This window comes from Micrasema longulum, unplaced genomic scaffold, assembly GCF_059751315.1.
Source record: "Micrasema longulum isolate JH-2025_06_02 unplaced genomic scaffold, ASM5975131v1 h1tg001343l, whole genome shotgun sequence".
Classification (NCBI taxonomy): Eukaryota; Metazoa; Arthropoda; class Insecta; order Trichoptera; family Brachycentridae; genus Micrasema; species Micrasema longulum.
In genome coordinates, this window is record NW_028278529.1 from 1 (window position 1) to 144,179 (window position 144,179).

Below are 144,179 nucleotides of genomic sequence, written 5' to 3' on the forward strand. Positions count from 1 at the left end.
TCCCGGAGTATGCCTACCCTATTTTAAAAGAGACAGAGTTATTAGTTTTCAAAAGTTTGAATAATATCTCAGTAAATACACGCAGAAAAAAAATTAAAAAATCAGCGTCACTTAGAATGGTAATTTACTATTTAAAAGCAACACTAAAATATTTTAGTTTGTGGATGAAAGTCTTGAAATTGAGACATATTTCAGCTGTCCTGAACATTTTTGAAAATTACAGATGGTCCCTTTTGCCATCTGACTACCGATTTATAGATCCCATAAAAAATAAAAAGCCAGTGAATGTCGACCATAATAATTACTGTATACCAGTAGCGAGCGGTGATTAATTTTATGGGTAATCTACAAAAAATGTTGATTAGTTTTTACCTGCAAGTAAAAAAAATTCTTTAAATTTAGTTTCAATTTATTTATTGATATATAAGCTAACATATTACAACAGAAATGAAGAACATTTAAGAGAAGGTAATATAGAAGTCTAGACATCTACAGGGCTTATGACCTGTCAGTGGCTGGTTTAAGTGGCCACTTTACACACTGTGTAACGTTCACCATTCTGCCCATATTTGAACATCTATATTTCTTCAATTCTTTCATCTGTTGATGTTTGTGAAGCTAAACAGCTGAAACCTTTCTGTATGCGGGTGAGATTCATCTAATTGAATTATTTCACCTACATACTAGGCAACGCCTGAAAATGTTATTTTTCAATTTCTATACTTCTTCGTGGACCGGGTAATTTAACAACAATATTTTGAGTTTGTCCAAATTTTTGTAGACAAGGACTGGATTTAACTCCCTGGGGAGCTGTTTATATTAACATATTACAACAGAGATGAAGCACATTTAAGAAAAGGTAATATCTCCCCGCTCCCCAGGGAGTTGAATCCAGTCCTTGTCTACAAAAATTTGGACAAACTCAAAATATTGTAGTCATAGAGTTGTCGGAGAAAGTCCAGAGAAGAGCAAATAAAATGGTAGTTTCTCTAAGAAATAAATCACACGAGGACCGCTCAAGGGAGCTCGGGTTAAGTTCACTGTGGGAGCGCGGGCAGTTGTGTGACTTGGTCTTAACTGAGCAATATAATGTACCCGAGTTGAAATCAATGTTCACTAGGAATGAAAACCGCCATCTCAGAGGTCATTCATTGAAACTCACCACTGCCTCCTTCTCATCCGACCCCGGGAAGAACTTCCCGACAAACCGAGTCGTGGGGAAATGGAATGGCCCTGGGCTAGTTCAGTGAATGTTAACTAGATGCACACAGCAATGTACAATGTTGAACAACATATTATCATATTATAACAACCTCTCAGCATGGATTCATGTCTGCTAGATCTACACTCACTAATTTAATTTTATACGAAAATGTCATAGCAATTTATTTCAACAGAGAGGGAAAAAGTTTTCGAGGAGAAATTTGGAAGTCTAGGCATTTACAGGGCTTATGACCTGTCATTGGCTGGTTTAAGTGGCCACTTTACACACTGTGTAACATTCACCATTCTGCCCATGTTTGAACATCCACATTTCCTCAACTCTTCCATCTGTTGACTTTTGTGAAGTGAAAGAGCTGAAACCTTTATCACGTGGGTGAGATTCATCCGGCTGAACCAAATCACCTACTAGGCAACGCCTGGAAACAATTTTCCAATTTTTATACTCCTTCTTTTACCAGGTAGTAATTCAACAATGTTTGATTATGTCCAAATGCTTGCAGACTGGCTGGATTTCCTCCCTAGGGAGTTGTTCATATTTAAATTTATTTCAACAGAGAGGGAAAAAGCAAAACATTCTGGTGAATGTTACACAGTGTGTTAAGTGGCCACTTAAACCAGCCAATGACAGGTCATAAGCCCTGTAAATGCCTAGACTTCCAAATTTCTCCTCGAAAACTTTTTCCCTCTCTGTTGAAATAAATTTAAATATGAACAACTCCCTAGGGAGGAAAATCCAGCCAGTCTGCAAGCATTTGGACATAATCAAACATTGATGTCATAGCAAATTCATTTACATTGAGAAAACAGGTAGATTCTATTTACACAGACTTTAGCAAGCCTTTTGACAAGGTGTGGAGAAACGGAATAGCCTTCCCGAGAAAGTGATCGGTGCTATAGTCCTTAAAATTTAGCTTGATTAAAATGGCAGCTGCCAAACTAATGGCAATAGTGATGGGAAATTACTGATCACTGATCATGTACCGATCAAATCGATTTTATCAGGTTTTTCATGCAAACATGAATCTCTGTTTCCGAAAATTGATATAAAAATGCAAAAACCAGCCTTTACATTGTGTATTATTTTTGGTACGTGTATTTTGTACATACACAAATCTGGATTTCTCCCAAGGGGGAGTAGGTATATATTTTTTATTTATGTCCCTACAGAGATGATAATAACATATATACAAAAATCAAAAAAATAAAATGTTACCTGTGTCGATATTCGCTAATAAGCGGAATGGGGAATGTTGTAGTACGTAAAGTGGCCACTTAACCCAGCCAATGACAGGTCATAAGCCCTGTAAACGCTCGAATATCACCAAAAAACAAGACATATTGTGGGCATACAAGAGAAATTGACCAAGTGACAAAATCAATAATGTTCTGGGGAGCCATTTTAGTGTTTTTCTAGAGTTCAATTGCTTCTCAAAAATTAGATTTTTTAAGTTGGTGGTTGGTAATTTTACATTATATGTACGGTACTTTTAACTTCAATGTAAAGTATAAACATATTTAAAAAACATTATTACTTTTATTAAAAAAAAAAAATTAAAGCTTTGTCAATTTTAAATTTAAAAAATGCAAATATTTATTTTTTTTTTTAAAAAATTCAAACTCTTTAAGCCCAAAAGAAAGTACAAAAAAAACGTGAATCTTTTGAAAGCAAAGAATTAAAAAATAAATTCACCGTTCATTACAGCAAAATTGTTTTTCCACATCATCTTCGTACATAAATATTGATTTTACTAGATACTGTCTCCATGTGTACCGATGAAGATGACGTTTACGATCGCAGCGCAGAGGTTGGGACAACAGGACTGTATTCTTCCTCCGACTGGACTGAGAATTGAAACAATATAACAACGTTGCGTAAATTGTATTTCTTAAATGATAAAAGTGTCTTTAACAATGCTTTACTGCAGAGTGCAGGATGTTGTGGGAGCGTCCTCGGCGTTTTGCATTTTCTGTGATTCCAATAGAGATTTGATACTCTCCGCCTCGCGCAGCCATTCGTCCATCTGAAATGAACAAAACTGTGATAATTCCTTAGGAGAACTTTTATTTTTACTATAACTTCAAATACAATAAATATATGTAATATAATAATTTTAGTCCCAACACTTATGTACGGAACTGGCAGAGGAAGGATGAAAGCCGAGTGAACGCGATCTCTCAGGCGAATGTCTGGGAAATCAATGTATGACAGGGTTACGAATGATGAAATCGGGCGACTGTAAATCTGATCAGATACAAGGGTGGATGAAATGAAGCTACCTAGCGCTAGATGGCAGCACAAACACATAAAAGATTAATTTTTTCCAAATTGCGATCTGTCAAACGGCAGCTGTTAAAATGTCACCCCAATTCATCGATTAGTTTATTTATTGTAGTCGTTTGAAATAAACAACTTTTGTGTTTCTTATGCTTAACAGCTTATGTGTGTGAAAGGGAAAACGGCGAAAGAGACAAAAGAAAAGCTCTCTCTAACCTAAGTACTAATCTGTGTAAATATTTTAGTTTAGTTTATCATAATAACACCTGTAGCTCAATCACAAATAACAATCAACGTTCTTAAGAACATGCTAAGCATTTGAGCGATCACAATGAACAATAATGTACATGCTTAAGTTATCACAGTCCTTAGTCAACGCGTTTGAAAAATGGAAAAAAGCGAATTTCGTGCAGTGATTAAACACTATTATTTGAAAGGGAAAATGGCGAAAGAGACAAAAGAAAAACTCGATAAACATTACGATGAGTCTGCTCCGTCAGATTACATAATCAAATATTGGGTTGCTGAATTTAAACGCGGCCGAACGAGCACTGCAACAATACCATCAACAGGAAGGCCAAAAGAGGTGGATACTGAAGAAAATATCAAGAAAATCCTCGATATAGTTATGAATGATCACCGAGTGAAGTTGTGTGAGATTGTTGAAATGGTAATCATCTCATATGAACGTGTGTTCGACATTTTGCATGAACATTTGCATATGAAAAAGCTATCGGCAAGATGGGTGCGCCGCGTTTGCTCAGTGTCGAACAAAAACGAGTTTGAGAGACCACTTCGCAGCAGTGTTTGGACATGGTAAAGCGTAATGCTGTTGATTTTTGGCGTCGATTAATAATTGTTGATGAAACGTGGGAGCACCACTATACACCTGAAACCAAAAATCAATCGAAACAATGGGTGGAAGCTGGTGGAAGTGCTCCGAAGAAGGCAAAGGCAGTGAAATCGGCTGGCAAGGTTATGGCCACTGTATTTTGGGATGCACTCGGAATATTGCTCATTGATTATCTCGAAAAAGGATCCACAATCACAGGAAAGTATTATCGTGCATTATTGGATCAATTGAATGATGCAACCAAGGAAAAACGACCACATTTAAAAAAAAAAAAGTGCTCCTTCTTCGAGACAGCGCACCGGTTCACACAGCATTAGATACGATGCTAAAATTACATGAAATACACCTTGAATTGGTTGATGATCCACCTTATAGTCTAGATTTAGCTCCTAGTGACTTTTTCCTATTTCCAAACTTGAAGAAATGGCTCGCACGAAAAAGATTCAGCTCAAACGAAGAAGTGATTATTATTTAAAATGATTTATTAAATTGTTTCAAATAAATATGAGAAGTTGGAATTGATTTAACTAGTATTTTCATAATTATGACACGTTCAAGAAACCCTTTACAAAGCGTGAAATTTCACAAAAATGGGCCGAGCACAGGGTGAATTCTATGTGTATTCGGCCGGTGCTCAAAGTGGCAACAGATATTCACGCTGTCGTTAGAAGTAGTTATCACGCGAATAATGTTGAATTGGACAAATGGAAAGTCATATATGTAAATGATAACTGAGTGAATTGATAAACGCAGCTAGGAACCCAGTATTTGTATGACTGAGCGCTAGGCTCCCAATAAAGATAATTGATTCGCTTTCGAGCCTGGCCTCAGTAATACCAGGGGAATTTTGTATTATTAAATCAGTTGAGTTCCTAACTCTGAACAGTTCAGACGTGTTTCATTCAGTTCTCCGCCCTGTTCGCCCTCCTGCACTTCGGTCTTCGCTCCGCTCTGCCAGCTGACTGCCTTCGCCTCTCTACGCCACTCGGACCGGGTGGAAAGTCCTTTTCAGGGCTATTGAGGTGGACTTGCGGTCGGCGCAGCTGTGCCCCAACCTTCCGACTTTGTCTTTGACTGGGAGGGCGGCTTCTCATTTACGCCGGGAAGCCTGACTGCGGCAGACGCGGGTGACGAACCAGCGCACACACGTGGTAACGCGTACGTTACACGCGCCATTGTTCTTGGACTTTGCAACAACGGCGATTGGACTCATAAAGGTAATAAACCAAAATCAGTGATCGAATATCCCATTACCAAGAAAAAGAATAATATTTTTTTCCGAGTACCTTGGCCTTGTACATGACACGTAAGGCTACTAAATACAGGGGTCCAAATATTCTTTTAAAAAAAGTGTAAATAAATGAATACCTTGTCTACGAGTAATGTCCTCCTCTCTCCCGGGGGCTCGTCTTGGCAGGACTTGAACAGGGTGTTCAGGGCGCCGCGGTACAATTTCAGCGCTTCCTCCAGCCGGGATTCCCTGACGTATATCTCGGCGGAGAGCCCCACTTCTAGTCCTGTTCGAATATTATTCGAACTCAGGCACATGCTATCTGCAAAAACAGACGCATCAATACCGACCATCGTCATAACCCCGATTCGCACAATCAGACTGGCAGTGAACGACAATGTTTTAGTTCCAACACTTATGTATGGAGGTGAAACATGAAACTGACAGAGCAAGGATGAAGCAGAGTAGACGTGATTGAAATGTGATCTCTTAGACCAATGTGTTACGAATGTGCAAATCTGAGACAGACGAAAAAATAGTAAAAGAGATATACCATATGATAAAAAATAAATGGGAATTTTTTATTAAATAATACACATACAATACACACGCCACATTAATTAATTAAATAATAATACCACATTGTAAAACGAGGCTCGTACAGACACATGCATATTTTATAGGCCCAAAAATTTTTCATTCTTTTTTTACTGATAATATTGATTCCAAGCTTTCAAAATTTTCCTTCTTTTAAAAAACCCGCACTATCCTGGATTCAAACTAAAGATATGAACTCTTTTTTTCTATGACATATTTTGCTGTCCTTTTTTAATTACTATATGAAAAAAATACCATATAATCTTTTACAGAATATTTTATTTTCTCTTTTTTATGTTACACAAAAATATTATAACTGTCTATTTATTATAGGAGCAAAAATTCATTAACATTTTCTTGTATACCTACGAACAGGCCAAGACTTTGTGGGATTTATTGTTTACTATTTTTACTGTTAATATGTATTTCATTGCTATGTAATTATCCTTTATTTTTTGAATACTCTGTTTTACCTCTTATGTATATTGTAAAAAAAAAAAAAATTAAATAAAAATTTAAAAAATGTAAAACTACTCCTAAGAGTAGTTTAGTCGCCTTCTGTTTGATGCCCGTATGCGGTTTCTGGACTGTTCTTAATTCTATGGATGCACAGTAAAAAGATATAAGATTGAAGGAAAATAGATGTTCAAATATAGGCAGAATGGTGAATGCTACAGTGTGTAAAGTGGACACTTAAACTAGCCAATGACAGCTCATAAGTCCTGTAAATGCTTAGACTGACACATTCTCTTCTCAAAAATGTTTTCCCTTTACGTTTTTAGATAAAAAATTATGTTTACTCACAAAGTTTATCGAACTTCAGCTTGGATCTCGCCATTTGTGTCTTCAGGAGCTCGTTTTCAAGAGATAATTCTTCCACCCTCACAGTTGAGTCGTCCGTCGGACGATTGTACTCTTCGCGGTTTACAAAACTGGGACTTTCTTCCACGGAGACCTCGCCACATTCGGTCGTGCCGGCGTCGATCCTCGGACCGGCGGGATCATCTTGCTTCGAAGCATATGCGTTGTTTTGTCCGACGTCCTTACTGCGGGAGGAGCCAGCAGAAGAAATGGTGAATAGCTTGAGAGCCTCCGCCCTCCTGATATAGTGCGTGACCTTGAAAATATCAAAAACAATTATTGTTTTAGATCTAAATACAAAACAATACTCACTTACAGATTCAAAAACTACTCTTACTCAAATAAAAGACATAACCCCAACAATACATCACATACAAATAATATAATCGCTAGATTCTCAACACAAAGACAACTTAAACAAATACAAACTAATACCACTTTCGGACAAAGGGATTTTGAGTATTATTCAATTAAAATCTATTGGCTACTTCCACAATCTATTAAAACAATTAGTGACGAGAAAATGTTTTAAAAGGCTATAAAAAAATGGATAGTGGAGCTGGTAGAAGTAAAATGGATTGTCTCATCCGCCCAAACCAATATTGGATCAACCGCTTCACAAGTGTATAGCTTATGTTGGGTTTTTGTTATTTTCATTGTGCATTTTGTAATATAAATAATATAGATGTACATATATGCCTAGTTTTTAAAACTTTCTAAATATTTTGTTAATTATCTCTGTTTATTAAGTTAATCTACTTTGTTTATTCTCAAATGTAAAAATATTTTTAAAAAAGTATATTGTTAAGTGTCCTCGGCACGGGAAACCCCAGTGAGGTCACATTATTTTTATTATTTAATTATAGTTTGTTCTTGAAAAATATGAATAAATAAATTTGTCGCAATTGACAGGGAAAATTATCTTTGAGAAGAATCTGAAGGGGTGGAAGTCTAGGCATTTACAGGGCTTATGACCTGTCTTTAGCTGGTTTAAGTGGTGTGTTAAGTGTACTGTGTAACATTCAACATTTTGCCCATGTTTGAAAATCCATATTTCTTCAATTCTTCCATCTGTCGATTTTAGTTAAGTTAAAGAGCTGAGACCTTTAGTGTTGCGAAGTGATTCATCTGATCAAATTATTTAACATTTTTTTATATGTTTATTTTTCTATACATTTTTCTATACACCCTGTCACATCCGAAACCACGATAATCAGTATGGGCAAGAAGACATATTAGCATATTTTAAAAAATATTCAGAACAAAGATTTTTTTAAATAAAATGTTTAAAAAAACAAATGGTTGCTTACTTCTGCAGGGGAGAAGTGAGGGGAGCGCGGCGCAGTGTCAGACTCCCCCCCTTCCCCCTCCTCGTTTCACCCCTGAAGAAGTAAGCAACCGTTGGCTTTTTTTGATGTCTTATTTTTATAAACTTTATTCGTTCTAAAAAAATATTTTAATGTGTCTTCTTGCTCATACTGATCATCGTGGTTTCGGATGTGACGGGGTTTAAAGAACACCCAGTATTTACATATGATTTTAATTACAAAATACATCTTGAAATTAAGCTATGACATAAATTGGAAAAAATGCCCACAAAGACTTCAGCGTCTGAGCGTGGGCCATCCCTTTTTTAATTATCAATAAGTTTATAGCATATAAATATGGTATGACATTGATCATGAAAAGAAAAGAAAACCAAAATTAACATTGGCTGATATTACGAAAACAGAATTTATTTGCATTTTAATTTTAATTTTAATTAATTTAAATAAGCCCGCCCGGCAAAGCCCGAATTTTTTTCCTTCAATTTTTAAACTTCTCGAACCAGTTGGTTTTATTGCAATATTTTGAGTTTGTTTAAATTTTTGTAGATAAAAGACGGGATTCCCTGGAAACCAGCCAATGACAGGTCATAAGCCCTAAAAACGTCATACATTGGTTTAAGTGGCCACTTATGACAGGTCTTATAAGCCCTGTGAACGGCCAGACTTCCAAATTCTCTTCTCAAAAATGTTTTAATAATAATGTTTGGATAATTTATATGGCGCCATTTTTGTGAAAATCACCTCAAGGGCGCTGTACAATAAATAAATATCCCAACACGTCTCTCAGCTACAGAGTATGGACGGTTGGGATTCTAGTTCCTCGTCTCCGATTATGATATATTACAATTATGATATATATGAGCTAGATAACAGAACGTCTTGCAGCTACAGAGCGCATGGACAATAAGAAATCTAGCCCCTATTTACATTTTTATTTTTAAATTTTTTATTTGACAATGAAGTTAAGAGTGATATTTTAAAAACGAAATAAAAAGCAAATTTATAAAATTATGATTTAGGTAACAACAAGTCTTGCAGCTACTGAGCTCATGGACGGTTGAAATTCTAGACCCCATTTACTAAATTTAGATATTTGATAGTTGATAACATTTACATAATATGATAAAAATAATATGATAGCTAACATCACAAAAAGTCTCGCAGCTTCAAAACGCATCGACAAATGGAATTTCAACAACATAAGAATGATTTTAAAAAGTTAATAATAAAAAATATTTTTTAAAAACGCAATAATAATACATTGAGCAAAGAACTAGTAAGTATGGCAATTAAGTGAACATGTAACAGCACAAAAAGTAAAATATAAAAAAGTAAACAAAGATAGCATTCCTTAACTTATTATTATGGTTAACAAGACAATAGACGATACTCAAACTCAAACTCGTTCCTGTTTTATTTTGGTGTGCAGTAAACAGGATCTATTGTCTTTTTCCTAGTAAATAACTTTAAAAACACTTGGTTCACATTTGGCTGTTCCCTGGGAGATGATAGTAGAAACGCATCTGTGTGCGTAGTGTAGAGTGTAGGTACCAAGGAACATATCCGCTTCTTTTTAATTTTGTTTGTTATTACTAAACGCATGTTTCCCGCTTAAAATTTCTGAATATTATTATTGTACTTTGATTAAGATGTCAGATAAACTTACGTGATTCAATTACACGAATCTCACCCATATAAATAAAGGTTTCAGCTCTTTAACTTCACAAACATCAACAGATGAAAGAATTAAAGGAATATATATGTTCAAATATGGGCAGAATGGTGAATGTTACACAGTGTGTAAAGTGGCCACTTAAACCAGCCATTGACAGGTCATAAGCCCTGTAGATGCCTAGACTTCTATATTACCTTATCTTAAATGTTCTTCATCTCTGCTTTAATATGTTAATATAAACGGCTACCCAGGGAGTTGAATCCAGTCCTTTTCTACAAAAATTTGGACAAACCCAAAATATTGTTAAATATACCTTATTTCTAAGTTGTAATTTTTTCTGAGGATTTATTTCTTCTGTCACCATCGGAACGAAGTATCGTAAACTCTCGCAGTACAGGTGATAGGCCTCTTCGAACTGTTGCTGGCTGTCCTTTTCCACCGCCTCCCGGATCAACTCTACAGCCTGAAAAGACGAAAATACATGTCAATATGTTTCATCCAGACCAGTAGCCGAAAACGTGTAACACTGCCACAGCAGACCAGTAGCTCTTGGAGCGTCAGCAAATGGTTTTTTCATGTTTTTAGATTGTATTTCAAATTTTATTTCTTTTGACTCCAAATATAGTCGACTGAAGCAATTGCCTATATACTCGATTTTACCGATTTCAAATCTTTCATTTTTGTATGCGTAATGACTGCACAGCACCAGAACGCGAGGGTATTTTAGCACAGTTAGGAAAGGATCAAAATACCTGCCTTCAAGTAGTTTTCTTCACTCGGGATGTACTTCATATCTAAGAACGGATGCTGGAAGAATTGCGAGTAGTCGATTCTCTGCGAAGGATCGTGCTTCAGAAGATTTTCCAAAAGATCTCTGCAGTCAGCAGATATCTTGAAATTCGTCGGAATCTACAAATCAAGAATCAAATGATAAATGTGAAACTTCTAAAACACAAACTGTCCAAACAAATTGCAATTTCCCGAAACTGTGTTCTTTTCATTTCGTCCAAAGTAAAATACAATTTTAATTGCGTTAGAGCGAAATGGATATATGATGAACGAACAAACTTACGAAATTGTAACAGAATAAGCCTACTGCCCGAAAGCGAACCATTTGTCTTTATTGAGGGCCTAGCACTCAGCTTACGAATACCGGGGTACCTAGCTAAATTTATCCATCAATTATTTATTTAATTTATAACTAGTTTTGTGCGTCCGGAACAGCGACGAATGCTTACCTCTATTTTTTGATGAGTCCGAATTTTCTCTTCCAAAAGCTTGTAGCTATTTGAGCTGTACGGAGCCTTTCCAAACAGGCATTCGTATAATATCACACCTAGAAATGAATAAAATACTATCATATTATTCATATTCAAAGCATTAACTTTGTGGTCAAACTAAATATTGTGCCACTTTTCTGTGTCCTTTGAAAACAAATTGTTAATTGAAATTGAAAATATTGTTCCTTTGATCAATAATCAAACAACCTTTCAATATAGCCAATTATACGATGTTCCATGTAAGGGGTGCCTACTAAAGGCATGGCTTGTTGGTTTTATATTTTTGTGCAACAACTATGGTAAAGGGGTATAGCAACAGTGAGCAACATTATTTAACATTAAATGATTAGGCTGTGGAGTTCATCACCATCAAGCCGTAAAGTTGGCAGGGCTGAACACCGTTCTGGCCCGCAACGCGTAACCGGACGCAACGTCAGCTCGGACAAGTAATTAAACATCGTGCAGCGAAAGAATATGCACATTTCATCTTGGCATTTCGTGTCGCCCGTCCACCGGCTCCTCGCCAGTGTCCGCCATTGTAAATTCCTTCTGTACTAAATTGTAAGGATGTAACTCGTGCGTATCTACTCAATAAATAACTTCAATTATAATCCATCTATTTCATTTAACCTCAAATCAATTTAACAAGGCATTAAGGTGGGATGTTAAAAATAATCAATTTGAGATTCATTCTCTAAATTTCTATAATAATAATAATTATTATTATTATTGGTTATAGGCAGGCAGCCTTTGCTGATGCGCCAATATCTCGTGTTCTGCTTTTTGTCCAAGTTCTTCTTCCTTCAAGAAAGCATCCAAACGGTTCTTGAACCGGCTGGCCGAAATAGAATGGACACAACTAGGCTTGGCAATTAATTCCAGCCTGAAACTACCCTGCTGGAAGGAAGTTTATCTTGGGATTGGGGTGGAATTGGGGACGATAGAGCTTCCAGTTATGACCTTGTAAATTTGTGTTGGGATTTAATTGATACATCTCATACAAGGGGCAGTCATAGTAATTATAGAGTGTCTGTAAGTTTTGTAAATCCTAGTGCTTTTAATCTAATGTGGTAAGGCATCCTTTTGAGTAATTGACTTGCTTTATCTATGGTTAGTTTATTCGCTTATCGTTGTGGATTAGTGAACAGGATAACGATGCTACGTTGCCATAGACTAACGGACCGTTGTATTTTTTTCATAACGATAGCTGGAAAACCAGCAATCGATACAAGCTACTTTCTGTACTGAAAAAATGTACAATTCCACTGGGAAAATTCTTATTGCTTAGCAACAAAACTGATGGAAAAATGAATTCCCACGCGGATGTGGGGTGAGAAATAGCATTGGGCGAAGCCCTAGGGCTTCTACGATATTAGTAAGCGGAGTGGACTGTATTTAATTTTAATGAAAATAAGTGAGTATAATTGATATGCGGTATGCAGTGTCAATCGGTCACAACCCCAACAAATGAGATGGATGGATGCCACTAACCTTATCTTCGTTCTTGATGGAATTGCTGTGGTCCGACTGGTCACTTGCGAGCAGCCCTAACACGAGGGCAGGCCCCCCGATCTGGAGCTCAAAACTGGCGGTTGGTGGAAACAAAATTTATGATGTGGCACACGTTCAACAAAATAAACGCGCGGTGGACGACACAAGGTCGTAATGTGGCGGGTGATCAAAGGATACTGAAGTGGGAAGTAACAGTGGTTGTGGGTAAAAAGTATGTAGAAATTGTGACAATACTTGACCAATGCATACCCACAGAATTCGCAACCAAAACGTATTAATTACCTAACCAATTTGTCCCTAATACCACGCGAGCGAAGTCGCGGGTAAGAACTAGTACATTTAATTATAATAAATAGCCTTTAAGTATGCATTTTATGAAAATAAAGTCTTTACGACGATAGAGACTCACCGACACTCCATAGATCTACTTTAGCATCGTAGCCGGGAGTACTCGAGCTAGTGGCACAGCTCAAAAATACTTCGGGGGCCATGTATAGAGGAGACCCCCGCAAAGAGCTACTCTTAGTCTCGTCATCCATCATATACTGAGCGAATCTAGAATAATAAATTGAATGACGATAACTCTAAACTCATCCGAAATCTTCCAAAATACACTACAAATATTAACAAATGGTCCGCTAATCCTGTAAGAATATGATAAGATTGAATGACGATTGCTCTAAACTCACCCGAAATCTTCCAAAATACAGTACAAATATTAACAAATGGTCCGCTAACCCTGTAAGAATATGCGGAAGATTTAATGACGATTGCTCTAAACTCACCCGAAATCTTCCAAAATACAGTACAAATATTAACAAATGGTCCGTTAACCCTGTAAGAATACGCGGAAGATTGAATGACGATTGCTCTAAACTCACCCGAAATCTTCCAAAATACAGTACAAGTATTGACAAATGGTCTGCTAATCCTTTAAGAATATGCGGAAGATTGAATGACCATAGCTCTTAACTTACCCGAAATCTCCCAAAATACAGTATAAATATTAACATACGGTCCGCTAATCCTATAAGAATATGCGGAAGATTGAATGACGATTGCTTAAACTCACCCGAAATCTTCCAAAATACAGTATAAATATTAACAAATGGTCCGGTAATGCTGTAAGAATATGCGGAAGATTGAATGACGATTGCTCTAAATTCACCCGAAATCTTCCAAAATACAGTATAAATATTAACAAATGGTCCGGTAATGATGTAAGAATATGCGGAAGATTGAATGACGATTGCTCTAAACTCACCCGAAATCTTCCAAAATACAGTACAAATATTAACAAATGGTCCGTTAACCCTGTAAGAATACGCGGAAGATTGAATGACGATTGCTCTAAACTCACCCGAAATCTTCCAAAATACAGTACAAGTATTGACAAATGGTCTGCTAATCCTTTAAGAATATGCGGAAGATTGAATGACCATAGCTCTAAACTTACCCGAAATCTCCCAAAATACAGTATAAATATTAACATACGGTCCGCTAATCCTATAAGAATATGCGGAAGATTGAATGACGATTGCTTAAACTCACCCGAAATCTTCCAAAATACAGTATAAATATTAACAAATGGTCCGGTAATGCTGTAAGAATATGCGGAAGATTGAATGATGATTGCTCTAAACTCACCCAAAATCTCCAACTTTAAGAACAAATTCTCCATCGATTTTGTGAAGCAGCAAGTTTTGGGGTTTGAGATCCATATGAACAATACCTGTTGACATCAAATTTCATATAAATATTCGCCACATATTTCATATCAAATTTTTGTTTTATTTTATTTTAAGGCCCATCGGGATTTTAGAAGCATTTTGATAAAATATACGAGGGTTAGTCCGAAAATCACAGAACAAAAACCCTAGTATGCATGAATAAATAGTGTGATAATTTTTTTTTCAGCAGCAACTGATGATGCTTTCGCTTGAAGTAATAAGTCCGATAGCCCGATTCGTTGAGATAGTCAGTGTCAAATTTGAACAAGTTTTGACTTGTCAGTCAGCTTCCAGAGCCGAGAGAATCAAATAACCTTTCAATGTAGCCCATTATACGATGTTCCATTGTAATGGTTCTATTCCCCCACCTTTTTTTCTACTGTTTCTCCCAGAAAATCAAACATAAAAAATAAGAAAAAACAAGATATTGGTTTTATATTTCTGCGCAACTTCTACTGTGGTTCATATTTTGAGATGCGACACTTTTTAGTATACATAAAGTTAATATTTATTAATTTTAATAAAAAGCACAGCATGTCGATGGGGAAATCCATCCTTACGGGAAATTGGATAAAAAAATGTATTCTTACGCGCGGTAAAAACTAGAGCATTAAATTGTACTGCCAATTTTCATGAAAATGAATGAAAAACAAAAAAAACACCATAAATACCGACTTTTTATGTGTACCGGTTTCGAGACGTGCCCGTCTCTTCGTCGGGACACTCACTAATGTGTTGCAATCTTGTAACTGTCAACCTCCTAGCCCCTCCCTTTCCTAACCCCCACCCCCACACATTCTGCAATACATCGCTAAATATCATTAACCTAACTTTAGCGCATTTTTGGACATGGGTTTTGCTTATGACGGCAGTATAGTAGGTATTGCATGTTAGTTTAACCAGTGTCCCGACGAAATACACAATTATTTACCAACGTCTATTATGGGACAATAAGATTTATTTGATTTTTCAGATCGAGATTGGAGAGATGAGATTTTACAAAGGCGAGTATTGACTGAGACAGATAAATAAATAGCGACCTCTGGCCCTCAGTTCCTGCAGAGCCGACGCCAACTGCCTGAGTAACTTCTTGCACAAGCACTCCGGAACGACTTTCTGCTTCAGGTACTTGGACAGGTCTCCCGCATTGCAATACTCCATTATTATATAAACGCATCTGCAAACAGAACATTATTTTAATCCATCCATTCACCCCTGTTCGAGCGATGGCTGGAAATGCTGAGACCACCGAAAGGACATAATATAAGATAGTTTAACAATGTTTGCAGCATGCCCAAATGTCACAACTCCAACAAATGAAATGGATGAGGAAGGGATGCCACTAACCTTATCTTCAATCTTGATGGACATGTCGGATCTGACTTGACACTTGCGAGCGGCACTTACACGAGGGCAGGCCCTGATCCGGAGCTCAGTACTGGTGGTCGGTGGAAACAAAGTTTTATATTGCGGCACATACGTTCAACCTAATAAACGCGCGATGTACGACATGAGGTCTTAATGTGGCGGGTGATCAAAGGATACTGAGGTGGGAGGTGAACAGTGGTTGTGGGTAAAAAAAGGATGTAAAAGTTGTGACAATACTTGACCCATGCATACCCACATAATTCGCAACCACCCACAGAATTAGAAAAATTTTACGGTACCGATAGAAAGAATAATGCCTTTTGACATACAGTTTCTTTAAATAAATTATGGTAGGTAAATACATTAATCAATATCAATTCAGAAATACCTGTAATAAAAATATACGTTTTGACACAGAATGTCACTTTATACATTCAAAGTTTGAATAATGCATCATTCAACATTAGATCAGGCTGTTTTCTGCAAAATGCGTATTTTAGGTTGGGTGGTCAGCCAGACTTTAAAAAATCAGCAAAATTCCTTTGACGCATAATTAGAGTATTTTTAAAGTTATTATAACAAATTAATTAAGTTATTCTTTACAATTAAGTTCACTAATATAAATATGTTTAATACATAATGACACAACACACGTCAGAGTTTTACTAGGGCTGGCTGTTTTCTGCAAAATGCACATCTCAGGTTGTGTGGTCAGCCAGACTTTCAAAATCATTAAATCTGGTCAAATACATAGTTAAATTATTTACTGTTTTATAAAAAAAATAATGTATGCATTATTTATCATTTGCCAAAGTAAAAAATATTCCATCTGTTGTGTAGATTTTACTATTCACTCTTTTCACAAATGTGCTATTATCTCAGTTTCACTTTTCTATGGCTGGCTGCTTTCTGCATTACTAGGTTCAAATGTGTCTTCCCTCTCTGTTGCGACAAATTTAGATCTAAATAACTCCCTAGGGAGGAAATCCAGCCTGTCTACAAACATTTGGACATACTTAAAACATTGCTGGATAAACAAATATATCTGTACCTCAAAGCTGAAATGGTGAAAGTCACATTTGGTCAATTGTTTAGGAGAGCGGTTTGACATTGGAAAACTGTTCCAAATGTATCTCTCCAAGTAAAAACACAATTAATTGCTGGTTTTTTGGATTTGTATGTTTTTGATAAGAATATACAAGAAAAAAATATTTAAAATAAGAGACTTTGATGCTTTTTTGTTCTAACCCCCCGGCCTGCGCCCTAATTTCTCCTCGGACTTTAGTACAAAATGTAATGTAGAATATTGAATAAAAAACTATGTGTTTATAAAACTTTCTTTAGCCAAAAACATTCAATTACGTGCCATTAATTATTTATGAAAATAACAGGTAAATTTAAATTTGAAGACATGCTATTAACAGCAATAAAACAGTAATTGAATGTAAACTATATGTGAAAAAAAGCAAAGTAAAATAATGAAATTAACGGCAAAAGAAATGACATAATGGTTAAGAATGGTTGATTATGACAATAAGACTTAATCTGCTGCGTCAGAGGTAGTTTGTTATAAAAATGGTGGAATTGATTCGGCATCCACTGCTTTAAACCAGCGGGGTCGTAGTGGTATACCGGAGGACTCCGTCACCATCAAGCCGTAAAGTTGGCAGGGCCGAACACCGTTTTGGCCCGCAACGCGTAACCCGACGCAACGTCAGCTCGGACAAGTAATTAAACGTCGTGCAGCGAAAGAATATGCACATTTCATCTTAGCATTTCGTGTCGCCCGTCCAACGGCTCCTCGCCAGTGTTGGCTATTGTAAATTTCTTCTGTACAAATTGTAAGGATGCAACTCGTGCGTATCTACTCAATAAATAACTTTGATTGTAATCCATCTTTCTCATCTAACCTCAAATCAATTCACCCATCCATACAGCATTAATGGAATCTGAATATGTGAACGAAAAATTTGTCGTAATAAATTAAAGATAATAAAACAAACCGATTACCGGTGCCTACCGATAAGGGCAGGTATGAAGGTCATAAGAACGTAAATAAGATGTTGTTTTAAATTAAGGGCCTATTTCACCACCTCTGAGTAAAGTATTGAATAACTAACCATCACATAACTTAATCCGATGATAAATGTCCCGATTACTTTACTGTACATTAGTGCGAAGCAACTTAGAATATGCATCACAAATATGGAATCCTATGTACAATGTGCAGATAACACGCATTGAAAATATTCAAAAAAAAATCGTAAAGTTCATGTGTTTCCGGTTGAAACTTGAGTTTAAATCTGACCAGTATATTCATATATGTAAAAAACATCACCTGCTGCCTCTGCAAAAACGTCGTGAAATAGCGGATATAATTTATTTACTTAAAATTGCCTCTGGTTCAATTGACTGTCCTGAACTACTTTGCAAACTTTCTATCAATGTTCCTTCCAAAGTTTTAAGAAATAACCCTCTTCTTCACATACCTCTTGTTTCATCTAATTATAGGCAAAATTCATATTTATGGCGAACTTTTAATAATTTTAATGTAATAAATAAATCATTTAACATAGATTTATTTGAAAATAATCTTAATAACGTGCGGCGTTTGCTTTCGAAATAACTCGTAGTATTTTTTTCTTTTCTTTTAAGTTTACATTTAATTACTATTCATTTTATGTTCGAGAATCTTTTTTAACTTACAGTGATGCTACTTGTGAAAACCTGTAATTGGCTTATTTGTTATATTTGAGATAATTATAGATGTTGGTTATCCAAATAAATAAAAATAAAATAAAATAAAAATTACCGAGCAACGGTTTCACGACCTATGAGTATCCTTTGATTTGCTAAAAAGATACATTGTGTGGCAACGTCGCATTTAAACGGTCTAGGCTCACGTCTGACAACATGACAACGTCTACTGCTAGCTTTCGTGTGTTGTTTATTGTCAGGCAGTTTTCAGCCAATACAAGTCTTTCTAGTCATTCTTCCGATGTCGCACAAGCCACTTGCTAGTAAATCAATACAGTTTGTGGCGCAACTGTCGGCGGCGTGTGCCCAGCCACGCCGTGCCGGCCGGCGTCCTTCTAGACGAACCGCCAATTTATCCGTTTCCATTCGAAATCGCTGTCACACTGCTCTCTGTGTTTTTGCACTTTTTCTTCGAAATACCGAGTTGTTGCGTACCGAATCGTAATTCTACGAAAAAACTACATCGTTTTCCGAAACGATATCCACATTTATTTAAAGAACGGATCAATCGTGTTTAAAGTCCCAAATTTATGAATTTATCCGATGACAAGATTAATCGACGTTGTTTTGTGTGCATTAAACACTTCAACGCATTCGACTTTAGCCAATACAATGACATCCAGCTTTTATTGTGCTCTGTGCCTACCATTGGATTGCCAGGTAAATTACATGATATCTCATACATAATTATTTCAAGAATTTGTCTCATGTTGCACGTTTATTTGTCCCGTTTGCCTGCCCTGCAAATTTATAACTCATAGGGAAAGCATACTTTTATTAATCTGGACCCATTTTACAATTAAAGTTATTAGTATTTCTGCAAGAAAAATATATGTACGACTTAGGTTAGCTTTCCACTGTAATTGCACCTTATTTATCCGTCTTGTGTCTATACAATTGCAAGTCTGCTTTTGGAATGTGGTGTTTGTGATTTGTCTTACAGTTTTGCTATATCGTTACCATATTTTTTGTCTCAATCGGAGTTTATATTGTTTTTACAGTTGATTAATCGGGTTATTATGTATGTACAAAGTTGGCGTAGTGCCTTTTCCTGCAACTTCCGACATTTTTATTTGGTCATTATTTACAAACAATTACTAGGGTGGCATGGTGTGTATACAATTGTAAGGATGTGCTTTTGCAATGTGGTGTTGGTAATTTGTATTTTTTTTTACAGGGTTTAACAAGTCACCATCCAAAGAAAATAGTTTTCATTATTTACTTGGTGAACAGAGTTCGGGTATGTATTTCTATAATTTTCACATTTCCTTACACCCCTTCTTTCAGACTTATGTACTATCTCAGTTATTATATTGTCGTTAATGCTTTCTACACGTCCTAACCATCTCAGCTTATTCTTTTCTATTCGTTCAAGCCTTACTCGATCTTTCAAGGTTTTTCCTGAAATTCTTGCATTATGTTATCTGGTATGATGTTCATTTTATTTTTATTGTGAATTACAGTCGGCGTAGCTGTTACTGAAGAACTCCCCTGTGCACTCCCGGAAGGCGTTGCCAGTTGCAGTGGTACGACTTTCATCCAACCTATTTCTGGTTTGTAGTAATATTTTTTTATTTTTGTAATAAAAATTTACAGACATACATATTTATATATAAGAGAAAGAGAAACATCTTGGTTTCTTTGTTAAAAAGAAAAAATAATAAACAATACATATAAATTCAGGAGAGTTCAGCGTGTGTAAGAGTTAATGGGAGATTTACATCTTGGTTTGCGATCTCAAAAGGCGTGAAACAGGGATGTGTAATGTCACTATGGTTGTTTAATCTATACATGGACAACTGCATGAAAGAGATAGAATGTATGGGTATTGGAGCAAAAATTGATAATTTTTCAGTCAGCTGCTTGTTGTATGTTGATGATGCAGTTCTGTTAGCAAGCAGCAACGAGAATTTGCAACAAATAGTCTCTAGAATGTATGATGTATGCCTGGAGAGCCAATTGCCGATGAACCAAAGTAAGTCAAAAGTGATGATATTTGAACGTAGTTATACAGAAAGCAGCCAGCCATAGAAAGGTGAAACTGAGATAATAGCCATTTTGTGAAAAGGGTGAATTATAAAATCTACACAACAGTTGGAATGTTTTTGACTAACAAATGATAACAATGAATACATAAGTTTTTTTTAAATATTACAAACAAGAATCTTATTATGTATTTGACCAGTTTAAATGATTTTTATAGTACCATAAGATTTTTCTAGTTTTGTGGGTGTTTTATGCAAATTGAGAAATGCCGTTTTTGTGATCGTCAAAGACTACAGCGTCTGAGCGTGGGCCATTCCTTTTTTAATTATTAAAAAGTTTATAGCACATATATATCGTATGACATGACCATGAAAGTGACCCTCTCAGTTGAAACAAATTTCTGACCCATAATTTTCTCCAGCAAATCGGCATATTAAAGCTGTTTGTGTTTTCAAAGAACTTAAAATGTATACATACAGTTACTTGTCCGACTCATTGACACATTGTCACATATTACTAATTAATAATGTTTTTAGATATCAACGCTGATGACATATCAGGCCCACTGCGTATTTCTGGTCCGAGTGCCCTCCAGCAGAGTACACCAAAAAGTTAGTATCAAATGACATGTATTCAATTATGCATTTTCTCTTGGTTCTTGGACAGAGAGATTTCGTTCTACGTAATATCCACAGATACTTTGTTTCTATCATGTTCATGCAGTTTATTAATAATGCTAACCCCTTACACTGCTAAACAACGATATATCGTTGTTGTTAATCCCTATCATAAAGTTCTAACTAGACTGATGCTGACGACATAATCCTCAAAAGGGTAAATGAATTCGGGAATTGCTTGTTGCACTTAACCGTCAGTGGTATAAAACTTCTAGCTAGCCGGAACCTGAAACAGCGATTTTTTTACATTGCAAAAACAGTGAAATAAAAAATAAATCAATGTAAATACTCGTATTTAGATTTTTCAATCACTTATATGATATTTGAGGAAAATAATTGTATTCTGTGCTTTCCCCGCTATTATACCCGACCCAGTGATTACGAAAATATTGACGTACTTCGTTGAATAACTAATTGAATATTTTAACTTTAATATAATAACTCCTATCTAGTGAGGTCCCTATATCACCGGAAAACCCCATAATTAAGAATATAAACAAATAAGTAAAGAGCCATAAAACATAAAAATAATTTACCATGGAACCTAATGATTGTCAATTAGGACGTTTGAATATTAAAAAAATAATTTGTTAATTTATTATAATGGGTACCCACAGTAATGGGAAATTAAAATGTTTTAGCTGTTCATTAGGTATTAATTATTACTCTACAAAAAAAACGTAATTATTATTATACAAACTCTATTCTACAAACTATTCTACAAACAAAACGTAATTGTGGTAAATGAGGTATATTAGCTCGATTTTGATCCAAGAATACTTCAGAAAAAGTTTCTTCGATTTCTTCCATAAGAGTCATATAAACTATCATCACATCACTTAGAAGTTGATCGTTATTGTCTAATTCACTTTCGGAATAGGTTGAGCTGCTAAGTCTCCAAGTTTTTCGGTGAGGTACTATTATTTCTATATCACTTTCACTATCCGTTATCATTTTGAATGATATATTTTGTAAATTTATTCACAATAAAAAGGACGCTTTGCAGAGTTAAATTGTTTGTTAGAGTAACAAAGTAAGATTAAAAATATATATAAATGTAAAAAATATGTAATTTACCACAGCTGTTTGTAATTTCGGCAACTGTTGTCTATCTCGCTCAATCCATTATGCGTGAACTAGCTATTAGTGAAACGGAATATTTTTCTTGGAAGAGATATCAATTTGTGAGACAGTTGCACAAAAACTTTTTTTATTTTTTATTATATTATTACAACTACCAAGAAATAATATAACTTCTTAGTACATTTACCAGTTATCTTTAAGTTTCAATCTAAATAACTCCCTACAAACATTTGGACATACTCTTAAAATATTGTTGATTAAAAAACTTGCATAAAAAAATTAAAGTGTTTTTAGGCATTACCTAGGAGGTGAAATAATTTATCTAGATGAAACTCACCGACATCAATAAAGGTTTGATGCCGCCCGTCAATTAAAAAATGCGTTTGTAGTGTCTAGAGTCGATTGTTGTAATGGTATCTATGCAGGTCTGCCAATGAATTGTACCTAGAATGTACCTTCGGGGTGGTACTGAATGTAGAGTTCACGGGTTTGAAATTGAAGGCCATGAAATCGTACAAATGTTTGATGTGCCACATCTTTTGAAGGGATTTAGAAATAATATGCTAGTAAAAGATGTACATTTTGTTCAAAATTCTGTATCAAAAATAGCAAAGTGGTCCCATATTGTACAATCATACACCTACGATCAAGCAAGAGGGGAAGACTTTTTCCAAATGCACAAATTAACAGATTGTCATATTTTCCCCGATAAACTTAGAAAAATGAAGGTCAAGGTTGCTGCTCAGGTGTTCAGCAGGACAGTAGGAACTACCATGAAATCTTTGGCAGATACTGTGGATGATATTGACGATGGGGCATCACAGACTGCTGATCTTATCTTATTTATAAATAAACTTTTCGACAGTTTAAATGGCAGTTCTCTCAATGCTGATAGTATTACTTGTAAATACCGTTGTGGAGTCAGATTAACATCTCCCCACTGGAAATTTTGGCAGGAAGCTATTTCCATCTTAAAATCAGTAAAATTTGTAGATTCCTAAAACCAAAAAATATCAATACCACCTACAGTGCGTAACTGGATTACAACTCTGGAAGCAATATCATATTTGAGTAATAAATTACTTACATGTTATAAATTTACTTTTGTGCTTCCACGTAACCTTAACCAAGACCCCATTGAAAACTTTTTTGGCATGGTAAGAAGTCAGGGTGCACGTAACATTAACCCCTCTAGTTCAAATTTTATAGATGCTTTTAAGTCGCTTCTCATATCAAACTTATCTCATACTCGCTCCATTGGAGAAAATTGTGAAAATGATGACGGTGAAATTTTAGATTCATTAAAACTTTTTTTAACATCGGACATCGAAGTCACTCCTTACCAACAAGTTCTTCAAGACAGAAAAGTAGTCAATATGTTGCGGTTTGTAAATATATAGCTGGTTATGTGGCAAAACGGGCTCTATCTAAATTTGGATCTTGTTGTGAATGTAGACTGGATCTTAAATCTGAAATACAGTTACCGGGGCATAGTTTAATAACTTCTAGGGCATGTGGTCCAAATACTTTAATCCACCCAACAATCAAAATCTATAAAGTTTTTAATACCATTGTCAATCACTGCAAAAATAATTTACCGATTATTTGCCATAAGTTTCATGTTATGTCGAGTTTGAAGGAAATAGTACTATCTAAATTAAATCCAGCATGTTTATCTTGTCCAGCACATAGAGGCCATCTTTTTGATTTTATTGTTAACTTAGTATTATGATTATATATTTTTCTTGGTGTAAACAAATGAACTTTCTATTAACTGGGCGAAAAAAATTAGAGTCTTGCATTGTTGATCCTCTCAAATTACAAGCTAGAAAGTCTTATAATAAAAGACTTAAGAATAAGAAGCGCAGACAATAGAGTAGATACATGCATACCCTTTTCTTCTTACCTGCCATATTAGCACTTCATTTCATTACTTAATAAGCTTATAAGTGCTTCCTACTTGTTTTATTCCTAAGCAGCAGCCTAGAAATGTCAATGTGAAATAAAATAAATTATCCACCATTAATAATATTCTTTTGTTTCAGAATGGTGATTGTTGATGCCATGGCTCTTAATCTGCACGAAGAAAATATTTTTCATCCAGGATTAGCAGGGATCCAATGCTGATCACAATGCTGAACAATTTTTAAATAATACTCAATTGTTATTTTTGATAATCCAATATACTAACCACACATGTATATAATATTATTTTACAAGTGTCAGTTTTCTTTCTCGATTCTTTCTGACGCATATAATAGAATCGATCGATTTATTTTAACAGTAAAATAAAACTATTAAAAATGTTTTTTTAAAATTTTATTTATGTATTCCTATTCCATAATAAATTTATTGTGCAATATCAATATAAAATTGTTTTTTTAAATACAAGACAGAAAAATTAAATTGCGTGCTAATACTTGTATTTAATTAAGCAATTTTGTATTGATATTGTACAATAAATATCAATATATAATGCAACGCAGTGATTTGAATTTTCGCGCCATCGTCAAGCTTCTTGTATGCCACACTAGACAGCGCTGCGATCGACGCCAAAAGTACTTAGATATAGTACCATAGTTTCCTGTCTAAAGATATCTGTAGTCTGTGGATATGGACCACAACTCGCAACTGACGCAACGCACGCTTCAAACTTCAAAACAATCGGAAATCGGTTCATTTGTTTACTATAGTTTATTAGATTTCTGTGAGTGTTTTCTGGAAGTGTTCTCAAACTTGAAATTATCTGGATATTTGTCAAAACATGAGCCAGGCAAGTCAAGCAAACAGATCTTCAAGCCGGAATCTAGACGAAGATGAATTGGTAAATGTTTCGGGGGATCTCGTACGATTTTTAATTAACAAAAGCGTAACCAAACACCCAATTAAAAGAGGAGATATTCTAAAATATTTAAATACTCTCCGTGATGGATTATCACGTATCGCAAATGAAATTATCATCGCAGCCAATAGGAAACTTATAGATGTGAGTAATATTAAATATTATTTTTTAATTCACTTGATAAAATCACAATAAATTAATCAGGAAAACAATTGAAACATTATCTCTTAATAGTGAAAAGGTTTGTGAAATTTTGTTTACAAAATATCATTTGTTATGTATTAAATGTTGCCTCAAGTAATCTCTTTCAATCGATCATGGATAATTTTTAATCACCACATTTTAATAATATGGGATGAATAGAGTACAACGAACATTCAAAAAAATGTATTTAATAAAATCATTCACACCACATTATCAGATTCATATAAATTCAGTGGAAATAGTACAAGCATAGAATTAAGAAGTATTCTTAATTCTATGAAAACAAGCTTTATTTTATTAATATGTTGTATATAAAATAACTTAGATGATGCGAATATTGCTTATGACGCAGTCCCGAACATTTTATCTTGAAAATTGATGTTATCCTTGAGAACTAGAGAATACGAAATATTTGTTTAATAGGTGTTTGCAATATTTCATTATCCTAGGACTGGCTGCCTGCAATGTAAGGCGGCGTGTTACCAATGATCGCAATACACTACATTTGATGTTCATGCACCATCGGGTGTGGATAGGGCTTAGAGCAGGGCTGCTCAAACGGTAGTGCTTTTTTGAGTCGATCTAGAGAAAAAATATCCCATATTGAACTATTCACAGATTTAGTTTTAGTAGGTAGGTAACTAAAACAAAATGTAGTGAATAGACAACTAAAATTTATTCGATCCACAATTAGGTCAGAGAAACCCCCTCATCACTTTCTTTTATCGTAATAACCCCCTACTAGCGGAAAAAGGCGGCTTTATCAAAGGAACGCGCTGTACTTGTCAAAGAGAAGCCGCGTTTTTCATTCCCGCCGATTTTTCTAGAAACTTCAGGCGGCGTATTTGGCGGAAACATTCAATACTTCGTTCGCGCCGATATAAATGTTGCGCCTGCGGGAATAGAAGTCAGTCTGAGTTGTAACTTGAAGGCGATACGTCGATACAAGGTTTATTAATAAATAGTACAAAATGAGTGCGGCGAAGAAAAGTAAAACATATCATTTTAATAACGATTGGGAGGAAGAATTTTTCTTTTGTATGGTAATGGATAAGTGAATTTGTTTAATTTGCCGTGCGTCATTTGCAATAAATACCTAAGTGTGGGAACTTAGAGAGGCATCATAAAACGGTTCATAAAAACTATGAAAAGGATTTTCCGTCACAGAGTGAATTAAGTAAACGAAAAGTATGTTATTTGATATTCTTAGAGGTGGGGGTCAGTGCTATCAAGCTCCTGACGTCTGACGATTTGATAACTTGTTTGAAAAAAGAACAAACCATGTTCACAAGACCAGCCAAACAATCAAAAGCTGCAACAATTGTGTCATTTAAAATATCTCATATAATAGCGAAACACAAGAAATCATTTGAAGATGGAGCGGGTGAGACTTTATTTGGAGATTTTAAAAATAAAATAGAGATAATGTCTGCTATTGGAGAACTTCAGTTATCTCGTCCGACGTTCACAAGGCGTGTTGAAGTCATGAGTCAGGACATGGTAGATAAACTAAAACATAATATTATAAAATGTACATACTTTTCTCGACAGACGCTGCCCAGCTGTGTATTTTTATTTGAATGGTATTCAATGACATTTCGGCTAAGGAAGAGTTTTTGACAATGATTCCTCCGAAAGGAAAGACCTGTGGCGAAGATATATATGACATTATCTTTAATTTTGTAACAAACTACAAGCTACCAATATATAAACTAGTGTCCATTACAACCGATGGAGCACCAGCAATGACTGGAAACAAAAATGGTTTTGTGGCATTGTGTCGAGCCAATGACGATTTCCCTTCATTTTTCTCGTTCCATTGCATTATACATCAACAAGTTTTGTGTTCAAAAGTTATAAACATGGAGGAGATTAGGCCAATTCGAAATACGTTTTTGTGATTTCAGTAAATTGGCAAATACCATATCATTTATGAGTTGTCCTTTTTCATGTAAAAACGTCATGTAAAAACATTGAGGAATTAGCTACTGAAATAGCAAGTCAGTTTAACATGGACTCATGTTCTGTTGAAAATGAGTTAGTGCAGATTATATCAGATATACATCTCAAAGCCACAGCATCTAATACCAAATTCTGGTGTTTTATATCGAAAGATAAAATCCGTTTCTAATGCAAATCGCCTTTCAGCTGACGACAATGTTTGGGTCAACTAACATGTCTGCATTTTCTGAAATGAAGATAATTAAGTCAAAATATCGCAATCGACTAACTGACAAATATATGTCGTAATGCTTGTGATTAGCATTCGGTGATTATGTAACATCTTATTAAAAGTATGCTGAGAACATGCAGTGCCACGCTTCAACATCCAAAGTCACTCTTTAGTTAAGTTTAGACACTAGAACTCGTTTGTTTTGTAAGAACCAATAAACTCGCAATTTTGAATAATTATAAGTTTATTCATGGTCATTTTAGAGCAGACCTATACTTACCTTAACTTAAAAAATGCATATTGTGCGGAAAACTAATATCTATGCCACGATACACCCTACCTAGTCGACAATCCTGCATCACATTTACTTGCAGCCTCTCAGAGTCGATCGATCATAGTCTTAAATTATTGAGGTAGATTGCCAGCAGTTCAAATTTGAATACCCCTAGCTTAGAGTAATAACACGCCACTGGCTAATAATCACCCATACGGAGAAAAACCAGTCTATGATTATTAACCACGAAGTTAGTTACAGATTACAGCAATACAACGGGCCGTTGGTACTCGGGTCGAGAATTGCAAACTGAAACCGTCCATTACTCGTTTGTTGTTAAAATAAAAACCAATAAAAAAAATTGGTATGCTTATGTTTTATGCAATAGTGCTAAAGGGCTTCTCTAGTGAATTGTTACTCTGAGGGATAGGGTGTGATAATGATGATGATGTTTATTATGAATATTAATAATTTATTAACACTTTCCAGGTCTATGGATATAAGTTGGTAGAAGTAAATTCTAAATCTCAGTACATATTAGTTTTGTGCGAAGAAGAAACCAGAATTAATAATGAGGACAATCATTCTAAACAACAATTACTCCTAGTTCCTACATTAGCTCACATTTTTATGAATGGTGGATCCGTAAAAGAAGGTAAATTGTCTTATTTATTAATTATTAAACATAATTAAAATATTAAAAAACTAATAATGATTATGAAATATACTCATAATCATATATGATGGGGTACCCAAAAGAAATTGCACCAATATTTAAAAAAAAAAATATTTTACAAAAAAACATTAATAACCAAAGTACTCTCTATTGGGGCGTATTGGTCCAATTTCTATTCCATTAATTCGTCTTCTGTGATACTTGATAGCTCCTCCGTTGTTTTTTCTTCACTTCAGTAACGTCGGCACAACGCTATCCTTTCATGTCTTTCTTCATTAGGGGGAATAAAAAGAATTCGCAGGGGGCTAGATCGGATAAATTGGGATGATAGAGCACTGTGGTCGTAGTATTTTTGGTAAAAAATTGGCGCACAGTGAAGGCTGTGTAAGATAAAATTTGGCAGCCACCCTTCTCATCCCCAAATCTTCACTTAAACTTTGCTGCATGGAAATTTAAGTCACTTCAGATAGCTCCACAACTTATTTAATTGAGTTTTAACAACATTTTTGTTGGTTTAGGCCGTCAAAGGATGCCCAGATTAGGTTCAGTTATTAATTGACATTTCACCTCTTTTAAAACAGGAAAACTACTCAAAAACTTGTATTTTTCACAATGAATTTTGTAACTTTTAAGAGTTTTTGTGCCAGTTTTCAATCATCCATCGCAAAAACAACGGGCACCCAAAACAACTGTCAACGAAAAAGCGAAAGACGTTTTGTTTTTTTTTTTTTTAAAGCCAATTTGTATTCTTTTTGTCCTTGCCCTCATGACTGAGGATGGCGGCTGCACTCTATGTTTTTTTTTTTGGTCTGCCTCAGGGTAGTCCTGTTCCGGGCGGAGTGAAAAGCATGTCACTGAAGACCCCAGCATAGATTTTAATAAGTAGCTCCATTGGGTAGGTGAGCAACTTCTGGATCTTCTTCCCTCCGCTCTGCCCATCACAATCAACTTTTCGAGGCTGTCTGGTTCTCTCCTGACGATGTGTCCAAAATACTGTAAGATTCGTCTGTAACATATAGTTGACAGTCAGTAGTTCTGTCCCGCATCCCGAACATTCTTCTCCAGCACCACATTTTGAAGGCATCAATCTTCTCTCTGATTCTCTCAATGTTCATGTTTCTACTCCCTAAAGGAATATGGAGGAAATCAGAGTTATAACAAGATGACCCTTAGTATTTTTAGTAATGCTTCAATCTTTCCATATCTTAACGAGTCCCATTGCGATCCGCCTTTTGTCACAACCACTGGTATCACTGATGTTTGAGCCCAGATAGATAAAGTCATATACTTATTCAAAATGCTTTAATATGTTTGATGAAGGAAGGTTATTGGCTCTATCAATCACCATTAATTTGGTCTTACTTTGATTGATACTCAGACCAAGTGCCAATTTGTATAGATTGTAGCAAAAATATTTTAAGATGTATTGCAAAAAATTAAAAAAAAAGATTTAATGTAATTTTGATATTGTTTTCTAATATTACATACTCTTTCACTAAGTGGTTATTGAAAACAAAAAAAACATTTAAAAAAACTTATTTTTTTATTTTGCTTCATGGCAAAGAAAAAACATTGCCCAATTTTTCAGTATGTTTAGGGGATCATTGTCTATGACTAACAGTGGTGGCGGTCGTTTTTGTTTGTCTTAGATAATAATTATTGTGTTTTTTCCTTAAAAAGTCGAAATAATTCACTAATTGGGTTAAAAAAAGAGTGGTGTACATACAATTTTATCTATTATTAAGTGTTTTCAGTAGTTTGTGTTTGTTTTCGTTCTCTGTCCCGAAACCTAATAACCAGGTAACAATTATTTTTTCCATACACGTGTAGCCAAATTTTTTTTTGGTTTTTACAACTTGTTTTGTACTTTTCTTTTTTTTTATTTTGTTATAAATGAATGATAAAGAGAAACCTCCGGATCCACCGGATGGATCTCAATTAGATTCGTCGTGCGGTACAATGGACACTGTTCCAGATCCCGCCGAATTTGTTACAATAAGGCCTAAATCAAAAAAACTCAAACTTATAAATTCGGAGAGGAAATCGAGTTCTGAGTCAGACCGCCCCCTCCCACACAAAACACCTAGCCCCCGACCCTCAGCTTCTACAAACCCAGGTACTCCAGAGGTCACAAACACTTTATCGCCTATTACCACACCTACCAAAGTCCAATCCCGCATGTACAATGGAATGGATCGTGCTCCATTTATCGTACATGTAACAAAAGTACAAGTAGACGGCGTCACCCAAACCAACTTGTACGATATTGACTTCGGTCGATTTCTTCATAGAAACAATATTCGGACTGCCTGGAACGGAATCAAGTCCGTCGGCCGTAACCGTATTTCTGTGGAGTTTAAGACGGCAAACGAAGCCAATACGTTCGTAAAATCAGAAATAGCTAAAAAAGATAATTATAACGTTTTCATTCCGACTTTCCTAGTAACTAAACAAGGTGTTACCAAAGGCATCCCTTCGCACTGGTCTGAACAGGACATTGTGGAGAATGCCGAGGTACCTCATGGATTCGGAAAAGTAATCAAGGCTCGACGACTGAATTACAGATCGAGTAATGGTGACGTAGTCGAATGGAAACCCTCCCACACGGTGGTTTTGACCTTCGACTCAAAATCTCTACCTTCCCACATTTCCATCTTCAATGTGTCCCTCTCCGTAGAACTCTACGTATTTCCGACAATTCAGTGTTTTAAATGCTGTAAGTACGGACATACAAAGACTGTCTGTAGATCCCTTGTGCGCTGTTACAAGTGTGGCTCCTCACACAATGGGGAATCCTGCACGGTGGCGGCAGAAGATATAAAATGCCTCAATTGTTCTGGTAACCACTCTGCCACCAGCAAGCTGTGCCCTGAGCTTAAAAGGCAACAAAACATAAAACACACGATGGCTGATAGAAACATTTCATATATTGAAGCTTCTAAAATGTTCGGAAAAGCGACGATTTCCTATGCAGAAATCGTCTCTAAAACGACAAAACCGAATGTCAATGTTGTTATGCCCGCGCCCTCCGCGCCAATATCCTACAAAAAATCAGTAGAGAGGAAGTCGAGGTCAAAAAAACTACCTTCCAAACCTAATGTTCCTCATCATGACCCTTCACTTCTGTATTTCCCGAATGGACAACTTCCATCTGGTTCTAATGGGAATGCTTTTCCTAGCACAGTCCCAACATCGAACAATACAATTATATCTACCATATTGAGTATTCTAGTATCGATCCTTCAAAACAATCCACAAATACCGTCCAACGTCGCCCATCAACTTCTAAATATAACCTCCCTACTTAACCACCACCATGGCTCCTCAGATGAGGATTCTGCAGTGGAACAGCCATAGCATTTTTAATAAAAAAGAAGATCTCTTGCATACATTGCAAGAAGAATCTATTTCAATTGCGGCCATTTCGGAGACGTGGATGGTCCCGGGATCTACTATTAGATTCCGGGGATTCCACTGTCTGCGAGATGATCGTGAGGATGGGAAGGGTGGCTCTGCCCTCCTCATCAAAAACTCCCTTCCCTTTATCCCTATTAATGTCAAGACTGATGGCTGTCCTTTCCAAGTGACAGCTGCAAAGGTTAATGACTTGACCATCCTTTCCATGTATATCTCCCCAACCAACAAACCCTCAAAATCGATACTTTTATCTTTGTTCCAAAAATTGACCCCTCCGTTCCTTATCCTTGGTGACTTTAATGCTCACCATGCCCTGTGGGGTGCTCCGACATGCGACAGGTTGGGAAGAGATATTGTTGATCTCTTGGATGATCTGAATATGTGTGTCCTTAATGATGGCTCCGCAACGCGCCTTCAGCTTCCAAATCAGCGACCCAGTGCAGTGGATCTCACCATCTCCAGCGCTGCAATGGCACCATCTGTGCAATGGTCAATTAAGGATGACACTATTGGTAGTGATCATTACCCTATAGTAGTCAGCCTCATATCCAGCCATAGATATTGCCAAAGTGGCCTATCCCCTGGGGGAAGACGAAGACCGAGATACATTACAGAAAGAGTTAAATGGAGATACTTCTCTGACGACATTGAACTTAAAGTGAACGAGCTGCCCACCCCGACGAAAGAGAATGTAGTGAAGTGCTATGAAGCATTGTCATCATGCATCGTCGAAGCAGCAGACAAACATGTCCCTGTAAAGGAGAAAGGCAATAGAAGTAAACCCCCCCCTGCCCCATGGTGGGATAGCGAATGTGCGGAGGCAGTTTTGAAAAGGAAAAAGCAAGCTAAAGTTTACTCCTTAAACATGAGCCTAGAAAACCTGTTGAGTTTTAAACAGGTTGAAGCTAAAACAAAACGCCTCTTAAGAGACAAGAAACGACAAGGATGGAAAAACTTCTGTTGCTCTTTATCACGAGACGTGCCTATATCTACTGTTTGGAGCATGATACGTCGATTTAGAGGTTCTTTCACTCCACCAGTGAGACGTCCTGAGACCCTAGGGTGGGTTGAGGAGTTCGCCAACAAATTAGCCCCGCAGACCGCAAATAACTGGAATGAGTCTCCCTATTGGTACCAGTTTACAAATAGAAGCTGGTTAGATCATAGCTTCAGTTTAGATGAACTGAAGACTATTCTGACCCGGCTCACAGACTCAGCTCCAGGGATTGACGGTATACTGTATAGTTTTATCCAACATAACAGTGATCCTACCCTCTCCTACATCCTATCATTGATCAACATGATCTTTGAATCAGGAAACATCCCCCCTTCATGGAAAACCCAATCCATTATCCCTATCCTTAAACCCAACAAAGACCCAAACTTTGGGTCTTCCTACCGCCCCATAGCCCTCTCCTCCACACTGTTGAAAGTGGCGGAACATATGGTGAGACAACGCTTGGACTGGTTTGTGGAGAGCTCGAAAACTCTCCCCGAGTCTCAATTTGGATTCAGGAAAAGAAAGAGCACTATTGAAAGCGTGTCGGTTCTGACATCTGATATCAGAGCCGCTCTTACTAAGAAAGAATTTCTTATAGGTGTCTGTCTGGACATAAGTGGTGCATATGACAATGTTATTATCCATATTCTAGAAGCTAAAATGCTACGAATTGGAATCCCGCGAAAACTCACTTCCTTTATAGCAAATTTGATTCTCTCCAGAAAGGTAGAAATCAGTGTTCGCGGTCATGCTGTGGTGGAGAGAGAGTTGAGCAAGGGACTACCTCAGGGTTCTGTCCTGAGCCCGATTCTCTTCAATATCTATACGCATGACATAAGCGGAATTGTTCCCTCAGAGACAAGTTTGCTTCAATACGCGGACGACTTCTTCATGTATACATATGGGAAGGACCCAAATAATCTAGAAAATACTCTAAATTTAGGTATGAGAAACATCAGGAATTGGTTAGTGGAACATGGCTTGGATCTATCGACTGGTAAAAGTAATGCCATAACCTTTTGTAGACAGCGAAAAATCCCAACCATAAAAATTCAACACGGAGATGAGATAGTACCTTTTACGTCCCAGATTAAGTTCCTGGGAGTAATTCTGGACACTCATCTTACATGGAACTCATACATAAATCATATAGTAAACAAGTGTCAAGCCGGATTGAATACGTTAAGAGCAGTCTCGCGAGTATGGTGGGGGAGCCACCCTTTTATACAGAGACTTTTTTATACTGCGTATATCCGGAGCCATCTAGATTATGCCTCGTTCCTTTTAGAACCTTGTTCAAAAAAGAATCTCCAAAGACTTGACCGGATCCAATCCCAAAGTCTGAGACTAGTCGTCGGAGCCATGAAGTCATCTCCAATTAACGCTTTACAAGTAGAAGCTTGTGATCCCCCACTTGGTATGAGAAGACAATACTTGGCGGATAGATTTCTTCTAAAATGCTCTATCCAAAAATACAACCTGCTCCTCAAAAAGGTACAATTTCTCTCTGACTGCGTGACATCCTCATCTTTTTGGTTTCATAAACCACCCCCTTTACTAGTCAACAGTTTTCATTTTTACAAATCTTTCGAATTTAACATTTATCCTAAAGACCTTCTTCCCCTTTATCGTTTCCCATATAAAACTTCTATTTATGCCCCAAGTATTGAACTCACATTCGGAGTCGAAAGCCACCTACAGCCCCGGTGTACATTCAACCGTATTCGGTCGTCAAGATGGATAGGTTGGAAAATTATCTACACTGATGGATCTCGGTCAGATTCGGCAACCCATACGGGTGCGGCTATATATTGTGAAGACAACAACTTTCAAAGATTGTACAAATTGCACAAGAATGCATCTGTATTTACCGCAGAATGTATCGCAATCCGAGAAGCTGTCAAATACGCCTTAAGCTCACAATATAGCAAGTTCCTAATCCTGTCGGATTCCTTGAGTGCCTTACAAAAAATCAAATCCCCTCCATCCTTTTATCCCGAGGATGAGCTCTGCGTGGAAACTCGATTTCTTCTTTCTATATCAGAGGCATCCAATAAGAGTATTGTTATGTCCTGGATCCCTAGCCATTGTGGTATTCCCGGTAACGAAAAAGTGGACGCGTTAGCAAAGGAGGCGGTCCACTCCGGGGATCCTGCCTATAGTAATTTACTACCACTAGGTGATCTCCTTGTTATGACGAAGGAGAAGCAACTTCGCACATGGCAAGAATATTGGGTAGCCTCTTCCCAAGCCAAGGGTAAACATCTTTTCCAACTGAAACCAAATGTTACAGAAAAGCCTTGGTTTTCCAAAGTGATTCTGAACAAGTTTGAGACATCCTCCATATGCAGAATGCGCATTGGGCACTGCTGCAATGGTTCTCACCTGTTCAGAATCCATGTCCGGGACTCTGCCATTTGCGAATGTCAGCTAGATGAGGAAGATTTAAACCATATTTTTTTTGGATGCCCCATAAATGATTGTTATCCTGATTTCCTATCCGACCTCTCTGATATTAATATCCCATTCCCTATTCATATTCTAACTCTCCTGTCCCCACCCAATAAACGTGTATTTAAAATCCTATGTAAATATCTAGTTGTAAATGGTGTAAAGCTGTAAATATGTTTTATTATTATATGTATATATTATATTAAATACTAACATACTAACTTTTACATATTATATTACTAACACATGTGTATATATGTAAAAAAAAAAAAAAACAAAACTACTCGACACTGGCCAGAACACCCAAGTTGAGATGTGAAAAGGCCATGAAAAAACGAAGAAGAAGAAGAAGTATGTTTAGGGAAATAACTAAATTATTTCTTTAGGTTACAAATCAAACAGAAAATATGTCATTATTTCAATAAAGTTTACAAATAAACATTTACGGATGTCACATGTGTATTTTATTTAATTTCACACTTGATCTTGTCAACAATCGTCAAATACTTCAGCAACCAGACCCGAGCACTTACATGACGATTTTATAACTTTGGCAGTTAAGTGTTAATTTACAAACTACATATTAAGGAGTCCATATCCGAGTAAAATATTTTTATGTTGATGTCATTACGTTAAAGAAAAGTGTAATTTTTTCATTTTAGAAATACACTTTTTTTTATTCTAATTTAAATGCCCATGATGACCAGGTACTACACACTATAATGAGAAGTATGTTCAAACTTCGGTGATAATTTTCCTTACAATCATTTTGTTTAAGTCTGAGGCTGTATCTTAAAAAAATCTAGTTTATTGCAAATTTTTGGTAATGAAATATTATTTAACTTTGTTTTATTTTAGATGCAATGTGGCGGTTTTTGGAGAAGGCGGGATTAATGGAAGAAAATGAAGCCAACATGAAAAAAATCTTGACTCAGCAATTTACTAAAGAATTATACCTCAATTATATCAAAGTAGGTAAATATTATCACAGGATAGAACAAACCCACTGAGCGTTACTTTACATTTTGTAAACTTGTACTACGAGTGTACGAGTATATTAAGTGGAATACCATTTATTTATGTATGGTGTTGCAAACACACAATATGTGCCATTATATTTGTATTTTGTTCTGTACGCACTAACATTGTTCATAACCTCAGAAATTCTTATCAATATTCTGTCTGTATGCATGTTCGAAGGGTTGTTAGTTGTTACAAACCAACTATATATTTATTTATTTTACTGCCATTATAAAAAAGTAGAAATATGTTAACAATACTTGAGCTAATCAAACAAATCCACCATTTATTTAATAATACATAACATAGAAGAAGATAGTGTACATAATCGTGTGTGTGCGACATTTGTGTTCATGTGTATGTATGTGAGTGTGTGTGTTAGGGTGCGTGTGTTTGGGTGTGCTATCCATAAATATGCCGTGCACTGTACAAATACTTCAATTGTATTTTCCTCTTAACTCACAATTTACCTGTTTGAAGCATAGTTCTAACTCAAACCACCGTTTTACCACATTCAGTATATTTCATACTGATTTGGAGCACAAACTTATGTAATATGAGCTTTTAGCTCCAGTATTGAACTGAATATACATAATTTAATGTCACAGCAAATCCCTTTTTTGCTGTTTTTGTATTTATTTCATTATATTTTTACGTGGCAGCTCACTGCAATTATGAGCATTCTGAAAAATCATCTTTATGAAAACTAACCGTTTTTCAACTGTTATTTCCACATCTATATATTTTTTTCTAGACGGGTGAACTGGATAATCCAAAATATTATTTCAAGTGGGGACCAAGAGCCGATGAAGAAATGCCTAAAATTTTTCTTTTGAAAAAAATTGGCGAGGTAAGAGTCAAGTATTTTTTTCTTTACTAAGTATTATGATTAATTAACTTTTTCATTTTAAACATGTACAAACATAAAAAAAATATGAGTGTAAGTATTGTTTTATTTAGACGTGGCTATAAGTACAGTACATATTTATTCTCAATTATTTTTTATGTTTTAACGTTGGAAATTTTTAAAAGTAGTTTGGCAAATTTTCACTCATGTGATTTCGATCATGTGGACTTGCGATTGCTCAATTTTGCTGTGAACTTAAATTATCCGAATATGTAATGGTATATATGTTTTCTCTTTAGGCATTTAACAGAGCACCCGAGTATTGGTACGAGCAACACAAAGAAGCAACAAAACTGGAAGAAAATTCAGTTCGTATAAATGTGTAAAAGTGCATATGTAATAAAAACAATGTTACAATGAATATCTAGTAATTATGCAGAGTAAATAGGCAAAATTGAACGTAGTTATGCAGAAAGCAGCTAGCCATAGAAAAGTGAAACTGAGATTTCATATAGATAGATAGCACTTTTATGAAAAGAGTCAATAATCAAATCTATACATCCGTTGGAATGTTTTCGACTTTGGCAAATGATAAACAATAAATACATTAGTTTTTTTTATAGTTCAAACAAGAATTTAACTCTGTGTTTGACTAGTTTCAATTATTTTTAAAGTACTCTTAAGATTTTTTAGTCCTGTGGGTGTTTTCTGCAAATTGAGAAATGGCATTTTTGTGATCAACACTATTTTTAGAAGGTGATTATTACAGTTTTTTTGTATAAAGCGGACTGGCTGTTTTTAGCAGAACATAGAATTGACCTTACTGCACCCGATAACACCAATATCTCATTTTTTCAAATTTGTGGACTGGCTGCTTTCTGCATAACTACGTTCAATTAATATACCACCTTTTTTATAGCATAGGATCGTATGGTACCTTCGTCAACCCTCAAAAAAATAGCATTATTTAACACTGTAAGTAATTTTCATAAATTCCTTTTTTTTATTTATTAAAACAAATAAAAAACTTTTTAATTATCTTGTTTTCCTAAAAACCAAATGTCATTGCGACATTTGTTTTTATGATCCTTTTAGATTGTAAACAAATAAACTGTTTTATAAAATTTATCCAATGCATTTTTTTTTATTACAGGGCATATTTTTTTTGTAAAGAGAAATCTGAATCCTAGATATAGAATATCTTCGACGCAATGGCTACTCGCAGCTCAAAATCCTGAAAAGGGAATTCGAGTGAACATGTTTGCCTTGTAGTGAAGAGGTTGGGGCATACCATGCTTGGTGTCTTAGGTTTGATCCCTGTCATGGTCGATGTGAAATGTTTGTTTTAAATGATGGTTTTGCACTGCAATATTTCATTGTCCCTGGGACCTGAAGCCTAAGACTGACCTTCATGTAACAAATGATTGAGATGTTTTGCATTGGGTGTACCAATGCAGTGACTTATGCGCCATCAAATGTGAATAGGGATATGATGATTAAACATTTTATAATAAAGGTAGTGAGAAACTTTTCATTGAATAAATTCATAAATAATATATGTTATGTAAATAAATTGGTGCTCTGTTAAATTTGTCTTAATGTGCTTTGAGTTTTTGTGAAAACAATTAAATAAATAAAATATTGTATAATATTGAAAGATATTACAACAGAGATGGAGAATATGTTAATCTATCGAGTCGCTTTTGATAGGAATTTATTTATTTAGGTACTAAAATGATGTCAATTAAAATAAAATGTCAACAATGTGGTAATAACCACAAACCACAATATTGTTGCTGGATATTTCGCTTAGTTACCTAGTAATTCTTATTTCGCTTAGTACTTTTAAACGGTGGTTTTAAAATGGTTTCAGAATATTTCCAACTCCATGTTGTTGATAACGAGATTTGTTATTAATAACAAATCATTGTAATTAGCAGACAAGATCCTAGTTATGCATCATTACATAGTTCTTTATAAGATAAATGATCATTGGTATTGGGGTAGTTAGATGTTTGGCATTTAAAGAACTGATTTACTTTTGGCATGTTAGTTACAAAAACAACATTAAATTTAGTTAATGAAACTGGTTGTGGTTCTGTGGATGTTTTACGGATTGTAGATCGGAAAGCTTGAGGTTCCAACTCTGCTCTATCACAACTTGTTTCCCATTTTCTAGCACAGTTTTTTTTACCGTATTATTATAAAACGGCTAAAAATTTCATCACAAATCTCCATCTGCGAACACAGACCGGACCATGTCAGATATAGACTTATCTAACCAAAGGACAATATATATAATTATTAAATGCTCCAATGTTATGTAGATGCCCTGGAAATAAATATGCACTTCTCGGCACAGGTTACCCCAGTGAGGGCACATTATTTTTAACTCTTGTGTGGCTGTGATGTCACACTAGTCTACATACGATACAAGACTTGATATATCTCTCTTATTTTTTTAAAATGAAGTTGTATTTTTTCTTCAAATAAACATTTTCACACCGAAATTGGAAGTAAAATTTGTAGAACTATGCAGAATTTTAATACTAAAAATATTTCTCCTTGCTACGAAGAATTAATGTGAAGCCAATACAGCAATAAATATGTATAAGAGAGAGCAAGAAGATAGAACTCATACTCATAACAAGGAAGACAGAGACGCTGTTCTGTGGCCGGTGTTTATGTAAAAGAGATTCAGTTGGTTATTGACAATTATGAGGAACCCACGCATGTAATATTAACGGCGTATTTATGATTTTTTTATTTTGCTATAACAGGGCTAAATTATCTTTGTTTTTACAAATTGTGGAAAAGGAATTATTAATCAGTATGTCTCCTTTTTTTTCATATGTCTGACTTTAGAATATTTCATCTTTTGCTTGTAAAACGACGTTACATCACCACAAATGAATTATTTACCACAGTCTTTTAAGAGTTAATGTTTAATACTGTATAAAATGAAAAAAAAACTATTATTTGAGATTTAGACATACTTACCTACTTAAAACATTTTTTTAATGTTACTAATACAACCATTTACCGACTTTTCTATGTATACCGGTTTCTGTTTTCTTAGTACTGTTTATTTTGCTGGTAGATAGCAAAAAGCTTCCTGCAAACGTCCAGATGAACTTTCTTTTGTATGGGCATTAACATTCGAGGAACCCATCTTGCCAAATTTTTTTTCATCTCCAATAGTTAGATATGTTGGATGGTCTGATACGATACACCCACTTCTTTTTCAATCTCCCTGATGGTTATCCTTCTATCTTCCTTAACTTTTTCTTGAATTTCTAGAATTTTTGTCAGTTACAGTGGTCACAGGAGACCCTCCTCCATGTTCATCTTCACATAAAATTCTGACAGACTTAAATTCTCAACACCACCTTTTCACTATAGCCTGATACTGCAGAATCCCCCATGGTGCTCAACAAGTCTTGGTGGATTTAAATTATAAATACGATAAACTACATAATTAACACAGCCTTGCTCATGTGCGTCCATTTAAGCACTGAACACCATTTTGCAGTGGTCAGCAGCTTGCCGTAACTAAACTGTTCCAGGTTTCAACTTGTCGCTTGGTATTTTAGACTTCACAGTCGACAGAGTTAACTTCCTATTGTAATCGGGAGCCCAGGCAACAGTCGGCTATTGCCTTCTGGCCTTCCGGGCCTCGTTTTATCGGCCCTACATACCTCAGTTGAATGGCCTATTAAACCTCGGTTAATTAGGATCTCAGGCACCTAGAAATATCAACCCCTTAAAACCGCACTTTTTTATTGGAATCTATTCAAATGAGATAAAGAAGAATCTGTTACTCAAAAGAATGCTACTAAAGCCATCCAAAATTTATATATATGTTTAATATCTACACAAAGTAAGTGATAGTCGGCTGTAGGCCAGGGGCGAGCTCTCCCAATAACCAATTATTTTCAGCTTACCATATTCTTTTGACATCGAAAGTAATGTTTTATATGACATTATTGTAACCAACCCGTTACAGGGGGGGGGTAGCGGCTTCGTCTCCCTGGTTCCGTTCAATAGGCCCACCCGGCGTAAATGAGGGGCCTGAGCCCGGCGCACCGAGAAAGCACTGACCGCTAAGTCAACCTCAGTAGCCCTGAAAAGGGCTTTCCAACGCGTCCTGTTGGTTCAAAGAGGCGAGCGCAGTCACGGCGGAAGGCAGCGGCGAAGCACGAAGTCCAGCGGGAAGCGGAGGGCAGGAGCGGAGAGTAAAACGCAGTAGTAGTGTCTTGAGTGAACTGATCGTTTATTTTAGGTGTACCCATTATAAGGCCCTCGCGGCGCACTGCCCGACGCCCGAGCGCACGGCCGCCGCTGTGTACAAAAGCCACCGTCGGGGAGTGGGGGTACGGACGACCACTCGTCCGGCCTCCCCCGCTCACTCTGTTCCACCGTCGGCCATGTAAATAGCGGCGTCCACCTGCCCGCTAGCTCAGTCGCCAGTGCGACACGCGGCGAGCAACATACAGATATGAAATACACATGAAATACACAACATTTAACATTTAATTTAATTCCTAAACTATACTTGCCCTCGGTGTAGTCAAGGCCGAATCCGAAAGTGAAACTTCTCGTCTTTATTGTGGATTCAGCACTTGACTTTATCACATACACCGAGGCCCTATACTAAGTTAACATATATAATACATTTTACAAAAATCTAGTTATAAATCCGCCTGAGCGTCCGGAACAATTATTATTAGGAAAAAAACGTATCACAAAAATAGTAATAATAATAAATTGCATTTCTTGGGTTAATCAATTTACATCATATTCCATACAGCGAGTAAGCTGCGCCTCTATCGGCCAAAATTATTACTACCGGAATACAGGAGCTTGCATGGCCAAAGATAAAACATGAATTTCATTACGTCTCCAAACTCCAAATTTCAGATTTACCTTAGAAAAATTTAACTTACGATTACAGTAAAATCTTGTAGCTTTCCTAAATGCAATTTAGTCTTTCAACACTCCTTCATAAGGGCTGTAATTCCTTAAAATAAAACTGCTTCACTTAAGACAGTGCAAGTGAGATAGTATTATACGCACCCGTTATAATGTGAAAATAAGATAACGAATATGTGTAGGAGTATATAACATAGAAGTTAGATAAGGATAATACTTAAGTCCTGTTCGGTGGTTTAAAAGTTAATTTGTTGTAAAATAAATATTATGAATTGACATTTTAATCCTTAGTATCAGTATGAATACTTAAGTGAGTTTTCAAAAACAAAGATTAGCTAAACAGGAATAAAATATACATGAATTATAAAATGTTTTTAACGGACGATGACAGTTCAATTATAGGTTATTCTTCAGTATCCATTTAAATTTTAAAAATAATGTTTGAGTCATAAAATTAAGAATAGTCCAGAAGGAGCGTAGAATCATATTTGAATACATCGGACTGTGTCCAATAATTCCCCCACTCCGCCTTACTTTCGCCGCTCGCATTCGTGAAGTCACCGGGTAATGTTGCTTGATGGGGGAAAAAAAAACAACACAAATGTAAGGTAAAAAAAGTAATCTGTTGATTTCTCTAAAATTTTATTGTGCACGCGGAAACATTGATTGACACAACAGAGTAGATAAGTAAAGGGTCATTTAATAAGAGTAATTGAATTGATGAACTTTGAACTTAAAATATAAAACAATTTTTTTTTTTTACATAAAACGGATATTTTTATATCATGTTAAATAATATTTGATGTTTTAAAGATAATGTCGTTCAAATGTCCCCCACGGCGTTGTTTACTCTGAGGTCTAATTTTCATTAATTCTTTCATTAGATGAGCAAAGTACGGTAAAAAAAATTACTACCCTGGCAACACTAATGAAATTTCCATTTTGTTTCTTCGACAATCTGACAGATGGAAAAATAATTCAATTTTTTAGTAATGCATTTGTTATATACACATTCATTTGCAAATTACAGATGATTACAATTACAGATTGCATCCTGTTTCTTTAAGATCCTAGCAGTATTTCTAAACTTTAAAAGGACACAACACGGCATAGTTGAATTCAAACCAGGAGTTGCGTACTGAGCGACGTCTACAAAGAAACTAATGGGTCAAAACGTAAATCTACTCATTTATGAGTAGTTGAGTCGCCTTCTGTTTGATGTGCGTATGCGGTTTCTGGACTATTCTTAATTATATGGTCTGAGTTATGATAAAAACGTTACTAGTAAATTAAAATTCAATAGTGTCGAGAGTAAATTATGCATAAAGAATAGTAAAATGTATAACTGACACCGTTTTGTGAATATAAAATGATTCTAAAAAGGTAATTATTAGTTCTCGGTGAGGAATACTTTTAACTAATTTAGATTTTATCATTATTTACTAAGAAATAGTGTTTTACTTCAAGACAAGTAACGATAGTCACAATTAAGCGAAAATTATCGGTACGCTAATGAATAATACAATTTTATAAATCACTTTTTCAACAACCGGACTGGTACATGAAATAGCTGTGCGAATATGTCGTTGCTTTCTAACGATTATGGTTGGGGTTCGACTCCTCTCGGGTTCCAGGTTTTTTGCAAGTATATATTTTTTTTAATTAAGTTTTTTGTTAATAAAATGTGCGTATTAAATTCGAAAATATTTTAACAGAAACTATTAGCCGCTAGTGCCATTTGTTTTAGATTATTTATCAAATATAAAATAGACCCTTTTTTATGTGCTACCACTACAGACATTTTATTAGAATTTTTGCAGCTTACCAATCTAAAAACTCACCGCTCGCCACTGCTGTGAGCGATTGTTACATTCAACATTCGGCCCTTCGAGCCTCAGTTGATTAGGACCTTAGGCACCTAGAAACCTGTGGCTAATGTCATAAATTCCAATATTACAGGAGAGTAATTTTCAGCCATTTTGTAGCGTGAACTGATGAACTGTTTGGCGTGAGTCATAACAAATGTCAAATGAAAAAATCACCACATATGTATATCTAAAATACTTAAATACACATTTTTTAAATGGAGATCGACCCTCTACGAAATGTTGGTAAGAAAAAAATCTGACATTTGCCCTTTTAGATCCAAGGCGCAAAAGTATAGCCCCTTTTGGCCTCACAATTTATTTTTTGTTGCTCTGAGCAACGAGGAAGTTCAGTGCTACGGGAAATTGGATGTGAAAGTGTTTTCTTTCACGCTGTAAAAATGAGTGCATTAAATGTGGTATTTTCAAGTTTTTTATTTTTAAATAAGCAAAAAATACGATGGTAACGGTATATACAGGGTGTTATTTAAACCCTGTCACATACGAAACCACGATGATCAGTATGAGCAAGAAGACATATTGGCACATTAAAATATTTTTTTAGACCGAATAAATTTTACAAAAATAAAATATTTAAAAAACAAATGGTTGCTTACACCTGCAGGGGAGAAACGAGGAGGAGGGAGGGGGGGGGGTCTAATACACTGTCGACCGCGCGGCCGCGCCCCCCTTTGCTTCTCCCTTGCAGAAGTAAGCAACTATTTGTTTTTTTCAATATTTTATTTGTAAAAAAATTCTTAGTAATAAACATTTTTTAAAATATGCTAATATGTCTTCTTGCCCATACTGGTCATCGTGGTTTTGGATGTGACGGGGCTTAAAGAACACCCTGTATTTAGATAAGAAAAATACATATGAAAAACATATAGACGTATTCTCTAATTTTCTCCCTGGATTATAGCACTAGAACAATGCCTTTTTTTTTTACAGATCATACATATTTACCATTGGTGTGTCCCTATTGTGTTGTCATTTTGAATTATTATTTGTAATGGGAGCTAGGACCATCCCAAAACCCCAAAAAGCGCCCAGTTGTATCTGCCGTCTTTGGGCGCACGGTATACAAATATGATAAATAATTTGGAAAACGGAAAAGTGATACTCTTTCAAAAAGCACAAATGCAGTTTTGGGGTGCGGAAAACGGGACAGCCAAACGTCGATTTCAGTTGAGCCAAATTAGTCCGACGTGCAGTTGTCCTTTTCGCACAGTACCTGGGAGGTATTTGCGAGAGTGACAGAAAAACAATCTTCAAATAACTATTCATCAAATAATCTGGCATCACATACGAGTATATGTCAAAAATGTATTTGTTATGTGTACATTATTATAACTAGAAATATGTTGTTGTTATTTCTGTATATACAGGGTGTTCTTTAAACCCTGTGACATCCGAAACCACGATGATCAGTATGGGCAAGAAGAAGTATTAGCATATTTAAAAAAATGTTTAGAACGAAGAAAATTTAAAAAAATAAAATATTGAAAAAAACAAATAGTTACTTACTTCTGCGGGGGAGAAGCAAAGGGGGGCGCGGTCGACAGTGTACTAGACTCCCCCATCCCCCCTCCCCGTTTCTCCCCTGCAGATGTAAGCAACGATTTTTTTTAAATATTTTATTTTTGTAAATTTTATTCGTTCTAAAAAAATATTTTAATGTGCCAATATGTCTTCTTGTTCATACTGATCATCGTGGTTTCGGATGTGACGGGTTTAAAGAACACCCTGTATATGTACCTATATGTAAATATACACCTCAGTGGTGTTCGGCCGACATTGTCATTCGTCATGTTTGGCAAAAGGCCTCAGTATAGGAAAAAAAATAAGGAAACTAAACAAATATAAACACATGTACGAAAATTCGCAATTTGGGACAGAAATCTCCAGTTGATTATATCGAAAACCATCGGAAATATTAAAGAGCAAGGAATCGAATTCGGGTCCTCAGTCCTCACCTCACACGCGGTCGACAAACGTCTCAAACAAACCTCGCCGCGAGGCGAACGAATCATTTTTAGTGCAATTTATTGAAAACAGAGATGATAGTTTTGAACTGGTCTTAAAATCCAGTCAGTGACCGAACCATTTTAAACCTGATTTTGATTATTTTTGTTGACTGATACGCCGCGCCGACTGACCGCCACGCAGTGGTCCTTTCATTTTTGCTTCATTTTTGGGTTTCCCGGGTTTCGTATCGGTGCGGTAGCGGTGGAATGTTTCCTATACATTACCAATTTCCATAGTATTTTGTGTATTTACTGGATAAGGAAAAAGTGAGCGTTCAATTAGAAACATTTACAATCAGTTCTCTTTTACCTCAGATTGTGCTGGCGCGCTCACCGTGTGCGGTTTCATATTACGAGTAATATTTCGGAAATAATTAATAATTCAAACATTCAGGTTTGTTTGTTTTAATTTATTTTTTACTGAGCTTTTAAGGGTTTTTTCTAAATATTTTGTTTATAAAATACCGATGTGCGACGTTGTGTTTACGTGTTTATTTGTTTTTCAAATTAGTTGTTGAAATTTATTGTAGAATGTTATTTGTGATTTATATTGAATTAAAATAAGGAGTTGAAATTAGTTGTTGAAATTTATTGTAGAATGTTATTTGTGATTTATATTGAATTAAAATAATGAGTTGATATTTCCAAAACTGTTTCTAGATAATAAAGATAAACGGATCGACGTATCAAATTGTTCATTTAGTTTAATATTAATTTAACACCAATAAAGTTATTTTTGAACCTAGAAAGACAATAAAAGTGATTCCCAGTGTAGAAAAGATCGATAGATACATTACTTAATTAGAGTAGGGTCAGGTGGGAAACGTTGTAACACGGTGTACACTATAACAGTTATAATATTTCCTTTAGTTTTATTTACTGCAATACTGTTTTTCTACAGCCAATAAGAGTTCAGAATTCGCAATTTTAATACAGAGCCAATTTGATAACAGTATTCATGTTTTTTTCAATAATTGCAAAATGATGTTTTTGTTAGTGTGAAGTAGTGATTAAAATAAAAAAGACATTTCGGTTGTATTCTGAAATAGTCGAGCAATGGTGAGTAAAAGTATTTCTTATTTATTCTTTATTTGTGAGCCGTTTAATAAATCAAAAAACCTCGTTTGTTATTTAAAACTTTTTGAAACTTAATGTAAATAATTTTAATACCCCATGGGACAGAGCCTGACGTGGCACAGTGTAACACTTTTAGGTGATAGGTGATTTTGTTTGATAGGATCTGTATAGATACTATTAAGTCAAATTGAGTGAAACGGGTGAGAATAAATTATATGAAATTCAGTACCTTCGAAAAAGGGAAGAAATAGAAAACTGTTTTTATTTTAAAGGCATCTATATTTCAACAATATTTTGAGTTTGTCCAAATGTTTGTAGACAAGGACTGGATTCAACTCCCTGGGGAGCTGTTTATATTAACATAGTACAATAGAGATGAAGAACATTTAAGAGAAGGTAATATAGAAGTCTAGGCATCTACAGAGCTTATGGTCATAAGATTATTCCATATTACCTTTTCTTAAAAGCATCTGTATTTATTTCCAAAAGATACTTTGAAAAAAATGCCATTTTGGCCAATGTTTTTCAATGTTCTCTTCTTTGTTGAACTGTTCCCCTATGTTAGTTACACTGCATCCTAGATCTGGGGTACAGCGTAGCAAGTAAGTGACTTTAGAAAATCACTTACTTATATTATTTTTCATAATCATGTTTTCTATTGCTTCTTTTTAGTAATTTCAAACTAAAGGATAAACTTTTGATTGGTGTTCATTAAATAATTAATTTCACATTTTTCTAAAATTAAATAAAACTTTTTTGTTACCCTGTTCCCTATCTTACCCTACACGGGTGTTGAGTACCGTAAAGTGAAAGCAAAGTGTAAAGCCAAAATCATGAAATCCACTTAGTAAAAACACACCTCCCTATCAACTTCAGGACTTTTCTTCTCCCCTTGATTAATAATAATCCGTCGGCAAAGTTTTACTGCCCCTAAAGCGTAAGACATAAGACTGATCATATTGCCTGCCCCAGATACGCTGCGGCACCATCGCTTGCGTATAGGGCGGATATGACGATGTTTATGATAATTATTAATAATCGATGATTATTAGATTCATCATTATAAAGGTATGCTTTTATTCTCACCTTAGGGTGCATAGGGCACTGCTTTGGTACTACAAATGCATCGTATCATGATCACCTGTTACTAAGGTAAGGTAATCAGTTTAACGGTTCCAATCTAAACATATTTCTGTAAATGAAAAATATTTATGACGTTCCTAATGTGCGCAATATTTCTTTTATTTATTTATTAACGCCAAAAGGGCTTTACAGAGGTTATAAACAATTTACAGATATAGAAATACAATTCAAAATGAAAAAAAAAATGTGTTTAAAACATATAAAAATACTTGAGTCTCAATTATTATCCTAAAATTTTAAAAATAATTTGCTCTTGAAGTTTGATAAAGTTTACATATAATTATACATTTATACAAAGTTGCTTTGACTGTCTAACTAGGGTTCATTCTAAGAGAGTCAAAATATAAAAACAATAAGCAATACAAAGAAAAAAACAAATTAAAATAAATATTTTGAGAAAACGGTAATAATCATTGTAAAAAAACATAGTAAAATATAAAGCAAAAAAAACAGTTAAAACGTAATGAGGATCTCCAAAATTCAATTAACAATTCAAATAAGAACATGTATTGGACATCTAACAGCCCTCCGCGACCGATTTGACTTAGTAAAGTAGTCAGTAACTTTGTTACATTGTGGCTGTTACATTTCCATGGTTCTGGCATTATATTATATGGCTTTTGTCCTGTGCCAAAGAAGTTCTAACCATATATATCACAAATATATCTACAATGCTCATAATTGCCTTTTTTTTCAGTAAAATGACTTTAATACTTCAATTATTTTTTTTAATACTCTACCTGATAGCAGTGACGAATTCACAAGATTCTGATAATGTTGACAATGATGGTTTAAGAATCTTGGGAACGGCGATTCAGCTTTATAATCCGTGTGAAGATGGAATCTTATCAATGATCAGGGAATCGGGAAGACCACCATCTAAAGACAATTATTGGGAAGGGACTATTGACCTAACTGAATTTAAAAAGTATGATCAAGCAAAAATTGTTCTAAAGTTAGATAGTGAAGCGACTATCTCATTGGTAAGGCCGTTTATTTATTTAATTTAATGGAAATATAAAGCTTATTACAAAAACATAATATTATTATCTATTGTTAAGTAGCGTTTACACGAGGACAATACGAGATTGTCATGTCCCATCATCGAACCTGTTGTCCTCGCGTAAACAAAAATTTGGAGGACGAGACAGTGGACCCATACATTGTCCCAGAGATAGACAGGCAGGCTGTCTCCGCAGGACAATGTTTAACCTCCACCACCGCACGAGGCTGCACTGTTGTTGTGTGAATGTGCACGGACAGGACAGTAGAACAACAGCCATTTGCTGAGTGCGTGCATGTCACTTCCGCGCATTTTTTCTGCTTAAAACGTCTGCTGTCTGTTCCTTTTTAATATTTAGTTCATCCTCTAACCATTCCAATATATCTTGGTACAAAAGAAAGAAAAATTTCACGACCTCGCTCGTAACGCGCTATGTTCCTCGTGATAACTCCTCTGCCTACTCTTATAGAGAAACAGCGTGATGGTTTGATGTTGTTGTTGATATGTACAGGTACATTTTATTACTTTTGTACTGTTATCTTTTATAATGGTTACCAATGATAACGGGTACGTACATAAAAATAAAATAAAACTCTAATATAAAAAAATTATCTCACATCTGATGGAAATATTTTTCTTTTTGATAAATTTGTATTTTTCAAGGATCCGAAAATTGGTAAAATAAGCTCGAGGATTTCTACATTCTGTATTTCTACATTTGGAATGCCAAGCTCATTGAAATTTATTGTGGAAGCTCCTCCAAATAAGCCGTTCCCCAATTTGAAATCAATTTGTATAAATGGAATGAAAAAATGTGTAAAAATGCGTGAAAAGGTAATAATTTCTTAATTAATTCAATAATTATATGAATTTATCTAAAATAAAACACTTTGTAAATTTACCACACAAGAGTTTAATTCATTAAAACACGACTAGTTTTGGGTAATCAGTATTACCCATCCTCAGGTATAAATATAAACTGAGTGTTTTATTGTTAGGGGAAAGGTGGGATGGTTGATCCCTGTTTTAGTTTTCATGAATTATCTCAGAGTGTAATAGCTATTTTGTTCTTTCTTTGCACCAGGTTCATAATGTGATGTATTACCTTCCACTAGGCGTGCATTTAAAACCTTTTTCTCGTGAAACAAATGTAGTAGATCAGTTCTTGTAAGATACTCGCGGGGATCAAGTATCCCTGTCCATGAGGGATACTTGATCCCCACGAGTGGGTTACATGATCCCGGTGATCAAGTATCCCACCCATTAAAACAGCATTAGTAATTATAGCCAATTAAGAATGGAAATTATATTATTTAGAAAACAGCATCAAATTTTTGTCTAAACTTGATGATGCTAGCTGTCCTGGTCGTTCCGCTGACGGACGGCTTTGACAACTTATTCTTCCTTCCGCCTCAAGAATTTCACTTTCAAGGTATTTTCATTGTGACTAAAAACTTTCCCAACATAAAACTTAACTGTTTTTTTGGTGGAAAACTTGACTAAAACGTAGTCATCATTCTCTGGTTCGATGTCGTCAATAAGTTCTTCATCATCTGAAAGGAAATCAGAGCCACCGCTACTATCTGGAAGGCTGGAAAGATCATCCTCATCTTCATCAGTGGAATTGAAAAGTTCAGTGTTTCTAAGTTTCTGAAGTTTTTGTTCTTTTTTCTTCATGATCGCAGCTTCCTTAGCTATCTTTTTGGGAGCAAGTTCTTCAATTTCTGCCTTTTCAGGTGTATCAGTCAGGATACGAGAGCGCCCCCGTTTTCTACCTTAAGATGATTGCACACGAGGTGCTGCCTTTGGATATGGCATAATGTCTTGTGGTGAAAGATATTTTACAGATATATTCGATGTTAGAGTGCAAAGTTCCAGGACCCCAGATGATGTGGGTTGTGAATAAACTGATGTACTAGGTGCTGACTGTATTGGATCTGGAAGAATATTTGATGTTGGAGTGCAAGGTTCCAGGGCCCCAGATGATGCGGGCTGTGTAGAAACTGGTGTACTAGGCGCTGACTGTATTGGATCATTTGGATCTGGACGGTCGGTGACAGCGCTGGTCATAAATTCATCGTCAGTAAAGATGCTTGCATTTACTGGCCATATTCCTGCTACTTTGAATCCACTTATGATGTTAGTTGGTGCCATGGCTCGAGGGAACGCTTCTCCAAGGAGTTCGGCAATGTCGTAGATTGTGATAGTTCTCCCAGGGAACTTGAGCATAAAATTAGATGCTGTCTGGGAGTAGTAGGTCTTCAGTGGGCCAAAAACGGCACGGTCCAAAGGCAGCTTATGAGAGGTGTGCGGTGGAATTGTAAGCACAACAATGCCGTTGTCTCGCGTAATTTACAGCCTCCAGTGGGCAATGGCTTTCGTGGTTGTCCATTATAATTAGGTGCTTCTTATCTGAGCTTATTCTTATTCTTGGCTGAGCAAAACGAACAAAGTGCTCTAAGAACTTGAAAAAACCAGCGCAAGTCATCCATCCACTTGCATGTGTTGCTGCATTGCTGCCAGGAGGTGCATGGTTGAGAAAACCTGTCCTCCCAGTTTTTTCTGGGAAAGATCATTAAAGGAGGCTTGTGACCACCGACAGCACTGATAGCAGCACACACCGTAACCAGCTTGCCTCGTTCCGCTGAAGTAATTTTGCCAACCCGTTTCGATCCTTTCACGGCAATGATTTTTGCAGGTTTGATATCAAGAGTTTAAAAAATAGATGAAGTGGGATACTTGATCCTAGGAGCAAGTATCCCCCACTTCAAAGGATCAACTATCCCTCTGTTGACATTTTTTGTTAAAATTGAAATTTAAAGCTGGAGGAGTTACAATTATAATATCAATTTAATGGTGTTTTGTAGGTCAAAGTACACATGTTTCACCGATTAAGGTAGAATAATCATAAACTTCACGAATTAAAATGGTTAAAACTTACCTTGCACGGGTAAAATAAAGTTTCAATGTCACAAAACAGAAAAATATTTGTTATTCGTTTACGCTTCTTCAGAGGTAACGACCATTTATTAAAACAAAGGCAACACTATGGCCGCTACCCAGTGGTGCCAAAAGAGCAGTGATAAAATATCTAGTAGCGTCAAATTTGAATGGGGATCAAGTATCCCGCGGGATCAACTATCCCACTTCTCCCCTATTTGTTTATACAAAGTGTTTTATTTTAAATAAATTCAAAATGTTTTTCCACAAAGTAAATGCTGAAACAATAAATAATGTAATTTTATGAATATTATGCATTGGGCTAATATTTTTTGTCAAAAACAATTCTTTGGTGAACGAGTAGAAAGGAGTGCCTTTTGAACTTCCTGCTAGTACTAAGATCCTGTGGGGGGCCTCTTTTCGGGGTCACCGGTTGTGGTGGTCACTAATTGTGGTAAAGATCACTCATTAGCTCATTGCCGGCTCTACGGCCCTTTTCACACATGCCACGCCAATCCACCCGGCGCGGTAATTTTATCGGTTTTACCCTACAAAAGCTGACACGTTGTGTATGCGTTTGTAGGATGAACGCGGAAAGTTACCGGGCCGGGTGGATTTGCGTGGCATGTGTGAAAACGGCCTACTACTGTCTCAGGTAGGTCCATCAGCGTGTATGCGCTACGCCTAGATGTTTTTAGTCTTGCGCCACAGGCTAAGATGTGGTGTAAGAAGTCGATTGAAATCCTACACCCAACGTCTCACGTGTCGCCCCACTTTGCTCTTCAAAAGGTTGCTTAACACTTGATAATAAAATTAATGTCGAACACTTATGTGAGTTTCGAACACTACCTATTTATTTAATATATTACTAATACAATAGAGCACTGAAGTTAGAATTGATGTATTTTTACTACGCGGTTGACAAAAATTTCAAAAGATTCTTGGATCTTGGTTGTAGGTGGCGAGCTGCAGAGGTGGAAAAGGAGCGATCAGTGCTTTGGTGTTTTTATATGTTTACCTACGTCACTGATCCTCTGGGACGCCAACTTGCCGTGTTTGTTGTCTATTGCTCTATTTTCTTGATAGTTGCCGGTACCTACTTCTGAGGCACCACAATCCACATTCAAACCACATTATTTCAATTTATTTTACTTTTGAATATAAACATATGCATTGGTTTTTTGATTTTGATGAGTTTGTTGTTTATTGATAGGTTTTGAACTGTGGTCATGTGATAGTTTCGTGAAATCGGAGATCTGAGATTCCAACCTTGAACTTTCATTTTCTGGCACGGATGTATACTCTTTGGAAAAACGACTCGAAATTGAAATATTTTGCAAATCGTAACGCAAAAACTTGGATCGGTTTAAATAGTAAAATTTCAATTAAGTGTTAGTGAAGATTCTCGGTGGAAGTTCATTGTAATTTATAAATCCATAGATTTGGAATAACTGGGATAATAAAGTAGGTACCTGATTGATAAAAGAAAGGTCACCAACAGCAATTTGTGAATTTAAACTAAGAAATAACGTTATATGAATGCATGTAGGCATTTACTTAGTAACACTTAGGCCGAGTTATTTGGTCATTGGTAATAGTTTCTCCTTGGTTCCATTCAACAAATGTGTTTAAGAGATTGATCTCTTACATTAGTAGGTTACGAATTAATCACTGTATCCCTAGTTTTTTATTTCTATAATAAATTGAATAAAGCGTGTTGTATTAAGTCGGATCCATTCTTTCCAAATGAAGAGAATAATAGTCAATAATGTGTTCTCTTTCATTATTTTTAAACAAACTGGTCAATAATTCATAGCATCTTTTCCGTACACTGCGCAAATATCCCGAGCAGCTTTGGCAGCTTTATTCCTCGACTGAACGCGAACAGAAGGAGGCGTCGAAAACGCTCACTTTTGTCTACTTCACAATGCATTCGAAAGGCTTGTAATCAAACAAAATAATATACGTAGTGCAAAAGCGATTGTTTGTATTTTATTTCGGATGACATATGGGTGGGTATCTTTAACATTTTGTTTTACTTTTCGTGCTCATTTTGAAATTTGGAAAAAAAGGATACAACTTGCGTCAACTCCTAATATAAAAACATTTTGATTGTATTCGGTTTTTAATGTAATCATATTTTCAGTGGCAACCCAAAATTTCGGGATCAACCGGTATAGCCTTGGGAGTAATAAGTCAAACCGACTTTAAACCTTTTTGCGGGCGAAAGCAACTGGAACATTCGAAGTTAATAGTCAGGGGTCGTCCTACTGAACGCGGAGACTGGCCTTGGCATGCAGCCATATTCCTCTACAATATTACAGCAGATACACAGACTTATCGGTGTGGAGGGACACTCATCTCTTCAGTAGCAGTTGTGACCGGTTGATATATTTTGTTATCTCTAGTTTCATAATGTATTGTTGGTAAAAAAATAAAATTGTGAATCATCTTCAACATCATAATGTCTTTATAATGCATAAAGCACTGAACTATGATGATTTTTGTTACATTAATGTAATTATTCCATATTTGTTGTTCTCGCTATATATTATTTTTTGTAACAATATTTCAATTTAAACATGTAGTTGAAAGACACTTTATTATTTTAATACCTATAGGTATAGACGGGGTCTACGTTCTAGACGCACGAGGAAAGAATGCGGTAATGTGTTTTGACGTTGCCCGGTTGAGTTTCGATAAAAATTGGCTCCTCGATATTCAAGAATATAATATACTTGTAAATAACGACCAGATGATTTGTACCTAAACTAAATCGGACAGCGTTACAACATACTACTGCATTCCTTCCGTGCGCCTTGAAAGTAGACCCCGACTATAGATATGTATTTTTATTTATTTACATATCCGCCCAATGGGCATTTTTAAGGACACTTTTATGTATAGAAAATTGTTGTAAAAGAAAGTAGAAAGACACAATGGTATAGAGTAGACTTGGTGGGAGTGGAAGCGGGAGAGAGGTGTTTATAATTGAATTTGATTCAGTTATCGTATGAAAGAAGACAACTTGTTATCAAAGAAATCAAGAATGGTATGTTTGTTGGCAGACCTGAGACTTCTGAATGAAATCCATAGTTTGTTATCGGTATGAAAGAGTAAGTTTTGTCTGGGGTTTCATAAAGATTTTACTTTTTAGTCTAGTTATAAATGCGTTTGCCTTCCACTTTTATTATTGAAAGGCAATCTTGTCTATCCACCTTTTATAAAATTCCTGGAAAACTCTTTTTAACTTCATTTTCTACGACAAACCTTTGGTTGTAATTCTTGAATGAAATCGAGGATCGTTTTTTTCTAAACACGATATTCGGCCCACGTGGCGGTTTGGGATTTAAAATAAAAATTTAGAGCCAGTATCAAAACGCATCGATAACCTAAAAAAACCTCACCAAAACACGCTAAAAACTGGCTTTAAAAAATATCTAAGTCTTAACATTTTTTTAAAAACACAATATTTTATCGTGTATCAATTGATCCTTCATTTCAATAATTTATATTGGGTACTAATGAGTTATAAAAGAAAATTATAAATTGTATATAAATTACAAATTAGATTACCTTCAGGCTTAGTTGCAAGGCGTATTTTTTAAAACAAAGATTGTTCACGCGATTTGACGCGAATTATAAAAAAACCTCTCCTTTCAAGCGAATGTCGAATTAAAAAAAAACGGTCCTCAATTTGCCTTACAGTGATACGAATTCCAATATTTTATATGAACTATTTTAAGTGAACAAAGGCAACCTCTACTGCCTCTTACTGGAGCATATAGGGCATGCTTATCGTAAGCACCCCTGTTCTAACGGGCTTGTCAGCTTTGAATCAGGAGGTCCAGTGACGATCCAATTTTCACTCAATAAGAAAGCCTTCCTTTGTGATTCGCGGCGTCGTTTACACCCAACTGAAGGAATGTATCAATCATATAATATTTAAGAAAAATTGTCTATAAACGCTATTGGCAACCGCGATGGGAATCTTTCGCTTTAGGGTGGATAATTTTTTTTTCACTCAATCCGTCAGCCCTTAAATTCTCCTTAGATAATCCCTGAAGACTGAGTGACCCAATTTTCATCAATTCATGGTAAATTAAATGAAAAATATTGATGATTCCTCTCCGTGCTATTGCGGATACCAGAATACCGTATGGAGCTTCTCGCTACTATCCGTGGTTTTTTAAGGTCCTGCCAGATACACAGATCTGATAGTTTCCGAAAGGAATTTAAAGGCTTTTAAAAAGTTTTGTTATCATTTTGACGAATCGATCGTGTCCAATCCAATGAAGAATATATTATGTACTTCTGGATTACCTTACTTTGGCACAACGATGCCAAGGTCAGATTATAGAGAGCTCCTTCAGGCAGCTTTTCTTATTCGGCAACGATCAATTTTTACTTGTATTTGGGCACCACCAAGGAAACTTGAAGTCTTCAGATGCGGTGTGCAGTATGTTGTGGGCAAGCTGTGTTTGTCTTTCATGTATTAGGTCTTCGGTTTGATTTCTGACAAGGTGTCACTGCAATATAGCAGTGTAGCAGATAAGTTAGCTCTTAAACAGTGATTGTGTTCTGGTTGGCTTTGAAGAAGTTTATGATTAGAGAGTTAATGATTTTGTGAACAAAAATCATTGTTATGATATGTTAGTAGTTTTAATTAATTTAATATCGACTTTACCCTTGTGTATCTGTTTTTTCTCGGAATTGGAGCTTGGTTTTGTAATATGGTGAATTCGTTAAAATTTTCTTGGTTTGATAGGATAATGTGCTGCCACGGTGGTTGATGTGTGGTTCAGTGATTTTGTTGTAGTTAATTTTGCTCGAATCCTTATCAACAAATCTTCTGGCTCTTCCCAAAATCGTTTTTTTTTCTTTACAATCCTTTTCCTAACCACCTTAATGTTTTGATAAAATGTAAGTTTCCAAGTGTCTTTAGTTTAGATATATTGATGATTAATAATATATAGTTTAATGATAATTACACTTAAGTTCATATTAGGACATTCATGTATTATTATAATGTTTGTACTATTTTAAGAAACACTTTACTCAGTCACTTACTGAAAAGGGACGGGAATATACAAGTGTGTAAATTAGTAGGAGCATATTGTTCTAACCTTCCTTGTAATCAAGTGCCCGGTATTTTGTGCCAACTGAACCTATGGTGGTCCGTCTCTGCCTCTTTCTCCTCTCTCGATTCCTTACAATGAGGAAGTTCAGTGTCTTTTTTTTCTTTTTTTATTTGTTAATGGAACATTGAACTAAGCCAATTCTTTGATATTTTTATATATCCTATTATCAGCGCTTTAAAGTTTTGTATTTCTGAAATAACTCCGCGTCTGACGTCAAAGGTTGTTCTATGACAGTTCTTCGGATTGGTTCGTTTACGATGACCAAACCGGATATCCTTCGAATCTCTCATATCATTGGATGGTTCATATGAACCAGTGACGTCATTCAAAATAGTGCGTTTTTATTAAAATATTTATTGTTATTATTTTCGTTCATTTTTAAGAAATTTTACCAAACAATTTAATGCTCTAATTTTAACCGCGCGCAAGAAATCATTTTTTGTATCCAATTTCCCGTAGGGCTGAAGTTCCTCATTGGTAGGAACCTGACTCTTTATACGACGCAAAGAAATTGCTAATGATCGAATTCAGTTTTCTCATGCATTGCTTCTTATCTTTTTTTTCTTATACAACTATTGATGTTATGAAAAATTACAGCTGCCCATTGCGCTACACGGGGAGATGAACCAATTTCCAACGACTTGCTAATTGTTGAATTAGGGAAACACATACTCAATGCTTCTGAAGATGAATCAATCAGGAGACAGGTACATGCTACTAGATTGTAGACCTATCATATCAAAAACGTAAATAACCACTTCTCAAAAATTTGGATTCAAATAAATAAAATAATGTATTGTTGCGATTATTGAGATCAACACAGTGCGGTGCCTACTTTAACTGTTTTAAATTGACTTTTTTTTGGTATCAGATTTTTTTTTAATTGTGTTTAAAGTAGTTCAAGGGCGAGGTTTTATTTATGCGTGTACGCACGAATGAACACTCTGTGACTCTTGTGTTAACTACTCATTGAAGAGAAGTACAATTTAATTTTATCATATTGAAACAACGTATCAAAGTTAAATATCAACTACCTTGTTAAAAGGTATTACCTTTGCGTAGTGGAAAAATGTGTTAATCTTTTTTCTCATTAATCCTAAATTAAAATAAAAGGAGATTTCCTTTTTTGAAAGGCCTTTTCTATTGTAACTCTAGAAATTGTATATGATTTCATTTTTTAACATAAAGTAAATTTGTTTCTTCGACTCTCTAGGTGGCTTCTGTTAATATACCTGATGACTATGAATCAAATTTCCTGAGAAATGATATTGCTGTCATTCGTCTGAAAGAAAATGTGATGTTTAACCAGTTCATCCAACCCGCCTGCTTATGGCCAGAAAATGACTTGTTAAAATACAATATATTTGGGATAAATGGATCAGTAAGTATTTTATGTAGAAGAAATTCAATTTTCACTAACTTAACTAGATTTTTAACTTTATCTCTACCTTTTGACCATTGCAAAAGTTTATGATAATTTTTCTCTGTGTATTATTTGATTCTCTGAAAGCAAGATTTAGATAAGTACATAGTTCTGATAAGTGATTCTCGTTCTAATAAAATATGCCATTTAGCGGTAAATTTATCCAAACATTGCTAATAAAACAAAAAAACAGTATCTATAAGTAATATAGGTATAAATGTTTTAAAAAAATTCTTCAACATTTAAAAAAATAAATAAAATTATCAAATTTGAGTAACGCGGTGATGGATTGTCCTCGACGCGACATTATATAAGTTACATTCTCGCGATTCTTTGAGAGAACTGTTTAAACAAATAAAAATTATGAAGGTGTACAGCCAATATACTCGTATGTGTGAAAATATTATGTACGTGCGTAAAAATGTGTCTCTTTTCCCTAAAAATAATGACAGACACAATGAGGAACTTCAGCCTTAAGTATGAAACTAATAATTCATAGATGGCACTTTTATAATTTTTTATTGAAAAATTGCATTTTTACTTTCATTTTCGATGGAAATTTTACAAAACTTGGTTTGCGGAAACTTTACACTATATTGATTGTAACAAATACCATAAATATATAATTTAGGTCCTTTTCACAAAATGGTGTACAAAACGAAAAATATGATATATTTTTTTGGTTTTGTGATTTTTAGTTTTTTAGTTTTGTGTTTTGTGACACTAATACACGAGATAATACGGCCACGAGAGCGTTTGGAATACCAGCCCTGACATATTATCATTCTATGGCTATCATTATTACATAGTGAATTTAATGTTTCAGGTTGTTGGTTGGGGTGTTGATGAAAATGATATGGTTCTCCAGAAATTAAATGCAGTGGACATGCCTGTGGCTTCTGACGTAGAATGCCTTCTAAGTTTTTCTTCCTTCTACCAAAAATATATTACCAACACCACGTTTTGTGCAGGAAACCGAAATGGTAATTTCTTTAACATACCTTTATCTTATAAATTGAATAACTTCTGTCACACTTTATGCTAAATTGGGAACAAGGTTACCAAATAATAAAACCAACTGTTCTATGCAAAATGAAAACTTTTTAAATGTTCAATTTAGTATTTAGGTGAAATAAATCAGTCAAATAAACCACACCCGTATCAATGAAGGTCTCAGCTATTTAACTTTATAAAAATCAACAGATTAAATCATTTAAAAAATATCGTTGGTGGCGAATATTACACAGCGTGTAAAGTGGCCACTTAAACCAGCCAATTACATGCCATAAGACATGTAAATGTTCAAACTTCTATATTCCTTTCTCTAAAATGTTCCATCCAAAAATATCCATGTACATATATTGTTAGATTTTTTATTGTAAAATAACATTTTTTCCCTGTATGTGAGCACCGTCAAGGAGACTCAAGTCCTCAGATACGGTGTGCGGTATTTTTTTTTCTCCTGGTTTTACAATACTTTTTTTAATTACATGCATATATTTTTATATATAATAGGGTATTTCGCAAATACAAAATAAACTTAAATTTGCAAAGTATTATAAAACCCTAAAATTACAACAGAGCATCGCGGCTCATAAATCTCAGAAAGTGGTTCGGTGTGCCGGATGCAGCAGCGCTGATTAGACTGGCCCAGGATCGTGATGAATTCAGAATGATGGTCGCCAACAGCGTTGCCAATGCTAATTTTCCGAATACCCCAAAAATCTAGATCAATTTATCCAAATGGGGAGAAAACAAAGTCCGATTTCCCACAAATTCCCCACATAAGTATCTAAGGAAAAAAAAAACAAAAAAGCATCCTCGATATTTCGAGGGGACGTTTTTAGGCTCTTAAGAAGAATTTGAACAAATTTTGTTAATAACCTACTTTAGGATTACCTTGCGCTTTTTTATCAACAACTTTTAACAACTTATAATTTTTTGCACAAAACCGTTATTATGAAAGATAATAAAACAAAACGCAAGCAGTCGTTTGTACTAATACCTAATGTGCTCATTTGACTGTCATTGTTTTCATTTTCCGTTTAAAAGGAGATCCCCGAATTATTATTTGAACATGTTGTGTTGCTATTAAAAAAATATCGATTTCATTCATAATAATATTTATGGTTTAATCACTTACCATAAAACTATCGATGTGTTAGCTAAAGAAAAATTAATAAATGGTAGAATGTTAAAATCCCTGCATAATACCAAACCCCACAAAATCCCCAATCGAGTTGAGATTCCCCGCAGTTTGGGGAATTTCTTCACAAATTGGCAACCCTGGTCGCCAACCACCGCCTCTGGTAGGAGCTGCAAAAGAAGAAGAACGTTACAACATATAGGAGTTGACTTCAAATAAAAAAAAGGAAGGTGAAAATAATTTGGATGCAATACAGAATCAGGAATATAATAATAATAGAAAATACGCTCTATCATATATGGTATTTACAAATAACTTGATTAAAATGTGTAGTAGAACCAAAATGAAAGCAATTTTTAGGTATATTATTTTCAATTCTTGCGAAAATGGTCCATTGCATTGGCCTAGCATATGCCACGATTCGGTTAAATTTTGAACTTTGTGACCATTTAAATTGAAATAGAACATCGTCACTAATCTTAACATCATAGTTGTCAAGGACAAACATGTCGCGTTCTGGTAGAGACTAGAGACATATTTTTCAACAATTTGATTTTAAAATTTATGCACGAAAACATTTCTCCACAATATCCATATTAATTTTGAAAATAAAATTAGTTTTTCTAAATCGATTTCACATATTTTTTATTGGTATTCGTAGTATGTAATATTTCCCTATTGTTTACATAATTGCAATTTTATCTGAATTACGTTACCTAAATCTGTTCGTAATTGTGTTTATTGTCTAGCGGCTAGCGCATGTAGTCGATTCGGTATTGAATTGCTAGTGTATCTTGTTATAACTTTTGCAAATGTACTAATGTACATTGTCTAGTCACTCTCACAGGTACCTCAAAATTATCTTGAAAAATCTCATGATATGGCATGTTTATTAACAGGACTCCACAAAGAAAGCTTAGCTATTTTTTTTGTAATATAATTAATTTGTACATACTTAATTTTGAATGGTGAAGTTCACTGATACATATATAAAATAAGTAGGTAATGATTAATTCGATTGGTATTTAAACTTTTTTTATAGGTGCATCTGTATGCAATGGAGACAGTGGTGGAGGCCTCGTGATTGGCCGTTTAGAACCAGATAATAAGATCTCCTGGTACTTGCGGGGAATAGTGTCTATCAGTGTGAGACGTCTTGACAAGAACGCGTGTGACCCCAATCATTTTGTCATTTTCACAGACACTGCCAGATATCTAAACTTTATAAATCAACATAGATATGAAATACTTTAATAATGCATATTATCGGTGATACTGCAATACCGCGTAACCTGTTTTTTTTTTACAAAAAATATTGACTACAGTAAATTCGTTTTAGGAACGGAAAGCTATTAATTTTAAATTATTGCTACTTTTACTCTTAAGGGGGAGCAAACCGTCTAGACGTCCAAAAATGAGTATTTTTTTGGGATTTTTTTTAAAGGTGATAAAATAAATGCATATAGAAAAACATTATTTATTTATTTTTATAATACAAAATGGCGGGGTTGTCTTTCGTCTTTTGCGTGACATCGAAAAGTGCTGCATTTGTATTTTTTTTCTATTGACCTGAAACAAAATATAGGCATATATATTATGTACTTCGATTACTGACATATGCAAGGGAAAGATAATCCTAAAAAAAAATTATAAAGTATAAAATAAAAAATTGCGTGGGCTGTTTATCAAATGTTTAAATTTTTTACTACTTTTTCGTCAATTTTTACCCCATAAAAGTAATTTATTTACGCGATATCTTTAAAAATTTAGGTATATCCTTCCGAAAATATTATAGACAGAAACCCACAAAAATTTCAGCCTGATCGACGAATTACTTTTTGAGCTATAACACGAGAAGTTTTTGAAATGTGATTTGTTGTGGCATTTAAAAGTAGAACCCCGTAGATATCAAAATATACTAAATGTGTAAAAAAAATGGTTTCACGGAAACCGAAAATCTATCGCAACTCATGTCAACGCTGTAATTATTGATTATTTGATTCACAAGAACTTGTGACGCCATTAAAAGTTGTTAGTTTTTATGAAAACTATTTTTATGCATTTTTGAGAAACTTCGCCGTACAATTAAATGCTCTTTTTTATACCGCGCGTGAGATCACATTTTTATATCCAATTTCCCGTAGCACTGAACTACTCCATTCACATAGAAAACATAATACACTAAGAGAAAATTACAAAACAGCACTACCCACAGTTTAAATATTATACATTAAATATATTTATCTGTGTATACCTTTGTATCTGAAGGTATACACCTTTGTATTATTTATTATTATCATAAAATATACTTTATTACTTATTCTTGTGTATTATTTAAACTACCTTTTAATATGCAAGTTTGGGACATTTACAGGGTTTGTAATCCGTATTTTTTTTAAGAAATCAACGGGAGACAGAATTTAAGAAATATGGAATAAGCATAATGGAGAATGTTGCCAACACGCGTGCGCGCCGCGCGCCCGGACCGCCACTGAGTGAACAGAAAAACCGCAGGTCCGACTACTACTCCAGTTCCTGCATCCTGCATGATTCCGCTAGCGACAGCAGGACCCTGTGATCCGTCGGAAGACGAATACGGGGACCGTACACCTGGCTACGACCTTCCCTTCTGTGGGGTACTAACGCAGCCGCTGCCGTCCTTTTTGAAGGTCGATCGCCCGTGCCCCGCTTCAGCTCGAAGGCCTGCAGCGCAGAACCTCGATGCTTAGTCCGTAAGATAACCCGGATTACGCAGCGGTCTGCAAGCAGGAGGAACCTTCGGTCAGGCTCTAGACGTGGTTAAATACGACTGATGGGCGGAACGCTCGGCGATCTTCGGAGCCTGGGGAGGAGCGGGGCGAAGGTAAAGGTATCGACGATTTGATTTTGTAAATAAAACGCAATCGTTTAAAGTTGCGCATGTATTATCAACTAATTAGCACCGTGCCGCAGTCGGTCACGGCACAAATCGAAAAAGTGTACATTTATTTTTTTGTGTTTTTTTGTTACACTACTTAAGAGACCCGTGGAAACCACCAGCCCTCGTGGATTTGAACTATTTTCCTGATTGTACATAAAAAATATGAAAATAAATTTCGATACAAAATACGTAAATAGACCGTCCTCCCGCGCGCGGGGATTCAAATAAAGGGCGAAATAAAAGTTTGTCGGAAAATTCTGAAATAAATTACACGTGCAACAGATAATGATTCTAAATTAACAAAATTAAAACAAAAATGAGCGGAGTGCATCGGACTATCAAATATAAAAATTAAAATTCAAGTCTTCATACCAAATATACTCTAGAAATGTCGTAATAACCATGAATTTAAATACCAGTTACATTCTATTGTCGATAAAAAATATTACTAAAATAAATACCAAATAGTGTCCGATACTGTGTAGAGTAAGACCAACAAATGGGTTTTTTATTGTTAATTATTTTTTGTCATCGTTTGTACTTAACTGTTTCTAAATGTTTTTTTTGTCCCACAATAAGTTATTTCAACACATGGTAATAAATATTGTTTTTGATAATGTAAAGTATTTATTTAGATTTTAGACTTGCTATGCCTAAAATGGATATACATTTGTTTACCACTAAAAATCTTCATGACATGATACAACATCAAATGTTGTACGGGAAAACAACGGTCAATCCAAAAGATTGTTTATCCATGATAAACAAAAAAAGTATTATTTACTGATAAAAATATTGTTTAAACCGCAGAGTAATTGAGCGCCAAACTAAACTAAAAGTAATTTTTCTCAGAAAATAACAAACTCTTTTTTCATGCTTTTCTGTAAAACAAACTATTTGGAGTTATATTCTTATTACCTACAGTATGTTTTCTTAATGTTGTTTACCTCTCTAATGTGGTGTGGAGTAACAGTACAAAAAAGTTTAATATCCATGTTATTAAAACATATAGGAGTTAATGCTTATTTCCTCGTAATCGATGACTAAAATTTTTTTTTGACACAGTAATAACTCAATTTCATCATATTTGGAGTTATCGTAGTTTACGTCTTGCATACATAATATTTTTTATTGTTTGAGTCGCTTCACTTCCTGATGATGAATCATTGTTAGTTCTCAAACTTCTCTTGTTCTCACTGTTCAAATTATAGATTATTTTATTTTTTGACTTCTTCTCCGGGTGCTATTCGGTTTCACCCCAAATTGTTTTGCCCGAAAAAACACAAGGTTGAGTATTATCTCTCCTCACCTTACGTCTATCAATTTTTAAGCACGGAAGATAAGAAAATTACAAATTAAAACATAAAAGTATGAACTATACCACTCATCTTGTTGTTGTCGAATCCATAGACACTTCAGATTTCTCGAAAATTATGTCTAACACAGTAAAAAATGAATAAAGGTGTGAGAGCTATCGAGCATTTGTTAACGAGACTAAATTCATTTAATGCAAATGGCATCGAAGATAACACTTTCTAGTGGTAGAAAGCAACTTAATTTACGGAAAGTAGCCATAATACCCTGTTTTACCCAGGTATCCCTTTTTAGACAGGTTTCCCCTGCCTACTTTTGTGCCTAACTAAAATCGACAAAATTGAGATCTCGTATTCCCGATTTACAATCATTGCTCTAGTACCATAATCCAGGGAGAAAATACGGGAATACGTTTGTACGAAGAAAAGTCAAACCGCGTTCCCTCTTAATAGGTAGTCCCCGAAGTAACCATATTATAAATCGTCGTGGTCGTCGGACAACGATGGATCTGCGAAAAATTTCTTTATTTTTGGTCTTGAAAAGGATTTATAAAGAGTTATATTCAGGGTTTTAAAAAAATGTTAACCCAAATATCAAAGGATATGCTTTTGTATTATCAAATTGTGACATAAGCATCAAAAAAATAAATTATACCGCTCTCATGTACGGTTGAAGAACATCACATGCGTGATTTTTATACATGACGAAATAATCGCTGATACACTGTGACTAGAGTACCTGTGCAGTGCCTTATGCACCATTAGATGCGGATAAGGTAATAACGATGATACTGATGCACAACACAATCGCACCTACGAATTTTGTAAATCTCTGACGTTCCAGCATAGATTATAATATCTATACCTTAGAGGTTAAACCACGGGAGTCCACTTTTTGGTGATTTTGAGTTGATAATGCAGAAAAATTTACTTATTTTCTTTAAGTTAGTTAATGAAACGTTGAAGGCAATAAACATTAAATTCATCGATTTAACTAGTTAAAAAAACTCACTTGTACAACTCACTTTAATGCAAAATCCACGGGTGTCCCTTTTACGAGGTTTGTGCTCTAAGAAAAATTCAAATTCAAACATCATTTGGTCACATATACACAGAAGTCCAACATGCGTTGTTCATGCTTTAATAATGTTACGGTTTATTTTCATACAAGTATTGGCGGCTGACGTGTGACAACTGTTAAATGTAATATTAAGTGAATACAGGTTTATTGAGTGAAAATTATGTCGAGCAAAATAAAGCGAACTCTATACTTACAAAAACGTCTCCGCAACTTGGCTAAAGAAGGTGGGCGTTGCACAATGGATTTAAAAAGCCGTTGGCAAAAAAAAAGTTAGATTCTCTACGAATCAAAGAATCATCGTGATAACGAAAATGCATGATTTGGACTTTTAAAAAAAAGGAATAACCCGCTAAGCCTCTATTTTGAGGCTTGTCGGCAGGTGAGATAGAGGGGATATGGAATGAGGCAATGAAAAATATACCACAACACCAGACCAATCGAGAAAAAATATTTCTTAGATTTTTTTCTTGCAACTGGCGGGAATCGAACCCGCGACGCCAGTTTCACAGTTAGCCGTCTAACCAACTGCGCCACGGCGCCTGTTAATAATTATAGTGTGTCCAAATTATGTTTAAATGCCATAATATATTCAAAACTTAATTCAATTCCTGGTTTACTCTGCCTGTGACACCAGCGACAGTTTAAAAAATAGTTTAAGTTATATACATTTAAAAAAAAACCTTTTGGAAGAACACATACAGGAAGCAATTGCTCTTTACAAATCGAAATAGATGGATAAAACTGTCATAAATAATAAAACAAAAAACCTGCCACTTAAAAGTAAGAAAGGTTTACTTTAAGAATTGTCTACCCACTCTACACGTAACAAATAGTTCATGTTTCCATCTAAAATAATGTGTGAATTACACAATTCACGATAACGTAGATGGTGAAACTATAGCAATGATGTGGAATGAAACAAGGTTGGAAGTCGGAAGGGGTGGGAATGAGTTTAACTTCTGCTTGATTAAGTGAACATCTAGCGGTGCTTTAAGAAATATTGAAAAGCTGACAAGCTAACAGTTTGTAAGAACATGTAAAAAAAACCAAGCCTTTTGAAGTTATTAACATGGAGTTGTATGATATGAACAATATTCGCTCTTTTTACTAATTATCTTCAGCTCCTTCCGTGGCTCGAAAAAATTATACTGATGGCATACCTTTTCTCATTTGCAGAATGACCGCAACTTCGAGCAGATAGGAAGGGCGACTTTCTTCTTAAGACGAACTTTAACGGTGAAAATTTCACATTTCGCAAAAAAAAAAGGATGCAAAATATTTTATTTCCCTTTGACTCAAGTTAAAAACTCTACCACTTTTAGTGGCCACTTAAACCACCCAATGACAGGTCATAAGCCCTGTAGATGCCTAGACTTCTATATTACATTATCTAAAATGTTCTTCCTCTCTGTCGTAATATGTTAATATTAACAGCTCCCCAGGGAGTTGAATCCAGTCCTTGTCTACAAAAATTTGGACGAACTCAAAATATTGTTTACAATATTTTAATTAGATTATTTTTTCATTTGGACCATTTTCACCATTGCTTTTAATTTACTATCTTGTACATAATAGGGAAATATTACTTTTTTTTTCATTTTCGAATTAACATTGCTACGAAATATTGTTGAGTAAAAAAAAATTGCATGGAAAATATTTTTAAATTTGTAATTTTGCATTCCAGCAAAAACGGTCATTGCATTGGCCACGCCCCTAATACGTCACAATGCATGTTAATTTTAAACTCCTAACCGTTTAAATGTATAGAACATCGTCACAAATTTTGACGTTACAATTATCAATGCCAAAAATGTCGCGTTTTTTTAGACATTTTTTATAATTTATTTTTCAAAGTTATGGATGAAAACAGTTTTCCACAATATACATATTGATTTCGAAAATACAATTAATTGTTCTCAATCCAATTCATATATTTTTATCGGTATTCGTAGTTCGTGATATTTTGATGTATTATATATATTTTTTTATAGTTGTAAGATTTTTGTAATGTTATAGAATTAAGAGATAATAATATGTAAATATAAATATATATATTTAAGATCTTGATTAGAGACACCTACTACTGAATTGCAGTCATGCAATTCAGCAGGACTTGATAAAAAAAATTTTTTTGTAAATTAATAAAATATGTGTTTAAAATCCACAATATTTTGAGTATGTCCAAATCTATGTGGATAAGGCTAGATTTTACTCCCTAGGGCAGCCATACTCGACATTTTTCTCCTTTGGGCCACAAACATAAGTTTGCAATATTACGCGGGCCACAACATCATATCGATATGTCAAAAAAAATCATGCATGGAAAAACAGTATTGATTAAAACCCGTTTGATGCCGCCATTTGATAAATCAACAAATATTTTTTAAAACTAAAACATCATCATCATTCCATGTTCGTTTCCTAATTGGAGCACAAGTTGTCCACAGAGCCTCCATACATCTCTATCGGCTGCCAGTTCCCGTGCGTCCTCCCAAGTCAGGTTCTCGTCCCGAAGTCAGTCCCAGCCAATACCAGATCAAATGTTAACAACAGTGTATTTCCCTATACATTTTTTGTCATATCTGTGTGCTATACTTCAAAATACATTAATTTAAAAAAATAAAACTCAAAACATACATGTTTCAAAGAATTTATTTAAAAATTGGTGTGATTTTTGACACTAAGATAATTTTTATACTATTTTAGACAAATCGAGATTACGATTGATACATGCTACCATCAAGCCCTCAATACATCATCAAGGTTGAGAATCAGGAAGTCATTTCCTGCATGTTTTTCGCATACTACATTTCAGAATAGAATGATAATCAAAGATACGTTGATGAGAAGAACATGAGCAGCTGGCAGGGACATTTTTATAGTCTTTTATTTTTCAGGGACTAATTTCATTGAAAATAAATGTGTTCCGGGTTGCACATATAAGCTGAATAGCTGACTATGTTTTCCTAATTAAAATATTTTTAAAATTTAAATAATTCAAAAAAAATTACATGTAGATTTTATACAACACAGTAGCTAAAATTCTGGTTCTGATTTTGAAATCATTATCATTTGTGAAATCCTAAAAACAGAAATAAAAATATATAAATAAAATATAGGTAGGTGGTATAAATAATTGGAAGATATGTAAGTATTGCATATTAATTCTGCGTATATTTTTATTTATGTTATGCGAATAAGTTTCCAAAAGCAATATCCATCATCGAGGTAAATAAAAGATGATAGAGACTGTCAAAGCCAAATTAATGGTACATGGTTAGAACAGGTTCATTTATTTATTTTTAATTTTTGAGATACTAAAGCCTTTTTTTGCACTGCATATGTTTTTCGACATATTTTATTGAATAATGTTTATTAGTAATTAAAAAATCATCAATTTCTAATTAAATATGAAAACGAGTTGATGTAAAGGTTTTTGAAGAATTAAATTAAGGTTTTTTATTACTCTTTTCCTAAAATCACTATGTCCCTGGTTCTTCCCAATAAGTGAGTCACCAATCCAATGAGAATTGCAGATAAAATGGTTGAAGTGATTAATATAGTGTCGGGTTGCGCAATTATGTGCATTAATTCATCAATTTCCGAACATTGGGATTTTATCTGAAAAGTTTAGAGAGTTATATTATTACGAAGGTAGGCTAAAAAGTAGTGCACACATGCTTGTAGAACACGAACCAAAGAAAAATACAAGATTGGGCAAAAAGTACATCAAACTACAATTCTTGCTTTAAAATCATATATTTATTTTTCAACATAGTTACGTTAAGCCTAACACATTTCTCCCAACGCAACGTCTAAGAAGTTTTTTCATTCCGTCACTGAAAAATTCTTTCGACTTTTCTCGAATCCAGGACTTGATAGCTGCCTTCACCTTTATCGTCCGAGGTGTAATGATTATCCTCCTTGAGGTCTCTTTTGAGTAGAGGAAAAAATATAAATCGCAGGGCGCAAGATCTGAGGAGTAAGGAGAGTGTGGAATCGGTTCAAACATCAGATTTCGTCGAACCTTTTCTGTTGTGCACGAGGTGTATGGACGAACGTTGTCATGTTACAAGATTTTACGGTATCCCAATTGTTCAATAATGAAGCAAATACGTTCCATGGATATTCCAATATGGTTTGCGATACGCTGGCCATTTTTAATCAAATCGTCAACACGTTCGTGATGCTTGTCGTCTGTGGCAGTGATCGGACGTCTACTGCGTGTTTCATCAACAATTATGGCATTTTCAGGCTGGCAACCACGAAATTTTACTACCCATCGATTTATAGAAGACCTATCAACAGCATCGTTACTATAAACAGCCTTTAAATGACGATGAATCCCAGTGGTAGTCACTTTTTCAGCATAATATATTTAAAAGTTTAATTTGCGTTGACATAGCATCTAATGCTGTTGTAATACGTCTCCATACTTCCGCTTCTCAAAATACACTATTTGATCGCGACGACTTCAAACCTGCGCATGCGTATAGAGGGGGAATGTTACTTCCACATGCCACTTGGCTCGCTTCTGAAGGACATTTTACTTGCGCTCTACAAGCATGTGTGCATTAGTTTTAAGCCTTCCCTCGTATAATACAATTACAAAATGATCAACAAAAATAATAAACACATCTGGTAAAACGTTTGATATTTGACGAACGACGCGTATTGTTGTCTATGATTTTTCCCCCTCTCCTGCCAACCTTGAAAATAATGGCGACCGTAAAATGGGGTGACATTTGAATCGTAATCTTTAAATGCAATTGTAATATGATTTCAAGTAAGATTCCAAGAAATTTGTAATGGAATCACGAAGCTGTTTTTTTTTTTAATTCAGTGATATATCATTTCAGTATACTAAAGTGTTCTTTTTTTTAAATATTGATTTAATGATAAAAGTAATTTCGTGTAATTTGAGTTGTCTTGACATTACTGGTATTTATATCAATGAGTGAGTGTCCATTATTATGATTATTTGAATATTTAAATTTTTATTTAACGAATAATAGGAAGTTTTCTAAAATGAGCTGGAATTGATAATTTTCTGTACATCTTTTTTTGCGAGCGACATGATTCGAACTTATTAATAAAAGTTTTGAAACAGGACCTACAAAAAACATTTTCCTCAAATACTAAAAAAAACTGTTATGAAGATTCTGGCTGCTTCCAACTTTTTAAAATAATAATAGTATGTGAAAATTATTAATTTAAATAATCATAATATGTGACGCCTACTGCGTGTCGTTTTATATGTGGTTGTTTTTAAAACCGAAAATTAAGAATGAAAACTTGTTTTTTAAACATTGATAGTTATATTACAGTACGGTTAAAAGTAAGTTACAGGTCTTGGATTAGCATGGAAGGAACAGATAGACACCTTTTTGATTTTTTTAAAAATTGAAATAAAAAATAAAATGCATATTGCAAATAAATCCTGTTTTCGTAATATCAGCATTTGTTAATTTTCTCTTTTTTTTCTTTTCATGGTCATGTCATACCATATTTATATGCTTTAAACTTATTAGTCATCAAAAAGGAATGGCCCACGCTCAGACGCTGAAGTCTTTGTGGGCACTTTTTCCGAATTATGTTATAGCTTAATTTTAAGATGTATTTTTTAGTGTGTTTTTGTAAATAAAATGCTATGTATTTGTTAATATGTATGGAAAAATAAACAAATAAAAAATATTAGAATCATAAAACTCCGCTTTTGAAAACACCCTATTACCTACCAGTTAAAAATCACAATAATCAACTTTTAAAAATAAACTGAAATTCGATTTGGTAAAACGTACTTACGACATAGGTACCGTAGATCGGGGCTACTTGAACCTTAGAGGGGGAACGCAGAACAAAAAAAAGATTTAAATCTGTATTAGGTCTACAATACTGAACGTATTTACATTATTCATCGTTTCCTCGACAGGTGGTAGCACTAGCCGGAGGGTGTCGCGTCGAAGGACGTTATTACTTTTCCCCCCAGTTTCTTATTGAGGTTATGTTAGTGTGCTGTAAAAACGTGAGTTTTTGTAAACTGTAAACTTCTAAGTCTACTTTATTGTGTGCAACAGATAAACGCAAGTTAAACATTGTTTGACATTTCATATATATTGCTTAAGAAAATAACATAAGTTTGTAATAGATATCTAGCTACTAAACATGTAAAAATTAATAAGTTATAAAGTAGTGTGTTGATAACCTCAAAATGGAGCTATTTGAACCCGGGTTCAATTAGCCCCAACCACAATAATAATTGTCATTAGGTTTTAATTAAATTGACAGGCTACAATTTATGTTACTCGATTGCCTAAACAAGATAGATCAGTGAACCTTGATCTAGTTGGAGATTCTTTTTTTGGCTTATCTTGAAAAGAAGAGACTTGATTTCGTGATACCACGAGCTACAAAGAAAACAGTTAAAGTCGCACCTGGTAAAAGCATCACTGCAAATGACATTAAGTCTCAAGAAGCAGAAGCTTCCACGTCAGGGGGAAATCCAACAAAACAAAGAAAAAAGGTCAATGCAGCACCCGAGAAAATAGCACCTCCAAAGAAAACCCCCCGAGTAAAAAGATCTTGATGATTCTACATCACAAGATGAAAATGCTTACAGCATCCAGGATTCTGGAGACAGTGACTTTGTTTTATCTGAGAATTCCGAGGAACAAATGTTTGCTCCTACTGTTCAGTCTATTTTAACTAGATCAAAACACCTAGCTTAACCTAGATCTAATCCCTTCTAATCCCATGCAAGGCAGAGAAGTTCTATTAAAGAGGATAATTTTGTCCTAGTGGCGTGGATCAATTCGTTATTTCCAGGCGTGATAACGAGCTTCGACGACGATAGTGCAGTTGTAAAATGCATGTAAAAAATTATAAAAGGGTGGCAATGGCCCGCAAAAAAAGACATTCTACACTACAAGTGGTCTAATGTAGTGAAGAAAATCGATACACCAAAAAAGGGGGATTTTTTCAGTTCGTATATAAATGCTAATTAGAAACATTTGTATTAATAAACATCTGTATTCAAATTTGTTATTAGTAAAACAATGTTAAAATATTTTTAGTTGTTCACTGAGTCTTTGAGATGTTACTTTTCAATATATTTCATAATTATATAAATATTTCTGGCCACTGAAATGTCTTTCTAGAGTTTTATTTCCAGATCCTATGTCTTACTTGAGCACACCGCCCTTTTATAAATTACTTTTTCAATGTAAATAGTATGTGGGTCCAAGTAGCCTCAATCGAGGGGTTACTTGTGCCCAATTTTCAAAAACTAATAAAAATTCTCATCAATTAAAATTTTTATTATAAAAAGGCATAAGATGATAGTAAAATATCTTCAAAATGGTAAAAACTTGGTTATCAGCACAAATTATAGATTTAAGTCATAATTTATTCTGGAATATAGAAAGAAAATATGAATTTTGGGTTTAAGTAGCCCCAATCTACGGTACTGAAATGGATGAATTTACATTTTACCACAATATAATTTACACTCTAGTCAAACGAGACTTACTTCGGAAAGGGGGTATTGCATCACATATTTTAACCCATCTTGGTAAGATAAGTAAACTGTCCTCATGATGAAATCTACCAGAAAACAGGTAATAATAACCTAGAAACATGCATAAATATTATATCCAAATATCTCAATGTGTGATTAGAAAAAGAATATTATAATAGTTTGTGATTTAAAAAAATTAAGCTTTATTGAAATATTCATTTGGTATTCTCACTGAGCAATACGCAAATACATTATTGCTTCGTAACCAGTTATTGGAATCGATATTATTTTTATCAATATCATGCAATCCGATTTCTATTGAGAAAAACAGTTCATTTTTTAAATCCGAGAGAACAGCCTCTAGGTAAGATTACATTGTTGTGCCGTGTTGTGAAGGGTCGTGGACAGAATTAGGTACATTGACACCCATAGAAGCAATATGCGCCAAATAGCTCCACAACACGACGAAACAATGTAATCTTACCAACGGTGTTATAGTGGGGGTGGTACGGAATGAGAATGAGAACTGGCAATACTCGCGCATGTTTGGAAATGTATATAAATATTATATGCTAGTATTATATTATGCACTAAGCCTCCACCTACCGAAATTACGTCATTAGTCACTGCTAGAGTAGAAAACATTTCCAAAAAAATACGGTAGTATGCATTTTGGTATTTTTCTAAAACCTACAATGGTGAAAAACGAACCTACTTCAAAAAAATACAACTCATTCAATTCATTGTATTGCATTTACGAATGGAACCTACTGTTTTTCAGTTACAATATATCTAAACATAACATTTTCTCATCACAAACAGCGGAATTATTCTTCATAGAGTCACGTCCGATCACGATATTTAGAAAATAAAGACACAGAAGACGAATGCAGTGAAACGCCATAAAATTTATCAAGCGCAAATACCGTGTCTATTTAATTGTATGATATGAAATATAATTATATGCTATGGAAGATAAAGCCATAACGAGATTTTCACCTTCAACACTTTTTCGATTCCTTTCGGCCGTTTGCGAAAGCCCGCAGGCCACCAGTCAAAGTCTGCTACAAGAATACAAAGTCCATAGCAAAATAAAATGGACGGCGCGTTTGGCTTGGGAAGATCCCCTTTGTTAATATTCGAGACATTTATTTGGAAAAAATGAGTACACAACCCGGCAACCAACATCAGCAGCCAATCAAACTGACACTTTTCAAGAAACATTTTAAATTTAGCTGTAACTACCTTACTTAATTGCATGTACACATTCAACACAATAATAAAATGGAACTGTTTTTTTGTGATCTTCAAATTACTGGCACTCATTCAAATGTTTTTGAAGAACATAGTTTGAAATTACACTAGTAGGTACCGCATAGGTATTTTGTTTTTCCTTTATTAATCCCTTCTACCAAAGCATGATAACATCGGCCAAAAACAAGAGACATTAATAATTATTTATAATTTACAATAAACATAAGAACATCACAAACAGAAAGGAATAACAAAACAGATACAAACAATAGACAACAAAAATATATGTACAAGAATAACATAAAAAATATTTTCCTCCGCTTTGGTCTATTTTATTTTATTGTACCTAATTAAGTAATAAATGTAATTTGTAAATATATGGCGTAATTTGTACCTACGCTTGTATTTCGAAAAACATTACTATGTCAAAACATACCCAAAGTAAAGGGCCTAAATTTCCCTTCAGTAGGTAAACATAAACGAAATGAAAAATAGGTAGGCACATACACAAAAGATTTTCCGGGTTGGGTTTAAAAATGAATACGTTTTTTTCATGTTTATTTTAGTGTTTCCTCATCCAAAACTTGAATTTGTTGCTTGGATTGCTTACTGCATGATTTGATTTCTTTAGAAAATTATTGTTATTGTTGTACATTACAATTGATTTTTGCAAAAAAGCTGGGAATATCAAGTAAATTCGTTTTTTCAATATTACTAATTTGATAAATGAAGAAAAAAAACGTTGTTTGAGTATGTCCAAATGCTTGCAGACTGGCTGGATTTTCTCCCTAGGGAGTTGTTCATATTTAAATTTATTTAAACAGAGAGGGAAAACGTTTCAGCTCTTTTACTTCACAAAAGTCAACAGATGGAAGAGTTGAGGAAATGTGGATGTTCAAACATGGGCAGAATGGTGAATGTTACACAGTGTGTAAAGTGGCTACTTAAGCCAGCCAATGACAGGTCATAAGCCCTGTAAATGCCCAGACTTCCACATTCCCTCTCAAAAACTCTCTGTTGAAATATTTTTTTTAAAAAACATAATTTTTTCGATAAACTGTACGTTGAGATTTCAAAATGTATGTTTTCCTGTAATATGCGCGCATGCTTATTTTTCCGCGTATTTGCTAGTGCCACCAAAACAATAACAACCGGTTATCGATGGTTAAACTGGTTTAGTCTGAAACTGATAGATAATTATATTTCTTCAGATTCAGTCTCATCGGAAAGCGGTCGTAAGAAATTATCTTCCTTTATCGCTAAGTGCATTGAAATTTTTGAGTATTTTATATACACCTGTGCAAGTACAAAATTCAGTATTTATTTTTACATTAAATAAGATTTTATGGCAATAACAGGAGTACTATATGTGTAATGAACGTGTTGAATACGTATAGGTAACGCAGCCTAAGTTGAGGACATCACAGTACTCACACAGATGCAAAGCTTGTACGTGTATACTTTTGAGTGTTACTTTTTTCTGTGAACTATATTTTATTCAATTATTATTATTTAATAATATTTTAATTTAACGTATTTTATGTCCAATTTGTGGTATATTGGTTAACGCGTTTGGTTGCCGTGCATGAGGTTAACGTGAAATATTTATTCTAAGTGATTTTTTACAGCAATGTTTCGTGTTAAAGTGGAAATATTTTATATGTATTCCAATAAACAATATACTGTTTTTTCAATAATTTATTTTTTCAAATATGTGAAAAATATTATAAAAATAATTAAGATTACTAAGACCCGGACGGTTCGTAACAATGCGGATTTTTCTAGTGGCGCGTTGTAGTAAATGTATTACAAAAAAATATATTATTAGTATTTTTCATGCTTTAAACGTTTAAGCATTTTCGTTCTTATTAAATGCAATAAAGACAAATTGCAATATTAATTATCTGCAACTTATTTCGACGACAGAAAGGATTTATTTGACATAAACGTTTTCTTAGAATTCTGGGGTTAATATGCAGGGGGTTTTTAAAATATTTTATTATTTAAAATAATTTTCTGTTCACAGAAATGTATTCATAAAATCGTTGCCTACTTAATTGCTTTTATATATATTGGTACTTGAATGGATTGTTTTTCATTTCTTTTTCCGCTGTCAGGTTTAAAAGAAAGTTTTTAAAAATTGAAATATAATAATATTTTGGCAATAACATTTTTAATTTTTATTTTCTCTTTGTAATCCATCTTTTATATTTTTGATATTATATTTTAAATGCATACACTATCGAGTATTATTTATTATTTACTACGAATCTCTCAGTAAATGAAACGAAAAAAAACATGAACAAAATGAATTTAATAATAAGTTAAAATATCTATATGTATGAATGTGGAAGAAGCTAGGAATGTATGCCAGGATAGACGTGTGTGGCGGTCCATTCTCTCTGCCTACCCCTACGGGGAAATGGCGTGATGGTAGTAGTAGTAGTTAAAATATATTCCTAAACCTGCGTTAGGGTTACTCTAATAATGTCATAAATCATACCTGGATATATGGCCCGTTTCACACAGCGGTAAAAATCCGCACTGCACAATAATATAACCTAAGGTGGGTTGATATTTATAGTATTCTAGTTATTTTGTTTAACTACATTTATTTAATGCTAGGCAAATCCAATAATTTCCTTGATTTTCCTCAACTTGCTTTCCTTTTGCGGGATTTTTACCTAAGAATGGCCCCTGAATAAATTGAAAATAAATTAAACATAATTTAATAAATGTCAATCCACCCTAATTCTACCGTGCCGTGTGGATTTGGACAATTATTTGTGTTGATTGGGCCTACGTGTTTAATAAACACACACTTGTACCCTTCAGGAATGTATATAGATAGAGCAAATTATTATGTATGTGTGGCCTCAACTAAAGTTAATTTACCTGTACGTACGTGTTGAAGTAAGAAATCTATAAAACAATACGTCTAGTTAATATAAAATTATAGGTAAGGATAAAACTACAATTTAAAAAAATATATATTAATAAATTTCATAATAAGTACATGTTTTTGTAAAATTTTAAACGCATCTACTTTTACACATCTATGTAACTCTCCAAAAAAAGAGACTAAACTCTTGTGCTTGGAGAGTGACTTACACTGTTTTAGTTGTTTATTTCTAGGAGTTTATATAATTTTTAATATGACTACATGAGAAACAAAAATAAAAACATAGAATACCTAACGAAAAAACATAAAACAATAATACATTCACAATAATTAAAATTTAATGTAGTATTTACACGTGTTCAAAAAATTTCTTTAGATTAACTTTAAATTTATTTATTGATATGTTATTTTTAATAGTTTTTAGTTCATTGGGAAGATTATTATAATTTTTTACACCTTAATATACATATGTTCTATAGGTACATACAATGCACGGCCCATGAAATATAGATTATTAACTTAGTACTTAAGATACCTACTATAAATTTGGGTAAATATTAATTTTAATCTTTGTAAAAAATATTTCGATGTTTTTGAGTACAATCATAATTCTTGATAATTCATCAAGAAACATTGTATCTAATTTTAGGTATTTTAAAGGAAAAACGACTTTTAAAAATATTGTTTATTTGAGTAACAATAATAATAATTATGGCATTACCTCTCGTAATATCGGCTGATATATTTTAGGGATGGTAAATAGGTTGGTTTTACCAGCTTTAATGAAAATTCAGTTTATTTGCCTTATATACTACTGGTCCAAGGAGAATAAAAAATTGAAAACTATTTTCAGGCGTTGCCTTGCAAGAAGAATTTAAGAAATGTGGATATTTAAAGATTGGCAGAACGGTGAATGTTACTCACCGTGTTAAGTCGCTACTTAAACCAGCCAATGACAGGTCATGAAGTCCTGTAAATGCCTAGAGCTCAATATTCCACTCTCTAAAAAAAATTCCATCTCTGTTGTAATATGTTGAGGTATAAGTATTAAAAAAAAATTAAAGCGGATTTTTTTATTTGAAAACAATGCAATGTCCAAGAAACTGTGAGTAGGTAGCTCTACTCACTATTGTCCGTGAAAAAACCTGTCATATTTGAGGATAGTTCTTTAATCTAACAGCCACACAGTGACACTTTAAAAAGGCACCAAAGATTTTGTGGCTTGGATCTATAAAGGCCAATGTCGTAAACCGTAATATTACAGGAGAGTAATTATTAAGCCATTTTGCGGTGTTATAATGAATTGTTTGACGTCATTGATAACTAATGTTAATAAAATACAATACAACACATGTATGTGTGTATAATATAAAATTCAAGTATTTTTTGCACCACAACAGGCCAGGAGGCCCAATTACAGTGGTGAATTACATCACAGAATACCCAGGATTGAGAAAAATCACATTTATTTTTTGTGTTCTCACCGAGAATCGAACCTGGAACCTTCCGTGTGTGCGTCAAGCGTCTTGACCACTACACCACGGATGCCGCCAAATATAGTTAAATATACAAGTTTTAATATTGACGTCGAGCATCTACAAAAATGGTGGCAAGAAAAATCTGACATTTGGCCCTTCTAGATCCAAGTCGCAGAATTATTCACTTGATGTTTGGTCAAATATATAAATATGGAGGTGAGGGATCTATTAACTTTATATTATACAATTGTTCTTTAAATCCTGTTACATCCGAAACCACGATGATCAGTATTTGCAAGAAGACATATTGGCACATAAAATAATTTTTTAGAACGAATAAAATTTAAAAAAAAAAATATTTAAAAAAACAAATGGTTGCTTACTTCTGCAGGAGAGAAACGAGGGGGGGAGTCTGACACACCACGCGCCCGCGCCCCTCTCGCCTCTCCCCTGCAGAAGTAAGCAACCATTTGTTGTTTTCAATATTTTATTTTTACAAATTTTCTTCGTTCTAAATGTTTTTTTAAATATGCCAATATGTCTTCTTGCCCATACTGATCATCGTAGTTTCGGATGTGACAGGGTTTAAAGGACACCTGTATAATGAGTTGAGTTAAGATCCTCCAGCTCGATTCTGAACCCTCTTGCGGGGGTAGAGAAAGTATTGCTAGCACGTAATTAGTACGTAACGCGAGAGCGTTCGGAATATCAGCACTGGGTGTTTTTAATTGGAGTTTCAATATAAATGATTTTGTGTTTTTTATTTCTTTTTGGTGTTTTTCAGGAAAATGACACCAGTATTTCTTAAAGTATTTTTTATACTTTACCTGATAGGAATGACAAAATCCAAAAATTCCGATGATGAAAGTGGACTTTCTCTGATAGGAACAGCACTTGCATCATATACCCCATGTGCGGATGGAATTTTAATCATGACTAGAGAAAGTGGAAGACCACCGTCTAGAGACAATTATTGGGAGGGGTCATTAAATTTAATGGACTTCAAGAAATATGGTGAAGCAAGGATCAAGCTAACTTTGGATACTGAAGCGACTATAAGTTTGGTAAAATATAAACATGTTGCACCTTTAGGACGAAAACCACTTAACTAAAAAAAATGCTTAAAATGAGTTAAGATCATAAAACGACTTCAGTGAACATTATCCATCTTCCTGAATTAAAAAAAACGCAACATTCGGGTGGGAATAGAACAACACCATTACATCGGTCTCTTTATTACTTAGAGAATTTAGATTCTTTGTCATTGACACGGTAGGGACGCAATTAGTGTTGTGTTTACATTGCTGTGTGAAAGACGTAACGCAGACAAACATATAGTGACCGAAGGCCGGTTGAGTCGATTTGATTCCGATACAAACGGCATTTTTACTTCATTTTTTAAAACATTAAAACGACCAATTTAGCTCTGTGATTGTTTCGTTCTGACTTACCGATAATCTTAGTGACTTTTTTAAGTTAATGTAATTTTTTTAATTTAAATTATCGATAATTTTAGTGATTTGTTAACGTTCATGTCATTTTGTGAATAAATAAAAATATGCGTTTGGTGACCTTATTTGACCTAATAAAAAATACGTCGTTATCTTATTTATCAAAGTGATTTTGTTTGGTTTTTTTTTCGATCTAATAATGACTCATTAAATTAATGTCTTGTTTTAACTGATAATAATTTATTTTTACTAAGCTTTTTTTCATAGATTCATAGCTGAAAGCTTTCGGTATAATTTTGAACTCAAAATTTGGTGCTTACTTCGAAAAATACAAAGCAATCAACGAAAGAATACGAATTTACATTCTTCTTTTGCAATTTCACAAAAAGTTGATTTTTTGAGTGGAGTTGTTTTCGTCCTAAAGATGCGATGTCATATTTTTTATTTTTGTAAATTTATGGCAGTTTTATTCATTCATACATAATATAGTTTTTATTTATTTAAGTTAGTGCAATTCTTTTCTATGGATAAAGGCAAGTTCCAGAATGTCTGAATTAAGTTTACTAAAGTTAATTGAAATTTTTTTTTCAAAGGATCCAGAAATCGCTGATATACACGCACAAAATACTACATTCTACATGGCTACATACGGAGTACCAGATCATTTGAAATTTCTTGTGGAAGCACCCCGCAATAAGCCATTTCCAAATGTGCATTCAGTTACCATCAACGGGTTAAAGAGATGTAAAAAAATGAATGAGAAGGTATTTTTTTTCCATTACTGCAAATCATATTTTCAATGTGAATATTCCTCATATGAATCGCTCTTTTTTATCATAACTTATCGCTGTTGTACTTATCGTTTGTCTGCCATGCAAGAGGTCTCAGGTTCGATTCCCGAAATGGTTGATATGAAATATTTATTTTAAAGGGTGTTTTTAAACTAGAATATTTCATAGTCCCTGGACTGGTACCCTGTCATCTTGTAACAAAAATGATCAAGATACGCTGCAATTAGTGTACCGATGCAGTGACCTATGCACCATTTAGTGCGGAAAGGAAATCGTGATGATGACCTATCTCTGTATATAATTTGAATAACTTATTATGTAGTTGTATAAACCAATCAAAAATTTAGCTATATTCATAGATCCAGAAATTTGCAGAATGGAAGTTTTGCCATATACATGAATAAATAGTGTGACTCTATACCAAGTATTGACACGTAAACGGAGACTCTTGCACTGGGAAAACCATGATTTTAAAATGGTATAATCTTCTAAGAGAGTATTAATTGAAGACGAAGAGTTAAAGGAGAATATCGTCTTTGCACTGGTAATATCTGTTAGTGACATTTTAAACATTGTAAAGGAGAGAATTTAAACAATGCACCTTTTGATGGTGAATTCTTTTTTTACATATTTTAAAAGTATATTTTGTAGAAACAAAATTGTGTAATCTCAATGAGAAATCAAAAGTACTTTTAAAAAAGAAAAATCACACAACAGATATCTCTATTTACCTCCCTTCCTTTAAGTCTGCAAATTTTTGGACCTCCACTTGTACGTAAGTAGACGGTGGAATTTATTATACATTTTTCACAATACTAATTTCTAATGTTATTGAAGATATATTCATATTTTAGATAAAATAATTCAATGACAAGTGATGCTTAATCTTCGTCGATTACGTCCAATTATGGTGTAATTAAAATTTCAGTGGTACCCTCATCTTGCAGACCAGAATGGTATAGCCTTGGGGGTCGTTAGTTCTTCTGACTTCAAACCTTATTGTGGGCGAAAGCAACTGGAACATACGAAGTTAATAGTTGAGGGTCAACCGACTGAGCGTGGGGACTGGCCGTGGCATGCAGCTCTTTACCATTACAACACTACCATTAATAAACACGGATACCAGTGTGGTGGAACACTCATCTCTTCCACGGCAGTTGTGACTGGTTTATATTAAAATACTTTTTATTACTTTTGTGTCTTTCTACTTTATAATAATTATATGTACAAATATGTTCTTAAAAATGCCCATTGGGCGTATATAAATAAATTACTCTAAATTTAACTCACATTCACTTCAATGACATATAATAAATAGACACGTTTATTCCCTTACTGGCTGCATCTGAATATTTATCAAACATCGGGTTGCCTTCGGGGCCAACGCAATATGGCCTACCAATATAGGAAAATACCTACCATTTAATAAAATGTAAACAAATTTTATAAAATTGTAGGTATTCTGAACAAACACTCTTGTTGGATAAACTATACAAAACAAACCATCTTTGATTCTGATGAACATTTTTTGCAGCTGCTCACTGTGTTACCAGTGGAACGATAACGATGCCTAAAGACCTACTGCTTGTTGAGTTGGGAAAATACATGCTCAATACAGAAGAAAGGGGATCACAAAAAAGACAGGTAAATATGAAGTTCGGTAACTAAGACATACATAGTAGTGACCGACCGAAACGAAAGTTAAGTCACTTCAAAACGCCCAAAATTAAGCGTTTTTATTGTTAAACCGTTAAATAAAATACACAATGAAATCAGAGGCGTAAATTTGTTTATTTTTAGCACTTTTTCATTCGTTGTTATGTTATATATAGGTATAACTCATATGTAACAGTTCTTCAATGTGCTCTATTGGAACTTACTAGCTATAACTAAAATGACAAAAATACAAATATGAAAGGTCACGTGGCGGAGTCACGAGCCATAAGATGCACCCGAGTACAGCAGAACGTAATCCGACACACCCCGACCGCAGATTTCAGCTGAGCCGAAGTTTCGTTGTTCACAACAGAGTCCTGGTTCTATTGTGTGGAAATAAAGTATGAAATTGAAAATAGAAGGATGAAAGCAAGTAGACTAAATGCTGTCAAAATGCGATCTCAAAAGGCGAATGTGTGATAAAATTATCCACAATAGGAACATATTGTATACAATGCACATATATATCAAGTTCTATGCAAAATGCAAGGGTGAGACAATCATTATAGGCAAAATGACAAAGGGGTGCTGCAACGGTTTGAATACAAATGCAAACGGCTAAAAAGACTTACGTTGCTAATGGCATGGCACACAAATTCAACTAATTCTTGAAGATGGACATATCGAAAGGCGGAATAATTTAAGTTTGTGCGTTAAAAAATGCATGAAAGTAGAAGAAGCAAGGTTGACAAATAACAGATAATGGGAGTTCGACTCAAGAGCCATGAGACCGAAGGCGGGCACACATATATACCATGACATAACCTCTAATATATAGATTAGTACATATTTAAAAGTTAACATCATACTTAACGACTGGCTCAGGTGGAATGGCAGAGCATGAGACTTTCTCAGAGAGTGAATTCTTTTACTTTGATAATGGACGGTCCCTTTTCCTGTATTCCTCGTGACGTAAGGGGACTATCTACTTATTAAAAACGAGTTTACTATACAAAAGACAATTCATTGCAATCATGGACATTTGGTAATTTGACACGGAGAAGATACAAGGCAGAGCAATTAAACAGGAATGAGCAATTGGTTAGTAAAGTTTACATTGACGGCTCTTTGCCCGAACAGTACAAATTATGATTGACAGAAAATGGATTAAACCAGCCGAAGCTATGGTTACCAGGTAAATGACTCTTCACGAAGCGTAATAAAGATGGAATAAAACGTGGATCTTATCTGTTACGACGGATGCTGCGGCGTGGTGGAAAATCGAGGGGGCACCTGCTACACGCGACCAGACGGAGGTCGCGGGCCGCGTCAACCGCACGCAAACAGCTTTTTGAACCGTAAGTGGCCGTTGCAAACGTGCGCGGGCCGTTGGATCGCAATCAGTCCTCTCAAACCGGAAGATCTACAAAACGTGTGCGGGGTCATCCTGATGTGGAGCGGCCTAACCCTGACAGAGTGTGGTCTAACCAAGACGGAGTGCGGCTTAATCAAACGTAGATCGGGGCCATCCTGACGCAGTACAGTCTAACCATGACATGTGCGGCCTAGCCAAGACGGAGTGCGGTCTGACCAAGACGTAGCGGCTTAATCAAACGTAGGGCGGGGCCATCCTGATGGAGTATAGTCTAACCATGACGTGTGCGGCCTATAAAAGACGGAGTGTGGTCTGACCAAGACGGAGAGCGACTTAGCCCTGACGCCCTACATTGAATTTATAAATGTATTACAAACCGGAAGACGTCTAATTTTTTTCGATGAGTGACGTACTACGTACCTGAATCCAAAAGACAGAATATTCACTATTTCTCTATTGGGCAGAGTATGTGAAGCAAGACTGATTCGAGTGGTGGTTTTGAGTGGAGAATAGGCGTTGACGCTTCAAACTAAAACACGGTTTTCACACTGCCGCGGCCCGCGGCGATTCCGTGCGGGGCCTCGTCTCCGTTTCTTTCGGCACCAACCTCTACTTTTCCCTCCTCCAGGAGTCGGGTAGTGACCAAGCAATCTTTTTGTTCTTGTGCTGGGACATCTGATGAACGGGGGTTACCCGGCATATCGGGCTATGATTGGTTAACGTGTCTATGGTATATCATAGAGTATTCTGGTTGACAGAATCTAATAAGTACTTGTTTGCAATTGAAAGTCGGGGCAAGAAGTAAGCACTTTTGTTCAGGATTACTTCCTGACAAGGTAGATATGTAAAGATAGTGATGGAAAATTATATACTCTGCCTATCGCAACCGATAATGGGTTTGTTTGTTTTTCATACAGTGAAAGTACTGTTTACAAATAAGTATAATTTTCAGGTGTCTTCCATTAATATTTTTGACAATTACGATGCAACATTCCTAAGAAATGATATAGCCATCATTCGCTTTGAAGAAGTGGCATTTAGCCAATTCATCCAACCGATTTGTTTGTGGCCAGAAAATGATTTGTTAAAAGATTATATATTTGGCACTAATGCAACAGTAAGTACAATAAGATTTCCATTTTTAAAAAAATATATTTATTGTAGAAATAAAAAAAATAGGTGATATTTATATTCACTTTTTTTTTATAATCAGAAATTTGTTTTATCGCTTCTATGATGTCTTTGAGATTTGATCATCGGTAAAGATGGAAAATTTTGAAATATAAAAATGTATTATGCAATTATTTTGTCTATTTACATTATCGCTTGTATATTATGATGTACATTTTTTTTGCACCCACACATACGCACATGCACATGTACACACATTCACATATGCCCATACACACACATGAACACAAACATTGCATACTTATGATTCTATAAACCTTCTATATTACATACTATTAGTTAATAGTGAATTTTGATTGGCTCGAGTGTAATAGCCGTAAAAATTCTTAATTCTTGAATATTAAAATAAGTTTTAATATTTGATTGCATATGGGTGAAGGTGTATATTTCGAATTCTGTAATGTCCTGCCGGTAAAAAAACTTTATGACTACATGTTGATTGTAAAAAAAAAGTATAAAAAAAAGAGTTTTCCACCCTCACAACACTAGATTAATAACTAAGTGTTCCCTGGTTATTCCTTAAATTACAAATTACTTCGGAGAACGAACATTAAATTGCGATTTTCCAGGGTTGTTCAAACTATTATTAATATGGAAGATGTTCAATTGATAAAAAAGTTGAAAAATACGTGATTAATACTTTATAGTGACTATTAAAAAGTAATAAATGAATGTATATAATATGTAGGAGTGTAAAATAAACCGGTTCTAAAATATTTTGTCCCACCAAAATGTCTTTAGACTTAGTGGGTAATTAATTATTATGTTACCAAAAATACCAAAAAAATGCTGTTCTGCAGCATTGAAACTGAAAAAAATTAGGAAAAAATATACATAGCTCAATAGAGATGAAAACATTAAGGAATAGTCATGCAATGTATAAAATAATCATTTAACCACTACAAACTATGTGGTATTTACTATTCTTCAATCTTCCGAATGTTAACTTCTCATAAAGACTCTTGTTCATAGTAAAAGAGTCAAAATCTTTATTGATGTGGGTGAAATGAAACCAAATAAGAAATGACATAAAATATGTTGTAGCCTTGTAAATGCCTATGAAAAAGTATTCACCTCTTAGAGAATATCAATGTTTAATGCTTGTTATAGGTTGTAGGTTGGGGCATTAATGAGCACGATGTGGTTTCCCAGCAGCTAAATGAAGTTAATATGCCAGTAGCTTCAGATCTAGAATGCCTTCTCAGTTACTCTGCCTTTTTTGAAAAGTACCTCACCAACACAACATTTTGTGCAGGAAACAAAAATGGTAATTTAATTTGAATACTTTTGGTTGCTAAGTTCAAAATGAATGAGCATGAAATGAGAAATTATTTACAAATAAGAAAGGGGTGCTGCGATAATTTGGACACGTAGAAAAAGTTGATATGAAAATAGATATACAATGCTTTATGATGCAAATGTTGATGGATGCAGATGCAGAAAACGAGAAAGCAACAAACACTTGAATAATCAACATGTAAGCATTAGATGCATAAATGTAGGGGTAGGCAAGGTCTGTATAGAAACAAATTAGTGTGGCGTTCTATTCTCTCTGGCTACCCTTATGTATCTCATCTTTCTGGCAGCCTACAAATACCATCCCGAAAGAACGACTCATCTTTTGAGGTTATCCACGAATCAAGACATTTTTGAAATCTTCTTAAGACTGGAACCCAGCCAGGCCATGAGTCATCAATCGGAAAAAGTGGTAATCGAAAGGAGTAATGTCCGGTGAATACGACAGGTGGGGTAGGATTTCCCATTTGAGCGTTTCCAAATATGTTTAGGCTGGCCTAGCAAAATGTGACCGAGCGTTGTCATGCTGCAAAATTACTTTGTCGTGTCTCTCCTTATTTTTTGTGTTATTTTTTTCCTTCAATGCTCGGCTCAAACGCAGTGTTGATAGCAATCTCCCGTGATGGTTTCGTTGGGTTTGACAAACTCATAATACACTGCACCCAGCTGATCATGGTGCAGAGCAGAGATGATAATGATTATGATGGTGATGTTTAGTGATATTCTAACAGAGCAAGGTGGTAATGCCATAAAATTTCCCACAAATACTCTTGCTATTTTTACTTAAAATTATGATAGTTTTTCTGATATTTGATTTAAAATCAAAGTAATATATGAAGAGAATATTTTCAAAGTTCCCCTGCCAAAAACCAAAAACAATTGATAGTTACGCGGTATTGTAGTATCACCAAAAATATGCTGTAATTTCAAGCCTGATTAAATAGTGGGCGTGACGATGAAGTTGGGGTTGTAGTATTGCCATATGTAAAAAGCCTACATGCCGGGGAATAGTGAAACTTATTTAAGTCCCTATTAGTATCTATGTGACTAAACTTATTTATTAATATCTATCTGTAAATTATATGAATTATTATTTCTCATATAAATGACAAATCGTATTGTGTTGATAATCAATTAAAATATTTTTTTGCAGGGGCATCTGTGTGCAATGGAGACAGTGGTGGAGGCCTCGTCATTGGTCGTTTAGAACCAGATAATAAGATCTCCTGGTATTTGCGGGGAATTGTGTCCATCAGTGCGAGACGCCTCGACAAGAATGTGTGTGATCCCAATCATTTTGTCATCTTCACAGACACTGCCGGATACCGAGAATTCTTAAATAAACATAGATTTAATTAATAAAATTAAAAATATAAAATATTTTCTTCAAAACAACTTTTCGTTTAAAAATGAGCATATACAAAACGGCTCGCAATTGACACCAAAACGTTGTACGTGCCGCTTGTCACAAAGGCGGGAAACGTCTCATTTTCGGGTAATTCAAAATACCTTTGTAGGAAATTTTTCTCACATTTTAAAAAGAATACAAATTCCATGACGATCGTAATTTTTTGCTTATTTGAAAATAAAAATATTAAATAAACGTGAAAAGACCCTATTTATATGGGTTATATGGGTTATTAAACTTTGACAGAAAAACAAATACAATATAAAAGAAAATAAACTGAGTATAATTAAAATATAATGATGGCCAAGTTGTTTAAATAAACCATTATTTTCATACAAACCTCTCTTTGTTTTTCTGAAGCGCAATTTATCTCCTAAGGTCTCCGAGTTTGGGTTATCTCAGGCTATTCTCCTTGAACCTGCGAAGACCTCTCATATCTTTTTCTGAATATATTGTTTAGTCATTATTAGACCAAAGAGTTATTGACTATTTGATAGAGCTTATTTTTTGGGAGAAATCACCCCAAGGGTGGTGGATTGAAGAAACAAATTAAAATGTACTGCAAAAATCATACTTTTCGCAGTAATTATGAATATCTTTATCTTATCCTGTCTACAAAGATTTGGACACACTTAAAATATTGTTAGCTCAATTTAGTCGAGAAGTTTTTAGTCGCAACCATGAAAAACGTACCGTTTAATTATTTAACATAATCACATAATTAGCTACAAGTAAGTATTAATTTCATTTTTAAGCTAATGTTCATCAGGTTGGGGAAAAACTCATTTTGTATTTTGCGCCTATATATCTAGCGCCGAGTATATCTCCTTCATTATTGGTCACATGGGATCATACGATACGGCGTTGTAAAGGTGTGAGTGTATACTACATACGCTTCTTTGACAGTATTGCGCTTGGTCGGTTCAGTCGTGAACTATCAACTATCGTGCGTCGAGTATGGAGGTCTCAAAGGAAGAAATTCACCATATTTTACATTTTTACTACTTGAAAGGTAAAAACGCGTCGAAAGCGATCAAAAAAATTGCTATGTATACGGGGCCGATATTTTTTTGATTCGTGCTGCACAACAGTGGTTCGAGCGATTTTGTTCTGGTGTAGTGGAGGTGAATAATGCACCAGGCCTGTCGTCCAAACTGACAATAAAATCATGGAAATATCAAGATAGATCGCCATGTTAGCAGTCGTAGCATCGCCCAGGAGCTAAATATTGATTATAAAACCGTTTTAAATCATTTGCAGAAGGCTGGATTTAAAAAAAACTTGATGATTGGGTGCCACACGAGCTTACGCAAAAAAACCTCTTGGACCAAATTTCCGTCTGCGAATCGCTGCTGAATCGCAACAAAATCGACCCATTTCTGAAGCTGATGGTGACTGATGATGAAAAATGGGTCACTTACGACAATGTCAAGCAACAGAGATCGTGGTGGAAAGCCAACGAAGCGGCCCAGACCGCGGCCAAGGACTGATGGCCAGGAAGGTGTTGCTGTGTGTTTGATGGGGTTAGCAAGGAATACTCTACTATGAGCTGCTCCGTTATGGCCAAACGCTAAATTCTGCCCTCTTCTGTGAACAACTTGACCGTTTGAAGCTGGCGATCGAACAGAAGCGGCCAGCATTGGTGAATAGGAGAGGAATCGTGTTTCATCAGGACAACGCCAGGCCGCACACATCTTTGATGACGCGCCAGAAGCTCCGGGAGCTCGGATGGGAAGTTCATATGCATCCACCCTATAGTCCGGACCTGGCACCAAGGGACTACCACCTGTTCCTGTCTATGGCCAACGCGCTTGGGGGCACAAATTTGGCCTCAATAGAGGCCTGTGAAAATTGGTTGTCCGAGCTTTTTTTCCAATAGGGACAAGGGCTTCTACGAGAGGGACATTACGAAGTTGGATTCTCGTTGGCAACAAGTTATCGAACAGAATGGTGCATATTTGACTTAAATCTGATGATTGTAACACCTTTTATAAAGTGAAAAATACGAAATTACTTTTCTCCCAACCTATTATGTAAATTCACGGTGGTATTATTTACTCGAAATAAAAGGCAGTGTCTTGGGAGTTGTCAATTCTAGTAATTATAAATCTTACGGTAGTTAAAAGCAACTGGGATATACAAAGTGAATGGATAAGAGGCAACCTACTGAGCATGGAGACTAGCTGTGGCATGCAGCTCTTTACCACTGCAGCACTACGACATACAAACACATACGAGGGTGATAGAGTTCTCGTCTCTTCCATAGCAGTTGTGACTGGTTGATATTACAAACCCTTTTTTATTTATGTATGTGTTTACTTTCATTGAAATAGATCAAATTTATGTGATAAGCTTCAAACAAATCAATTCCTCATCACTCCACGTTTTGCATGATTAACATTTTATACTAATTCATTTCATACGATGCCTCCACAGATGTTAGATACATCTCTAAAAATAAGCAAAAATATACTTTTAACCACTCACTGTGCACGGGGAGAATCGCCAATGTATAAAGAACTACTGCTTGTTGAATGGGGAAAATACATATATATGCTTGATACAGAGAAAATAGATCGATCAGACCGGTAAATTTGTGATGCTTGTTTATTTATTAGTTAATTATTCATAAATGCCCAGAGGGCTCTTACAAAAAACCGTTTGAATGTACAGAGTATATACAGCAACATATATACAAAAATAATTTAAATCAAAATTAAGTTATTGTAAAAAAAAAAAAGGAAAAAAATAAAGAAGGATTGAAAAGAAATAAAAAAAAACGCATTAAGAAGTTGATTATGGCCATTCAGCTGATAGAACAGATGATTTTATTGCAGCGGGAATGATGTGTGGAGTAAGTCCAACAGCTATGCATAATTATTTAGAGTTCTATGTGTGCGAGCCAGAGGTGAATGGTGAGTGTAGTTTGCGCTCTTCTACTAGCACTGGAACATGTGTTGGTGTCTGGTGGTCCTTGTGGGTACACGGAAGTTCATCAAGGAACAGTAATTCAGGGCAACCTATCATAGTGCAGATCACCTTGTGCATTTGAGTGAGGCCAGCAATTGTTCTTCTGGTGGAGAGCAATGGTAACTGCTGTTTGATGATAATTTATTACTGCTTGTGGCGCCACTGTCGATCGATTCTAGACCAATGAGTATCCAGACGAACCAGAACTGCCATTTTATTTTACTGTTTCTGTTACAGTCGTGTCTGCCATTTTATTCTACTGACAAAAAGTCGCACCTAGTTGCGTCTGTTTTGTTTGTGACTTTTCAAATGGTATTTTATACATCTGCATTTAATTAACTTAGTATATTCATATTGTATTCCGGGTTGCACTTTTTTACTTCGAAATGCCGAATTGCTGTGTACCTAAATCCAACTCTAGCGAAAATCTTCATTTTATGAAACAACATTCACGCAAATGGATGAAACATGTGCACAGTCCAGTTTATCAATTTAACCTATAACCAGATTAACCAATATTCCCTGGTGTGCAATAAACGCTTTAACGTGTTCGATTTACCTGCCATTAGAGGAACAGATCAATTTTGGGGTTATGTACATGAAATTTCTAAAAATTATTTCAAGAATGCGACAAATGTTGCATGTATGCACTTGGTGCTGGTGTTAGTAGTTTTTATTTTTATTTCTAATATTTAAAGCTTATCGGTAAAGTGTATTTTCACCAATTTTTTTTTTCTCCCATTCCACCCCTGTGTGGAGCAGCACCCTAGAGCGATATCGATGTGAAATAATAAAGTATCCACTAATATATGTGTAGGTGAAGCCATGGCACTTGATCTGGATGAAGGGAAAAAAATTAATCCAGGGATACCAGGAATCCATGCTGATCACTACACAATTATTTTTTTATTATATTTAATTATACAATACGCCCAGGGGCATTTACAAAAATAACACAGGTAAGTACAAACATTCTTATTCTCAGAGGTCGGGGGTCAGTGCTATTCAGGCTACTTGCGTCACTGCGACCTGTGAAGATTTATTGTGACGGGTCCCTGTGAATAGTTCTCGCCCTCCAAGCCCAGGTCTATAAAGAGCCTGGCTGCTGTGTGGAAGGTGAGAGTTTACATTTTGCTAAATCTCCCCCTCCATTTTTTTTTTAAACATTTAGAAACCAAAAAAGCATGCTGCAATGCAAAATCAAAAGTAAAACTTTGCGTAATAAAAAAAGAGAAAAATATGGGTGTAATGTAACATTAATAGTTAGGTATAAAAATAAACAGTAAAATAAAGTAGTTAATAACATATAATTCATTCCATTCTTTTTCTAGTATAAATGGTGGCATACAAAATTTATATGAATGTTTATTATACAATATTAACATATTTTTTTAATATTCAAACATTTAATAAAAACATACAATTATATATTTATATTGTATAATAAAAAATATCTATAATATGTCATAATTTGAAGTTCGCGCTGTCGCTATAATTTGAGACTCGAATCATTGCTAAAGCTTAGTGGAACTGGTGTCTGGCGACGCTAATATCTGCCAAGAATGTTCGGATAAAAGCATATTTTTTCCAATCTATAGTAGTATATACCGTCGGGTTTCTGGCACAAGTTGGTAACCACATTTTACTAGTTGTAAGATATAACAATTTTAAAGTTAAAAGATTTTGCTCTCTTTTTTTCTCCCACATCGTAAAATATTTTCATAACCTAATCAGTGCATGTAACGGTTGCTTATTAAAATGCATGTCGTGCTGGTTTTATATTTTTGTACAACTATGTGAAGGTGTGTAGTGGGTTTTGCATGTTGGTTTGATTGGTGTCCTGACGAAGAGACGGGTACGTCTTGAAACCAGCGACATAGAAAAGTCGATAAGTAGTTATATACAAATATTTAATTATATTTAGGATTAAAATATTATAATGCTAAAAATGAATGCACGGTAACCAAAGTATTTATTATTTATTATTATTATATTATGCAAATTCTTAATATTACGGTTGCCACCCCTGAAAATATCAAAATGTAGCAAAATATTATATACACAATTTAAGGTTGCCATGTTTAAAATTAGGATATATTATTGATCTGAATATGAATTAAATCTGTTTTTTTAATATTCTACTTTTACCTGCTGACAAAGCCGAAAAATCTTTGGCTTGGATCTAAAAGGGCCAATGTCAGATATAATTTTTTTCTCGTCAACATTTTTTAAAGGGTCAATGAAAAAAAATGTTTTACTAGTTTTAATGTAAAAATTGTTTAACTATCGTCACTGCGCCTTGGGAATCGGCTACAAGTTTTTCACAAAAATGTTCAGGAGAAACAATAAAAATCAATAAAGACTTGAATAGAAATGTCTGGGAACAATGATTGTTTTTTAAATTAATATTTAAATTGTAATATGTTTATGAAAATTAATATGTTATCAGTTTAACTGTGGGAAAAAAGAATTTTTCACCAATTTTTGACATAAAAAACGTATTTAGTAAAATGAATGTACATGGCCGGTTTCCAAGGGGCAGCATTGATATGTGGTAAAGTTTGTTATTAATATTCGTTATCAAACATGTCAAGGAGTTCATTATAATGCCAAATTACTCTCCTATAATATTGCGATTAACAACATTGCCCCTTTTAAATGTAAGCCACAAAAACAATGACAGATCTTAGATCAATGAAAATTTAAGTACAATATTGATTTTGTGCAGGATTGAATGAGTGAATAGACATAAACATAGAACATCGAACAGCAAAAAAGATATTGTTTTTATTACGAAAAATAAAATAAAAATTCAGACTTACTAAAACATGGAATTTTTTTTACTACATAATTTATTATTATAGTGGTTGACTCATTTTTAAGAACTATCAAATACTATTTTGTATTACATAAACAGTGCAGTGACTGAAGTGTGTATTTAAAAATTAATCCTGTTTTCTTTAACAAATAATCACTTTAAAATAAATCATGACTTAATAATTCTAACTAAAATAATTCATAGAGCGGTAATGTAAGCATATTTAACACAATATTATCACATTTTATACATAACTGGTAATAACAGCCATAAAGAAGTTAGAACAGATCGTAGAAGTAGTCTAATCCTTGTCCTAGTTCCCATATTGCAATTCCCGTTCCTAATTCGGACGCCAAATCTATTCTCCTCTGTATCGAATACAACGTTGGATAGAATATTATTTTCCTTCCCAATGGAGTCCTTAAAATGAAAATGAACAATATTATTGCAAATACAAAAGAAATTTGAAGATGGTAACTATTTCAGACATAAAGTGATTAAACCATTCTGCTAATAAGGAAAAATTATTCAGAGTATGGACATCATCATCTCTCAGCTCAAATATATATTTAAAGAGTTTGTCTTGAAGAGTCAATTGCTCGAAGTAATTTCAGAAGGTAAAACTCAGCCTATTCAGTTTCATATGCCCCCAGTATGGAATTTTTATTTTCAAAATCAACATTTGGCTAAAGCGTATTGAATTTTATTTGTTTAAATCCACAATCAGTCTTAACTACCTCGAAACTAAATCGAAACTACTCAAAACCATTATAATTACTTAAATAATAAACTAATAAACCACATTGATATGCAACTCATCGATCGATACGTGATCAATAAAAACAATTAAACCCCTTTTTATTTTATGCCCTTTAAAACATAGTTTTAAACTATGAGAGAAATTCGAGTACCGGGGTGTTTTTGCCGTTTTTTTAGACAAAAGGCCAGATGTCTAGTTATCCGGATTGGGTGCTTGCCGTTTATCCGGTATCGGGCCAAATTACTGTCCATTTCATCACTAATTTTAATATTCATTACTTTATTGCAATCGACTATTTTTACAATTTTATAAGGCATCGCCCTTGCTGTGTAAAAATTGTACATTTGTCAATGTGTTATTCCTCAGTTTAGCGTAGTAAGTTTGTCAATATTGCTGTATCTTAATTATTATAGAATTGAGTTTTTAATCCATCAATCGTCAAATTAAAAGTTACAGTTTGATGTGGTTTAAGTAAGGACTTAATACATATTCCAGTGTTTATTTATACTTACTTTATGTCAATGAAATTTTCAACACTTTTGTCATCAAATTTCAGATTTCCTTTTGCAGTCTTCAAAAGGTCAATAAATTCATGTCCTACAACAGGACCTCCTCCTGTAGGGGAGTAGGCATTCCCATAGAAATTCAAACCCAGTAAAATCTTTCTCCTCTTTTCCGTGTCATCATCATTTGGTGCCAAATCAAGAACACACTTCTTCATCCAATCCAATGGTGCATTGGGACCTGAATTAGGTATACCAATTTTACAATTGTTAATGGCACTTGATTTTCATTTGACAAAGAATAATAAAGCGAAAATATTTTACCCTCATGACTGCACCATAACCACACTATAAATCTGTTAAATAACACGCATCATTAATGACCTTATGAAAACTAAAACGCTCGGCAACTAACAAGTCTACAACAATGTTAAGCTGACCGTGGTTAGGTTGTTTTTAAAACTAAATTTAAACAATATTTTGAGTTTGTCAGACACGGTCTGGATTCAACCCCCTAGGGAGCTGGTAATATTAAGATGTTACAAAAGAGGTGAAGAACATTTTTGAGAAGGGAATATAGAAGTCTAGGCATCTACATCATGATCTGGTTATGGTTGAATTGAGTCCTTGAGCATAAACATTTTTTCTGAATTCATGTAACTTTTTTGTTATTAAGTTGAATCTAATAAACAAAACACATTTCTGAACCCAGAAATAAACATCAGTCTTTTGGTTTACTATTATTTACATTGGAATTATAATTTATATATTTGAATACACATATTATTACCGGGTCTTTGAGGATTAGAGAAGTCATAGGTCATTATGGAAAATGCAGTTACATAAGGATGAAGAGCATCAAATTGTTTAACCAGATCTTCGTTATTTGGACTTCCATGAGAAGGAGGCATCACTAATATGAAATCTAATAGAACTTCAGCTGTAGCCAAACCTACAACAATCAAAAGACAGTATTATGGTGAAGCTTATTGAAAAATAATATTACACCAAATTAAAAATGTTAAACTAACCCAGGTATTTTATTAATTCCACAGTAATTTCATAATTGATTCGGCCTGCTATTTGTGATAAGATTTCCATTACAATTCCATCGAATTTCCACTGTTTACAAATTCTCTTTATCGTGTTAGCAAGTGCGATTCGTTCTTGTTTTGGTCCAGTTAGCAGTTGTGAGAAGTCTTGAGCTGACCAGCCATCAAAAAGGAACCGAGGAAGAACTAGAATGAAGGTAAAATATAAACATTTTCAAAAATTACTAATATTGATAGAATTGTAAGGGAATATCAGAATCTATGAGAAATCTTGCACAAATCATAAATGAGAGTGTGTTCCACGGAGAAGGTGTTAGCAGTTGTGAGAAGTCTTGAGCTGACCAGCCATCAAAAAGGAACCGAGGAAGAACTAGAATGAAGGTAAACTATAAACATTTTCAAAAATTACTAATATTGATAGAATTGTAAGGGAATATCAGAATCTATGAGAAATCTTGCACAAATCATAAATGAGTGTGTTCCACGGAGAAGGTGTTAGCAGTTGTGAGAAGTCTTGAGCTGACCAGCTATCAAAAAGGAACCGAGGAAGAACTAGAATGAAGGTAAAATATAAACATTTTCAAAAATTACTAATATTGATAGAATCGTAAGGGAATATCAGAATCGATGAGAAATCTTGCACAAATCATAAATGAGAGTGTGTTCCACGGAGAAGGTGTGCTAAAAAAAATACTGTAAAAAAGATGAGATCAATTTAAAAATCCACAGAATACTTTCTTGTTTAGATAATGGTAAAAAATATTTATTATACTTTTTTTATTAATAATTTTTAAAATTATTGTAATCTCATTCTGTAAAATGAGGGTTAGTGTTTTATACATAAACTCCTGATGCCACTGCGAACTGAGTAGATCTATTGTGACGGATATTCGTAAATTAGTTCTCGCCCTCCAAGCCTAGGTTTTAAAGAGCCTGGCTACTGAATAGAGGATGAATCTCTCCCTTCAAGCCCGGGTACTAAAAGTATCGGGTGATTATCTAGGGGGCGAGCGTCCTAACATATTCAGGTTTAACCAGTGGTCCCCTAAGGATGTAGCTTCTTTTGTAATATAAAGTGTTTCAGAGGCTAGACCTATAAGTTTCAAAAAGATTCACTCTAGCAACGTTTTTATTCTATCTGCAATGCCATATAAAGGCTCTAGTGACAACCCTCACTTAGTTTAGGCTAAGGTCAAAAGCAACCCTTTGCGAGTAATAGTCTCTTCGCATGGTGCTGACCCGGTGCTTTTTGCCAGAGCATGATGCTTTGCTTCTGGGCCCACAACCTAAGTTAATTACGAGGAGCTCCCAGCCTCACCAATTCATCATCTGCTTCATTACCGTTAATATTTGAGTGAGAATTAAACAACAATGCTTTAAGTATGTTCAAATGTTTGTAGACAGGTTGGATTTCCTCCCTAGGTAGTTATTTAGATCTAAATTTCACTCACATGATAAAGGTTTCAGCTCTTTTACTTCACAAAAGTCAACAGATAGAAGAGTTGTGATAATGTGGATGTTTAAACATAGGCAGAATGGTGGATGTTACACAGTTTGTAAAGTGGCCACTTAAACTAGGCAATGACAGATCGTAAGCTCTGTAAATGCCTAGACTTCCATATCCCTTCTCTTGTCGCAACAAATTTAGAGAATTAAACATTGTAAGGTCAAGTCATGTTATATTACTTAATAAATTTGTAACAGACATGTGCATTTAAGTTTTTGTGGATCTAATTACTTATTATTACTACATTTTACTTAAAAATTCTTTATTTTTACAAGCAAAATTTTATAGCCATAAGTGTAAGATCAATAATTTCACTTTCATCAAAATATACATATGTAGGTACCGTGATTGGTGCATCAATGCATGCAGCGTAAGGTAATAAAGATCAATAATTTGTTATTTTATATTTGATTTTCACCTTTCAGTCTGTTACTGGCACCATTTTGTTTGATAGTCTTAATCCAAGCGTGATCCACATCGTGTAATCCAGTCACTTCATACTCCTCCTTCCCCTGTCGCTTTACTTGCAACCAGACCGGGGATATGTAGGCGAACTTGCTTGCCCACAGCTTGGCGACATTATATCCACGGTTATTCCACTGAAAGCAGAAACATGACAAGTTTTAAAAAATTTATTATTTGTTTTATCTTCATTATGTTGGGGGCCAAAATAAATTATGTATAATATAATACTATTATTAGTGCCGGCCTCGTGGTCTGATGGTCAGCGCGTTTGCCAGCGCGAGGTCTTGATAAATAAAAGGAGGCGCGAGGTCTTGAAAAATACAACAAATTAGTCAACAATGTATTCTTGTCATTGACATATTAATGCATAGATTTTAGACATAGCGGCCTATAGAGAAAAATAATTTTTAAAAGTAGTGACAAGAAAACGTACCCATAAATACTTAGTTTGTTTAAACCAGGACTGCATTCAAAGAGCATGCATATGCTACCGAAAATTGGAGGCTTCTCATTTTTGGTATTTAAAAAAAAAAAAAATAATTTTAACAATAAATTTTTGGTGGATCCCAATCAGATACTCTCCTTAAATTCCTTACAATTTCTAACCATTTGATTTCTTTTCACTGGATTTTGGGAAATGCAAAAATAATATTAACTCACATTTACTATTTTAAAAAATGTATTTATATCAGTGCAGCCCTGTAAATAAGAAGGGCTTTGCAATTGTCCCGCTAAGCGTAATTTGACGTTTACATAATATTTATATTTGAATATTAATTGTGTTAAGCTTTGTTAATCACTCATGGACGAATGTTCACTAATGAAAAGTTATACAATCCTTTTTACAATGTTTATCCGAAAGGTTTTTACACGCTTTCATGGCACAAGCAGGCATTTTGGTTTCGATTCTAAACGTCACACCGGCTGGCGGTCGAAGAACATATAAATATGCATTGGGCATGACTAAGTGTTTGGGCATGAGTCAAGTATAATCATTTTTGAGGGCTCAGGGTATGTCTATGTGTATTAATATGTAAATGATTTTCCTTCGTTATCTTCTAATCAACCATTAATTCATAGCATCTCATAGTACACTGCGAAAATGTCGCGAGCAGCTTTGGGAGCTTTATCACCTCGATTGAAAGCAAACAGGTGTCGAAAATGCTCACATTCGTCTACTTGACATTGTTTCGGCGTTTGCCTACCATGCGAGAGGTCTCAGGTTTAATTCCCAACAAGGTTTGTACGAAATATTTATTTTAAAGGGTGTTTTTACACTAGAATATTTCATAGTCCCTGGACTGGTACCTGAAGCGTAAGACTGATCATCTTACCTTTATGTAAAAAAAATGATCAACATACGATGTGCCCAATGCACCATTCGGTGCGGAAAGGGAATGATGATGATGAAACACAATATCTTGTAGAGAAAAAAAAAATCTTTCAAATGAAGTGAAACCTTCATCATTTTTTATTACTTTTAGTGCTCATTTTTAAATTTGAAAAAAAAAACGGACACAACTTATGTTAACACCCAATAAATTTTAACAAAATTCAATTTGAATAAATTAACTTGACATAAAATGTTTTAAACATAGTACAATTTTAAAGATGGAGTATCTTCGACATGGAAAGGTAAATATTATGTGCTTTAACATAAGCACCCGGTAAGATTATGTTTTTAGCCCACAAAACCCTTACGAAATCCCCGGCAGTGTGTTGGCAATGAAACAATGAGGAAGTCCAGTTGTTTTTTAAATTATTATTTGTTAATAGACTATTGAACTAAGCCAAAAAAACTTTTTTTAATTTTTATATATTGTATTATCAGCGCTACGAATTTTTAAAGTTTTGTATTTCTGAAATAACTCCATGTGTAACGTCAGAGGTTCAATTCCGCTTATTCTCATTCATTTCTTCCCATTGGTCCAAAAACAGCAAGCAGACCGGAAATCTTCCATAGCTCTCAGATCATGGGTTGATTCATATGAACCAGTGACATCTATTTATTTATTTATTTATTTACGGACAAAGTCCATTATAAACATTACAATTAAAAGAAATTTTTACGAAGGAATAAAAAAATATAAGGAACAGAAATAAGCAGCAAAGACAGATGATAGATTTTTTAGATTAAGTAAAAAGCATAGGCTAACTATACAGATTCTTTAGCTGATTTGTAAAGAAAGACATCCTTACACCATAATAATCAAGATCTTGATGATCGTTCACCCGCCTGATCATTCTGGGCAAAGGCGACTGTGCACCATAATTGGTCCTGTAGTGACCGAGAAAAAGCATTTCATTATTTCTTAGTCTACGGGTGGGAACGTTAAAAAGAATCTTTTGCAAAATTTCAGGGGCATCAATGAGACAGTTCATAATTTTATACATGCAGATTATATCTGCAATGCATCTGCGTTTTTCAAGACTTGATATGCTTAAAAACCTCTCCATATCAGAATATGAATAGTCTCCTCTTTCCAATCCCATCTTCCATGCAATTTTTCTTATAAAACGATGTTGAACTGATTCAAGGCGCTTGATATGAACAGCATAATGAGGGGACCAGATTACAGATGCATATTCAAGAATAGGGCGAACTAAAGAGCAATAAAGTGTTTTAAGTGTAAGCATACTTTGGAAATCAGACGTAGTTCTATTAATAAAGCCTAAAATTTTTAAGGATCTGTTTACTATATTATCAAAGTGTTCCAGAAAAGTTAGTTTATTATCTAGGATCACTCCAAGATCTCTTATAGAGGTGACAATCGAAAGAACTTGGCCATTAAGTTTATAATCAAAAATAAAAGGATGTTTACATTTATGGTATGAAATAATTTTGCATTTATCGATGTTAAGTTCCATGTTATTAGTTTTGCACCAAGTATGAAATGCATTTATGTCTTCTTGGAGTCTGACACAGTCATCAATATTTTTAATTAGCTTAAGTATCTTGTTATCGTCAGCAAAAAGCCAGAATTTTGTAAAAGAAAAAACATTAGCAGCATCATTAACAAACAGATTAAATAGAAGAGGGGCCAAGTGGGCACCCTGTGGTACACCAGAAGTTACTAGGAAGCTATTTGATATGAAGTTATTGATTTTTACACTTTGTTTTCTATGTGAGAGGTAGGATTTTAAAAACGATAAAAAGGGATCTCTAATGCCTACAGCACGAAGTTTAGCACATAAAATGTTGTGATCAACTTTGTCAAAGGCCTTGGAGAAGTCTGTATACAGTACATCAGCTTGAAGATTATTCTCGAACGCTGTAAAAATAGTATCAGTAAAAGAAAGCAAATTGGTCGTCGTTGATTTGGCTGTCCTAAATCCATGCTGCTCCTCAATCAGCACATTTTTAAATATAGGTGTTATTTTTTTTGTAATAATTGATTCGAATAGTTTAGGTACAGGAGATATCATTGAAATGGGTCTATAGTTAGTTACGTTAGATTTATCACCAGATTTGAATATCGGTCTTATTATAGAAATTTTCCAAATATCAGGAAATACACTCGTTGTTAAAGACATATTAAACAGTAAAGACAGAGGCTTGGCAAGACTAGATTTACAATTTGATAGTAGTATTTCAGGAATACCATCTGGACCAATACATTTACCATTACCAAGTTTACTTAGAGCGATTCTGACATCCTCAGCTGACACTTCACAATTATTCAGGTCTACAGTATTAGTATAGCTAAATAAGGAATTAACATTGGAAGAATTATTAACATATACTGAAGAAAAATGCGTTGCAAAAAGATTAGCTATGTCGGTACCATTAGATGCGTGTTTATCTTTAAGAAACATACTTATTGGCAGATCGTTATTGAAACGCTTATTAGAAACAAAACTCCAAAACTTTTTGGGATTTATGGACAACATTGTTTCAGTTTCATTGATGTATGATCTATAACAATTGGATGATTCAGACTTCGCAAGTTCTCTTAGTTGAGAAAATTGTTGATAAAATTTGAGATTCCCAGTTTGTTTATAAAGTTTGTGGATCCTTTTCTTTTTCAAAATCAGAGTCTTTAAATCAGAGCTAAACCATTTTGGAAACTTAGGTTGAATAAAATTTCCTTTTGGGATAAATTGTTCCATCCCAATTGCGACTTTATCATTAAATAAGATGACTGCATCATTTATATGAGAATTGCTTAGAATACTGTTCCAATCAATTTCTGAAAGATATTGACTGAGGCCAGCATAATCACCATCTTTAAATTTAAGATATAATGAGTCATTAGGTTTGAGTAAGTTATTAGAAAATGAATGGCAAATATCTCCAGAAAGTGGAGGGTGATGTTTATCGACTGGTAATAATGGATCAATGGATTCAATGACAGTAGAATTAGAATTATTGCTAAAGATTAGATCAAGGCAATAGTTTGAGCAGTTAAGTATAGAATTCAATTGGAACATGTTTAAATATGAGAAAATGTTAACAATTAGAGAAGCATTTACAGATATGGGGTTTGCCACATTAACGCCTTCATTGTCGTTGATCCAAGTTACTTTAGGCAAGTTATAGTCTCCGCAGATGAAAATAGAGTTAGAAACTACCGATACTTTTTCCACCATGTCAGAATGGGATTTGTAAATATCAATTGACGATGTCGGAGGAATGTAGACACACCCAATTACAAGTTTTTTGTGACCAATTCTAACACACAAATATATTTGATCAGCTACACAGTTTGATGAATCAATTACATTACAAGATATTCTTTTGCTGACACAAATCATAACACCTCCTCCTCTCGTCTTGCCATAAGTTGTAGAACGATCGCATCTAAAAATATTGTAGTCAGTCAGCCCAAGTTCAGAAGATTCGATACTATCATTTAGCCATGTTTCGGTGAGAAAAATAATGTCATAGTGGCAGATAGCAATATTGCACATGAGAGAATTTAATTTAGTATTTACACCTCGTACATTTTGGTAGTAGTATGAAAATGAGTTAGAGGTTGCAACTGGACGATTTAGTTTTTGGCTAAAAAATCGATCTTTGATAATTCCTTGGCTTCGGAAGCTTTTCTCGCTGGACAATCAGAAGACCCTGTTGGATGTGTGGCAGGTTTTCGGAAGAATGTACAAGTGGCGCACACTGGAGGCTTGTCTAGCTTCGAGCACGAATTTTTATTGTGTCCGGTTTTAGCACAATGGGAGCAAGTAGGAGCATCTGATGGGCATTTAGTGGCTATACATCATTCAAAGTAGCGCGTTTTTATTATTTTTTCCGTACATTTCCAAGAAACTTTGCCTTACAATGTAATGCTCTAATTTTTACCCCGCGCAAGAAAACATTTTTTGTATCCATTTTCCCATAGGGCTGAAGTTCCTTACTAACCTAAAAATAATTATATTAAATAAACCAAGATAAGGAACATTTTGTCAGTCTACCATATACTATATTACACTGTGGAAGTATTTTGATACTCAAAGTGTAGCAGGTATCAAAAGCTTAAGTATTACAAAAATATTGGAAAGTGGTTATCAACCAATGTCTATGCGATAGGCTAATAATTTATTTTTTACTGATTGTGTTCTTTTCGGACAATATTGCAGTATCCATCATCTGGGCTGATGATAATTTAATCAATTGTAGAATGAGGAAGTTCAGTGCTACGGGAAATATATAAAGGATAGTAAAGGATATATGAAGATATAAAAATGTATGTAGAGCGAAGTTTCTTGAAAATGTATAAAAAAATGTTTTAATAAAAACAAACTACTTTGAATGACGTCACTAGTCCATCCGAGTCAACCATTTATAGTGTTGTGATAGATTTCCAGTTTACGGGAAGCCAATTCACCAATCAACAGAACTCACCGAAGAGAACTAATGACGTCACCAGCGCAGTAATTTTTAAATTATAAAACTTTAAAAAATCATAGCAGTGATAATACGATACATATTTTTTTTTTTTTTTTTGGCTTAGTTTGATAGTCTATTAACATTATAAAAATATAAAAAAAACTACTGAACTTCATCATTGTTTTGAACTCCAATTATGTATGCATTTGCTTTTCATAGAAAGAAAGACACACAATTTAAGTGCATACTGTGCTTGTTTTTTCACTTTTTTTTTACATATATAAATAATTACCGGTGTGACATATCCTAAGACGGAACCATTAAAGTATCGTCTGCCTGTATCGGAATGAAACGTTTGATAATTCGATACGATATCTTTAACGGCAGGTTCTTCAACGACTAAATTTCTCTCTATAACTGAAAAATTCACGGGTCCCTTTCGCTCTTTATAGGCGGTTTTTGTTTTAGACGATTTTCCGGACTTCGATGGAGCTATGGTAGCATTCGCAAAATTAAGGTATAATAACACAAACGAATAAAGAATCGCGTGTATTTTCATCTTAAAGGATAGTTTTTTTTATTATTCTTAATATGAAATTCCTGCGATTTTTTATTCACTTAGATTTTGATTCTTTTTAACGACCAGTAAACGAGAGCACGGCGTAAACACAATAGGAAAATCTAGAAAATTAAAGATTTAGAAAATGTCAAAATGTTGTTTAGAAAACTGTCAAAATACGAGAGGCTACAAACAAAACATACAAAATAGTAGCACCTAACTAATTCGTTGGAGAACGTATAGGTTTTTCGAAAATTGAGTAAATCAATCATAACAATTGTTACTTGTTACTACTTTATGCTTTAAATTTTTAACACTTCTTGTTGACGTTCCCGATAAAGAAAAAATAAACTCATCAATGCTGTTAACTCCTAAGCGTGTATATGATGTTTGAAGATAACAATAATTTATACTAAGTTGGTGTAGCATGTTTTTTTATAGTAATAACTATGAACCACAACTTTTGTTAGGAAAAAGAGAATAATCTTTTCTTGGTATAAATATACAAGTGTTATACTTTTTTTTACTGGTGACGTATAATTGATGAATATTTTTCATATTTTTTTTTACATTTTCGGTAATCAAATATTATTTACAGACGCCTTTTTTTTATTAAAACTTATCATAATAAAAACGGAAATTTTCGCTTCTTTAAAATTTCAGACATTATATATTTATTAACCTTTCCAAAAGAAAGCATTATCATTCCATGTCCGCTCTTTAGTTGAAGCATATGATGTCCACAAAGAGCCTACATGAATCTCTATCGGCTGCCAGCTCCTGTTTACCCTTCCAAGTCAGATTCAAGTCCCGTGCGTAGTTCAGACATTAACTGCTGACGAACAGTCAGCATCAGGCAAAGGACATCTAGCGGTGCTATTTTCAATTGCTCTCGTGGCCGAAGAAAACAAATTTATCTTGCTTATTTACATACAAAAAGCTTTTTCTTTCTTTTTGAAAGCTGCCATTTTTTGTATCATAATATACTCTCACTCTTTATTTGAAACTCTCGACCCTTTTGATGATTTGGTTTGGCAGAGTCAAGGGATTTCGAGCATCAAGGCACAAAGTGTTACACAGTACATGGGTTTTTGCAATACCGATTATTAAACCCATGCATGTGGAGCACCTATTTAGCTTATCTACAGTGACCTGCATGAAGGCCCCCGATTGAATCGTCAATTATTATAACTGCATCATCGGCATACTCTAGGGCGCAGTTTTTGGGAGGAAAAGATGGATATTCCCCGATCTCGTGGAATTGACTTCCCAAGGATATAGTCCATAAAAGATTATAAAAAGGAACGGTCAAGGACATAAAACCTTGACAAACTCCGGTGGTGACCTCAAGCCAATCTGTGAAAACATCGTTAATTCTGATTCAGCATTATCTACTTGAGTGAATGGCTTTAATAATTTCGATTAGCTTTGTGGGCATTCTATATGCTTCTAGTATTTTTCAGGGTGTAGGTCTATGGGCGGGACTATCAAACGCGTCCAAAAGCAAAGTAGTCTCTTTATTTTAGAGTGGGGAATTTAAGTCATATTTTATTTCTCTAACCCCCTTACCACCTGCAGGTAATCAGTATTTTGATTGTTATTTAATATTTTGTTGTTTGCGTACCTACAAGAAATGAATATTTTTCCCCTTCTGCACTCAGACGATAGAGGGCATTGATTTCAGGATAAGTCCCATATACATCCTAGATATATTTTTTACTATCCGGTCACCCAGATTTTCGGGATACTAAAGTATCTAATATTTTTAGTAAATATGATGTTGATGTCTTTACTATCCTGCTAAGCCAAAAAGTCGTAATAGAGAAATACCACATTTTTTTACAATTTTAAATTAATAAGGGCCAATGAGATACTGCGTGGAGCAAAAAAAAATTTTGCTACTTATTAGTAGTCTTATAGGTAATTATTAGTTTTATCGGTATTCGTAGTATGTGATATTTCCCGATTGTAAAAATTTCGTTTCGTGTTTTCTTTTTTGCTTTTGTAATTGGCGTACGATAGTCCCACACATTTATTAAGCCAACAAGTTATTTCTGGTTCTCAAAAATAAGAGATATTCTCTTATAAAAAATCAGATCGGCAAAGCATAAAACTATAATCTCCCCTAAAATCTGCAATTCAACAAATGCTTTTTGGCTTAGGAGGGCAGTATAATCATCGTAAAAAAGGTGCACGAAGTGAGTACAGCCAAAAAATGATACGAAATTCAGTAGAATCACCCCTCCTGCCTTTTTTGCGCACCTACCTCTTCTAACTCTAGAAAGAAAAAAAATATCTGTCTTGTATATAAATAAAACTGATCAAAATATAAAAGCCTTTTCAATCGAATTAACTTTTTCTTCAACATTGTTTTAGACATCCTTAAATGAAATATTTTTCGTTTTGTAGATAATTTAATTACAACATCTTCTCTTTCCGACATAACGTCTCTTCTGTTTCTCGTACCTACGTTTATTCAAAATAAAATTTAAGTTTTTTGTTACTTTTTTTCAATTTTATTACGTGTTTCCTTTTTTTTATAATTTTTTTTATAAACGTTTGCGGATTGTATTCATTTAACAAAATATTTTTTCCTTTTTCATATACTATTGTTAATTATAGTATTTTTAGCAACTTTTAACCCCCCACCCCCTATCGTATTGTTATTTAAATAACATAAAGTCCTTAACTGAAAAAAACCGTTCAGGAAATACATCAATACATAAAAATTTCATGCCGACCCAATCGGGAATCGAATTGTTAACATATTATACCTAATACCTACAGCCTTACTATTACATACACACCGAGTTGCATTTATACTTGTAATATAAAACATAGAATGTCAGTCTATAAACTAGGTTATTAACATTTATCGACTGTTGTAGAGACAAGATATTATGATATAAAATACATAGGTGTAAACTATCTACATAATATACGAGTTTGTATACACACACTCAACACCTTAACACACTAAACACACACTGGTTCATAACGGAGAAAGAAGAAAGTCGCTCCGATCTCTAGCGAGTATCATGTTTTAGTATCACACAGATTACATTCCGCGATGGCGAGAAACAGTATTTTTCTAAGAGGAATACTGATAAGTTTTTTATTCACACTGGCCAGTACGTATCAGAATTATTTATTTTATAAAACCTTCAACCAAGTGAAATTAAATTATTGCGCATTTATCTTATTAAAATTATCCAGAACTTTCTTTCGCCGCCGCCGCCGCAGAAATTAAAATCCATCATCCAGAATCCACTGATCTAATGTTTTTTTTTTTTGCGAATACGGTAATATCAATATTTGATTACATGTTTGAATTTTTATGATCTGACTCGATGTAAGGGTTTTTTTTTCAGGTGTTCAAACTGGCAATTTGGTAAAAAGAAGTTTACGGAATACCGTTAGATGTTTAGAAGACGGCAAGTTTTACAGGTAGTTAATATTATTTTTATTCCACTTTCTACATGATTGCGGATATACTAATATATTTTTTTATGGCAATGTCTTGATTAATTTTAGCACCAATAAAATAAATTTTAATATCAGTGCGAGCATGGAACAATTTTCTAAAGAAGCAAGAGTGTGTATTGAAATACAAACCTGTGACAGACACGCCGCGTTCGGACTTGATTTTCCCGCGAAAAGGCAGTTATATAAACAATCTTATTGCTTATATGGAGACCATTTCCGGAAATTCTTTGTTACGTTCCCGTGTTTTAGACTATAATTAGATTTATAGTTTGAACATTCTACTGGGAATTTATTTTATGAAAACCTTATTATAAAAAATGATAAAAATAACAACAAAAAAAACACTTAAAGATTTTTAAATGAATAACCTGCTAAGCCTCTATTTAGAGGCTTGTCAGCAGGTGGGGAAAGAGGGGATACAGAAAGAGGTTATGGAAAATACGTCACAAAACCATAGTATGCATATTATTTTTGAGCAAATAAAACTTTTAATCAACACACTTGAAAAATAAACTAAAATTTTATATGGTTAGGCACCTATTAGGTACTAAATCTAAAAGGGTATATTAATTGGTATGTTTAAGTACCAAAATTAATTCATTGAAATTATTTGATATTACATTAGTTTTTTATTCATTGTAGAAACCCTGAAAGACTCTCCAGCAAGATATGGACAAATAATGAATGTTCTAAATATTACTTGTGCCTTGATAATGAAGTATTTGAATTCAAATGTTCAGTAGGATTACTTTTCGATGTTAGCAGACAAATTTGTGATTTTAAAGCAAATGTGCATAATTGTGATGTTACTGCGGGTAAATTTAATCAATTATTTATTTATATTAGATAGTGTAAATTTATGTAAATCATAAATCATCAATGTGTTTTTCTTTAATTAGAGATCCAAGTTCCGAAGCCACTGTTGGGAAACGCAGATTGTTCAGATGCATCAGAATTAGGCTGTGCAGATGGAACCTGTCTTCCAAACGAGTACTTTTGTGATGGTTCTGTAGATTGTCCGGACTCTTCTGACGAGGTTGAAAGTATTCACAATCTAAATAAGTTATTACATTTAAAAGTTCTCAAGTAGATCTCATATTAATAATTATATTACAGGGATGGTGTGATGTGCATCATGATCCAAATGCTGCAGAGTCTTGTAATTTACAAACATGTATACTACCAGATTGCTTTTGCTCCAAAGATGGTACAATAATTCCAGGAAATCTAGAACCTAACCAGGTAAGATCAAAATTTAATTGCTAATTTAATTTTAAAAAGATATTAAATTAGCATGTACAATACGGACTACAAAACAAATTCATCAATGTTTTAATTTACAGGTGCCTCAGATGATTACTATAACATTTGATGATGCCATTAATTTTGAGAATTGGGATCTCTACACAGAAAAATTGTTTACAGCAGAAAGAAAAAATCCAAATGGCTGTCCAATCCACGCAACATTTTATGTTTCTCATCAATACACAAACTATATGCAAGTCCAAAAAATGTGGAACAGAGGTCACGAAATAGCAGTTCACTCCATTACGTATGTAAAATAACACTGGAACCTCTTTTTACACGGGGGATAAGTTTCACACAGCACCGTTGCCGTGTAAAAAAGTATTTAAAAAAAATAATAATGATAAATAGGTTTCCATGTTATTAAAACGAGGTTCCAGTGTAATAGTATTTATGATAGAGAAGGTTTTAAAAAAAATAATTATTTTATTTATATTTTAGTCACAGAGGACCGGAAGAATGGTGGTCTCGTAATGCCACGATAGAAGACTGGTTTGATGAAATGGTTGGAATGGCAAACATAGTTAATAAGTTTGCAAATGTTCGTATGGAAGATCTAAGGTAAAAAGTTTTTGAAAAATATGTTTTTCCGATTGATTTATTCTTTGAAATACTTTAAACATTAAATAATTGTGACTTTTCGTTTTAGAGGAATGCGTGTTCCATTTTTACGTGTTGGGTGGAATAGACAATTTTTGATGATGAAAGAATTTGGGTTTGTTTACGACTCTTCAATGACTGCACCATTTTCTGATCCACCATTATGGCCATATACACTTGACCACAAGATGCCACATAAATGTACAGGTATGGAAATAGAATAAATATTCAAAGAATCACAAAGACTTAAATTAAACTTACAGACCATATTTTATTAGTTCATAATATTGACAAAGTCAATCATAATTAATAGCATCAACAAGATTTACTGATTATGGTCTAATGAATATGATTTTTTTAAATTCCTCGAAATTTAAAAAAAAATAAATAAAGAAAAGTTTAATGACTAATGAAAAAACCATTGGACAACTAAACTTTAATTATTTTATAAAGTAGAGACATGCGCTCATAGGTTTTTTATTTATGAAAATTACAAGTATTCAATAAATTTTAATGAACAAAACATTCAAATCAATGCTATTTTTTTCTGTAACTAATTTTATACAATTTTTTGTTTTTGTTTTTTTTGTTTGCATCATCATATTTCTTTCGTGAATATTTTCTCTATTTTTTCTTTACCTTAATTTGTCATGTTCTTTTTTTAAATGTCTTTTTGGTGTGTACATTAAAAAATAAATAAATATATAAATATAGGATTGAAGTGTTCATTTAATTTTTAAATCTAGGAAACGGTCAAAACTGTCCATCGAGGAGTTATCCAGGAATATGGGAAATGGTGATGAATCAGCTAACCGTCAGCGAATACACATGTGCTATGGTAGACTCGTGTCCGCCAAACTTGAGCGGAGAAGATGTTTATAGAATGCTGATTGCCAATTTCAAGAGGCACTATCTCACTAACAAAGCTCCATTGGGATTGTATTTCCATACAGCGTGGTTTAAAAGGCCTGATTATTTGGCTGCCTTTAGGGTAATTTTGATTATATTTTAATAACATCACTAATTTTTATTTTATATTTTAATACTAATTTTTATTATATTTTAATGATATACATTACGGTGCTATTAGTTAATGGCACCGAAAATGGGTTCTAATAAAATGTGAACAGTGCTCCGAAAAATTTGAAATTTGTTCATGACAGTTGAAATATTAAAAAGTACCATATTTGACTAATCAGCATACTTTGGATGAATAAAATTAACCTTTTTATGAGTTTGAATATCTAATAACCATTAATAATTATTTTCATCAATGGTATAAGTCGATTGTACGACATATGTTGTTTTCTTTGGCGGCCTCTGTGGTGTAGTGGTCAAGACGCTTGACTCACGCACGGAAGGTTCCGGGTTCGATTCCCGGTGAGAACACAAAAATTAAAAATGTGATTTTTCTCAAGCCTGGTTGTTCTGTAATGTAATTCGCCACTGTAATTGGGCCTCCTGGCCTGTTGTGGTGCAAAAAAAAAAAAAAGAAAATTCTTGATATATACAAAAATAAATAGCAAAAATATTTTGTATTTTTTTCAAGTCCATTTTAAGAATAATGATTTTTAACATGTTATATTGTACTTTCAGAAATTCTTGGATGAGGTTTTAAAAATGCCAGATGTGTACTTTGTAACAAACTATCAAGCGATTCAATGGATGCGCCATCCCACACCTAGTAATCAGCTTAGTCAGTTTGAACCTTGGCAGTGCACAAAAAAACCATTTGAACTATCTGAGATTGCTTGCAATTTACCAAACACATGTAAACTTCACTCGCGAGTCATGCAACAAGACAGATACATGACAACATGCAACGAATGTCCGCCACAGTATCCATGGTTAAGAAATGAGTTTGGATTAGACTGACATTTAATTTTACAGGTGTTGTGTGAATAAATTCAATTCTAAAAGTGGCATAAAATGGTGAAGCTTAAAATATTAGGAGAAAATTATATGAATGATATTAGGGAAATGTGATTCTCTATCTACCTCTTCAAATGGATTCGAAGAACCTACCAATAGCCCAATGAATAATTTTAAAATACTTCACATAAAAACATGAGTATTTGGATTGTAAATGTTAGAATATGTAAATAAATAATATAAAATAAGGATTCCAATATGGAACAAAAATATTGCTCTTCGGAGATGTGTATCTTTGACCCTTTCACATGGAAGAAAAAATAATTTTCTAAATGAAGCCATTTCCATAATATGGACTTAAAAATTGTTCAATTTAAAATACTTTTCTGAACAAATAAAAAACATTTGGTCACTTTTGATTGTTCAGTTAAAAAATAAATTTGAAAAAGTTTTTTTTCATTTTCATTACAGGTATGCACTGTATTATTTAATTTATTGAGTAAATAAATTCATACAATACACTTATTCAGATTTCCTGTAAGCATTTAGTTTGAAGTATTGAAGATACGGAATAGTAAACACAGAAAAATTGTCTCTTAGGATTCACACTCGTTAACCTAATTGATTCACGCATCTTGAGCATTGAAAGGATTTTGTATTGCCTCCATACCATCAACAGGACAAATAAGAACTACTGACGTTCCTCTGCAAACAACCAGTCCTAGAGGTCTAGTATCTTCAACTAACTTGTATGGATCATCTGGATCTGAAATATTACATACATTTATTTAAGTAGTGTCGCCATTTATAGTCGGGACTTTTGAAATTTTTAATAGTTAATAACATGCCTCTTAAAAACTCTGTTGTATTATCTAATACAAGATTTAAAAGCGGATCATATCCTTTTAAAATTCCAGCGGCTTCTCGCCCACCAGCAAATTTAACTCTTATACTTTTTTCCAGATACTTGCTAAGGTCCAATATTGATTCCTTGCGCCTCTTTTCCTTTCCATCTCCTGCTCCAGCCTAAAACCATCAGTATAAATTTAATAAAAACAACTTTAAAGCGAACTGCCAATCACACAATTTAATATTAAATAAATAACCTTATTTTTGTCTCCACCTGATTCTTTTGTATTCATTTTATCAGAAATAAATCAAATAGTTCGCTTAACAATTCAGATTATTGTTACAAAAGAAACAATTAGAAGCCGGCGCGCCGAAATTTCACTGTTTTTTTGACAATATTGAATATTGACATTCAACTAGGGCGCTTTTAGGTTATGTCGGTTAAATTTTAGTTATCTACACGGACTACAGATATCTTTTTATCTATTTATAATTTCTATGGTCTTCATTGTTCATAAATGCACTATTTTTGTTTATAGCTGAAAACAATTTGACAACTAGATTGACAGTTGACACATTATTTAACACGCGTCAGAATTTTCAGCTTATATGTCAGTATATGTGCAAACGGACCGCTTTCTAGGTAAATATGATTATTTAACAGCTATTTTCTATTGATTTCCTGGGCGCAACATATGTACTCAAACCTTTTAATTATGTGCTGTTACACACATTAAACCTGTTTTTTCTAAGTAGATGAAATATGATGGTGACAAATTAAACATTTCTGGGTGTATGTTTTTATTATCATCCACTACTTTCTAGAATTGCTCTAGATTTTAACAAAGTGGAAGCTAAGATTTTATTGTACTAATATTTTTTGTATTACATTAATTTTTTTGATTGGTAAATAAATATTTTGATGTTTAATGCATTTAGTAAATTCAATCAGAGAAAACTATACTTCCTTCATAATATAACTAAACCTATATTCAATCGTAATCTTTGTTTTAAATCCAATTGGTTAACCAATCCATCTTCATTCTATGCACAAATGGGTATAAACAAGGGTAGGTTGAAATAACCTTTTTTATATAAGTAGGTACTTAATGTTTAATTAAGAAACCATTAAATAATTTATGCTGTAATACATTGCAAGTTTAGTTCAGATGACTTTCAGTATAAATATGTTGCACTTCAATTTTTTTATTTCATATTATTTGTTTTTATTTTAAGCGGTAAGTTGTTACAATTTCAGTCCACTGTTGATATTGTTTATATATAATAATGTTTTTATTTTTTATTTTACATACTTACCTATTTAAACCTAAAGGCTTTTTTTAAGTATCGTAAATAAAGATATAAAGAAAAATATATTTTATTATATCTTAATTTATAAAAATATGTATACTTGATAGCTAAGTACTATGAGATAAAAATTCTGAGGAAAAAAATTGCAAAATTGCCTACCTTACATGAGATCTCAGGTTTAATTCCTGGCAAGGTTGATGTAAAATATTTATTTATTGAGGTTTTTTGTTCACCGCAATATAGTCCCTGAACTGGCACCTGAAGCGTAATATAGAAGTCGTTTTGCTTTTATGTACATGGCTTATTATCAAAATACACTGCGATTGCGATTGGAGCAGGAATACAGTGCCCTATTGGGTGTGAATTGGGGAATAATGATGAAGGTTCTTTTGTTTTATTGAACCGGTTTAGTTTTTAGTTTTCTATTTATTACAAACTGACTGAGCAATACTTATAGTATTTAGTGGCAAATTCTGCATTTTTCAGTCGTGTAGATGTGTGTTAAATGCGCTCGTCTGTGAGCGTGATGCTCTCGGGAGGGAGCGGAGAGGCTCCAGCCGCGAGACCAGATTGGGCACAGGGGGCCCCTCACCATGCCACACTCCTGCTGCTAGTTCGGGGGCTCGGGAGCCCATTGCGAAACTTCAATAAACTCTTTGATCGAATACAAAAAGTCAACAATGTCAAAATAACTGGTAATTATAACAAATCAAATGTGTTTTTTTTCAATTCTTGTGAAAATCCTGTCATCATTCACTTTGTTACACTTCATGATAAATTATTACAAAATCAAAGCAAGTGTTATTGGTGTTACTAACATTTATTCTGTTAAACAGATTCTTTAAAAAATAACATAACTGTAGTTGAGAAGAGCACTCCTCTTATTAACAGGTAAACAAAAGTGTTTTGTATCACCTATCGATGGGAGGAATGCTCTCATGAAACCATAGTGGTTTATAATAACTTTAAATATAATAAATGTAGGATTTAGGTTGTTGAGGATTGGAGCTCCTACCCCAGTTGGAGGTGAGCTTGGCGTAAGAAACAAGGTTGATATTCAATGCGTATCTCTTACATGGCGAATAAATAATTAATCGAATTGTCGTGCTAGTGTTACGGCGATGATGTGTTGAACTGACTGGGCTGATTGATTGGGCTGACTGACGTTACCATACCCTACGGTCTCTTTTTAGGCCGCGTTCCTTTGTTCTTCATGTCTCCATGGCAGGAACGAAGTTAATGTACTTCAGGACGTCGCTTTTATGTAGACGGATATCTTATGTGTAATACTGTTGGTCTTGTAGAATATAATGTAGCATATCCAATCGAAAACGCTGAGTTGCTTCTTGCAGTCGTCGCTCTATATTTCGGGTAAAATTATTTAGGACGTGTGTGTGTCATCAATCACTGGACTTTGACGCCCACATAAATATTAATAACACTAATAACAAAGTTTCTATTTAATAATAAAATCCAATTCTCCTACAGTCCTCTTGAGAACAAGTTTCCTTAGTCCTTGTATTAAAGTACTTTATCTACTCAATAAAGTAATGAAAAAAAAATCCTTTTAAAAAATACAGTAAATATCAGCATTGGATGGTTTTTGATAAAATGTTTTATGAAGTTAATGTGTACTATATATATAGTCGGCCTCGTGGTGTAATGGTCAGCGGGTTAGCCTGCCATGCAAGAGGTCTCGGGTTCATTCCTGGCATGGTTGATTTGAAATATTTATTTAAAAGGGTATTTTCACACTAGAATATTTCATAGTCCCTGGACTGGTACCTGAAGCGTAAGACGGATCACCTTACCTTCATGTAACAAAAATGATCAAGATACGCTGTGATTGGTGACCAATGCAGTGCCCTATGCACCATTAGGTGCGGAAAGGGAATGATGATGATATATTATTATAGGCATTATTATTATATAGCAAAGGGTTGTTACCTATAATAATAACACTAAACTATCAAACAAGTACTTAATATTAATATTGGAGCATAAACTTTGGTAATAGAAAATAACTAATGTTGTGTTATAATATGTATGTGTAAGATTAATGTTTTTATTTAACTGTTAGTGATTGGTTTTTGTTTTAATCTAAGTAATCTAATGTTACCATATTAATTTTTGAAAATCGAAATTATGTTGAACTTTTGTAGATTATAGTTGTTTATTTGATAATCTCAAGCTTTCAAAAGTCTTGAGAGAGAAAAAAAATACAATTATTAGTTTGCACAATTGTATTAACACCTAATCGAATGAATCTCTCTACTAGATTCATCTGGCCATGTTCGTGACATTTGGGTGCGTTATGTTCGAGAACACCCGGTTGAAAACAATGACTGGGGAGATTTCCAAACTCACAGGTGGGGCTTATTACTTACTATTTTAATGTATTCAATGGTTTTTATAAAAGTTTTGGCGATTGCCTTGACTTAAACACGGTTATTTACTGAATTTTCGTTGACATCTTTCTCAAATGTAGGGATATGTCTGCCTGCGTTTATTACTTACTATTTTAATGTGTTGAATGTTTTTTATAAAACTTTTTGCGATTGTCTTTATTTAAATTAAACTCAAATGTAGGGATATGCCCGCTTGTTCCATATTTTTAGCAGAATGAGTTAGATGCAAACAACCTTATGATTAAAATATGCTAAAATTACTGCAAGTCATTCAATTCTTCCACAAAGTTTTTGTGATCCATAATGCGACCTACAGAATTAAAAGATCTTAAACTATAAATTTAAACTGAAAAATGTAATAATACTTTTAAAATAAGTTAATTTATTTAACATAATGTTTTTTGTTTTGTTAAAAGGCGTTTGCTTGGTCTCATCACTCTCGGCAAGTACAGTAACCAAACAGAATTGAATGAAGTTTGTCGTGTACATGAATCTCTCAAGGTGAAGTATTCCAGTACATTGTATGATTCACGAGCCCTCTTATTTGGACCAGGGAAGCCACATTGTGAAGGTAGTCCGATAGGTGATGCTCCAGATATATTTGAGGAAGAGAGAGCTCATAGTGAACGCAGTCTTTCATCTCAACAGAGCGATGGGTATTTTTAAAATTTATTTTTACATTTTGTAAAATATGAAACATTAAAAAGAATGTGTCTTTACTGGGGTGGCCCGTGCCGAGTTACGTATGTACAGAGATGATGTGTTAAAATTATTTTCCTTTACATGCAATAAAATAGATTCTGTGGTTTCCTTATATTTTTTTTTTCAGAACTTCATCACTTCCCTGCGAAATATCTGACAGTTTATCATCAACCGAAAGCTTTCAAAGACCATCTTCATTGAGCATTAGCAACCCCTTACAGGATGAACAGAATTATACAACACCATCCAATTTCAAGACCCGAGCAATGTTCTACAGTGAAGCTGATCCGTGTGGTGATCTCGAGAAAAATTTAGAAGAATATATCAATTCACTCTTTTGGATTTTGGAATCAAAAAGATTGGAAAGATCTAGGGAAAAGCTCGAGAAAGTGTCTCTAATTCTAGCTCCCTTTGAAAAAAAAGACATTATCGGTAAACATAACTTACATAATTTTCTATACATATCCAGCAGTTTAGCAGCTATCTGTTCATTCACTTTTAATTCGTCATTCTACACTGCTTAGTGGGTTAAATAACCTGTAAAGTAATGCTGACTATAACTTAAATAAATCAATATTTAAAAAAAGATGCTTATTAAACATCTTCCATATTTTATAGTAATAATAATAATAATATTTTAGGTCTCGATATGGAATCTCGTAACAATAAGAAACGCAGCATGGGTAGAATGACAAAGCATTTGGCAGATTTAACTCTACAAGCTGGTCTTGTTCCTGACTGTCTCAGTTTATATCATTCTGCCGCTGAAACTCTCAAAGCTGTTAATGACTGGCTTTGGTTGGCAGCTGCTTACGAAGGTATGAAATTTTCTGTACATGTTATATTTGTATAATCATCATGTCAGCATTATGATTTATTGTATGAGATAAAGGAAGTATTTTGTTTGTAGGTCTCTGTGCTGCATCTGCTATTCTTCTTTATCCTAGCCTTCGTAATCCTACCCCACTTCAAAGGAATGCAAGTTTACAAGAAAGCTCACCAAATAAAACTCGCTCGCTTTCACTTATTCAACAGCAGGCGGATATCCTATCAAAGCAAAACATAATTTTATCACCATCCAAAATAGTCCAACCTTCTAGTCCAGTGAGTGTTCACAGTGATCACACACCTCCATCGTCATCGGAAAGCATTGACACCTCATCGAGGCTTTCTTTAACTGATAATGCTGAAAGCGATTCTGTAGCGTCATCCAGTGATTTGGAACCAAATCAAAGAATGTCTTTACCATCAGAATCTGGTTACAGTAGACACTCGCAAATGCATATCCAATATATTCTTTCGGCAGAAGATATTATCAAGAGATATAAAGAAGCAATCTTATACTACAGTAATTATAAAAATGCCGGTATTATTGAAACTGAAGCCATATTCAAAGCGGCTAGAATATGCGTGGAACAAAACAGTAGTCTTCAAGCGGCGAATATCTTGCAAAATGTTATTCTTATTAATTTAAATTTAAGCGAACAAGAAAAAATTCAGAGATTTGACACATTGTCTGAAATGTATCAGGAAATAGGTAAATATTTTATTTGTTTTACAAAGATTTTTTTTTTAACTTTAATAAGTACTTGCATAAATATATTTTTTGTAGGATTTCTTCGTAAAGTAGCATTTTGTCAGAGGCTGGCGGCGACAAGACAAGTGAGCCCAAATAATCCAAATCCTGACTGGCAACGGTGTTATTCTCTCATGTTGCACAGTTTTCCTGGACACAAACTAAGCCTAGATCCTAATCAAGTAGTTCAACATCAAATCGGTAAGCATTGCTATCGACAGCACCGGAGTATTATCATAAGTTAAACCTTTACAAACTATATTACACTTTCCTACTTTATTTAATGGTGTATAATTAAAAAGATATGTTAAAAGTTGATGCATTTTAATTCATGGGTAATTATTTTCCTCGTTTTCGTGCTCCAATGGACATTCGTGGATCGGAATTGACGCTACGCAAAAATATGCATTTATGTGTGATGAGAAAGTACTTAAATTACACTGCAACTGTGAAGACCGAAGACCAGACCAATATATTAAATAAATAGTTAATTTTTTTATTAAGTAATGGGTAATGGAAATTTTTCTCATTATGAGATGCGGCTAGTGTGTCTACAAGTCTAATTATTAAACGTTGGTGACTTTATCATATAGGTTGGCCGGCGTTGCAAATTCAACTGTTACAAGAATTGGTTGTGGCGGCACGTCGTATGGGACATCCTGCTTTGGCCACACGTCATATGACATTCTTACTGCAGACTATGTGGCCGCACCTCAGTGTTCAAGAGAAGAGAGATCTTGCTATCCAACTCCAGGTAACATTTTAACATTCTTTATGCATTTTGGAATACAATTTAATCAATGTCAAATATATTATTTGTTGTTTTTATAAATATGAAGATTTTCGGGCAGTCATTGATAAACTTAAAATATCACCATCAGCATTTTGTGTATATTGAAATATTTTAAGAAAATTTCTATGTTTTTTCCCTTAAGGAGTTTATTAAGATTGATAAATACTGCAACATTGATAGAGCATAATTCGGTGTACCAGGTTTATGACCTGTCATTAGTCGGTTTAAGTAATCACTTTTATCGGCAAACTAAAGAATTAAAAAAAGATGGAGTTTTCAACATAGGCAAAATGGTGAATGTTACACAATGTGCAAAGTGATGACAAAGCAGCCAATGATAGATCATAAACCCTGTAATTACCCAGACTTCTATATTCTCTGTTGTAACATAAAGGATTATTCAATCTTAAATATGATAATCATTATAAATTATATGTTTGGAATGTTTCAGGCTTTATCTGCCCAATGCGAAGGGGGTCCAGTTCCTCTGGTGCTGGAATGGGGGCAGGTAATACCCCCCGCCAACCTCAGCCGAGTGCCGCAGTGCACGCGCTGCTGGCCGCGCCCCCCTGCTCCCTCCCGTGCGCCACGCCCCCGCAACACCACCCGCGCCCCGCCTGGCCCCTTTCTCTTCACGCCCATTCATTTTGGTAGCTTAGACAGAAAGCCCAAGAAGCCTACAGGGAAGATGGGTCAGTATAAATCTTCTTTTGAACTCCTTCATTTCACATTTAAGCAGCAATTGCTGTGTATCTAGATCATTTATTACATCAGGGCAAGGTGATTGATCTTTCACTGATGCCAATCCAGAGACTTAGGAAGACTGCAACAAAAAATATCTTTAAGTAAGTATTTTGTGATGTCTATGGCAGTACACTCATGAATGGTAGTCAAACACGCTAATCACTATACCATGAAGAAGATGTCACACAGTGGAATGTTATATTCTATAATGCATGTATGTCCCTTATGAACTGTTCATAAATGCATCTGGATTATCGAATGTGACATTTGTGATTATACAAACTTTATATTATATTCAACAATGTTTGAGTATGTCCAAACGCTTGCAGACTGGCTGGACTTCCTCCCTAGGAAGTTATTCATATTTAAATTTATTTCAACAGAGAGGGAAAACATTTTTAAGAAGGGAATATGGAAGTCTAGGCATTTACAGGGCTTATGACCTGTCATTGGCTGGTTTAAGTGGCCACTTAACACACTGTGTAACATTCACCATTCTGCCCATGTTTGAACATCCACATTTCCTCAACTCTTCCATCTGTTAAGCCCTGTAAATCCCTAGACTTCCATATTCCCTTCTCAAAAATGTTTTCCCTCTCTGTTGAAATAAATTAAAATTATATTATATTGTTTGTCTGTTTGTTTGTGTTGCCTTGTCTCAACAGAGCGACATATTGACTTAATTTTTGAAATATGGATAGTTTGAAAGCTGAGAAGTGAAATATGCTACTTTTCATTCCAAAAAAATATCACTCTCTTGCGAAAATTCTTATTGGAAAAATAAATTCTTCTTTCACTTTGCAACAACACCTAATTTCTCCTTAATATCACGCGGGCGAAGCCTCTGTCAAAATGTAGTATTAATATAATTAACCAGTCTTTTTAAAATTCAATATCAAAGAATGAATACATACTTCATCATACCCATATTGATTTGACAATGTATTAAAGGTTTTTAGTTTCGAAATATTTCAGTGGATTTTTATAAGCTGGGGCGTGCGATATATTTACACATACACATTATGTAGTATCCGTGAATAAGCCCATGGTATGACATCGCACGGCATACGCATTATGAAAATTTTGAGAATCCCCGTACACTCAGAATTTTGTACAACTCGTTGGTTCGCTCGAGGCTTAAGAGTGCATCGGTGATATGGAGTCCGCACGAAGCGAGATACTCCCTCATGTTGGAGAGGGTTAAGAAAAATTTTCTGAGGTATCTCTACATGAGGGAGTATGGTAGTTATCCGTGGCTCTATCCCACTGGGTTCCTCATGGGTATGCTTGGGACCAATAGTTTGCAACTTAGAAGGGATGGGTCTACACTGACCCATTTTTTCAGACTGTTAAGGGGTTTCATCGATAACTCGGCCATTTTAGAGAGTATCAATTTTTATGTTCCTGATGGCTATCTCCGACAGCGTCAGCACAGACTGTTTGACCTCCCGGTTTCCAGAACCAACCTGCCTCTGGTCATGCCGATTGGAAGAGCAGTCAAGCAGCTGAACATTATCACTTTGGAGATCGACATCTTTCACTTTAGTGAAACTATGTTTAAGAGGCAAATACTCTTGCTATTAGAGAGTATTATACCTTAATAATGTCGAACCATTGCTCAAGGGTTCTTGGTTTGATAAAAAGTTCCAATTTAACGTCTTAAATCCTTTGTTATTTGTTATGTTACTTTGTGAATAAATAATTTGAATTTGAATTTGAAAATAATATATGTCTCTCTCGCGCTTATGAGCGTGACAAAGACAACTATTGCTTTATTAGTTGCTAATGATATGGTAATATAATATACGCAGGATGCTTCTGCGTTCGTCTGAATTTTGCTGCGATTCTTAATAGTAAAAATATAATAATTTGTATTCGATGTAAAGGTAAGTTATGGATTAAAAGCACTGGTTTACAAATATTTATTTTCATTTAATAAAATCATGAATAGGTCAATTATCTAGTGCTGGCTTTTAAAAATTTTATTTTTCAAATTTAAAGTACCCCTAGTTCTTGAAAGGACTATAATTAGTAAAATGAAACATTTAAAAAAATTATTTGAAAAATATAAAATAATGAAACAAAGTATTTTACAATTGTTCAAAAATAAAGTCAGGGTTCAGAGCACAAAACACACACATTTATACAGTTTACAATATTTAAAAATAGAATATTGTTTTTAAGTAAACAATTGTTAGTAAAAAAAACACACAAACATAAAACATTATATTCCGACATATTACAAGATTATCATTATTTATAAAATACGAGTATACAAATATTTAAATTAAATTATCAAACATAAGTAATAAAATGCACTATAAATTTGAATCCAAAATGTTTGTTTTATTTAACTTTTACAATACTTGCCTTTAAAGCTTACAGTAAGAAAATAAACAAAAAAGAATTAATTTCATTACCAATTCATATAAATACATTTATGGGAACATACAATTATTTTAAATAATAAAATGCTATTGAACATTTCCCGCATAATTAACTGTGGTAATTGCCATTTAATAGTACTCGTAATTGAATGGTTGAGGTGTTAACCGAATTCTAAGAAAAAAAAACATGTTTAATAAAACTTTGTCAACAAAATACGTTGTTAGATAATTATAGTTGCAATTAGTCTCTGTAAAATTAATTTATTTCTTTGAGGAAAGTGGAATGATGACAAAAAGGCATACTTTAAAATCTGCAATACCACGGACACGGCATTGGAAAAAATCCCATTGCTACTGCCCATCCGGGTCTTAATTATTATGGTCTACAATTAGTCATTACAGTCTTCCCTAGAACCGAGTTGAAATCATGTATGCATTTTACCAACCTACTACTTATTACATTGTTTTTATATTTTGTTCAAAGTATTATTGTTAGTTTTACGTGTAAACAGTAATTTGCAGGACAAAATATTGTCCCGAGACATCACCACCGAGATAGATGAGCATGCTCTCTCTGCGGAACAATGATTACTCCCACTATTGCGCGTGGCCAACTTGTCGCTTCCAAAAAAAATTCTACCAAAAATGGTGGCTGAAAACTGAAAAATTTACTCCTTTAAAAAAATTCAATATTACATTTTCTTAAGCCATTGTATTTTTTTTTCATATACACAACCCTCTAATCCAGCACAGAATTTTAAAAAAGGTAGCACATTTGGTTCAAATTTAATACAACTTTTTTTATATCAACACCCTGTAGATTTTAAATGCGTTAGTGTGAGTTGTTTGAACGCGCCAGCTTAAGTTAAACCACCAGTAGAATACTGTGTAATTTTAATGTTTCTATTTCCAGACTATTTGTGGGTTGAAAATGATACTTGCGAGGTGCAGTTAAAGTTAACAAACCCTCTTCCGTTTGAATTGAAGGTATCAAACATGCGCCTTTTGACTGCTGGAATTGTGTTTGAATCCATTCCTGAAACTGTAATACTTCAGCCAGATTCTCCTACACTGGTCACTTTGCTCGGAACTCCAAAAGAATTTGGTCAGTTAGATATATTGGGATACTCAACACACACGCTGGGCGTTAAATCCAACTGCCGTTTGAAACATATGCCGGAGTCTTTGAAGTTCTTACCCATGTATTCCATAGACGTTATACCAAGTCTACCAATAATGGCTCTTGAGACTAATCTCCCGCCTTCACCAACCTTCAGCACTCTGCCAAACTACGAGAACATTATATCTTCAGCGTGTGTTTCTCTATACAATGGACAAAGCACTGAGTGCTATATCACTTTGACTAATACCAGTGATGTACCAATTGAATTCATCGAGGTATCAGTACAGGTAAAGTTATTTTTACTCCAGTATGACTTTTTGAAATTTATGTTTATCAGAATAAAGGAAAAAGGCACCATTACACTAGTTTAGTTAGTGTTTAAATTAATCTGAAAACGAATTCGTTTGTAGAAAATACTTCTACACAAATAAGAACTATCGGTAAAATATTGTGAAAACTCTTATACTACTTCTGTATAATATAAATAGTACATTGGTAGACATAAATAAATCAAAATCTATTTAAAATTTAACTTATAATAGTTCTGCGACCAGCCAATGCTATGTTTGCTGGAGTTGTTTTAGGTTTATATAAGTGGCGATTTCATGGCTAAACTTTGAAATTTTCAATCGTTCATATCTTTACTGAAATAAAAATATGCACTTAATTATATGACTAACTGTTTATCTTGGTTTTGTTACAGTCTACATTAGACAACCAACTGCAGTCTCAAATGTTCCAATGGAATAATGATGAAATTCAAGCACAACTTCCTATAGCAGCGAGTGGCACAGCTGTATTTACCCTGCGTTTATATGCAGAGGCAGACTTTTTAGACATTGGCGGTATCGGAGGAGATGCCTTATTTCCCAACAGCTTAAATTCAAATAGCCTTCCATCTCGAGTTAATTCCCCCACACCGAATCAGACAAACAGCTCTCTACCCCATACTAACTCTTCCCTCCCTCACACAAATACTTCGTATCCTACAAGAAATCAGCTTTCTTCGAGCTTTAGGTAATATGAAAAAAAATAAAATTTAACAATGTTTAATTTGTAAATGCTTAAAATACCAACTTTTAATAAAAAATATTTCATTTTAGATCCATAAATTCACATAGCACAGCTTGGTCGGCTCCTATATCTGTTGTACCACCTACCAAGGGAAGGCAAATTGATGCACAGGTAATATTGTGAAACTCATAATTAGTTCTTAATTTTATACATTTTGTATGTCATTGTGGTGTCATGAGCTTAACGGATTCGGTGTCTTATCTCATAATGGCATGAATGTAAAGTAAAATTGAGTAGAGTCTTCCATTTGGATAATTTTTTTGCGCATGTCAATTCGGCAATGTTTAGGATTTTGCCGATTAGGTACATTAAAAAAAAAATTACATGTTGCCACTTAATATAAAATTTATAGAATATGTGACACATTTCACAGTCAAACCAAATTAGAATTACTGTCATCGGATGACAACTTAATTTTACTTTACCTTTTTTTATATTTATCTCTTACAGTTAACTCTAGGGCCAGATTTAATAGTTCCTTAATGCAGTATCTCTCTGGAAGAGTGATCCAACTGTTTAAGTATATTTTTAAAATGATATTTAATTACTTTATAACATTATTCCAGATGATGGTCCGATACTCTGGAGGAGCAGGTAAAGATACACACTGTCGCCAGGGAGCACTTCATATCAACATGGAACTACTTCCTAGTGTCTCCATTACGCATTGGGACGTATTACCTGCAGAAGTGTAAGTTCATATTGTTAATACAAGACTGCTGCTGCTGCTTTTGATGTATCGAATGTTCATTTAAATGAAGTGCAAGTCTTTGGATTTAACGCTAGAGTCAGTAATGGTATTTTTTTTTCCACTGCTTATCTACTAGTTTATTAAGTAATCTATTTTTTTAAATACATTGATATTTATCTAAACAGGTATACAAACTACATTGGGAATGTAAGAGATTTACTGATGTTTGTTAGTGTAATCAACTCCAAGGTTTTATTATAAAATTATAATGTTTGTTTGATTTACATTATTTATTCACAATTCTTGATAGAATTCCATTGTAATGATGTAATAACTTATATAAGTTATTAAGATAAAGAATAATAGCGATAGAATTTTAATAAATCAGCAGATAGAATTAAAAAACTCACCCTTATTAGCCCCCCTTAGTTGGACCCTGTACATTGTAATAAAACAATTAATGTTTTTTATAGAATAGAATCCTCTCTTAAAGTACACCGCCAACACATATTTCAATAATTTGTCCCACTCTGTTCCATTGAAATATTGTGTATTGTATCTATTTCAACTTATTTTTTAAATTACACTTAAGATAATATTTCATTTCAAATCAATTATCATTACACTGTATAATATTCACCAGTCTGAAGATGCACATTAGAGGGTGAAAGCGCTAATTGGTCAAACAAATAAATGGAAGTGTACCAAGTATTTTTTAATTAATAACTTATATGTAAATATAAGTTATATAATGTTTGTATTAAATCTTCAGCGGCATTGGTTACATAGTACTAGTTATTTTACTGACAATATTTAAAACAAATATTTGTATATACTTACATGGGTCCAAATTATTTTTAAATGCTCTTATAGATGGTATCGTTACTGTCGTTTGAGAAAGACCATTTCACATATCCACAGATTAAAGATTTATACAATTGTATATGTATTTTGATCGGGTCATGTGTGTGTTTAGTCCCAGCCAGTTATACCTGGTGTTGGATGTCAGTAATCTGACAGTGGGAGACATGGCACTGGAGTACTGGGAAGGGCGGCGCATGTTGCTCAGTGGAGGAGAGTCCTGTCGAGTGCCTGTCCCACTTGACCGCTGTCCGCTCAATATGCCACCTCCCCCAGGTAAATCAGTATTGCATTTGTATTTATGAAGGTTTACTAATTACATAGTTTTCTCAGCTTATTTCAGTTCAAATAAAATTTAGTTTAAATCAATGTAAATCAATACATATATGTTTGTGCTATTCCATGAAAATGCAATAAATTAATTGCATACATGTCATAATTGTTTGTGTATATACCTAATATTCACTTTTGATTTGATGTTTTTTTTACTATATGACAAATTTTTAGACAGTTTAAACAATCATATTAGGGTAAGTAGCGTTAAATGTAATTTAAATTTATATTTACATATGTTTTCATTACATTTTAAGCTCCTGAAATCTTTTAGTATAGGTACATTGCCATATTCAAATGTGTATTTTACAAAGTACCACTCTCTTATTGGTAATTATTAGATTCATGGCAGTAATATGTATCCTGTAATTTGAATAAAATTACATGAATTCTCATTTTTATTTTATTAATATTAAAATGATGTTATTTTAGAAAAAGAATACTCAGAGCCACGATCTATCACCACTAGTACAGTGAATAGCATAGAACAGTTATGCTCTGAACATTTAAGCCGTCAAGTAGATCTTAAATGGCATCTATTAAATGATGATATTACTGGAAAAGCATCAGTCAAAGGAATTACACTTTCTCAGGGAATGATGGATATTGTAAGAATGTCTCCATTAAATTGGGGTGCGTAAAATTTTTCACAACTACATACTTTATAAGCTCTTGGTAACATAACTGGATATTTTTGGCTAACTAAATGCATATTAAACTATTTATATGTCGCTGCCAAATAGTTAAATTAGTCACTCAACTGAGCAGCTAGGCTGTTCATTAAATGCCGACATTCACCCGAATGGCTAGGCTGTTTGTTGAATGAATTAAGGTAACTCTACATTCAACATGTTAGCTGGTTGTAAGCTAGCCCTTTAGAAACGGCCTAACCAAAACCCGTAGGGTTAGGTTAGGATAGGTTGGGTTAAGCTTAAGATTAATTATCAAGTTTAATTAAAGAGCTAGTTAAGTTAAAAGACAATTTTTTTAATAATTAAACTTAACCTAACCTAACTTAATATAACAAAATAAATAAATTATTACTGTTGTATTAAAATTAAAGAGACAAAGCTACGTTTAAACCTTTCTTTAAATGCTCATTCAACGAACGGCCTAGCCATTCAGTTGAATGCCGGCATTTAATGAACAGCTTAGCCGCTCAGTTCAATGGTTGATTAAACTATTTGGCAGCGACACATATAAATATATTTTTTAAATATTTGAACCACTAACTTTGTGGTTATTTAGTATAATTGAAAATATTTTTAATTTCTTTTATTAAATATTTTTATTTTAAGCAAACTAAACTTTTTTCAATATTATTTTGCTTTGGTCACAAATAATATACCATAATTAATATGCAATTATATGAAATTGATTGTACCAATTCAGTACTTAATGTATAATTTGTTTTGAAAAAGGATGAAGATCTTGTATTTTAAATGATGCACGGTAAACCCATTATTTTTTTTTTCTCATGTTGGTAAACTTTTCCCCGACACTTTTGTCAAACATGAGCGTATATATCATTGGTAGTTGTTTGGTGTCTGTTGTGGAAAATGGAAAAAAATACTGAAGTTATGTTGAAAATGCTACAAAAAGCCTACTCTGCTCTATCGAAAACACGAGCATATGAGTGGTATTTGGCTTTCAAAAAAGGTCTCAAAGAAGCTGAAGACGCACCTCATAGTGGATACCCTTCTATATCGACAACCGATAACTTCAAAAAAGTTAAGGAAATTGTTCTCGAAAATCATCATGCAAGCCTTAGAGAGATAGCTGGTAAGCTCAACATCATGTATGGATCGGCACAGCACATTTTGGTGAATATTTTGGGCATGAAACGCGTTGCAGTTGTGCCAAAAGACCTGAATTTTGTTCAAAAACAGTTCCGAAAGGCAGTGGCCCAGGAGATGTTTCCTGAGGTAATAAACGATCGTACCATAATGAAACGCATAATTACTGGTAACGAAACATGGGTTTACAAATATGATGTTAAATATGTATATTGTTAATCAAATATGATTTCTTATGTTATCTTTAATTTTAACTAAATTTACATACTTATGTTTCACTGCTGCACTTGAATGTAATTTCTAATATATGTAAAAGCCCGTAGGGCGTGTAAATTAATAAATAAAGCTAGCCAACAATCATCCGAGTGGCGCTATGAAAATTAATAAAAACCGAAGAAAGCACGTCAAAGTCGATAAAAAATCAAGGTTACACTCAGTTTTCTTTGATTATGAGTATGTGCAAACAGGGTCAAACAGTCAATGAGGAGTAATGAACCTGGCCATAATGAAGCATTTGAGAGATGCTGTGCGTAGAAAACTACCGGAATTATGGAAAAATAACTCTTGAATTTTGCACCATGATAATATTTCCTCTCGCAAAGTACGCATTGTGGCCGAATATTTGACCAGTAAATACCATTCAACAAGCACCGTATTCTCCGGATAAAATTGAAAGTCATTCCTTTATCAAAGTGTATGAATGAATGGGCTAAGTGTTGGCATATGTGCATCGCTTCAGATGGGTGCCATTTTAAAGATGATAAAGTAAATGTACCCGAAAATTAGCAAAAAAAATGTTTTATTTACCAACTCCCGGAATTTTTTGATCATAGTGAATATGTAATTACATTCCCGAGGTTTTTGCAAATGTAGGTGTATTTCTGGTGCTGTCCTGTAGATTTATTACTGTTTTTATCCAACCACATAACTGTTAATATATTGAAATGAATAATTTTGCAGAAGTCAGTTTCAACTCACAATGCATCAAGCTCCAAGAAGAGTTCAGTTGTGCAGCTGGGGAATGTATTTCCCTGGCTGTTGCAGTATCTAATCATCTCGACAGACCACTTAAGAAACTCAGTTTATCTGTTCAGTTTTATCAGGACCACCAAAATGGTGTTCACAACTATCGTCTTGATAACAGAGTAGCAACAGCCGGCTCTAACAAGTAAGTTCGTAATATTTAAACAAACCATAGATAAAAGCCGCTGCGGCTATACGAATTTACTATCACAGGAAAAAACTGTTATTTTTTCTCAGATATAGTTTAGTAGTATTTGTTTCTTGATTTTCATTTTTTAAATATTTATTTAATCAAAGAGTATAAATAATTCAAAATAAACTACATATATTATAACTCATGGCTGGCTGGAAGATATTGCTTTCAGCAATAAGTCCACCAAAGTGCACATATTTTTGTAATTTAAGTTTAAATCAAAAGCATATTTACTATAATGAGTGCTTCGTTACTTCGTTAATACAAAAAAATGCTGGCGTTTAGAGAAGAAAATTTTTAATGAGCGGTGAATCAAATATTATTTTTTACAGGGTAACACTGCCAGTATTAGAAGAAGCATGCAAGATAAGTCACGAGTGTTCCGTTGTGTTTTTAACACCCGGTCAGTACAAGGTTGATATACAATGTTCTACATCTGAACCAATTGAAGAGAACTATTCTACATCTCAAATGGACCACTCTATCTTGGACTATTCTACCGATGCTCCTCAGTGTATGTTACCGGAACTAAATCACGTCTGGCGGTTCATCCCTCCCGTTGCTATAAGTGTAGCCGATTAAATAGCACTACAATTCAAGCAATCAAGAATGCAATTCCATCACATAACATTAAATAAAGCTTCATTGAGTATTCAATAGTTTATTTATTAAAAAATATATCTGTGTATACAATTTTATTGAAATACATATTTTTATCATTTATGCACATTATTATTTTGCAGTCTTAATAAACATTACACTTTTTAAAAGCTGTTTAAATCGAGTCCTTTTCATTCCACTCGTGACAGTCTAGATTATTATTTTAAATAGAGTGAAAATTATTTAAAATAGACATTTATTTAAATACAAATAAAACATCACAATACTTGTTCAGTCCATCAATGTAAAAATAATTTGTAAAATACTTAAGATCAAAAAGTACCTATATATTTTTTTTAATAATTCCTTTAGTACATACAGGGTAAAAAATAGTTTTTATATCCACAGGAATTCATTCACGAATGGGTTAATGACAATACAGAACTATCCTAAGTGCCAAAAATAAAACCAGTACATGGTATTGTAAATGTACAAATAAAATATTAAATATGCACTCAATGAGGAAGTTCATTGTTTTTTTTTTTAATATTTCGTCACATTGAGGAAACAAGGTTCTATCAAAAAAGTATCTTATTTAAATTTAAATATCAGTTCTATCTGCATCAAAGTTTTAAAGAAAAAAAATCAATCCTTAATTATTAAGACAATATTAGTAAAAAAAAATTTATATAAAATGTCTTCATTCCAAACTTTCGAAGTCTGAAAAAAATTATGAATCTTCATAGATTCCTCAATGAGATGATTTGTTAATAGATTTTGTGTATTGCATTATTAACACTATGATTTTTTCAAGTTTTGCAATTTTTTTAATTAGTCCGCGCGTGACGTCACTAGTTCGCTTTAGTGAGTTGTCCTGATTGGTAGGTTGGCTTCCCGAAAAACCGGAAATATATCACAACACTCCATCATTGGTTGATTTAGAAGAACTTGTGACATCATTTAACGTAGTTAATTTTTATACATTTTAGAGAAACCTAGCCATACAATTAAATGCTCTAATTTTTACTGCTTGTAAGCAAACATTCTTTATGTCCAATTTCCCGTATCACTGAACTTCCTCATTGGATAAACCTAAGGACGATGATCAAGAATACAATAATATTATTTGGGATATTTCACAAAATAATGATTATCACCCTAAAGGGTGCACAGGGTACCACATCGAAACACCAAAGTAGCACACAAAGGTAAAGTGATCAGTCTTAAGCGCCAGTCCACGGACAGTGGAATGCAAGACTTTGAAACAAATATTTCACTTATCCTTATCTGTATAATATTAATAATATTTCACTTAACTTGTACTTGTCCCCACTTTTTCAGGATTTTTACCTGCAAGTAGCCATAGTGTCAAAAACACCCATTCAGGGTTCTGGTTCTATTTCACAACTGTATTCTTCATCCGCCTGGACACAGAAAAAATAAAACCTTAATACATAAAGATCTTTTTTCATTCCATATTTTTTTATAACATATAAAGTGCACATCATCATCATTCCCTTTCCACACATAATGGTGCACAGGGCACTGCATTGGTACACCAATCGCAGAATATATCGATCAATTTTTTTACATGAAGGTAAGGTTATCAGTCTTAAATCCAGGGACTATGAAATATTCTAGTGTGAAAACACCCTTTTAAATAAATTTTCATATCAAACATGCCAGGAATCAAACCCGAGACCTCTTGCATGGCAGGCAAACGCGCTGACCATTACACCACGAGGCCGACAAAAGTGCACAGTATGCCAATATTTTTTGTGAAGTATCCACTCATTAAATCTTTTTTTATTTTTAATTGCTTATGAACGCACAAATATTTCATCAAGAAACAAAGATTTTTGGATAATGCTTATATAAGTAAGCTTTAATCCAACGGAGAAGATAATAGCTACTCATTCAGGGATTACAGGTTTGATTCTCAGTTTGATTATTAATTGCATGAATGAATAAATAATTATTGTAGTTAAAACTTGAATAACTACAACACTGTCGTGCAATATAATCGTAAATATAATGCTTCAAATAAAAATTATAATAGATAGTGACTTTTTAAAACATAATGTAAATAATTAAATTGGCTGTTATCTTATGGAAGTGAGGAACAGGGTACGTCCCGTGCTCTACCACAACTTGAATCTCATTTTCTGACTTGCAAAAAACACCCACAAATTTTTAATATTCGGATTTAAAATAGGAATAAAAATATATTTATTTAAATACATCTTAAGATGCTAAAAATCACACTGAACTCGTTTGCATAATCTTAATAAAATGGCTATAACTATCGGGAATTATGACTAGCATATATTAATCACAGGTTTACTTAATAAACTTTTGCTGATTTTTGCTTTCATTAATTCTTTCATGTCCTTAGACTTCTTTGATAATATTCTCCCTAATGGAATGATTTCTGTTTGCTGCAGTCGTCTTCTGAATTTTTGATAGAACTCTAGAACAGCCGGGTTGGCCCAAACTTGCTTAGAATCAAAATCTAAAACCCTCAAGCACTGCAGACTTTGAGCACGACTCAGAGCAACATAGGCTTGACCGGCTTCAAAAATCTTAGATAGAGACATTTCCACACAATCCAGAGTGAGGCCTTGGGACTTGTGTATGGAAAAGGCCCATGCCAGATTAAGGGGTATTTGTCTTCTCGCTAGTAAAGCACCTCCGGATGTCTTGACGACCCATCGTTCTGTCCTCGCAGTATATTCTTTTTTGTTTTTAAAACGGACAACTGGGAAACCTTCGTCGAACCTTACTACTACTCCTCGGGCACCATTTACAAGCCCACCTGTAATGCTTATGTTCTTCAGCAGCATAACTTGAGCCCCTTCCTTTAAGACAAGCTTGGAGGGAGCGATAGTCTGTGCGTCCAACTGGCCTGTCGAGTAAGGCGAACAATCCTGAGCATTAAATACTTTTTCTTGGCCCTGAAGCTGCTTTAATTTAGATTCGTTGATCAGTTTTGAGTCGTTGGTATGGGAACAGAGGCGAGTTGCCAAGATTCCATCTCCTTCTATGTTCTGTTTGGCGGTAGCTAAAAGCCTTTCAGTTATCTCTTCCGTGACTCTTCCTATTCTAATACTGTTCAGAATGGAAACAAATTGCGAGTCCTTTTGTCTATGTACAGTTTGTAATTCGAAAGACAGATCCATACACTTTTCCCAAGCGGGGGATTGAAAACAAAAACGTTTTTGTTCTTTTTCTTTACTGTTGATAACAGGCGGTAGTTGTAGGAAATCTCCACACAGAATTAATTGAATACCACCGAATGGTTTGTCATTTTTACGAATGTGACGAGCAACTTCTTCTATTTTCTGTAAATAAAACAAAATATTACGTGTTTATTATATGTTTATTAGTTTTGTAAAAAGAAAAATAGATTTACATGATAATATTTTGAAGAAGGCTCAAATGTCTTGCGTATGTAATTATGGAAATAAGAATTCAATTTTGTTGTGGGGTTTCGAATACTAAATCTAAAATCTGCAATATTATTTCTGGATCCTGATTTGACTCAATTTTAAATAACATTTACAAGTGTATGTTGATAAATAGATAAAATCTGTACCTCAAAGTACCTTCCATCTACCATTGATATCTCGTCGATAATCAAATGACGACACTTTCTCCATTTCTGTGCTACAGCTGGTTTGGAGGCAAGTTGAAAACTCCTTTCCAATGATCCTTCTCCATTACCGATACCCGCAAAGTTGTGGAGTGTTGTACCGCCTAAAAAAAAATTCCTTGCATTTTGGTATTTTGATAATGAATTATAATTTATTTATTTATTTTATTCCAGTAAAAAGGTTAAATGGTACAGAGCCAATTTCACCACATAAACAAAAAAATACATTGAAAAAAAGTGAATTGTAGTAGATTTTAAACTTTCTTCTCACAGCAAATAAATACATTAAAAAAAAATAATTGAAATGAAATTAGAGCAAAATGAACAACGTGGCAAAAAAACAAATGGTAAGGAATAAAATTTACAGAAAAAAATAAAAGACACTACTAATAACCTTAATGTCCTTATGGAGGTCTTAACATTTAACAGTAAAAAAACTGTAATAGAACTCATCATTTACCTACCCACATTCAGTGGTGCATAGAGCACTGCGTTGGTATTCTAATTGTAGTGTATCTTTATTTTACTATTTCAATAAGAGGCCCTGGTGTTGTCACATTTTTACACAAATAAAGCAAAAGGTCATTTTTTGTATGATTTCTTCCAGAACAAACTTTATCTGCTTATACGGGGCAAATTGCTATGTTACTGGGATGACTTGCGTTTTACTTTACCCTATGTTGCACATGCTACGCGGCGAGATAAATAATAATTAATATTAAACTCATCATGCATGAACTTGGGTGAAAACATTTTTTAAATTTATTTATTAGTTATTCTAGATTAAAAAACAAAAAAAAAAAGAAATTTTCCAACATTATTTTATTGAAGATTTTCTATATAAATTCACACTGAAACACACAAAATCGTTACACTTGTCAAACAAAATGAATCCTTCCAAAAAATATTGCTACTACCGCCATTAAGTTGATATTTTAAATGTTCTTGGAGGAATCATATGATACCATTATGCATTTATAACACTTCAAAAATTTATAGAATTTCAGGAAAAATATATTAAATAGCCGGTATCGTATGGTACCACTATGAATTGAAGATTTTAAGATTATCTGTATTATTATTACAATACTTGCATCTCAATTGATTTTTGAAAATGAATTAAGAGAATATTTTTCATTAAGTTAATTATTAGATTTTCAATTAATAATTCAGGATAGTCAACCGTTGTCTGCTTATATGGATAAATTTTATCGGATAGAAGGTTAATCAGTCTTAAACTCAGGTGCCAGCAATCTAGGGATAGCAGTGTAAAACCACTATTAAAACCAATATTTCACACCCGCTTTGCCAAGAATCGAACCTAGGACCTCAAGTATGGTAGGTGAATGTGCCAACCACTAAACTATGAGGCGGATTTATATTCACTCTTTTTCCCTTTTCATGAGTAGCCGTCAAGTCGAAAACACTTGTCCTGGGTTCTGATTCTATTTCACACTCTGAACTGTATTCTTCACCTGCCCGGCCACAGAATAAAACTATCTGAGGTAGATTAATATTATTATGATGCATACCTATATGGCAAGCCGCTACTCCGGTAGAAGCTGTTGGTATGGTGACATCCGGAGGTAGAGCTGCGATGATTTTTCTCAATAGAAAACTTTTCCCTGTTCCAGCAGAACCAGTGAAAAATATATTTTTACCGCCAACACACGCTTCCAGAACCCGTTTTTGTTCTTCATTCAAGGAAGCTTCGCCAGACAAAGGAGATGGAGAATAAAGCTTTTTAGCTGCAGGAACTTTGATATCATTTTCCGGAAGTTTCCGTTTTTTAGTGGGAGGAGAGGGCGTCGTGGTCGTGGCTTTAGAAATCTTGTTTTTGGCATTTTGAATATCCGCGACCGTGACGGGACTAATATCTTCGAATGATTTGGGTTTGCTGGAAAGTAGTTGGGTGCGAATATTACTAACTTTATTCGGTGGCGTCGATTTTGCTCCTTTATCACCAGTCATCTTAATAAATAAAGTTCTTAAAAATGAGACTAAATTCGCCGGTGGCGCATTTGATAGGAAGACTGTGCAATTAACTTCTTGAAATTTTATACTGGCCTTTCCCTCAGCCATAAACTTTTTATGCACACTAATACCTTTGAGTTGAAGCTTTATAGTTGCAGATTTTTCATTTGTTATTTCCATAAACATCTCGCGGAACTCATTCCTGATTAACCTTAAAGTGGCTAATTTATGAGTTACTTTTCGATTAATTGAACCCTGAGATGAAAGCCATTCAACACTTACGGCACAAGAGAGTAATATATTATTGCTTCCATCCATGGCGTTTAGTAAATTTTACAAAATATTAACCGAGATCGAAATAACCACAAAATAATGTTGATTTTGTTTCTGCCACAAATATATTACAGCCACAGATTATTCAAATTTGAATTTGTTAAGTTCAACGAACGCAGTCACGTCATAGACAAAAAGACGTTGTATTCACCAGCCAGAACAGGTAAAACGTAATTTCTAATGGTGGGAATAATCGAATTAAAATAATCGAAATATTCGATTATTAAAAAGATTGAGACATTTCTAAATGCTCACAACTAATCGAGTTCACTCGTACGAATCGGAAAAATAATTGAGATAATATCTCGAGTGAATTCATTCGAAATGGTTTTTCGAGACAATCGAGATATGAATTCGGACTTGAGATTTCCAGATAATCAAAATATGATTTCGGACTTGAAATTTCGAGACAATCGAAATATTATTTCGAACTTGACATTTCGAGACAATCGAAATATGATTTCGGACTTGACATTTCGAGACAATCGAGATATGAATTCTGACATGACATTTCAAAAGTAATGGTAATTAATTTTAATGTTTTTTTGGAAATGCAAAATATCATTCCTGTTCAATAAAATTCAAGTATGTAATGTTAAATAAATTGTTGCTATGGGTTCGTATTTATAATATAAAGGGACTAACCTGAGCTGATTAAGATAAGGGTAAACATTCACAACTTTTAACATTTTTGTGTGTAATATCATCAGCACTATGATTTTAATTTTTAATTTATTTTGAAATTACTCTGCGTGACGTATAAGTTCACGTCTGCTTGTTTGTTTCGCAGAAATAGGATAACTATCATCATCATCATCATTCCCTTTCCACACCCAATGATGCATAGGGTACTGCATTGGTAAACCAATGGCAGCGTATTTTAGTCATTTTGTGTTACATGAAGATCAGATGATCAGTATTACGCTTCAGATACCAGTCCAGGGACTATGAAATATTTCAGTTTCAAAACACCCTTATAAATAAATATTTCAACCATGTCGGGAATCGAACCCGAGACCTCTTGCATGATAGGCAAACGCGCTGACCATGACACCACGAGACCGACATATAACTACCACAACGTTATATTTTTGGTTGATTTCGGCGAACTTTCTTTCATACATTTTCAAGAAATTAACAATTTGCTGTTCTAATTTTTACCGTGCGTAGTAAAACATGTTTTATATCTAATTTTCCGTAGGGCTGAACTTCTGCATTATTATTCTTAAGTACTTTGTTATTACACATGTATTTTTAACCCCCCTTCCCCCCCACCCAGCAGTCAGAAAATGTTTTTTTTTTTTTTGTTGCCGTTTTCTTACATTTCACTGTTTAAAAAAAATCGATTGATTCGATGTTTAAATTCGATTATTTGCATGTCTCGAATGCTTGTATTTCGATTATCTAAATATTTCGATTATTCCATAATTAGTAATTTCTATGGCGAATGTGGGTCTCTTTCTTCTTCTTCGTTTTTTGATGGCCTTTTCACCTATCAACTTGGGTGTTCTGGCCAGTGTCGAGTTTTTTTTTTTTTTTACATTTTTACACATGTGTTATAACACATATAAAACTTAGTAAGTTAGTATTTATATAATATATATAATATATTAATATAACATATTTTCAGCTTAACATAATTTATAACTAGATATTTACAAATAATTTTAAATACACGTTCATTGGGTGGGGACAAAAGAGAAAGAATATGAATAGGGAACGAGATGCTGATATCGGAGAGGTCGGATAGGAACTCAAGATAATAATCATTAATGGGGCATTTAAAAAAAACATCATTTAGATCTTTCTCCTCAAGCTGACATTCGCACATGGCAGAGTCCCGGACATGGATTCTGAGCAGATGAGAACCATTACAACAGTGTCTAATACGCATTCTGCATATGTCTCATATTTGTTCAGAATCACTTTGGAAAACCAAGGCTTTTCTGTTACATTTGGTTTCAATTGGAAAAAATGTCTTCCCTTGGCTTGGGATGAGGCTACCCAATATTCTTGCCATGTGCGAAGTTGCTTCTCCTTAGTCATAACGAGGAGATCACCTAGTGGTAGGAAATTACTATAGGCAGAATCCCCGGAATGGACCGCCTCATTTGCTAACTCGTCCACCCTCTTGTTATCGGGAATACCACAATGGCTAGGGATCTTTGGATCTTGACACAAAAATACTTTTATTGGATGCCTCTGATAAGGAAAGAAATCGAGTTTCCACGCAGAGTTTGTCCTAGGGATAAGAGGATGGGGGGGATTTGATTTTTCGTAAGGCACTCAGGGAATCTGACAGGATAAGAAACTTGCTATATTGCGAGCTTAAAGCGTATTTGACAACTTCTCGGATTGCGATATATTCCGCTGTAAATACGGATGCATTTTTGTGCAATTTGTACAACTTTTGAAAGTCGTCGTCTTCACAATATATGGCCGCACCCGTGTGGGTTGGCGAATCTGACCGAGATCTATCAGTGTAGATAATTCTCCAACCTATCCATCTTGACGACTGAATACGGTTGAATGTACACCGGGGCTGTAGGCGGCTTTCAACTCCAAATGTGAGTTCAATATTTGGGGCGTATATAGAAATTTTAAATGGAAAACGATAAAGGGGAAGAAGGTCTTTAGGGTTAATGTTAAATTCAAAAGATTTGTAAAAATATGGGTCCCTTTCGAAAGTTAACAAAATAAGATTTTATTGGCGCATGCGCTAGTTGTTCCCGCTTAATTTTTTAATATCTCATTTTTTTTCATTTGTTGAGGCCTTCTACCAAAAATAAAAAAGCGTCCAAAAAAAGTTTGGTACATATTAACAAATCGAAAAGAAATGATGTATATATCTAAAAACATAAAAATGAAAAAAGGCAACAGATAACAAAATGTACACAATTATGTTAATGTAATTTCCTAAATTATCCACAATTTCTCGCCATCTTATTTATAGGTAGATTTTATTATTCCATTAGTGTAGAAAGACTCTGGTTTTTATGCAAAAAAAAAACTTTAAAGCTCCTTTTGTACTTCATCTTTAGACTTTAATTTTTTCCATAGTAAAAACAATTGTAGGGAACGAAATAAGCCAAATCACTTGGTTTTGTCTGAGGGTAAGCAGGATGCGGCAAAAGCTTCCAATTAAATTCAGTATTTTTTTAGTGTTTTCTGAGCCGTGTGCGGCCTAGCTAGCATTATCATGATGAAATAACACTTTCTTGATAGTCAGCATTAGCGTGTGTTTTTTAATTAATTCCAAGTTTAAAATTATAATAATATACATTCAAATAGAACTTAAATTCATACAATTGTTATTACTTTATTCTTGATTTAATTTAATTTTAACTCTTTTACTTCCATAATTATATAAAATCATGATTTACAACTCCTGCTTGAACTTGTATATAACATAGAAAAGTGTTGGTAACAAAAGTCTACGATGTATGCAAGAAAAGCGATTTGCTTATGAATTTATTTATTGTGTATGCAGATAATTGGTAGAATTCCATATTTAATTTGGTAATGTATCCAAAATAAAACAAGTTTATTGGATTGTAATTCTACTTTATTTTTTATAAAATATACAAAGGGTATATTGTGACGCGTTTCGTATTGTTAAAAAAAAAATATTTGTAAATATTTAAGTTAGTTTGTTTGAAAATGTCCTAACAAGACAAAACGCGTCACAATATACCCTTTGTATATTTTATAAAAAATAAAGTAGAATTACAATCCAATAAACTTGTTTTATTTTGGATACATTACCAAATTGCTAATGAATGTTGATAAATCGAAAGGGATGAAAATATAACTAAATGTGAGATCAGCGTGAACGGAGATATTCTGAATCAGGTAGAAGAATTTGTGTACCTGGGAAGTATGTTTACTAGGGACGGAAAGGCCGAGAAAGATATTTAAAGGAGGGTGAGTGCCGGGAACAGGGTAAACGGTGCACTAAAATCTACTTTGGCAAACAAATGTTTATCGCAGGAGGCTAAACTAGCAGTTCACAACAGAGTTCTAGTGCCAACTCTGATGTATGGGAGCGAAGTATGGAATTGGAAAAATGATGATGAAAGTAGGTTGAATGCTGTCGAAATGCGATCCCTCAGGCGAATGTGTGGTGAAACGATGTATGATAGGTGCACAAATGTCGGGATCCGTGAAGTGTGTAAGGCTGAGACATGCATTATTGACAGAATTAAGAAAGGGGTGCTGTGTTGGTTTGGACATGTAGAGCGAATGGACAGCGAAAGAACGGCTAAAAGGATCTACGATGCAAATGTTGATGGATGCAGAAAATGAGGAAAACCGAGAAAGACATGGCACGATCAATTCCATCAAATACTTGAAGATGGACATGTCAAAAGTAGGAATAATCGGCGCGCGTGCATGAGAAGATGTATAAATGTAGAGGAAGCGAGGTCTGTATGCCAAGATAGAGTGTTATGGCGTTCTATCCTCTCTGCCTACCCCTACGGAGAAACGGCGCGATGGTTTGTTTGTAAACATCTGCATTAACGGTTTGATTTGGTTTTAACAGTTAATAATAAATAACACCATACATATCCCACCAAATACTAAAAAGTATATTTTTAGGATGCAAAGAAACCTTTGCTGTTGGAGTAGTCTGCTTATCTTTATCTGTCCGCTGTCTTTTTCTTGAGATATTGGGATAAACAATTCATTTTTCGTCATCTGTTACCAATCGGTTTAAAAATGGCTATTGTTAAAAGTGAGATAAAAGGGAAGTGCAGATGTTCATTTGCTGCTGGCAATGGGCTTTGGAGAGCTCATGCAGTATCCACTTCCCAAGCTTGGATACTTCCCCGATCTCCTTTAAGGGACAAAAGACTGTTCCATAAGATGAATCCATCCTTTCTACAATCTGATTTGATCTGATGAAAATGTATGAAAACTTATTAAAAGTGAATTACTTTGAATGACATCACTAGTTCTCCTAAATCAATTAAAGATGAGTGTTCTGATACATTTCCGGTTACAGGGAAGCTAACCCACCAATCAGGACACCTCACAGTAGAGAACTTGAGATGTCAGGCGGAGTGATTACAAAATCACAAAACTTGAAAAAATTATACCGCTGATAATACAATATACAAAAATATTTTTGAAAAAAACTTGGTTTAGTTTAATGGTCTATTAACAAACATAAAAATAATAAACACTGAATTTCGTCATTGCAATTTAAGTAAAACTGTAAATTTTGTGGTATTTACCATGATAATGCTGAAATCATAAATAAGAAAACAGATACATAATTCTCCTTACAATTTTATTCATTCTTTAGGATGAGGAACATTAAAAAGTGATATAACAGGAGATTATAATAACCTAAACATACAACATTATGGTGAGAAAATACACTACATTAAATCAGTGAATTAATATTGTGTGTAACATATGAGCCACATACATTTTAAATATTTACTAATTTTAATGCATATATTTGGCTCATGGAACAGAGAAAGTCCAGGGAATTTAATTTTTTGATACAAACACTTGAAGTTACTAGTGACTTGCCACATGCTTTCTCAATAAATATGTACTATTCTTTCATAGAATAAACTCTTTAAAATGTTACATTGATGTTGTAACCTGCATAATATATTACCAATCGTTTCATGTGAATTTCACTGAAAATTGAGTAAACGGATACTTTCAACAATGCATTCTAAGAATAAACAATCAAATAATATGAACTGTAGAAAAAACACTACCCAATCACTAAAATGTACCATTATAGATTAAGATAAGTTCTAGATATATTTTTGCTACAGCGGGACTCATAAAGTTTTTTTCCAATAAAATTGTTTTTACAACAAAACATTTTTATTTAATGAAAAATAAATAATCACATCTGAAAATATGAAAAAAAAAAAAAACAAATGAATCTATCCAGAATTTGGTCCAGTATGAGGCAAGGCGTTAATTTCATTATTTAGTCTAATTTGTTCATTTACAACCTTCCAAGCATCATCTTTTTCTTTTTTAGATAAAGGACGTTTCTTCTGTTTGGCTAATAGAATCTTCTTGTATGTTTCCGAACACTCTGCGTCAACTTGGTCCAATTGCTTTTTAAGATTTATTCTTACCATTTCTTGTTTACACAGTGAAATAAGGTTGCGTAAATTACGAGTATTTTCCTTACGTACAATACCCAACTCTGCTTGACACTTCTTGATTTCAGCGAGGATCTCATCATCCACCGGATTGGTCAAGGGTGGCAAATCTTCGGGATCTAAAATTCCTTGTTCGATTAATTCTTTTCGCAAACATCTTTCGAGACTAAGCGAGTTGTGAATGCCATTGGAACTTTTGGAATTTGTCTGCTTCAGTTTAGTATCGGGGATGTCGAAAGGGACGGGATTATCATCCATCAGCGCAGATACGAGTCTCTGAGTTAGCGGTCCCGGGATCATTACATCCACAGACTTCTCCGCCTTCTTGCGCATGGAGGAGGCTTCCGAAGAGATGCCGCTACTCTTATACTTGTACGGATTGGAGGCGAGTTGCTCATCCGAAGCGTGCTCATCCGCCCACACCTCGGAATAGTGCTTGCCCAGCGGAGGGATGGGAGGGGGAGACATGTTGTTGCTAGTGGCCAGTAGAGAATCCAAGAATTTTATATCATCCAGCGTGATAGGACCGCAATATGGTTCCACCGAAGTCCAGAATTTATAAGGAGTATTATTCTTAGGTAAGGATGCAAATGATGGCATTTCCAGTTTGACTGTATTATCAGACACTAAAATGTTATCATGAGAAAAGGATCCCTGAGTTGTGACTGGGTTTATTACTGGTGTAAAAGTTTTGAATTTAGGAATTTTTGGTTGAGTGCCTGCCGTTTTTATATACTCTTTCGGCTTTAAAGGTTTCTCATCGAGGTATTTTCTTTTTCCAGGGTATTGAAGTTGTTTTCCAGCAGCTTTACCTTTTTTTTCTCGTTTGGATTCGTTTACATCGATACACTCTATTTCATTCTGAATTATTCGTGTCCGTAGTGCAGCAGAGCACAGGAGATTTTCTAGTTCCGCTTGAAGAGAGTCTAGCTCATCCATCCCGATTCCTTCTTCCGTGGAACGAGCAGCTACAGCATTGTACCGCGGTAATACAACACTATTTTCTTCAGTCCTTATGTAAGGAATGATCGGGGTATCCTTTACCTTTAGCTGTATAGGCTTGGTGTATGCTGATAACCCTGGGCTAGATGGTTTACCCCCATCGTGCCCTTTGCTTACAATTCTTCCCTTGCTGCTCTGACTTATTCGTTTTCCCATCATTTTAGCAGAAGTAGTATCTAAAAAAATTAAAAGTAAATACGATCAATAATTTTCCTAAGAC

General features: G+C 34.2%; 12 protein-coding genes and 1 long non-coding RNA gene across 21 annotated transcripts in view; 7 read left to right on the top strand and 6 right to left on the bottom strand.

Annotated features, from left to right (window-relative positions):
* Nucleotides 1-3,088: 3,088 nt before the first annotated feature.
* Aduk (unc-51 like kinase 3 homolog Aduk) lies at nt 3,089-18,074 on the bottom strand. Its single transcript, XM_088235200.1, has 10 exons — nt 18,055-18,074; nt 15,607-15,743; nt 14,484-14,568; nt 13,246-13,391; nt 11,283-11,380; nt 10,801-10,953; nt 10,358-10,507; nt 6,985-7,297; nt 5,721-5,905; nt 3,089-3,245 (listed from the first exon to the last, which is right to left on the bottom strand). Exons 2-10 carry the CDS (start codon nt 15,725-15,727, stop codon nt 3,141-3,143), a joined length of 1,356 nt encoding a protein of 451 aa, XP_088091326.1. The 5' UTR covers nt 15,728-15,743; nt 18,055-18,074; the 3' UTR covers nt 3,089-3,140.
* A 978-nt stretch (nt 18,075-19,052) lies between these two features.
* Nucleotides 19,053-24,818, top strand: LOC148275776 (uncharacterized). Its single transcript, XM_088235215.1, has 5 exons — nt 19,053-19,351; nt 19,869-19,931; nt 20,155-20,244; nt 21,214-21,288; nt 24,483-24,818. The coding sequence occupies exons 1-5, from the start codon at nt 19,222-19,224 to the stop codon at nt 24,488-24,490; spliced, it is 366 nt and encodes a 121-aa protein (XP_088091341.1). The 5' UTR covers nt 19,053-19,221; the 3' UTR covers nt 24,491-24,818.
* A 223-nt stretch (nt 24,819-25,041) lies between these two features.
* MAGE (necdin, MAGE family member) lies at nt 25,042-38,469 on the top strand. Of its 3 annotated transcripts, none has more exons than XM_088235214.1 (5): nt 25,042-25,423; nt 28,420-28,585; nt 36,333-36,445; nt 37,249-37,344; nt 37,641-38,469. In XM_088235214.1, exons 1-5 carry the CDS (start codon nt 25,202-25,204, stop codon nt 37,725-37,727), a joined length of 684 nt encoding a protein of 227 aa, XP_088091340.1. In that variant the 5' UTR covers nt 25,042-25,201; the 3' UTR covers nt 37,728-38,469. The 3 variants fall into 3 exon arrangements, 1 of the variants encoding a protein (XP_088091340.1); XR_015823941.1 differs by having other exon boundaries at nt 25,070-25,423; nt 36,333-36,449; nt 37,641-37,762; XR_015823942.1 differs by lacking the exons at nt 36,333-36,445; nt 37,249-37,344; nt 37,641-38,469 and adding exons at nt 29,425-30,193; nt 35,824-35,928.
* LOC148275778 (uncharacterized) lies at nt 30,474-34,496 on the top strand. Its single transcript, XM_088235213.1, has one exon. It carries the CDS (start codon nt 30,500-30,502, stop codon nt 31,961-31,963), a length of 1,464 nt encoding a protein of 487 aa, XP_088091339.1. The 5' UTR covers nt 30,474-30,499; the 3' UTR covers nt 31,964-34,496.
* A 7,785-nt stretch (nt 38,470-46,254) lies between the features above and the next one.
* Nucleotides 46,255-62,618, top strand: LOC148275779 (venom protease-like). 3 transcript variants are annotated; one of them, XM_088235205.1, is made up of 9 exons: nt 46,304-46,432; nt 47,067-47,224; nt 49,083-49,368; nt 50,052-50,222; nt 54,475-54,712; nt 58,067-58,176; nt 58,683-58,850; nt 59,719-59,875; nt 62,081-62,618. In XM_088235205.1, the coding sequence occupies exons 3-9, from the start codon at nt 49,087-49,089 to the stop codon at nt 62,290-62,292; spliced, it is 1,338 nt and encodes a 445-aa protein (XP_088091331.1). In that variant the 5' UTR covers nt 46,304-46,432; nt 47,067-47,224; nt 49,083-49,086; the 3' UTR covers nt 62,293-62,618. The 3 variants fall into 3 exon arrangements, with proteins under 3 accessions (XP_088091330.1, XP_088091332.1, XP_088091331.1); XM_088235204.1 differs by lacking the exon at nt 47,067-47,224 and having other exon boundaries at nt 46,255-46,559; XM_088235206.1 differs by lacking the exon at nt 47,067-47,224 and having other exon boundaries at nt 46,255-46,432.
* A 6,736-nt stretch (nt 62,619-69,354) lies between these two features.
* LOC148275780 (uncharacterized) lies at nt 69,355-75,282 on the bottom strand. Of its 2 annotated transcripts, none has more exons than XR_015823940.1 (4): nt 75,114-75,282; nt 73,881-73,979; nt 69,819-69,973; nt 69,355-69,434 (listed from the first exon to the last, which is right to left on the bottom strand). It is a non-coding gene; the product is annotated as an uncharacterized LOC148275780 (long non-coding RNA). The 2 variants fall into 2 exon arrangements; XR_015823939.1 differs by having other exon boundaries at nt 74,868-75,265.
* Nucleotides 75,283-76,326: 1,044 nt separating this feature from the next.
* LOC148275781 (venom serine protease Bi-VSP-like) lies at nt 76,327-89,009 on the top strand. 3 transcript variants are annotated; one of them, XM_088235191.1, is made up of 8 exons: nt 76,327-76,571; nt 80,287-80,566; nt 81,547-81,717; nt 82,673-82,910; nt 83,279-83,388; nt 85,728-85,892; nt 87,077-87,233; nt 88,416-89,009. In XM_088235191.1, the coding sequence occupies exons 1-8, from the start codon at nt 76,561-76,563 to the stop codon at nt 88,619-88,621; spliced, it is 1,338 nt and encodes a 445-aa protein (XP_088091317.1). In that variant the 5' UTR covers nt 76,327-76,560; the 3' UTR covers nt 88,622-89,009. The 3 variants fall into 3 exon arrangements, with proteins under 3 accessions (XP_088091317.1, XP_088091318.1, XP_088091319.1); XM_088235192.1 differs by having other exon boundaries at nt 76,346-76,426; XM_088235193.1 differs by lacking the exons at nt 76,327-76,571; nt 80,287-80,566; nt 81,547-81,717 and adding an exon at nt 81,783-82,037 and having other exon boundaries at nt 82,092-82,910.
* Nucleotides 89,010-94,402: 5,393 nt separating this feature from the next.
* Nucleotides 94,403-105,523, bottom strand: LOC148275782 (chitinase domain-containing protein 1). Its single transcript, XM_088235194.1, has 6 exons — nt 104,865-105,523; nt 98,699-98,879; nt 96,753-96,959; nt 96,512-96,673; nt 95,731-95,962; nt 94,403-94,878 (listed from the first exon to the last, which is right to left on the bottom strand). The coding sequence occupies exons 1-6, from the start codon at nt 105,129-105,131 to the stop codon at nt 94,737-94,739; spliced, it is 1,191 nt and encodes a 396-aa protein (XP_088091320.1). The 5' UTR covers nt 105,132-105,523; the 3' UTR covers nt 94,403-94,736.
* A 2,455-nt stretch (nt 105,524-107,978) lies between these two features.
* ChLD3 (Chitin and LDLR binding deacetylase 3) lies at nt 107,979-112,833 on the top strand. The gene is made up of 10 exons (XM_088235198.1): nt 107,979-108,262; nt 108,503-108,578; nt 109,260-109,432; nt 109,517-109,653; nt 109,734-109,859; nt 109,961-110,169; nt 110,364-110,483; nt 110,572-110,729; nt 111,269-111,513; nt 112,119-112,833. The coding sequence occupies exons 1-10, from the start codon at nt 108,202-108,204 to the stop codon at nt 112,395-112,397; spliced, it is 1,584 nt and encodes a 527-aa protein (XP_088091324.1). The 5' UTR covers nt 107,979-108,201; the 3' UTR covers nt 112,398-112,833.
* LSm7 (U6 snRNA-associated Sm-like protein LSm7) lies at nt 112,186-113,730 on the bottom strand. The gene is made up of 3 exons (XM_088235199.1): nt 113,501-113,730; nt 113,243-113,420; nt 112,186-113,160 (listed from the first exon to the last, which is right to left on the bottom strand). Exons 1-3 carry the CDS (start codon nt 113,534-113,536, stop codon nt 113,021-113,023), a joined length of 354 nt encoding a protein of 117 aa, XP_088091325.1. The 5' UTR covers nt 113,537-113,730; the 3' UTR covers nt 112,186-113,020.
* A 23-nt stretch (nt 113,731-113,753) lies between these two features.
* On the top strand, nt 113,754-131,028 carry brun (trafficking protein particle complex subunit brun). The gene is made up of 18 exons (XM_088235195.1): nt 113,754-113,886; nt 115,041-115,249; nt 116,833-116,923; nt 117,379-117,618; nt 117,792-118,096; nt 118,306-118,482; nt 118,575-119,201; nt 119,277-119,441; nt 119,834-119,994; nt 120,485-120,725; nt 124,078-124,574; nt 124,991-125,304; nt 125,391-125,472; nt 125,928-126,052; nt 127,029-127,189; nt 127,679-127,879; nt 130,003-130,210; nt 130,591-131,028. The coding sequence occupies exons 2-18, from the start codon at nt 115,060-115,062 to the stop codon at nt 130,838-130,840; spliced, it is 4,035 nt and encodes a 1,344-aa protein (XP_088091321.1). The 5' UTR covers nt 113,754-113,886; nt 115,041-115,059; the 3' UTR covers nt 130,841-131,028.
* Nucleotides 131,029-131,225: 197 nt separating this feature from the next.
* Nucleotides 131,226-136,949, bottom strand: Pif1 (Pif1 DNA helicase). Of its 2 annotated transcripts, XM_088235197.1 has the most exons (4): nt 136,043-136,949; nt 134,454-134,614; nt 133,674-134,199; nt 131,226-132,282 (listed from the first exon to the last, which is right to left on the bottom strand). In XM_088235197.1, the coding sequence occupies exons 1-4, from the start codon at nt 136,800-136,802 to the stop codon at nt 132,275-132,277; spliced, it is 1,455 nt and encodes a 484-aa protein (XP_088091323.1). In that variant the 5' UTR covers nt 136,803-136,949; the 3' UTR covers nt 131,226-132,274. The 2 variants fall into 2 exon arrangements, with proteins under 2 accessions (XP_088091323.1, XP_088091322.1); XM_088235196.1 differs by lacking the exon at nt 131,226-132,282 and having other exon boundaries at nt 132,343-134,199.
* Nucleotides 136,950-142,093: 5,144 nt separating this feature from the next.
* Nucleotides 142,094-144,179, bottom strand: part of Ada3 (transcriptional adaptor 3) — a 3,428-nt gene continuing 1,342 nt past the window's right edge. Inside the window, exon 2 of the mRNA XM_088235203.1 lies at nt 142,094-144,135. Coding sequence (XP_088091329.1) covers nt 142,730-144,118 — 1,389 coding nt within the window. The 5' untranslated portion in view covers nt 144,119-144,135 and the 3' untranslated portion in view covers nt 142,094-142,729. The remainder of the gene's footprint in view (nt 144,136-144,179) is intronic.

Coding starts and splice junctions, on each gene's coding strand:
- Aduk (XM_088235200.1), bottom strand. CDS start 15,727: ATGGAGTATTGCAATGCGGGAGACCTGTCCAAGTACCTGAAGCAGAAA. Junction 13,392..14,483: donor CTTAAAGTTGGAGATTTTGG/GTGAGTTTAGAG, acceptor TTATTATTCTAG/ATTCGCTCAGTATATGATGG. Junction 11,381..13,245: donor AGTAGATCTATGGAGTGTCG/GTGAGTCTCTAT, acceptor ATTCATTTCTAG/GTGTGATATTATACGAATGC.
- LOC148275776 (XM_088235215.1), top strand. CDS start 19,222: ATGAATTTATCCGATGACAAGATTAATCGACGTTGTTTTGTGTGCATT. Junction 19,352..19,868: donor GCCTACCATTGGATTGCCAG/GTAAATTACATG, acceptor TTTTTTTTACAG/GGTTTAACAAGTCACCATCC. Junction 19,932..20,154: donor ACTTGGTGAACAGAGTTCGG/GTATGTATTTCT, acceptor TGTGAATTACAG/TCGGCGTAGCTGTTACTGAA.
- MAGE (XM_088235214.1), top strand. CDS start 25,202: ATGAGCCAGGCAAGTCAAGCAAACAGATCTTCAAGCCGGAATCTAGAC. Junction 36,446..37,248: donor TATACCTCAATTATATCAAA/GTAGGTAAATAT, acceptor ATTTTTTTCTAG/ACGGGTGAACTGGATAATCC. Junction 37,345..37,640: donor TTTTGAAAAAAATTGGCGAG/GTAAGAGTCAAG, acceptor TTTTCTCTTTAG/GCATTTAACAGAGCACCCGA.
- LOC148275778 (XM_088235213.1), top strand. CDS start 30,500: ATGAATGATAAAGAGAAACCTCCGGATCCACCGGATGGATCTCAATTA.
- LOC148275779 (XM_088235204.1), top strand. CDS start 49,087: ATGACTTTAATACTTCAATTATTTTTTTTAATACTCTACCTGATAGCA. Junction 54,713..58,066: donor TTCAGTAGCAGTTGTGACCG/GTTGATATATTT, acceptor GAAAAATTACAG/CTGCCCATTGCGCTACACGG. Junction 59,876..62,080: donor TTGTGCAGGAAACCGAAATG/GTAATTTCTTTA, acceptor CTTTTTTTATAG/GTGCATCTGTATGCAATGGA.
- LOC148275781 (XM_088235191.1), top strand. Junction 82,911..83,278: donor TTCCACGGCAGTTGTGACTG/GTTTATATTAAA, acceptor CATTTTTTGCAG/CTGCTCACTGTGTTACCAGT. Junction 85,893..87,076: donor TATTTGGCACTAATGCAACA/GTAAGTACAATA, acceptor TGCTTGTTATAG/GTTGTAGGTTGGGGCATTAA.
- LOC148275782 (XM_088235194.1), bottom strand. CDS start 105,131: ATGAAAATACACGCGATTCTTTATTCGTTTGTGTTATTATACCTTAAT. Junction 98,880..104,864: donor TCTTAGGATATGTCACACCG/GTAATTATTTAT, acceptor TTCTGCTTTCAG/TGGAATAACCGTGGATATAA. Junction 96,674..96,752: donor GGAATTAATAAAATACCTGG/GTTAGTTTAACA, acceptor TGATTGTTGTAG/GTTTGGCTACAGCTGAAGTT.
- ChLD3 (XM_088235198.1), top strand. CDS start 108,202: ATGGCGAGAAACAGTATTTTTCTAAGAGGAATACTGATAAGTTTTTTA. Junction 110,170..110,363: donor ATAGCAGTTCACTCCATTAC/GTATGTAAAATA, acceptor TTTATATTTTAG/TCACAGAGGACCGGAAGAAT. Junction 110,484..110,571: donor GTTCGTATGGAAGATCTAAG/GTAAAAAGTTTT, acceptor TTTTCGTTTTAG/AGGAATGCGTGTTCCATTTT.
- LSm7 (XM_088235199.1), bottom strand. CDS start 113,536: ATGAATACAAAAGAATCAGGTGGAGACAAAAATAAG. Junction 113,421..113,500: donor CAGGTGGAGACAAAAATAAG/GTTATTTATTTA, acceptor TGATGGTTTTAG/GCTGGAGCAGGAGATGGAAA. Junction 113,161..113,242: donor TACAACAGAGTTTTTAAGAG/GCATGTTATTAA, acceptor GTAATATTTCAG/ATCCAGATGATCCATACAAG.
- brun (XM_088235195.1), top strand. CDS start 115,060: ATGCGCTCGTCTGTGAGCGTGATGCTCTCGGGAGGGAGCGGAGAGGCT. Junction 119,202..119,276: donor TGAAATGTATCAGGAAATAG/GTAAATATTTTA, acceptor TATTTTTTGTAG/GATTTCTTCGTAAAGTAGCA. Junction 130,211..130,590: donor GCAACAGCCGGCTCTAACAA/GTAAGTTCGTAA, acceptor TATTTTTTACAG/GGTAACACTGCCAGTATTAG.
- Pif1 (XM_088235196.1), bottom strand. CDS start 136,802: ATGGATGGAAGCAATAATATATTACTCTCTTGTGCCGTAAGTGTTGAA. Junction 134,615..136,042: donor AGTAGCGGCTTGCCATATAG/GTATGCATCATA, acceptor ATTTTTTTTTAG/GCGGTACAACACTCCACAAC. Junction 134,200..134,453: donor TAGATGGAAGGTACTTTGAG/GTACAGATTTTA, acceptor TTTTATTTACAG/AAAATAGAAGAAGTTGCTCG.